We start from the raw sequence: 132,135 nt of genomic DNA on the forward strand, positions 1-132,135 counted from the left end.
AAAAGGAAACGCGGGAAAGACAGATGACGATTATCGTTGTGGCACAAGATAAGGGCCAAAGGGTGTAAATTTTTCTAAGAGTGTTTGTTTATATATACACTCCTAAAACAGTTGCACCCTTTGGAATGTATATTTCTCCCACAACAATAATCGGCATCTGCCTTGCTTGCGTTTCCTTTCTTGAAAACTAGGCGTTCGCTACTTTCCTGACGAGAATGCTGCGTCACACTGATAACGCGCATGCCGTTCGTGACTGGGAAGTACCGGGCTCGCGGCGTTAAAGAAAGGAAACGCGGGCAAGACAGATGACGATTATCGTTGTGGGACAAGATAAGCCCCAAAGGGTGTACATTTTTCTAAGAGTGTACACTCTAAAAACAGTTGCACCCTTTGGGGTGTATATTTGCCCACACTTCTAGAAAAAATTACACCCTTTGGGGCGTATCTTGTCCCACAACAATAATCGTCATCTGTCTTGCCTGCGTTTCCTTTCTTTAACGCTGCGAGCCCGGTACTTCCCAGTCACGAACGGCACGCGCGTTATCAGTGTGACGCAGCACTTCCAAATAAGCCTTGGCGCACCAAGCTCAATAATAATTCAATCAATGCATGACGTTCGAGTAAATATTCCTCCCTCCTCTGCGGCCAGGATGCATCGGCGTCACATACGAGGTGTGCTCCCGTCGGAGTGGGAGGTTAATTTCTCCCTCACAAATACCCCTCTAAACGTGAGGTCTCTGGACCGAAATAATGTTCTTTCGCTCACTCACTCACATTTCTTTAAGGTGACGTGACGAATTAGGTTACTGGCCCCATGGGTGATCACTATACTCTCTCGAACCTGAACGGTAATTACCTTCAGCGTAATTAACTTAAGCTTTAATTTCATTAAATTTACTGTAAACTATAATGGACGACCTTCGAGGCACATTCAAACAATACCATCTAGCAGGCACGTACCCAGGATTTTTTTTCGGGGGGGGGGGGGGGGGGCCACCACCTCCATCATCATCATCATCATCATCATCAGCCTGTTTTACGTCCACTGCAGGACGAAGGCCTCCCTCTACGATCTCAATTACCCCTGTCCTGCGCCAACCGATTCCAACGAGCGCCCGCGAATTTCCTAATTTCATCGCTCCACCAAGTGTTTTGTCGTCCTCGATGCGTCTTCCTTATCTTGGTGCCCATTCTGTAACCCTAATGGTCCAACGGTTATCTAACCGGAGCATTACATGACCTACCCAGCTACATTTTTTCCTCTTGATGTCAATTAGAATATCGTCTATACCTGTTCGCTCTCTGATCCAAACCGCTCTCTTTCTCTCTCTTAACGTTATGCCTAGCAATCTTCGTTCGATCGCTCTTTGCGCGGACCTTAACTTGCTCTCAAGTCTCTGCCCCATATGTCAGCACTGGCAAAATGCACTGATTGCATGCAGACCTTACTTTTCAATAATAATGGTAAGCTTCCAGTCAGGAGCTGGCAATGTCTGCCGTATGCGATCCAACTTATTTTTATTCTTTTGCGAATTTCCTTCTCATGATCAGGGTTCCCTGTGATTAATTGACCTAGGTAAACGTACTCCTTCACAGTCTCTAGTGGCCAACTGGCGATCCTGATTTCTTGTTCCTTTGCCCAGCTATTTATCATTATCTTCATCTTCTGCATATTAATATTCAACCCCACTCTTACACTTTCACTGTTAAGGTCTCCAATCATTTGTTGTAACTCGTCTGCATTGTTCTTGAATAGAACAATGTCATCGGCAAACCGAAGGTTGCTGAGATATTTGCCGTCGATCTTTACTCCTAAGCCTTCCCAGTTTAATAGTTTGAATTCTTCTAAGCACGCAGTGAATAGCTTTGGAGAAATTGTGTCTCCCGTTTGACCCCTTTCTCTATAGGTATCTCCCTGCTTTTCTTGTGTAGAATTAAGGTAGTTGTAGAACCTCTGTAGATATTCTTACGCGAAGGACGAGTGAGTAAGACGAGAAACTATTTATATATTATATTTACAACAACGGTAGCAGTGAAGACCGGTCAGATTCACAGAGCGAGCCCAGTTCGTTCTTCCTCCTCTTTTCTGGAGTGATGGCACCCACGCACCTCGTTCAAACAAACAAATACCACACGCATGTAGCAATATTTTCCAAGCTTTTTACGTAAGCGCTCTGTACTCCTTGAATACGTAGTGCCTCTATGACTGCTGGTATCTCTACTGAATCAAATGCAGTTTCGTAATCTATATAAGCCACATAGAGAGGCTTATTGTACTCTGCAGATTTCACGACAACCTGATTGATGACATGGATGTGATCCATTGTAAGGTATCTCTTCCTGAAGCCAGCCTGTTCCCTTGGTTGACAAAATCGAGTGTTGCCCTTATTCTATTGGAGATTATTTTGGTAAATATTTTATATAGTACTGGGAGCAAGCTAATGGTCCTATAATTTTTCAATTCTTTAACGTTTCCTTTTTTGTGTATTAGTATAATGTCTGCATTCTTCCAATTTTCTGGGACCCTTGCGCTGCAGTCGATACACACTTCGTATAAAGAGCCGCCAGTTTTCCAAGCATTATGTCGCCTCCATCTTTGATTAAATAGACTGTTATTCCACCTTCTCCTCCCGCTCTTCCTCGTTTCATGTCTTTCAGGACCCTTCTGAACTCATCGCTAGTTATAGGAGAGTTTCTGTATCCTTTTCATTACTGTTTCTAAGTGAGGTATCGTGATTCCTCTGGGTACTATATACAGGTCAGCTTAGAATTTTTCCGCTGCTTTTACTGTATCTTCGAGATTGCTGATGATATTATCCTTCTTATCTTTTAGTGCATACATCATGGTTTGCCCTATGCCAGGTTTCTTTTTTACTGGTTTCAGGCTGCGTTCATTTTTCACGCCTTCTTCAGTCTTTCTCATGTTATAGTTTCGAATATCAGTTATTTTCGCCTTGTTGATCAGTTTTGACAGTTCCGCGAATTGCGTAACGCTGTGCGGCCGCCAGTCCCATACAACCGCGTAGAGCGCAGGACTCTGCGATTCTAGACGTTCTGCGCTCACCGCGAAAGGTTAGAAAAACACCCACATAAGCACAACAGAGAAGTGGCTACGTGAGACGGTTCGACGGATAACTGTAGAAGCGTCATTCAAAACAAGTAATTGTTCTCCACTTCCGGCGGCATTTTCTCTACTTCCTTTCTAAATAAAAACATTTTGATCCATAAATATTCTCATAAACAACGGTTAACTTTTTTATTATTCGCTTTTGCTTGCAGTTTGGTTGTTGCCTTGGCTCTCTCCCTTAGTAGATCGCTTAATTCCTCAACCCCTTGCGATTTTCGCTTCCAGTTCCCAATTTGGCACGAAAAGTGCTATACAGTTAGGGAAAAACAGACGAGGTAACGGGCGACAGCCATCTTGCTTATGGGTTTCAGGGTTATTGCAGGGCTTCATGATGGACGCTCTTTCACATTATTTTATTTCCCACCTTATCTAACCCATATCACGTGTATATGGTTCCGGGCATCTGCCAGCGTCGCGGCGAGCCGTAACTCAAGGAAATAATGAAGCAAAGGGAAAAGTTAAACGCAATTGGCGTTTTCTCCGGCCACAACTCGTTCCATGAGAGTACAGACCAGCTGAGTAACAGCCGCATCCCTCTCCTGGTCCCAGGATCAGTCTAAACAAAGAAGGTTGAACTAACAAAAGCAACAGCTATGCGCGTGATGGTTGAATAGATGGTGACAACTGAACGCATCTCGAGTTAATCGCGCGGGTGCAGAATTTATGAGACAACTGTCCTTCACATTACAAGAGATGCCGATAACTACCGCCATCTGAAAGGAGTGAAAAAGGCAGCCTAATGCTAACCGATGAACAGCTGCCAAGTCTCAACATTGATCTGGCGGCGCTTTAGGAATGTGTGAGGAGTGGTGGCATGGGTGGGGGGGGGGGGTATGCCGGGCCCGGGCCCCCCCGGGCCCCCCCCTGGGTACGTGCCTGCCATCTAGCATGTTCCTCGCAAAGCAGTCAGAAATTCAGCCTCTTCAATAGAACAAAACTGCACTGAACTCATATTGTGCTTCGTTCTTTGAGTAATGGTTTAAGATTATTGATGTAAAACATAATTTGGCAGCCACAACATAGCAAAATGTAGCCACTTTGGTTGAACATGTTGAGATGGCTGCACTTGTTGGTTCTCCCAATTTATCAAAAGTACATCCAAAGGTACTAGTCGAAGGTTTGTGTCATCGAAGAAGTATGAACCAATTCTAAATTCATCATTAGCCCTCCATGACAGGTTAAATTTGAATAGCTTTACATTATCCCAGTCTTTTAATGTTGCAAACACGAAATTCCAGAATTATCACTAAGACACGGTTATACCGTTCAACAATTCTCGTTCTTACTATCATGCCTGGTACTGCCAATGAACTTTATTTATCGGCAGCTATAAGCGGAGGGCACCAAAAAGTAAGGTAGTCAATGTGCTTCAATGATATTTGCAGGCCTCATTATGATAAAGGGATGCTTTAGAAATGCCCATTAATTCTTATGCTTTCCGGTTCATGACAAAAGTGCCCGATTATGGAATTGGAGCATATTATGGGCAGCATTACACTACAGACTGTGGAGTCAAAAAAGATGCCAGGGTAGACGTGCATTTGTAAATACAGCGTAACTAAATTTTATTTGGCAGTGCTTAATACCTCATTTCCAGCTAAACGGAGTGGTTTTGGCAATGGTGTGATCCAATTTGGCAGCAACATGGCATGAGTCTAATTAAAGACTACATCAAAGGAGCCATCACAGATCCACCCTATCCTGTAGCGGATGGCGGCACCGCCATTTTATGGCAATGGTGACTGCAGTTCAACAATGCACGTTGGCAATTCCTGAACTAAGATCTTGTAACCAGGCACTCCAAGTGTGTACTCAGAGGCTACCAGAGTGATGTCCTGAAACAAGTCCTCATTGCAGCAATCGCTTTGAGGGTTGCTATGTGCAGGGAGCACAGACAAATATTTGCGCCCTTTGGGGATGATCATGTCCTCCAACAATAACCGTCATTTATCGTGCGAGCATTTTCTTTAACACTGTGTTCCCCATACTTTTAGATCCCGAATGGCAAGGAAGGGCACAAAATATTGATGATCATCATTGTTGAGTGACACGATAAGGTACAGAGGGTCTAAGTGAATCTTTTGAGTGGATTCCACTCATCGCGCAGGGCTGTCCAACACAGGGCTGTGTCAAGGCAAGTTTGTGAAAATGGGGACAAAACTATGGGGAGTCCATGATGCGACCTCAGTGGTTGCATTACATGTACACTAGGGTTTCTATGCAGTCATCGATATAAAACGGCACACCTAAATTTTTTTTAACTCCCATGGGGGCTAAACATACATGCCATCCATACTCGTGTTCAATGAGACTGAAAATTTAATCGGAAATCTTTTGATGCGTGGAGTACGTACCTAGACTTGAATGCATGCATCACAAGTTATTGTTCTAAAGAAAAATGCTGTTCCCTTTCATATTGATGGCTGTAGATGCTCAGGGAGGCACCAATACATTAACCCTATCAGTGACCAGGTACTAGAATAAAACTGTATCCATGGAAAGAAAGACGTGCTCATTAAACCATTCGCTCACGACAAAGGTCACATCTCCACTTCCTCACCTAGCATGGTACAGCCATAATGTGTCGAGAGTTGATAAATGCTTTCACCTATACATCACGCGTGGTTTTACTTCCTGCCTGTGCCGGTGTTCACAGACTTACCACTCTTACCAAGTTGCCACATGGTGCAAGGTGTGCCTAGGGTATCTGGATTTCACTAGAGCTGAAATCTTCATTCCAAATATCTCGAACGTTGTCACCGATTCCATATATAGTAGCAAAGTGGGTGTGTCCGATCAGATTATAGTAAATACATTCTTGAATGCACACAAGCACCAGCAATCACTATGGAATGTTGGGTGAGACATATGTAAATAGCCGACGCACTTGACCCATGAGAATAAATTTGGTGACTGAGTATGCTCACTGCTATCACTGTGATTTGGACATTGCCACAAGTTCACCCAATGAAGAATGAGATTTTTATCTCATGCCTTAGGCAGTAGTAGGCTTTTCACTGTCACAATGTGACGGTACATTTAGGTGGCAAGGGCCAGATCTCCAAGTCAAACTTGTTTCTAGCAGCTGCATATATGAAGCAGGCAGAAAAAGTGAACAGCTAACAATGAGGGAAACTTGACAGCTACACTGGATAGCATGTGTTCACTTTATTTCTCGTCGAAGTCGAACATTAGTTGCATTTGAACAGTTATCAGTGTCGGTCAGATGTGACACGCACAGCATTCCCTCTTTGTACATTCATCATAAGGTTAGCGCTCTGCACTTCAGCTGATAAGGCAACAGAGTCCCGAGCTTAGTGAGAGGGCGAACATTGGCTTTTACTACTTTATATGACCCTAGGCTGTCATGTGTATGCAAGACAGGGACTCATTATAATCTGTGGTTCATAAGCAGCAGGGTTTACAAGTTGCACCTACAATTGACATGAAACAGTCCGCAAATACGGTAAATCCTTGTTCTAATGATATTGCTTCATTTGAAATATTATATTATTGGAAAGTTTACAAGGCTCAGACTACAGTGCGTACATTTTACCATTGTTACATTGTTTGAACATTCACAGAGATCATCTGCATAATGTATGCAAAGTTATATAATACATACGCAATCGCCCACAGTGCACATTTTGACGCTAAAGCTCTTCTTGATGATTGGGTGTATGTTACTATGTGTAAGGAAGCTGTTTCGTCATAATATAGCATCATCAATTCTTTAACAAATTACTCTGCAACCACCTCTCACTTAATTACAGTAACAGCAATTCACTCAGGAACACTAACCCTAGCTACTACATTTGCATTGAATAGTTTACCAGCATACCACAGTATTTATGGCAACAAGAAATGTTCTTTTTCAACCATTTTCTCCTTTGGGACAGAGTAGTTTTACCACAAAAGATGCAGCCCACATTGTCAGGCTTCAAAATAACATTTAAAATTTTTCTGCTGGGTTCATAAAATGTACCTTTTTTATTTCTAATTTTTAAAATGTTCGATGTGCTGTTATTGGCAACATGCCTTTTTTAAAAATTCAGTTAATTGCAGAAAAATTCTTTCCCTGGATATTCTTTCTGCAATGCATTTATTCTTGCTTGCATGTTATCAATATGGTTTGTTCTTGGACGTAATAGTTCTGCGGAAACCTGCAAGGTGGAGGGAATCTACAATTAGGTTGATGCCTCATTTTCCCTTAATTAATATGGTTTGTTCAGTCTAAATGTAACATTGATGTTGTTCAGGAATCAATACCCTTACAATCTATCATTGATGGTTATTTTCAATCTCGCACTCTGAAACCCTCACCTGTACATACTATAGTATGTATCACTTCATATCATGAAGAGTTCTGTCCCTTGTTGATAGCACTCCAAAGAAAGTGCATACTGCTGGAGGATACAATCACTATCAAGAGCCGTTATATGTGCCTGCAAATGGCACTATTCTTGTTCAATCTGTTTCACTCAGGCAAGAAGGGACACACAAAAGATATTGGTACAAGAACACCACGCATTAAACCACTGACGCGATTCTGTACTGAACACTTAAGACTGTTACACCATGGCCGCTTCGTGAAAATAAACAAGTATACAAATACCTGCAAAGTTAAACTGCCTCCATACATTTATAAATGCCCACAATGAGCAAAATAATGATATTGCGAGTTGATTACAGGGTTCCGAGATCAGTAGTGTCTTGAGCATGAATGCCACCTTGCGGAAGCTCTTCAATACGCGCTCCGTTTCATATTTATAGCATTCTACGCTTATGATAGCAACACTTTGGAAGTAACAAAAACAGTGCAGCCATCCAAGTCACCCTTCACCCGTTCCGCAGTGCAGTAGATTTTTGATCTGCTACACTCTCAAGGAACAATTCATACACATATTTAACTTGTGGAGCAAGGTTACGCCAAATCGTGTAATATTTTGTGTATACTTGCACACTTTTGTGCCTCCAGTACACAATGCACTATTTTTTGGCCGCAAGTGAATGCAGTGCATTGCGACTCCTCTGTGCCACTCCTCTCAGTCTGAACCTGCAAAGCCTCATGCAGTCCGAGCTTGATATAACAAACATGAATAGAACAAATTAACCTCGTACGACAACATAAAGGAAACGATTTTCTCACCAAGACGACTCGTCGCATCAAAAGGGTGATGAAAGAGGCCAGTTACTGGCTGTTCATGCTTTCTTCTTGCGCTATGTACAAGAAGACAGGAAAACATGGAAAGATGAACGGTGCACAAGCTAAACCAGTCGCACGTTAGTGCACAGTCTGTTTGCGTTTTCTTGTGCCCGTCTCATTGCACACAGCGCAAGAGAGCATGCCCCCCCTCGTACCCCTGCCTCCTTAGGCCCTGCTTGCGGCTTCCATGCAAGCTGCAGGGCAAGCAAGACTGCAACAACCAAGGGCCCTACTATTACGTAATGATTCTTTTCACAATTCTTCTTGCTGCCCCTGATCACAGGCTGGCATAACACTAGGCCTTTACTATCGCCAATATTGGCCACTTGCTGCGGCGAGTGGTAAGAAATGTATACATACCATCGAAGGAAAAGAATCCTCGCACAAAGCAGTGCTGGCTTTATAAGCATGTCTAGTGTCTGCTTTTGATAACACAGCGTTCACGTTGCATGTGTTCAGTAGAACAGTTACTCACATAAAACCGTGCATTACACAAAACACCAGCATTGTCCAACGATTCCTTTAGGCTGACCACTGAAGTCCTCCTAGGATTTTCCATGAGCATCAAGAGGCTCTCCTCAAGATGGATGCAAGAGCACTTGTTTGCACAGTTAAAGAACAGCAGATAAATAAAGTTGATTCGAAGTCCTCCACTAAGCGCCTCTGACAGTCCCACTCTGGCTTTGGGACATTAAGTGAAATTCCCTTAATCGGCGACTTTAGTAATCACGTTGCAATTGCAGAAACCTGCCAGTGCTTGCAGCATCACTTTTCCTTATATTCTACCTGAAATGGTAGCGTACTGCTATCCTTGAAGTGTACAATCATTGCATTCTACCAGTACTAACGTATGGGGCAGAAACTCCGAGTTGAACAAGGAAGCTTGAGAACATATCAAGGATTGCGCAATGAGCAATGGAACGAAAAAAGCTCGGGCCTAACAATAAGAGACGGGAAGAGAACCTCGTGGACCAGAGAGCAGGCGGAGGTAATCAGTATTATAGTTGACATTAAAAGGATGAAATGTAATTGGGCAGGCCATGTACTGTGTAGGGTAGATAACTGGTCATCAGAGATAATGGTCATCATAATGTGGAATCATATAGCACAAGAGAGGGGTAATTATAGATCACTGGGAGAGGCCATAGTCAGGCCGTGGAGTACTACAAATACAATGGATAAATACAAACTCAAATGCCAAGAAACGCGCTGCTGTTCCAATTAACAGCAGTGAACACTTCAAATTTCCCAGCGAGGAATCATTCACTCCAACAGCACACACTTTGCTGCAGATTCCAAGTACTTAAATTTCAATACCGATAGAAGACAGTTTCAAGCTGTAGGTTATGCTGTTAGTTTTGGAATCACATTAGTCATGAAATACAACAGTTATAATTAGGCCGCTAAGCGAAATTCTAATGTCGGCCACTGCTATGAAGCTGTCAGTCAAAACTATTCTGGTGTTTCGAATCTCCCAATTTTAATTATCCGAGGCAGTTATCACAAAAATGCTTACATGCACACTTAGCTTGCAAGTACTATCAGCATTCAGCCTGTGGTACCCTCTGTTTTAACTTGCAACAATATAACCACTGTGAAGGGTCCATAAACATACGACCTACCTATTAACAGAGATGATGTTGCCAAGTGCCAACATTAGGCACTTTAACGTGGGATGTACTATCAGAGCTGAGAATTTCACCATTCTTGAAGGTAAAAGCTGGCAGTCAATGCGCTTCAGTGACATTTCCAGCCCTCATTATGACATAGGGATGCTTTAGAAATGCCTATTAATTCTTATGTATCCGGTTCATGACGAAAGTGCCCGATTTTGGAATTGGAGCCAATTGATTGCTTAACATAGTCTGACTGGTAGCAATATCAATTATTGACAGTATTACACTATAGACAGTTGAGTCGAAAAAGGTGCCAGTGTGGACGTGCATATGTAAATACAGCACAACTACATTTTACTTGGCAGTGGTTAATACCTCATATTTAGCCACACAGAGCTACAAGGCATTCCACCACAGCAAGTGTTTTTCACTCACCGAGAACAGCCAAACATGCTCAAATTATGCAAAAGACAGGAGGCCAACGCTCAACACATTTTAATTTCAAAAGAACAAGCTGTACATATCTTACACTTTTACCTTTTACATATGCGCTGCTGTATGGACAATCAGCGCTTTGCATACATGAGGTAAGCAATGCAGGCAAGAAAACAGCACTCTCCCTTTATGAACGAAATTCAGGATAGTCTTTCTGCATTAAAACGACACTGTTGTTCACAGAAAAACGCCTACTGCCCATGTCTTCCCATGTACAGGACAAATAGAAATGACGCGAGCCAAAAGCATGACTAAAAGGTCCAGCAGCAGAGCTCGCTCAAAGAATTTCGAATAAAAGAAAAAAAACTCGAGTCTGCCTTACAAAGCTCTGCGAATTAACTTAAGTTCAACAGGAGCCATACACTGTCAAACCCCGCTGTACAAGAATTCCAATGGGCAGCCCCAAAAATATGGCACCCAGGACAGTATTTCACAGGCCCTGAACATCACCATTTGCGACAACCAAACTGTTGGTGCCACCACATTTTTTTAAAGCAGTTACACTTTAACAAGTGATGTCCACCAGCCTGTTCCAATAGTGTCATTCAAGCATTATTAAACTGCCATCTTCCTTCTAAGTGGCCCTCTCGTGCTTCCAGCTTTCTAATGCAACAGCCACTTCCGTTCACTAGCAATTCATCATTGCTGTCCCCCACAACAATGAATTGCCATGCTCGAAACACAACTTGTGTTTCCATGCCCACTCTCTAAATCAAGGCAAGGATTCTGACCCCGTGTATCAATTACTGCCAATTTCGCTCGAAAAAAAACGGAGAAGTTAAAAGTGTCCTGCTGTCTGTTTTGCTCTTGTGCTCCAAGTGTACCCCTCTGAATTCATTTACATATTCCAAGGCTTGCCTTCTGGGCTGGCTGATGTGCTTTATGAACTGCTCCATGTGGCCAAGAAAAAATCATTAGTGCAGCATGCGCAAAGCAGCACTGAAGTGACTCTCATCTGCAGAAGTTCTATACAGCCAACTCAAGGACATCCTCCAAATACTTGCCCTCTGCTTAAAGATCTGTCAGCATAGTGGCAGTATATCTTGAAAAAAAAAAAAATCCTATTTTATACTCTCAGGCGCATTGCAGGCTGCTCCATTGATGCCAGCTCATACTGCGCTTCAGAACAACACTTGTTGCCTGAAGTGCTTCTGCAGCTTGTTGGCCTTGCAACCGAGCTTCATGTGCCTCTTGGCACGCACGCTCTGAATGAAGCGAATATCGCGCGCCTTCTGCTGGGCCACCTCCCGCGATGTGGCCCCCGTCCAGCCCAGAGCCCGGTATTGACTCAGGACACGGCGCACTGAGTCGCCAGGCCGCGACGCCGCTACAGCGGGCAAGTTCTGACGGTAGTACCTGCAAGAAAGCATGAAGAACAATTAACTAAAAGCAAGTGCCCATAATTTGAAGCATGTAAGCGGGGATAGTATGGCGTAAGCTACTTGACACTCATTGCCATAGTTGCTTACATGTGCACCATAACAAAAACATCAATTTTCAATGCCTGCACGCAGTGAAACATGTAGACAAAGTGATTGTGCATATTTGCACATCAAATGCCTATATTGCCTATATTGGCAACCATTGTCAGGTTAACGCCTCAAGACTGACCTATCTACAGAGCCTTTCCATGAAACACAGAAAATTAATGCAGAAAAGTTAAGCCCTTTTTCTCCCTTTGAAGTATGTCACCACCATCAAATGAAGAATGCCTTTACCTTGCTCCAGCATTGCTCATGGCTTTGTCTTAAACAGCACTGAAGCATTTCACTGCCTATTTACTGAGAATATTTGCTGAGCTGCACACTTTCAGTCAGTTCGAGTAGTCCAGTGCATCCTTGCAGGACACGTCCGGAGTATCCGTAAAGATACAGGCATGGAGTATGAGTAGTCCAATGCATCCTTGCAGGACACATCTGGAGTGTCCGTAAAGATACCAGCATAGACTATAATAACCTTTCAAGTGGTCTACACTGCATTATGCACCAATGCACCAGCAAGAGAATAACAGAGGCTGTTGTCGCCCTTCATTTGCGAATCCAGCAACTCAAAAATGGGAAAGAAATTGAAATTGAGGTATTTCATCTGGTGAATCAGTTTTATGTTCTGGTACACATACAATGCATAAGTTGTGCGACAATAAACTGCCTCCAAAACCATGTTGCCAACTCCTGCTCAAGATCACAATTGCTGAATGTTTCGTCAGATGTTCCGCCAAATCAAGCAGAGTTTGAAAAGATGGTTTCATTAAGCCTTGAGAGTCTACTTATAATGTAAACTTATGTCACTTCAGCTGGTCACAAGCCTGGTTGTATGCACCATAAACAGAACAACTAACAAGCCATACTTAAGCTTCTGTTTTTCTGCCACTCTAACAAAGACATTCTGGAAGTCTTTGAATAGAGCAACTAATTCTACCAAGTTTTACTCTGACATTGCTGCTGAAAACCATTCTGGTAGTAGTAGTCCTTGGCATATTGAAGGGCGACTATGGTGGGAAGCATGCAGTGTTTGTACCAAGACAGGCCTGCTTAGCCCTGAAGGTCAAAAGGCAGAAAGGTGGAAATTAAATTCTACAACCGGAGAGGGGGCTGAGGAGACGAAGTCCCTAACGATCCTCTGAAATTCCCAGAAAAGGTCTAGGATGGCCTTCTCCTTGGCATTCAGTGTCACTTTGGCATCTAGTATTTAACCTACAACCAATCTTTCTTAAACGGCCCCTGAAACGGTTCGGAGAAACATTGTAGATGCGTAGGCTAAAGTTAATCATTGGCACCACGATTTATGTGAAGGGTCACATATTAAGAGAGCTACGGACGACTACAAGTTACCCTCCTCCATAGTCCTGCATTTTCTCCTCAACTCGTTCGCAGAGTGATCGGGGATAAGCTCCGCCTTCATTGACTGCGTACTTCTGGTAGTCTAGGAGCGAGCACGTGAAGCCCCTCCAACCTCTCCACCAGCTGCTTGGCAGTCGACTACAAGCGAGAGCTGTCGAAGCAGCATGCGTTGCGAGCATTCTGTCGCAGCGCCGAATGTGTCTGGTATTCCGGTAACCACAGGCGAGCCAGGCATTTTGACAGATAGGTGGAGGCATAAATTCAAGCTGATGAAGGATCTTTAGCGTAGACATACGTGAGCGGCCTGATCAGTCTGCACGGCCAAGCCACCTGTTGGTGCAGAGTTTAACCAGCCAAACAAAGAGCTAATATTGCTCTAACCAAGCGTAAAACATTCTTCAACATTTACAAAAACAATAAGTTAACGATTAAGCTCTTGCGAAAAATGTACACCAGCAGCAAAGAAGAGTGAACTTCACTACTACTACTGTGTTTGGTTGATTTCTGTGCCACCAGGTGGCTGCACCGTGCAGACCTTTGCACTTCTGCTCATCCCGTGAAACGGCATGGTCAAACAGCCAGGCCCTGACCCCTTGCGCTTGCATTTACCCGAATACTGGACTTGTAAAATGCTATTGTGGTAGTAATCCTCCGGTGTAAAGTGACGGCTGTAAACGCGCAAATCCTGGCACTGATCGGATAGCGACAGTATGATGCACTGCGGCCACTCCGTTTGTCTGTTGCCTTGCAGAGGGACATGATGTTTCAGCTTGACATTTTGCAAGCTGCTACGTTTGCAGCCCACAACACAACAAAGGCGAATCGTGGTGCTCGCGAAAAGACTGAGACATACTGACCGCGGAGCTCTTGTCAAAACGGAGCACATTGTAACATAAGCAGACGACGCTTGCTGTGTTCCCGAAGTGCATAAGTGTAGTGAGAAATTGTTCTAGTGCATTGTCTTTGTTACTCTCTTTTTATAGAAGCAAATTAACTAACATTCCAACAATTACAAACAAGATATGTTCACCATAAAGTTCGAAAAATTATTGACGATGCCCCCTGGGCAGCCAATAAGATAGCTCTCCCTACTAGGGTCATTAGAAGAATTTATGTCAAATGGTTAGGGGGCGGCTGAAAATTCAGCCGAGCGGTGTACATTTTTAATACCTTATAATAAATTACACGCTTTACGCAGAGCACTTAGATGCATCAATTAATGATCAGAATGACCTACTCTAACGACTCAGTACGTCTGTCCAAATTGTCAAAATCATTTCAGGGTCCTTTTAACATTGTTAAACTTTTTCACAAGAAACTGCCATGGAAGTAAATTTTTTAAATTGCAGCTTCTATAGCAAGAAATGATTAAAAACTCAAACACAGTAAAAATGTATGGCATACAACCATTCCTCCAAAAACACTTTCCATGGACCAACCGCATATACATATACATTATATATATATATATATATATATATATATATATATATATATATATATATATATATATATATATATACACAAACACGATATACATTAAGTGACAGAGACAAATATGTATAGCAAAATTTACGCTTAAAAAATATGTTAGACATTGATAAACGCTTCAGCAGTTACCACAAGAACAGGCACTGTGCGTAGCAATACTGAAACCATGACTACGCACAGGCCATTGTATGGCAATGTGTGAACCAGAACCGAAGGCAAAGAAAAAAAAAACTTTTTAGTAGTATCTCTGAACTTATCCACACAGGGCTACATCTAAGCTATCGAAAATTTGATATTGGCGGCTGTAAAAGATGACAGCATCCCCTCCACGCATGCCTTGGAGGTAGCAGGCGACACACACGTGACCACTTGAGCAAGCGCCCGGAAGTAGGCAAGTCGAGTTGCGTGCCCTTCGGTGAGTGGAAATGCAATTTAAAATGAGTTTGCATGACTGCACAGAGATGACAGCATCTCTCGACAACAAGTAGTGTCAAATACACGCAAAATATCAAACAAAAGGTTGGTGCTGCACATGTACGGCAAAAGCCATGTTGGAAAAATCTAATTACTTTTTTAGGATGCCCATTTTGGAACTGATTTGGTTTGACTTCCCCTAAAAAAAGTGAGCTATTTGTAGTAGAACTGTAGCTGTCTTTACAAAATTATGCCGATTGGCACCCCCCAGTTGGCAGATTAGTACTTCAACCACTTGCCATGATATGCACACTAAAGTACATGCCACCAAATGCGAGAAATTCCACACAAGCTGGCACAAGGAAATGCCAGGGTTTGGAGAAGTAGCTTCACAGGTAACAAAATTAGGCAGATTCCACGCACAGTGGATCTGTGTTTGCAAAGCTGTCATGAGTCAGCACGGCAACATGGTGCACTACAACTAGGGACGCGCTGCAGATTTCAGTGACAAACGTGTCTCTCGGCCACCACGGTGGACCTTGCGGATAAAGAGGAACTTTTTTTCAGCACAAAAATGTGTTGAGTCGCAAGACGTGACAGACTCGTCCTTGTAGAAATGCACCACTACGCCGCAGTACGATAAGAGATGCACTGTGGAATTCGGTGATGAATGCATCATGTAACCTCCATCTTTGTTGTCAGCTAAAAGGTTCACGTACTCCCCTCCAATAAGCCGAAATTGTCCCTAGGCGATGCACCTGCTGCTTAAATGAGGGAAATTCGTAAGGGTGTATTATTCCGACCTTTTAGGCATGTGTCTATGCCCTAATGGTAAGAGCATCGGGTTTCAAAACCCACCATACGACATGCAATTTCGTTCTTTTTTTTGATCGAATGACAGCTTTTACTTGGTGTCGCAGCAAGTCGACAGCAGTCAGAAACGGACATCAAAGGGGTGAGGGGAGATGCTAAGAAGGCTAACCTTAAAGGGGACCCTCACCAGGCCCCATTGCAAATTTTTGTTTTACACTGGAGGCTGTAAGGAGCTGTCTAAGGAGTGTTTTACCAAAAGAATTTTTCAGATCGGTACACTATTGTAGGAGATAGGAGAAATGAATAGTCCTATAACCATGCCACCAGCAGGAGTGTCACTGCCAATGGAGACAGACTCTCTTTCCCTCTAGCCCCTAGTAGCATTCCTAAGCGGTGTTCCTTCCCTGCCTTCTCGCACACTGGATCGGAGGGATGCACTATGGCGTTGAGCCCTGCCTCCCCCCCCCCTTTCTTTTCTTTTTCTGTGCGTGCATTTACAGCAGCGGCATTGCACCTTCCGCATTGGATGGTTAGTCCCGGGAGTGACGTAAATCACACTGCAAAGAGGCATTTGTGCGGGTGGTCATGACTCTATGGCGAGGAGCCGAGCTTCCTCAAGAAGGAGGCCACACATCGTTTGATTTGGAATTCCAGCAGTGTTCACGGCATGCGGCACCATAATTTTTGCACAATTATGCAAATTCACCTCGTTGTTCTTCTCATGATTCTATTTCATTTTCAGCCACCACAGCCCCCTCAAATACTCCTCAATAACATGCTCTAAATATTGTTCCGTATAGTTCTCATTCAGACTTGTTTTTATACATTTCCCTCATATGATTCAGTGCTGGAATGCCCTTTACATGAATCTTTTACTGCTATTTAGTAGTTGTAATGTAAGTCTAAAATTCATTGTTCTTTTCCTACTCCTGCTACAGCTAAATGTTTGGCTGCACCATCTACAAATAAATAAATACATAAATACTTTGCAAACACAATCGTCAGTATTTTGCTGATGATCAATGTCTTTCTGACACCAGTAGTTTGCCGTTTGCTGCCGTTTGTCTTGTGCTTTCCAAACATGAAGGAAGCTCATATGAAGACATAGGCTTGAGGCAATGAACATTGGCTAAACAAGGAATGTCACTAGAGCCAACATTTCAACAACCGGACTTGTCTTCGTCAAGGCAGGTCCCCTTGTTGAAGCATTGTCCTCAGCGAAATTCATTGTTCAGCCACTGTTTATCACTTGTGCTTTCCAATATTTTTCTCTAGGATACAGAGAGCATGGTACTCCATTTTATGAGAAAACAAAAAGACATCACAAATGCCATGTCAGTACTCCTAAAATGTCTCCTCAGCAACGGCTTTCCTGTGTGGCAGCAACACAATCCCTTGAGTTCAAAAGAGGAATTCAGTCATTTCACACAGTTGGCACTGGAACCAGTACACACACTCACTGACCTCGCCAGGGAACGGTGACCGGCCACGGCCCCAGATGGCAGCACCAGCTGCCAGCCGTCACTTTCGAGCACATTGACATCGACCTCTTCATCTGCGTCTCCACCTTCGCCCTCGGGATAGCTCGCCGTGTAGTCGTAGAAGTCAGAGTAGTCCATCAGGCCATCTACTCCATCGTGCGCCATTTTGCAGTGGCCTTTGTCCTAGTATGGCGGAGCAGAGACAAGCAAAGCAAGAGGACATGATGACAGCATTGCAGCGAGAAGGAGCACTCGGTGCTAAATTGAACAGCAGTGCCAGCTGCTGTGGAAGCACATAATTGTGTTGACACAAAGCAGCCAACAAGCAGGGGCAGCTCTCATGCATAATCCACCTATAATCAAGATGAGTGTCAATGCTCCTCATCCAGTGATGTCAACAATGGAGATGCGACAGTTCCGACATGTGCTTAAGCTGCATGTGCCTAAGCTGCCTATGTGCCTAAGCTGTCTATGCAGGGTGATAAATAGCCTGGAACAACAAATGCCCTTGCATTGCACTGCATTTAAACAAAGATTGGCACCAGAAAATGAAATACATCTGTCCTTCTAGGTCTTTCATGATTGGATGTCGTGACCTCTAGCACTCGCTAGGCTTTAGAGAATTGGCAAGACCGTGCATAGGTAACCTCCCTTGCCCACTCCTGTGATAAACTTTTCCAATGGGTGCTGTTTCAGTGCTGTCCTTTGTATACAATGACTAGCATCGCGACAAGCAACCGGAAATTGTTTTTGACTGTGGCATGGACGATATTACTGGCTGCAATGTTTTTAAGCACGAAACATTTGCATTCATACTGACAGAATTTGCCCTTACACATGTGGCGTTTTGCGTCCAAGCCAACTTTGCTGAGCAATGCCCAGCAATAATAATGGGTGTTCCATTTTTTTTGCTGCTTCATTGCACCATGCCTGCCGCAGTTGTGTGCAGAAATGGCCTGGTTTGACGAAGCCGTCGAATTCCTTAGCAGTCGTGTGTGATGTGCAGCGAGCCACATTTTTGCACTGTGGCACCGCACTCAAGTGCACACTGCCCATAGTGTGCAAAACGTGCACCTGTGCTGAATGCGAGCACATACTTTAAACAATACAACCAGTCTGCATACTCCACCACAGGAAAGCTTGCAGGCTCTGGATCCAGCAAAGGCAGCTGCATATTGCGACCGTGCGAAATCGACAAAGGTTGGATGAGGCTTAACTCAAACGTGTTAGAGTGAAGTTTCTAAGCAGTTGAACCGCCGTATTTCACAAGAACATTGTTACACTGAGATGGAACTGGTCAAAACGTATTGTTGGGCTAGCTGGTCCATCATGTTGGGAAACAGCACCAGAGAACATGATGAGCAAGCAAAAAGACAATCGCAAGATGCACTAACAACCTGTGCGCTGTTGAGTTGCCAGTGAACCTTGAGATTGGCTCGGTGTCATTGCTTGTCCTTCGTGTTCTCCGGTAATGTTGGCTGTTGTTACACCAAGACAAGGCTATTACATTTGAGAAGTTAGAAAATTAGCTGTAGCTTCTCAAAATACATTCTGTAACATTTATGTAACCAAAATGTCCTGCCTGACACCAATGCAATAATTTCAAGATCAAGTGCACAGGTCATCATTTTGCATGTTCTTTGGATGTTTCGCAAAGCTGTAAAATATGCCATGCAAACATCCCAGTTTCTTTCGCGACATTTATATGGAAGTAAAAAATAATTTCGCAGAAACCATCGAATGACAATCACCAAAGTTGAGCAACAGCTGGTCGCTACACCTGCTGAGATATGCTACTGGTGACAGTTATAGGCAACTCTGTTGGTTAATGCTGTGAGGCTTGTAATTGATGCAACGCAGTACTGCACCTAGGATAGCTCATGTTGCAGACCGCATTGAATCTCTTGCGAGGACACACATAGTGCACTGGTATCAGGACTGGCGCATCAAGTTGCCAACATTTGATTACACCATCGTCGCGATAAGCCCAGTTTGGCCAGACAGCTGTTCATGCAAAGTGAAGAGAAAGAGTTCAAAAAAGCTTTTTCTTTTTTAAATTGTGCACACATCTGGACTTTTGCCTTCTCATTTCTTCTGCAATGCCTCTTTTTCTCATGGCAAGCAGATTTACAAGAAAAGTGCTGTGGCATTTTTCACCGTTGCGTACAACTTTTGTCGCCGTTGAATAAAACTTTTGCACACAGCATGTGACGAGTCAACTACAGACCAGATTTGATTTTATTTTTTCCCAGAGTGCTAGCAGACACAGAGCTACTCTCCAGACCCAATTTTGCTGCCACCGTTCTTGCACACCTCTCTGAGAAAAAAGACTCCCTACCCTCCACACACGCAGGCTAAAAGCAGAAGCCATTAAAAGTTAACTGTCCTGCTTTATGAAGGATTAATGGCAGTCGCTTTTAATTAATTTTGAAAGCAGGTCTGTAAATGAGACATTTAGGCTGGGAGTAAGTGCTGCAGGTCGGCCAGCCTCCAGGCTTCCGCAAATCAATTATCGAAAACTCAAGTCATAACTATGAGTGATCATGTGAATCAATAAAAAAGCAACACGATTTTGTTTGTCTCTGCAAAAGCCAAAGTGAAATATGGCAGAGGTCAAATGGCAATATATACTCCTAGATGCCCGTTGTTTTAAATGCCGCTCAGTTCTTGAGATAGTCTCCACCTTATAGTGCTATAACACACAGCAGTTTAAATGTAAAACATTTCCAAGTTCGGCTATTCATTCCTTGTAAATGTCCTCTCAGTTGGCTTTAGCCGAAGTGCACTGCCTGTAGGAAGCCAAAAATCAGGAATTAACTCAAAGCTCTGACTGAAGTAACGCTCTGAGAATCACCCCCCCCCCCCCCCAACACATATGTGGTGGCAACAGAATGTTCAAAAGACCTGCCATGGTAACTCAGTGGCCATAGCATTCTGATGCCGAGCACAAGGTCCCGGGTTCATCAGCAGCGGTCACATTCCAATGGCAGCAAAGTGCCCCCCCCCCCCCCCCCCCAAAAAATGCTTGTGTACTTAGATTTAGGTGCACGGTAAAGAAGCCTTGGTGGTTTAAATTAATCCAGAGTCGCCCGCTACAGCATTTCTTATAGCCCCAGAGTCGGTTTGGAACGTCAAACTCCATGGATAAATGAATGAATCAATTGGCATGCTTGAAAGATTGTGCCCTTTCGGAATGAAGAACCACCTAGCCTCTCCTCAGAGATGCTGCTACCTGTGGTGAGTTCTAAAAAAATATTACAGCAGAGCTCATCCCCTGATGACTGTCAACGGTAATTTGAATAGCATTAGAGAATTATAGCAACAAACAGTATTCCTCAACTCACATTTATTTAACTATACGTATAGAGGCAATTATGAGACTTCTGCTGTTCAGAGTATATGCCACACACTCTGATATTGTCCCACATTGATATGACACTAGCTTGCCAAGGTCGTCCATGAGCATGGAAGTGTGACGACTGCGTGGCGCAGCAATGACGGAATGATGCAGGAAGAATGATATTGGTTGAACGAAAAAGGCAGCATAACAATAATGGCCAAATGACAATGAGATGTAATTTATTAAATTGTGCGACGATGTGATGACAACAGCGCGACGACAACGACATCACAATATTGCCGTGCATGCCTACAATATTGCAAGATGCATGAGAACCAATTGTATTAATCAGCAATGGGATAATTTGTTTTTGCATTTTCTTACATGCTTTGTTTTCTTACTCACACATGCACAACCACCGAGCTTTCTTGCAGGCTCAGGCATGGCATGGTCTAGTAGTATTCTGCAATGATATGCTCCATTTTCCCCCTTGTCACTGGCTCGGACATAGCTTGAAAGGCCACCAGTCTGCCGTCCATGCTGGCATCAACCACTCGGCAAGACACGTGATCATAATTAACAATAGCATGAAGCATTACAAAATATGAGCCTTGGTTGTTTCAAATCTATTTAAAAGACAAAAAAAAACTAATTATTCCAGTTTATCCACGTATTAAAGAATGAACAATGTACAATACTGTACACACGTATAATTTTTTTTTACTTTGGAATCACCTACAAATTATTTACTTGTTTTTTCCTTGACATATGACACTCAATTAAATGTGCAATTTATTAAAACTTACCTAGGAGAGCGACACGTAAAAAAAGATGATGCTGAAATGGTTCAAGAACAAAGCAGCCAACCAAACTTTTTGGAGCTAACCAGAATTTGAATTACCCAAGTTCGCATCATCGGGAGCCAACTGTGATCCAGCTAAGGCATTCCAAATCATTCCCAGCAGGTACCTTCACTCACCCGCATGTGCTGTCGGACGGCCTGCAGGCTCCCGTAGGGGGCGCTCCGTTCGTTGCTGCACCACAGGCAGAGCCGGCCAACGCCCAACTTGTAGCCCAGGTACGTCAGCAGGCCTTCGACGTCCACGAGGTACTCCGCATCGGGGATGAAGAAGGAGTGCACTTCCCCCATGTGGGCCACATTGGCAACAACGCTGTCGTGCTGCTTGCCACAGAACAGGCACTCGGAGGGGGGCACCCGCTCGGAGTCATCTTCCATCACTTCCTCCTCCTCTTCATCATCCACCTCTTCGTCTTCACCCTCACCCTCGATGCTCTCCCACTCGCTGTCATCGCTGTCGTCGTCGGCGACGATGGCAGCCACGGCCGTCGTCCTGTTCGTCCACGGCATGCGTTGAGTGGGAGCTTTCTGCCCAGGCAGGGGAGCGTGTTCGGACGCGTTCTTTGCGTTCTTCCGGGCAACCATGCTGCTGCAACTGCTGGTGCTTTCACTCCTCTCGGCCTTTGGATTCTGTGATAGAACAGGCAAGTAAGGATGGGACGGTGCCAACTGTTCACATATCGTGGGACATGTTGTTGGACAGTCACTTTCGGGCAGACCTGAACGTATCTGAAATATTCTACTCAAGTTATTCTATCTTAAATAATTTTCATAGTAGTTTGGGATCTTGAAAATACAAGGGCAAATCAGAAAGTCCTTGCCCCTATATTTTTATTAGTCAAAACAGGGTACATACAGGCAATTACAAATACACATACTATTCTACGTACCTTACACTCTTTTTCCAAATAGTCCCCACACCAGTTCAGACATTTGTCCCATCGCAGTCATCAGTCACAGACACACGCAGCAGGCCGGCAGCTACCGGCAGATAAGGCTGATAAGAAAAGTCCACCACTGGGAATGGATATGTTGGCTTCGCATTTACAGCCATACTTTTGCTAAAAAAAATAGGAGTAAAGACTTTCTGATTTGCCCTAGTACATTGAGATAGGAGTAATTCTGCTGCAAATTAAATACCCTTCAGAGTACCTAGCTTATAGTCATTATTTCAATTACATTGATGAAAAATCCAATCCGTTCAGCAAAAGAGCACAAGACCAAATCACCTGGCCACAGCCACCACAATTCCCTAGTTCAACAGGTGCACACTAACTTGATTCCTCTAGCAATTTATCCCCGCGGGGCATACATGTGGAATGGTTCCATGAAAAGATCTGCACCTCCTTCCCCTTAACTGGCACCTAGTTTTTCTTTGCCCCGTTGTCACCCCCCAAACATGTAGAGTGTTTGTGGAAACAACAATGGGAAGGCTTTACCCTTAGAAGCGCAGTTTCAAAGTCTGCTGCTGGAGAAGCCCCTGCCTCACAGGTGGACATTAAGATACCATACATGGTTTCCGTCTTCCTCTCAGCAACAAAAGAATAGTTATTCTCTCCAAAGGAGCAGATTATGGCTGAAATTTCAATGACAGTTAAGCAGTGACCTGGCAGCGTTAGCTGAGCATAGTTCACGGGCAGTCCGGAGCAGATTGCTGCAATTTCACTGATAAAGCTAGATTGCTGCACAGGCATATCCAGTTCCAAGAGAAACATTTTACTGGTCACATTGGAATGGCAGCAATAATGTGGAGTGTCTGGCTGCGCAGCCGTGGAATGCGGGAAATCAAGAGATGGTCGCGATAAGGGGAGAGAACAGCTTTATCTTGAATTTGTGCCAAGGTGATTGTGAGGGTATAGGCACAACTCAGTAGGTTGTCACTAGTGATGGTGAAGCCGTCTGAAGCTATCATTGGGTGGTCATTAAGCTGTCTCCACCAAATTTTCTGTGTAGAGTTCCCTTTTTAATCGCCAAACCGGGCTTTGTAGGGCAGTAATGATACTAGATGGTAGAACTATGAGGCTCCGTAATTTGCAGTAGCCTGGATGTCACCAGTTGTAGCTATGGGTGTAGCCGAAATATGTGTCTGCAAATGCCGAGTAACTAAGGTTAGAATCTCCGACTACCAGCTTTTGTCGGTTGCACTGCAAAGAATGAGACAGTCCGGAATTAAAACAAACAAAGAAGCTTTTACACAAGGCACCTGTACGAGACAATAGACTTTCAGTCACCCATGTGTTGTCTGCTTACCTGTATAAAAAAATTAGTCAAATGAAGCGACAGTTGATTTGAAGTATGCTGCACCTTATGAACTCTTCCTGCGACATGATGTCGTAGTCCACTCGAGCACATCTGTGGAAAGCCCTTTCAATAGAGAGCCATGTTTTAAAGAACAGGGGAAGACCTCCGACAAGAACCTCGATAAACGCCAATAGAGCTTTCTGGAAGTACATCGGCTTTCCTTCTATGTAGTTTTTTTTCGAACTTCACAAGAAAATGTATCGTGCCAGTATCTTCGAAGTAACAAAATACTTTTTATGAGTAATTCGTACTCTACTCAAATACTTTTTCGCTCTATACTCCATAACATCCCTTACATTTCTCTAAGTATATCATACAAGTCTGCTTTCGGAGTTATCTTCAGTGCGCTCTAGCTGGCCGGTTGAGCAAAACCGCTCGAATCACACAACGCAACGTGTACCACGTCACACGAAACTGATAGTACCATCGATAGTTCTGAAAATACGTCCGAAACGCTGTGCGAGTCGCCAAAATTGCACAAGAAGGTGCAATAACATTGCAAGTACCCCATCTAACCCCGGTTGCTAAGAAGTACATAAAAGTACGGTGACAGGGTTTAAAGTGATGACGAATATAATTTTCAAACGCAAATCACTTTACCGAAAGTGCGGGCAGCTCAACTTACGCAATTAAGGAAGAACAACTAACTCGGGGAGTCCCGTTTTCGGCAAGGTTCTGACTGGTGTTGCAGAAGTCGCTGGGCGCCTTTTTTCGTTGCTCGGTGCTTTTCTCGTCGCGACGATATATTGGAAGTTTTTACAAGTACTGCTCCAGGAGAGGACATGTAACTGGCAAACGGAGGCCCCACAAAAATACCTGAGATTATAATAACGCTGTGTCTAAAGGTATGTCAGAACCTTGCCGCGTATTGCAGCTGTCATCCATTGTTGGTTACCGAAGGGGAGGGTCACATTAACCGATGTCGTCAAGGCGCCAACGTTGACAGCTGTCACTAACTATCGACGTCAACTTAATTGAATGAGGCTTCCAAACGCAGTTCTTTCACGGGACGAATGCGAAGACAGGGCCCAGGCAACCGCAGACATGACGCATGCATGCAAGCTTACAGCGATAACTTCGGACGGCGAAGCAGGCTCCGCTGGTGCGCTGGACTCAGCCATGACCACAGCCTGCTGGTGCTTCTTCGAGTTTACGTGATTCTCGAACGCCTTCAGCGCGCCGAAACGCTTGCCGCACACGTCGCAGTAGGTGCCGGTGGCGCTGGCCTCCGCGGCGACACTGGCTTCCCTGTGCGCTAGGACGCGCTGCTGAAACTCCTCGGCGCTGACCGGAGGCAGGAAGGCCACCTTACGCTTTAAGTTGTACCGGTGCCAGTCACTCTTGTAGTGTGACCGGTGTAAATCCGCGTTGGCGAAAACCACCTTGCACGAGAGACATGCGTACGACGACGCAGCCGCCATCTTTGCCTTCAGTTCTTTAAGTCCAATGTTGCCGGACGCGTCGCGTCAAACGGCTTAGCACAGCCACGCAATAAAAGTAACCCCTTAAAGAAAGAATGTATTGTTCGTCGTTCTATTAGTTAAAGAAATGATTCTACAAAAATCTTCGTTATTCACGAGCACTGTAATATTGAAATATACCGACATTTCTTTTGCTGGTTTATGGATTGCCAAGATATGAAAGAATACTCTGCGAGTAGACCATCGCTCGATATTTCGTATTACTACTAAAACGTTTATAATTATATAATTAAGGTGACAGAATTATTTATGTAGCAGCGCTGAGATAACTTGTAAAGAAGAAAATAATTTTCTTTTTGTGCCGTGTGCGCGCTTGTCTTTCTTTTTGTCGGCGAAACGAGAGACATCCGGGGACCGTGGTGAGGCCGAGCTCCATTGCAGATGCGTCGTTGGTCGCTCGCTGCTGCGCCGCAGACTTGCAGTATTCGGGTAAGTGGCCGTCTTTCGCGGCGTTTTGGCTGTATTGGTGGCCTCCGCCTCTCTCGTGTCTCGTTACTTGCTCGCCGTTGCGTGGACGTTGTGTCGGTTTCGTTGCCTTCAAGCACGCCAAGCCTCGCGCGGTGCCGTTTTTAAGTGGGTCCATCGCCGCGAGGCTACTAGGTAACTGCAGTGTGTGTGTGTCGTATCGTGCCTCTAAAGGGGAAGAATGGGAGGCCGTGATTTATTGCTTGACGATTTAGCCTTCTCGACCTTTCTCGTCAACTGTTCTTTAACGTGGGGCCGCTTCCTCTCATCTCTCTTCCCTCCCTTTTCTTTTTTTTCTGGTGCCGCCTCGACAAGACGTCGGTGGAAGAGGTCCACCTCAGTCGCCACCATTTCTCCGGAGATTGAACGCCGACCGTGTTTCTCAGCACGCAACAGCACTGGTCAACAGTTTTATATGACGTCTTTATTTTGGTGGATCGGTGAGTGAGCGCTTCTTTCCTTATGGTTTTGTCTCGCGCTCCCCTTTAAACTGCAGGCAGCTGCCGACTGCCACGTTTGGAGGTTTTAACAGCTGAGAGTGTTTCGCCAGGCTCTAGAAGGATCTGGAGGAGATATGCCAGCTTGGCAGATGTGTGGCAAAAGCGATCGCGGCACAGCTGAGCTCTCTTAACGGCGCGAGGATTTTTTTTTTTTTCCTTATGGTCTTGAATGACATACGCGAGAGCCTTGCGTATGTGTGTACCCAACATACGTTAGGCCTAGACGTCTGCTGTCGCTCGCGTACGACAGAGCATGTTCGGTCATCACATCTCGGTGACGCGAAAGCGCCCGTCAGCGCGACGCAGGCGGTGGGAGAAATTCTCCGTCCGAGACCGTCGCGGTGTCAGAATTTTCGCGTCTCCTTTTTTGAGCACCGCGCGTGCAGTTAGCTCGCGCGACTAAAGTCGCGGCGGCGGGCGGGTTCTGAACCCGTGGTGTGCGAGGGCGAAAACCGCGAGTGTCGGGTATGTCGAAACCGGGAGCTGCCGCCGCACGGTTCGGTGTCCTCTCGTCGCCGCACGCACGTATATTCGCGGGGCTTCGCGCCTCTGCACGGAGGTCGTAGGCCTAACATGTGACCGACTGGAGCGCAAGCTCGCAGTCGGGCGCATTCGGAGATGGTGCGCGACGGTCGTGTCGGGTCGATTTCGGCCTGCGCTGTTAAAGGTAAACAACACCGTCCGAGAAACGTAACTTGCGTCAGCGGTATGCGAACTCGCAAGCTTGAAATAAAAATACATTGAGTTTCCCACCGCGGAGATATTTCTCGGAGGATCTGCGTCGATTACAAGCGTTGTGCCTGCGAGTGAAAGGACCAAAAAAAAAAAAAAGACAATCGAGGGGGAGGCTTGTTTGGAAACGGGGCACTCCCGACGTGGCCCGATGTAATTATTCGTGTCGTGCTGTTTTCTTTTTCTGGTATCAGGGCGGCAGTTTATTAGTTTCTTTTTCCCCGTTTTTGTCCGTAAAACTGTCCTACGCGCCGGGTTGGTTTTTGTCGCAGCATTTGGTTGGTGGCGGCGGAAGGGGAGGCCTTGTCGCTCGCGCATTTTAATCAGTCCATCGGCTGCGTCGGCACATTTATCGGGGGCCGAGCTGTTTTCGTCTCGACTTTTGCTCGCGTCGTTCGTCGACCGTGTGACGGAGTGGCCCGCGCCTGTTGTTTTTCACCGCGCCGGCCGTGCAGAAGTATCGTAGGCTTTTCGTTCCAGCTCGCCTTCGTGCAATACCGGTGTCACGCGGCCACTTTCGATCGCGACTGACCCCGATCCGGATCGTAATTCTCGACCGCGAGCGATTGGTTCCATTCCGCAGATTGAGCCAATCGCGACCGAAAAATTCGATCCGATCAAAAGAGCGCCGTGTGACATCCGTATAACAGAAATTGCTACTCGCGTCTTCGGAAACGTTATGGGAACTTCCGCGTTGGTTGTGGAGTCGACCAGACGAGCGATCGCTTTTACACGTCGCCATCGATACGGGCTGTCAACGCGCCCCTATATCAATTAGGTGGCTGTGGTGTTGACGTGTGGAGCCCTAGATTTTGATACGAGAGGGCGTGGTTGCTAGCGAGAGACGTCTACCCAGCGGTCGATTTAGGCACCACTGGCCTCCTTGAAGCCCTTGGGTTCAGCGGGAGCAGTGGTAAAGCAAACAGGTCCGCAATAGACATTAGTAAGAGGCGATTGGAGGATTTGTGGAAGAAAAGTAGGGAAACGACAAAAGACGGAGACGTACAAAAACACAGTTCGCAATAGGGGATCAGCAAATTTGGACGTGGTAGTTCATAGTGTTTTTTTTTTCTTTTCCTTTCTCATTGGTTAACCTAGGTAGGATATTAGGCAGCATAGTAGCAAGAGCTTGGTGGCGCAACCCACCTCCCCGTTCCAAAGGGGACGCTCATAACATCCATCCTTCCACGTTTAATGTGTTGGTGTCTCGTAAGTAGAGAAAGGTGACGTCGAGTAACCGGCCGCAGGATGCGCGACAGCGTGGAGTGGAAATCGCATTTGTGTTGTATACAAACCTACGGGTGCGCAGGAGCGTGGTGGCACGTTCCACCAGGCCGTTTCGAAGTCGAATTCGCTCATAATCAAGACGAGGTCGTGGGTCCGATTCCCGGCGGCGGCCCGCGTAATGCGTCGGTGCCCGCCGTTCTACGCGATTTCGCAGCCTGCAAAAAAGAGAGAGAGAAAAAAATCCCAGGCCTGTAAAAAAATTAAACCAGCGGCCTCGACTACTGCGTGTCTCGTGGCGCTACGTTTAATCTAACCTCGTCAATCTAAACGAAACTCAACCATGCAGGGTATTTTCGCCGCCACCTGTCATGTCTAGTTCAACCTCGTCAATCTAAACGAAACTCAACCATGCAGGGTATTTTCGCCGCCACCTGTCATGTCTAGTTCACATTGAGATGTCTCCCTCGCTGTCGCTTGACAGTTGCCTAGATTTTCGTTCTTGTTTTCTTCGCTGTCTGCATCATGTTTCTCGTTTCTGTGTTGGTAAGAGATTGGAGGAGCTTAGTATGGGCTTGGTAACTATTGTTCACATATTTGGGCCGTGCCTACGTTATCTTATCACCAGCAGGCACCCCTCCGCATTTTTTTCAGCTGTTGCATGGGCAGCCGCACACCTCCAGTGTTTAGTCACAGCTTTTCTTTTCTTTTTCGAAACCATTGTCTTTGCTGACGTGGGATGGCGAAGGCATCACCACGTGAAACACTGTAGCGTGCAGTTTTTCTTTCCTTTTATTTCTTTTTTTTTTATAACGACACGTGGAGAGCCCTGTTGGTTCTCTTTTATTGTTCGGTTGAACGTTCCTGTGCTGTCAATGCCATTTAGCTCGACAAGTTTGCGAGCTCTTTAGGCAGCAGCGAGCACAATGGTGCAAACAGCTTAGGTCTTTACCTCGTCCATAAACCTCTTGCTGTTTACAAATTACTAATGCTGTGGACACCAGGATGGATAGATGGATGTTATGAGCGTCCCCCTTGGAATTGGGCGGTGGGTTGCGCCACCATGCTCAAGTTGTTATGCTGCCTAATGTCCTACCTAGGTTAAAAAAGAGAAAAAAACATGAATTTCCATAACCAAATTTTTTGGCTCCCTATTGTGAACTTTGTGTTTGTACGTCTCCATTTTTTTGTTTCCCTACGTTTCTTCCACCAATCTTCCAATCACCTCTTACTAATCTCTAATGCGGACATGTTTACTTTCCCGCTCGTCACTGAACCCAAGGGCTTCAAGGAGGTCAGTGGTGCCTAAATCGACCGCTGGGCAAATATCTTCACATTCTAATAAAACGTGTTCCTTTCCGTAGCTTTACCGCCGCAAGCACACGCTTCTTCTTCCTTCTTATATCTCGCTTTATAGGTGCATGTTCTAAGGCATCCTCATCTCGCTTCGAAAAGTAATGAGCGTCCCTTTGAGTTATAAATTGTTTCTTTCCTGATTTCGTTTCTTGTTCTTAAGTAGTTGCCCATGGCAGGTTTGTTTTCCATTGCCGCCACCCATGAAATTATTTCAGCCTCTCCGACTTTCCGCTTGTTCTTTGTTGCTGTGTTGCTCACCATACAGGTCGCATACTTGCTGGTAAGCTTCGTAGTTCTTTTCCTCCACTGTGAATCAATGTTTTTCTTGTACAGATACCTCGACTCTCTCCCAGCCCATTTACTTTCTTCCATATTCCTCAGTCGTTCTTCACAATCAATATCATAATCAGTAGCAAAGCTGATAGCGGCATCTTTTGATGACTCGTCCAACTTTATTGCATTTGAGACCTTCTGTTGCTTGAGCATTCTCATCAAAGGGAAACCAGAAAGGCACTGCATATTAATGATTGTTGCTACCAAAGCGTTTACGCCAGCAGTTCAGTAGGATGTGATAGGCCACTGCAGTATTAGCTTTGTGTGCTCTCTGGTTAAACCAGCATCGTCGTGGCTGTACACTTCTCCGGTAACCCGCTGTTCCACAAGCGGTAGTACGTTTCAGACGTGCTAAAATCTATTGGTGCCCGCTTCCGTGGTTACAAGAGTGCAAGCTTTTTAACACTTGGCTCTACTGTTGAATTGGACTCTGCACTTCCTTTTTTCTTGGGTCTTATCAGTTCCGCTTTAGCAAATAGCAATTTCCTTGCTTAGAAAGGTGTCAAAAATGTCTCCCTTGAGGGAATAGCAGCTGCAGGTGTAGGTAATTATTTGTGATAATGCAGCCACTATTGGTGTGTCAACGCCCTAAGCAAGTTCACTGCCTGCATTGCACGCATGACTGGGGGGGGTGACCTTTTTTCAGTGCCAGTGGTGGGCGAACTTGTCGACGCCGGCAAAGTGAGGGGAGTCTGAATGCCTCCAGCTGTGTAGGCCTCGTGTACCCTTGTGCTGGCATTTTTTAATGACCTTCCACTCTGCTGTCTCGTGTAGGCCTCGCGTACCTTCGTGCTGGCATTTTTTAATGACCTTCCACTCGGCTGTCAAACAACAGTTGGGACAGGCTCTTTCGCGTTTGATGGATGTGTCGGTGGGTGCCTTGTGGTATGTCGAAATTTTCATAGGCACTCACAGTCGCTATTCTTTAACAAGCGACTGCATCCCTTGCTGTAAAAAAAAACTTAGTTCCAGATAGTGCATATGTGTGGATTTGTCGCAGAAACCTCGCTGAAAGATGTTTTAATACCAGAACTTTAAAGGGACATTCCCATTGATTACTGGAAATCAAGAGGAACCTGGAACGCCAAGAACTAGCACAATTTTTTCTTTTCTTTTTTTTGCATGACTTGGGAGATCTGGTAGTGCCGGCAGAGTGCTTTGTTTAACTTGGAGGCCATGTCCTGGTGAACGCACAGTCTGCCGAAGGTCTATTGAAATGTTGTTACACTGATGTCACGCGTGGCACTTTAAATTCCAATTGAGGCCGATCTGGATGGAATAAAGGCCCCTCAGATCATGGGGGACACTTCTGTTTGCAAAGTATTGCATGCATATGTAAGGAAACAGCTAAAAATTCATACCGTAATCTTACATTCACACGAGCGCTTATATTTTTTTGGAAACAGCCAGTTCCCCCGTCGCCAAAGAGGTCTTAGCACTTGACTTACCGAGGCGCGAGTCTCCTGTAATATTAAAGAATAGGACACGTTGCAGCATGCCAATAGCAAGCAATATTATACTTTAGTCAGGCGGACAAATTTAGTGACAGTGAGAGAGTGTCACTTTGGCAGTGCACTGCTAGGCAAGAAAAGATTATCATGTGGAATTGATGGTAAATAACCGAGCACATTATATGCTATTTTATACTCACTATGTTTGAAAGCGGGGCAGCTTTCAAACATTTTAGGTCACAAAATTGTTTTCAGAATTGGCATTGGCCATCCACGGAGTAAAACTTTATTTTATCCAATGTGATGTATTACAATGTGTTTTGTTTGAGTGCATGTACACTGTTTTAGTGTTTAGATGAATTGCCTTTTGTAAATAGTTCCATGCTACTTGCCTAGTGCTCTTAGCCCAAAACAACCATTCAGTGTTTCTGCTGGAAAATAAGATTTCATTTGACTACTGCAAATATTTGAAGCACTGTCTTCGACGCTGAACGCTCGTGGGCAAGTGTGTTGAACAGCGATTAATGTACAGATTCAACGTACATCTTTGAATGCACAGTGCTGGATAGTCCAATGTCAGTTGTTTCATTTATCTTCATGGGTGTGTGAGTGGTCATTTCCCAGCAAGTTCAGCTGTGTGAAATCATATTCGTTAGTGTAGTGTGGAGGTGCACTGATCAGATGCTTCATTCGTATAATTGAGCTGACTTGATCACAGCTTTATATTTCCGTTTGACTGCTTTACAATTCAGGAAGAAAATAATGACACTCTGTTTGCTGTCCACTTGTCTGTATAATCTTGGTGTCAGACTAGATTGTGTGAAAACACGTTTGGTATGGAAGATATACCTTGAACCAGGGATTAGATTTGACTTCAGTCAACCAATAGCTTTCAATTTAAAAGCGGAATTGAATAGCAGGGTAGTAAATTCTGTTAGACTTTTGAGTGTTTGTGCACTCCAGGTTGTTTCCACAAGTTTGTCTTTCCGGGAGACCATTTACACGGGAAGTAGCGTTTCGTGCTGAAAATGCAGCGAGCAATTGCAGGATAGAATGCAGAGAACAGAGCACTTCCTACACGAGTTCGTAATGCAGAGATGTTTCTCCCATTGCAACAATGGATGCTCCCTTTGTAGCGAGACGTGCTCAAAGAAACATTGTTTCTGCCCCATTCATGCATGCATATGGCACATACTCTGCCGGTTGGATCGACAGTCTCGCGATGGTTTTCCATTCATCCCGTGCGAGAGGACATCCGAGACATGCCGTTTGGAATTGGAGGATGGATCGCAGTGATGTCTGGCAGGAAGCCAATCTGCTTCTATCTGAAGCCGTGCGCTGCTGACTCCTGTTTCATTGGAAGCCAGGCTGCTCTCGTGTGTCATTTGGCCAGTAACGAATCTGTGATTTGTTGGGCTGACTTGGTCAACTTGCAAAAAAAAAAATGCGCAAAAAGGTACAATTTTCACTGTTTGCTAGGTATTGCATACCTGCCAACTACCAGAAGTTTCCGTAAAGTTTGAATTCGGGCTCACTTTAAGATTTTCTGGATGTTACATCGAGTTTTATGAAATATAGTGTTCACGAAAATGTTTAATGTTTTGAGTCCCAGCAACTACCACTGGGAGTCTTCACATGCTGTAAAGAGGCAAGAGTGGTACTTTGAGTTTTTGCAGACAAGTTCCCTGAAGTAGGCGAAATTGGCAACACTAAGGTCGCTGAAAAAGTCGCACGTAAATTGCGGAATGAAATTAAGTAGGAAAAGCTGTACAGAAGGTTTCCAATGACACGTGTGGCTGGCAATCTGCATTGGTTTAAACAGTTTCTAACTTGTTTAACAAAGAAGCTGCGATCAGCTCTAATGGAATACTGTTCCACATATCTAGACGTGAAGGAGGGCCACCATGGTGTGATTTGGACCTGTGTAAACTCATTGCTGCATCCTAACCAGTCACAGTCATGCGCGCAATTTAGATATTAATGGCAAAGAGCTAACATGAACGGAGCTGGCAAATGCTTTCTATGATTTTTTGACAAGATTAAGAATGGATGGATTGTCGTCTAAAGCGTATAAGTACACAAGCTCTCATAATACAATATTTCTATATACTGTGACGACAGATGGAGTACTAACAGTTGTACTCAGCCTAAAAAGTAGATGTCAAGACATTGACAACATTCAAATAAAGCCTGTAATATTATCACCACATATTAGCACCAACAATCGCGCATATTTTGAACCTTTTTTCTATTTGCAGAAAAAAAATGCACTTTGCAAATGTAACCGTTTTACTTAAAAAGGGAGATGGCAATGATTTAGGCAATTACAGACCTGCGTCTGGTGTCTTCTCCAAAGCATTAAAGAAAATTTTGCATTCTAGATTTACTAAATTTATAGATAAATACAATTTGCTCACCCCATGACAATTCGGATTCCGGAAAAACAGATCTGCTGAACTGGCGCTTTTAGAACAAAAATGTGTTCTGTCACAATTTGAAAACTGAGCTTTTGTCATGGGGATATTCGTGGACTTTTCAAATGTGTTTGGTCTTGTTAATCAAGAGTTACTTCCAGAGGAGCTATGGTACTACAGAATCCGAGGGCTGGATGCCAAACTAATAAAATCTCACTTGTCTAAAAGGAAACAAACTGTCGACATATATAATGCCTGCACAGAAATAAAACATTCATTCTGGTGTCCAACAAGGCAGTATGTTAGAGTGACTGCTTTTCAACATTTACCTTAAAGGGCGGCACCTCACCAGTTCTGGCTATTTTGGGCTGACAAGCGCAGAGCATACATTGCGTGGTAATGATCGTGTCTGCAAAGTATTACATCGCTACGCTCCTCGGAAAGATCTGAAAGTTAAATCCAAACACCATTTTTCCTTCTCCTCGCGCCCACTGTCCACCAAGCCGGAGGATGTACTCGTGTGCCTGCGCCTATGTACTGGTGTCCACAGTGTGACGTCACTCGTGGAGACGCGTGACTTCAAGAATTATTCAAGACGACATTGGTAATCTGTGCAATCTGGTGCTTGCATTGACGAATTGAAGTTTAGAGAAATAATAAAACACACAAACGAAGTGTCTGCATGTTTTGTTTTACTGCGCACTGAAGCAAGAGAAGCATTTCCGCTTCGTCTGCTTGTTCCCACGGTCGTGCGGTCACGTGCGCAGGTACCGAAACTATGCCATTTTCTACCTTGTTCCAGCGCATGATCATGCTCTGCGATCCACTCGCTCTGCCTTGGTATTCGTGTAGCACTGAATTATACCGCTAGTCGTGTTTCCTTGTGCACAGCGTGCAAAATCTGGCCTTGCGCGAACGAGACAACAGCTCGCGCACGGTGCCGTCAGCGGAAGCACGTAGCGCTAAAAAAAAAAGATATGAAGGGGGGGCCTGTGGCGTATGCGTCGCGCAATACTCGAGGTCCGGCATGGGAGGGCCCAGAGAAGGAATTTCGCTTGCGATGGCTTGACGGGGCGAGTGCAGAGAGAGTCTTGCTTGGCAGTGGAGCCCGCCTGCTGAAATCGTGGGTTTGCGGCACTGAAATATTTGTCTGCTATCAATGAGCTGATTTGAAAAATTTTTGCGACAACACTCCCTAGAGGACACGTAACAACTTCCAGCGTATAACCAAAATTTGCTATGAGGCCTGGTGAGGCGCCCTTTAATGACATTGTAAACATTAACCCAAATACCAGATTCATAATCTATTCAGATGATGCAAGCATTTTTTTTTTCTCCAGAATTAATATCCGGAACTGATTTAACCCTAAACAAATAGAAATAGTTTATCATTTTAAATGTCTGGGTAGTATTTTCTTCAACTGTGTCATGGGCAGCTAATGTAGACCAAATTGCCAAGCAATTTGCTAGAATAATTGGCACAATTGGCTGCATTAGATATATCGGTCCGAAGCCAATTAAACTGCTTGTTCACAACTCATTATTCTCACATTAACTATTTCCAGCCAGTATGGGGCACTGCAACAATGTCTTCTCTACAGGAAATTTGTATTTTGCAAAAGTTTCTTTCTTAATGTCTTTAATGCAAGCTATAGAACAACCACCAACTGCATTTTTCTTAAGACGGGTAGTCAAAACCTTATATTTGTATCAGTATTGGCTGAGTGTTTGCTTTAAAATAGAAATAGAAAATATAAATCTTATTCTGCATCTTGCAAACTTGCAAAAAAATTAAGAGGTACCCTTTCAGACACCCTGAAAACTGGTTGGTGCCAACAGCACGCATCAATACGGGGAAAGAGCGCCTCCAACATACACTTCCTTCTCTTCTCAATGCACACAAATCTGCTAACTTGTTTACCTGTACCCAACGAAAAATTCCCTCCATGCATAAATCACATTTTTAAGAATGTACCACTAATATTGAGATATGGTTAAGCTTCATGTAGGATGTTTTCTTTCTCTTCTTTATATTGTTTTCTATATTTTTTCATTCTTGCCATAAACACATATTTTATGGTGGTATTAAATACCGTAATATAGGTCGACCCCCTTACATTGAAGCAAAGAAGTCAGCATAAAAATTATAAGGCACAAAACTTTGTTTTGTTTAGTGGCGCCGCCAGACTCGTCACCTGCTTATTCGTCTGAGCTGTCTGAACTCTCGTCCGAAGATGACTGCTTTTCGCTGGCTGCGTCCCACAACATGTCATCCTCGGTGCCATCCAAGGAGTTGCTAATGCAGTACTTCTTAAATGCCCGCACCACCATATCGTCGGGCAGCGAGCGCCAAGCCTGCGACACCCATGTGGCCACAGTGGCGAGAGGTGGCCTGCGCAGCCGGCCGGTTGGGGTCGTCAGGTTGTCGCCAGCCATCCACTGATTATATTGTTCACGGACACGGTTTTTAAAGGGCTTGTTGAGCACGACGTCCAGTGGCTGAAGTGTTGAGGTCATGCCTTCCGGAATGACGGCGAGTTTCGTCCTCCCGTCGCGAAGTGCCTGCTTCACACCTGCGGTCAAGTGCCCGCGAAAGGCATTCAAGACGAGCATGCTCGGACACCGCAGGAGTGCGCCGGTTTGCCGATTCCAGGCGGTCTTAATCCAATTGAGCATGAGGGCCTCGTCCATATATCCCTTTTCATTCACGCGAACGACAACATCCCACGGGAAAGCCTCTTTTGTCAGCGTCTTCCTCTTGAAGATTATGTATGGGGGCAGCTTTCTGCTGTCTGCAGTACGCGCGAGAATCACTGTGAAGCGCGAATGCTCGTTCCCCGTAGAAAGAAGCTTGACTTTTGCACCGCGTTCGCACACTGTGGTGGGCGACGGCATGTCGAACCACACCGGCGTTTCATCAGCGTTGCCGATCTGTCCCAACATGTAGCCATGCTGCTGCCGGAGACAGATAACATAGCGCTGGAATTCGACCAGCTTTACCTCATATGCCTCTGGCAGCTTCCGGCAGATTGATGTGTGCCGTCTAAGTGCGAATAGTTGCATCGCATGAAGCGACGAACCCAATAAATAGAGCCCTTGAATTGTTCCTTGGGCAGTCCGGATTCTCAGGCGATCTCAATAGCTTTGATGCGCATGAGTTCCGCTGTCACTGGCAAAAATCTGGCACGATGCTCGCGGACGAAATCCGCCACCTTGTCTTCGAGCTCCGGGTGCACTGCGTGGCGCCCACGAAAGGACGTCTTCGCGCATTGCAGGCAGACAGCCTGACTTTCTGCGTGCGCCAGTACCGCACACTTTTTTCTGAGACGCCAAATTGCCGCTGGGCAGACATGTTCCCATGCATTTCAGTATATTCGATTACTTTCTTTTTAAATGCCGCAGTGAATTGACGTCGAGTACTCATACTAATTTTGTGGGTTGTCGGGAAATTAGCAACGCCAGGAACGATTGCTGCACAAAAAGGGAAGATGGCGTCAGTCCAACTGCCTAGGCTGCGTCGGTCACCAAGGAGGCGATAACGATGCGGAAGCCGAAAGGCCTGCTCTCCTACATGCTGCCAGACGACTATTCATGTTGTGCCAAGGGCCGGTATATAAGTCGAGGGTGACCTTTTAGTAATATGTTTTTGAAAAAACCTCGACCTATATTCCACACTATACGGTATGTGTAATCATGCTTCTGAATAAGTGACTTGGTCTGTGCCCACCTAAGTGCAAATAAGATTTTGTTTGGTCTTATGTCTTTGCTATTGCATTATTTTTATTTAAACATGAAGCTGTCACATGTGCAATTAATTGCATTGCCGCTGTTGCTTATGTTATTGTTATGTTATGTTGCTTATGTTGTCTATGACAGCTTTTTCTGCAGCTCCCGTGTGTGCATTTTTTGAGGCAGAAATAAATTGTTATACCAGCCTAGGGTTGATTGCAGCTCTCTAGGTCTGCGTTGACATATGGCCACCCAAAAATTATTTTACAATGTCGATTGGACCACATAATTTGAGAGAATTTTCTGTCATCATCATGAGCATTGGCGCGAGAATAATATATATTTTGATTGTAGTGCCACCAATGTTTTCGGCTTAATGCGAAAGCACGCACTGTGCCCTACCAACTGTTGTACGCTATAGCTACAAAGCGGGCTTTTGCTATGTGCTTCGGGTTGATTTGTTCTCAGTTTAGTCACGGTTTCCAGGTGCGCTGCCGTATTCCGTCGTTCCACCGAAATTCAGATTGCCCTGCTCCAAACGGCTTCAAAATTAAATTTCGTCTGTTCCAAATTGCTCCGAAATGAAATTTAGACTGCTCCAAACTGCTCCAAAATGCAATTTTACTTGCTCCAAAAATTGTTCCAAAATGTCTTTGGGCCGCTCCATCTCTGGAGACCTCTTAATGAAATAATGCGCGATATTGAATGTAATATTTGATTTTCCTCAGTTTCAGATTTGGGCTGCTCCATTCTTGGGCCACTGTGTATGCTCCACTGAGCTCACAACTACTGCCGCCATGATTGTAGAATACTTGAATGTATTCAGATGTCTCGTCACGTCTCATTACCATTCTTCCTTACACAAGCGTCCTTGTAACATTGTTGCATCGACGTTCGCTCTTTGCATCCGCCCGCTTTGGTGTTTGCATTCCAGCATAAGCTCACGTACAGTGTGCTCATTGTTGCGTAAGATTACACATTGCATAGGGTTAAAATAATCTCGATTGAAAGTATTGCGTTTAGTTGTGTAAAATATAACTAATTCGCGTGGATCGTCACGTGTGCGTTGCATCTGCATTATTTCTTTGCATGCTGTATCAGTGTGTTCCCTGGCTGTTTAGTCATATCTAAGCTCCACAGAGAGGTTGTTTACTGATATAAGTTCGTATCGGCTTCTGATGACTTCGAGTGTAACATCTCACAGTCGTGTGTACTAGTGTGCTCACAACGATGCCCTCCCCCCCCCCCCTCCCCTCTTCAGAATTCTTGGGACGAGGCAATCCAGCAAACTACCGGCAACAGATAGAGCCTAGCAGCTGCACCCTTGAGCCGGACAGGTTTATGCATTTCCGGGGGACCCTGACCACCACCACTGGCCGTCTTCACGCTAAACGAGAAGACAGGTGAGACAGGGCAAGCGCATGGGCCCGTTTGTTTTTGAATGCGTGGACACCCAGAGAATGCAGCAGTGTGCTTGTCTGGGAACGGAACCATAACAAGCAGAACATTTCATCAATGGAGCAAAGAAGCCATAAGAGAAATTAAGTTCTTTATTGAACCATAGAATAGCTACGGATCAAAGTTAAATTTATGGTCAACTTGGAGAGGACTTCACAGTCTGACCAATAACTTTCTTTTAATTATTTGTCTAGTTAACGGTGTTACAAACATGTATCTATATGTCATTTTATGTCTTATTTCTAATACATATATTTTTCTTTTATTGTGACTTTGGAGTGTGCATTTTTGGTTAACCAAATTCTGACTTTTGCTTGAGCCTTTAAAGTTGACACTCGGAAAAATGTTCTTCCAACTACGTTCGGTGTCGCAACTCTTGTTCTAGGGTAGGCAGAGCAATAACGTTGGTCTCACTTGGATTTCTTCAATCTTTCAGAAACTTAGTAAAATCTTGGTGAAATACTGATTTTTCATAAGCTTTCTTTAAAAAATTAAGGAAACGCATAAAATAATGAAGTGCAAAAAACAAGAACTGGTCTTAGGCTAGAAGTAGACACAGTTACATTGCTGCAAGTTTTCAGCTCCATACATTGAAAAATAAGGAGTTTTAAAAAAAATTAACCTGACCTAATTCCCATCTCAGTAATCGTAATGGAAAGTGAAATTTTAAGAGGACATTGCGGCAGATGGGAGCTAAACTCCTGGATTTGCAGGTCTTTTATTAAAGGTTAAAGGCTGTGGTTTTCCTGGCTCTTGCTTTTCCACCATGGCAGCTTAATAACCTATTCTGCACTGAAGGCTTCTCCTTCTTTTTTTTTTTTTTGATTTCCTGTTAGCTGTGACACCATGTACAGTCGACCAAAAAAGTTTACGGACCATGGGGTCTGAGAAAATGCTAAATATACGAGCTGCCTTTAAAAGTAGCCAGTAAAACCGTACATCACAATGTTGTTCGTATATACCAGTAAAGGCTGGAAATGGGAATATCAGGCTGCATTTGGAGGCTGCGGAGATATTCCGCTTTTTGTCAGGTCTCTTGGTCCGTAAACTTTTTTGGTCGACTGTACATAGTAACATTACACACTGTCAAAAGTTATAAATGAGGTATTTTTTGGGTTGTCCAAATTCCCCACATTTGTGCATGTACATTACCTGTTCAGTGAAGCATACTTGGTGGACAGCGATTAGTATTCCATGAAATATTTTTGTTCAACCAATTTCCTGGTTGTCATGTATGCAAACTGTAGTCATCAGTTGGTCTTAACTGTAGCGCGTACTGTAGAACTCTAGGGATTGACAAAAGAGCTACAATGAGCAGTGATGGTTCGTAGAACTTTCTTTTAATGCGTGGATATCTGGCCTAATCCATCATATGAGCCACTTTCTGGCAACATACTTTAATTGAAGAACTGTTGTAGTTACAATCAATTTATTGTTGGTTAAATGTTACTTTTACGAGTCGACTTTAAAAAAAAAATTTTTTAAGGAGGAACGTGCTGTACGTTAAAGCTTCACTGTGCACTTTTGCTCGGGGCACTGTTTTTCTAAGCAAACCTTTGGTCTTTCTCTTTTTCAGGAGAACAAACACACTTTGTAATGCAATTAACAGTTAACCTTCATATCCTACCACGGAATAATTAGGTGAGTTTGTGTGCTGCCCTTCCATGCTCGTTTGCATGCACGCTAGTTAGTAGCTAGCGGATGATTTTAGTGCACGCCATTGCAGTACGCTACCAATGGCACTATGCACCACATGCTGTGAAACAGATAGGCGAAGATGCTTATTGCAATAGTTTTGGCGGTGATAGCTGTGAATGCGGTGTGTGATGACCCAAGCAGAGATTTGCTGGTACCGGAATAAGAAACTGCACGCACCATTGTCACGTGAGATGGGTGGCCGTGTGCCGTTTTTGATCCTTGTGCCTTTTCTTGTTCACGCACACTGAGTAAGACATTTAGGAGGTGAAACTCCCGTCAGCGCGAGCGAGCGCAAGCGACCAGATAAGGTCACAATTGTTGTATGCGCCGACGGGGCCATATACAGTGGCGGCGCCATGCGGCGCGTCATAGAAGCCGCAGCGAAAAAAAAAAATGCAGCGTCCGGGCAGGCGGCTCTGGCGCGCTCTCAACGGCTGTAATTTCTTTCCAGGCCGCCAGCACGATAATGGCTTCGCGGGCTTCTGACCTTTTCTGGTCGCCGCAAACAGCGGAGTTTCCACTCCTAAATGTTCCTTTCTCTGTGCTCACACGGGGTCTAGTGGCCGGAAAATGTGTACGATTGATGGCAGTCTGCAGCGACGAACCGCGGTGCGTTTCGGTAATCGCCTATTAAAAGCATGCGCTACGCTTTCGACGGCACCACGCACTGTGGAACAGATGGGCGACGACGCTTATCGCAATAGTATTGGCGGTGATGGCTGTTAATGCTGTGTGCGATGACCCCTGAGAAGATTTTCTGGTACCGAAGTCTGAACCTGAGTGCGTGCTGGCAGTTTATGTGAAACAGGCAGGCATGTATTGCGGTGAAGCTATATACTGTTCTCGGTTGCGTGCTGCTCGCACATTTTCTTCATTACATAAGGTCTAGCAGCCGGAAAACATATAGCAGTTTGTTGACGTACTGAACGTTTGTGCAGAAAAACTGGGTTTTCCGGGAGTGTATGAACCGGTAAAAAAGGAGCGTAACTCTATTAGATCACTTTTTGTTTTCTCATTGCAAACGTTGGTACCGGGAAAGCGTACTTAATGGGAAGGTATCAATGAGGTTCTACTGTATATAGACACTGTAGGTGAATTGTTGGCATTGTTGTGATGTTCCAGATGCTGTTTATGTAAGTGTATGTGTGTGTGTGTGTTACACATAAACACAAATAGAAATGTCCGACAGCCTGATTCAGTCATGGCACAGAAGCCCGGTACTCTAACCATTAGGCCACACACAAACTAGAACACCCCTCCACGTGCAAGCCAGTTTGTTGAGATGCTAGGTGCATTCTAAAAATGCCAACAGTTTCTCATTGGTCTCAAGTCGTGTGCAGTCTAGGTGTGACACCTCCAACACACCACTGGCGCCACTCTTCATCAAGCCAATGTTATGAAACGCCTGGTATCTGCGAGGGCGATCTTCCTTCAGCAGGATTTGCCATGGGTGCTGCGTTGCCCCTGCGCATATGTTGAAACTATCCGAGGGGTCCAAGCGCAACGCGAAACCTTACTCTCGCTCTCCATGCCGCGAGCAAAACTGCCAGTTTTGAACATCATTCTGCCAGAGAATGCAGTTCTTGTGACTTAGGCATCTTCTTTTTTTTTTTTCATTTAGAAATGTCTTGCCATGCTTTCCGTTAAGACTTAGTTTAACCAATTTGGAGTGTTAGACATTTCTGAAATTAATCTCTTCATTCACTTGTAGAAGCGTTGTTAGTCTGCAATCTCGCACCCACAGCCACTGATGTTTTAAACGTTCAGCTGCTGCTCGTGTCTGCTGTTTGTTGCTGCGGATGTTTGTTTGCAAGGATGTATCAAAAATGATACTACTTCACGTGGAATGCAAACACCTAGCTGAAACTAGGCAACGTGAACAGTTGTGCATCACCTGCAAATCCGCTAGCTTCTTCATGTCAGTCAAGAAAAGGCCGGCAAGCATGGCTGGTCAAATTCTAAAGCTTGAATTTCACTTTATACTTGTGTGGAAGCTGTAGCAGTGATGGTGTTAACAATATTAATAATGAGGTACTCTAGTGAATCTGAGCGTCTCTTGGCAGTAAAGAATCTTTCCCTCAAGTTCACCAAATTGAAAGTATTTAACTTGCTTTTTCTTGTAATGCGATAACTTATTAGTGATAAATAGTTTACACTAGTCTCAATCATTGCCACTATCTAAAATGTCACTTTAACATTTGTAATGTGATGACATCAGCCATCTGCTGTTTAATGCTTCCACCTGTACACCAAGTTAAAAAGTTCCTGTACAGTGAAGCCTCTACACAGTAAAATCTTATTAATCTGACCCTCTTTAATTTGGACAATTCGGACCCGTCCCCTCGTCCTGGCAGGCGTAGGCATTCCCTAATGGAAATGCTCTCATTAATTCGGGCTTATTAGCACCGCAAATGTGTGACTGAATAGAGCAGAAATGCAACTTTCGTCCAACCGAAACGAAGTGGCAGAGTGCGCATCCCATAGTCGCAAGTGGAACTCGAGCACAAATTGCAGAATGCTTCACGTCTATTGATGCCTTTGTCGCTTTTATTTAGTTTACTGCCACGCATTAACACCACGCCAACCCCCTGTCACCCGCATGCCTTCATCGGAATTGCATGGTCGCGGTCCACGATCGTGTTGATAGTGGTGATGGCAAACGGTAGTTTACATTATGGCTCAGTGCAATGGCTGCAAGCCTGCTGTAGCAAACACGACTGAAATCGTAGAGGATGATGTGCGCCAGCTATAACGCGATGGACGGATGATGTGTTGGTGACCAGCTTACTGGCAAAAAAAAATGTGGCTGTGCCCCTGGTAGTGAAAAGTTTGTCTCGGGTCAAGGTGTGCGCTTCAGCCATGCTGCGAAGGAAGTCGCGAGGCCTTCACTGCTGTGAGCACTAATCACTCACAACATGACCAGAATTGCTGCTTCTGCACTGATTTCGTGTGAAGTAAAAGCAAGGGCTGCGAATTTACTGAAATTCTAATTGTACGCAGATTGACATTGCAAGCATTTGTTTTCTTGATAACCTCGATAATTTGACACTCTAATTCGGCCGTTCTTTTTTTTTTAGTTCCTTTGAAATCTGAATTAACGAGGTTTTACTGTAATGACTATCTGATATACCGAAGGTATCCTCGTGATGGATGTGGCTCTGTTATAATGAGATTCGATATTATTAACTGCTTCAGGAGCACCGTCTGTCATTGCAGCTTGACTTTACATTTGCTTTTGTGTTTCTTTGGATGAATGTCTAACTTCTGTTTTCTTTTTCTTTCCTCCTCTTCCTACCCTGCTTTCTGCATAATTTCCTGCATCGTGCTGCCTTCCCGCTGTGTTTCCCTGTTGTATCCTTTTCCGTCCCCAGACTGTCCCCGGATAAACCCCGCCAAAGATTGCAGCCGTTCCAGTCCTGACTTGTCTTTTCTCTCTCTCTCTCTCTTTCTCGACACTTAACTCTCGCTCTTCTCTCCTCGTTCATTAGAACTTTCCTGCCGAAGCTGAGCTCTGTCCCGTCTAGTCTCCCTCCTCATCCAAACTGCCGCCTCTGCGCGAAAGGGTCGGCCGTGTCGCCACGTGTGTCCCCTCTTCGTCTCCTGCGTGGTCGCGAGTCATTGTTGACTCGTGTCGTGTGACAGCAACCCTGTCTGCCCGGTCGTGCAACCCTGTCTCCCCGTCCTCCCTCCCTCGACATCGCCGCCTCGACCTCCTTCGGGGCCCCTAGCTCGCGTTCGCTGCCCCTTCTCGTCGTCGTCGTGGGTGTCCTCGCCAACTCCCCCTCTCTGCGGAGTCTGCTGCCCTGTCCCAATCTCTGACCATTAGGTGTCGCTGTACAGCTGCCGGCTGTCGGAGATCAGTGTCGTCACCGAGGCTCTTAGCGTCGTCTTCGGTTCCTGCTTCTGCCATCTATTGAGAGGCACTCCTTTGATCCTCCACAAACCAACACCATGGGGAGCGTCAACGTCAACCGGAGCCTGACGGACCAGTTCTACCGCTACAAGATGCCGAAGATCATTGCCAAGGTGGGTGTTGTTGGCCTGTCTGGTTTATGCCTTTGACACGCATATGGTGGTCATAAGCAGGTCTATGGTATTGTGCTGGTTTCAATTTTAGGCCACCATGGCCACACGCTGATTGAAGTGGGAATGCGAAAGCCCTCGTGTGCTGTGCATATTAAAGAACCCCCAGGTTGCAAAATTGACTTGGGAGCCCTTCACTCCTGCATTCCTCCTAAACCAACTTTGCAGTTCCCGGTTTTAAAGTTCCTCCGTGTGGCCTTGTTCCATTGTATACAGCAGTGGTCAAATGAGTAGCTGAAAGTCTTCCCGTAGTTGTATCTCAGGCTCATATGGTTGGCAGGTCCCAAATTTCTCTAAGTAGCCAAGGAAGCTGCCAAGTCCCAATGTAAGTTGCCATCAGAAATCTACACTTAGCACCACTGAATGTTGCTAGAACAGAAAGTGATGGCTTAATGTTGTATCACCTAATTTTCATTTTAACATCACTGATGTGGACTGCATCTGTATGTGTGCCTTTATATAGTCAAACCCAGATATGTCAATTCTGAAGGGGATCACAAAAAGGTTCAATATAGGTAATTCTATGTATAAAATAAAATTAATTTACAAAACTTGCAAGGTAATTTCACAGCTTTTTGTTATACCCAATAATTATTTACCGTATTTACTCGTATAATGATTGCACTTTTTTGTCAAAAAAATGCTGCAAATTCAGGGGTGCGATCATTACGCTGGCTAAATTTCCCGAAAAGTCTTTTTTTTTTTTGCATCCCGTGTTTGCTGCAGGATGACAACAGGTCAACAAACAGGCGGCTTTTGTTGTAGCAGTGTGGGACACCAAAACAAAAATGGCAGCTGGCGGAGCAAGCCGAATGCGCTGAACAAGTTCGGGGTGCGATCATTACACGGGAAAGAAAAAATATAGAATTTCGACGACAAAATTCAGGAGTGCAATCATGCAAGTGGGATCGTTATGCGAGTAAATACGGTATACAGTCGCCGACTGATTTTCCGGACTCCAAAAATTCGGACATGCCCGATTATTCGGTCAGCTTCGCGGCACTGCCATTCTCCCCATAGACCATAATGTATACACCTCTTCATTGGGCGAGGAGGATAGCGCGCGTGGAGAGCTTTTCCTCCTCTCTGGCTTGGGCGATCCGGCGCGGCGCTGCTTGAAAGTATTGCTGTCGCATGCTGCGGAACGATTTTGAGATGTTTTAGATGGTACTTTGTGAAATTTACGCCAAGTACGTTCATATAAGATCGTCAGGGAAGCCTTTCGGTGCATTGCTAACTACAGTAGGCGGAAATATGTCTGTCTTGGGGGCGCAAAAATGTGACGCGCTTTATCAGCCGCGGTGTACGCACATTTTCAGTCGCGGTGTGTATGTGTTGTGAACTATTTTGCTTATATCAGTTTTAATTCAACAAGGAGACCCGGTGTCTCTTTATTACCAGCATTAAATGATAAATCAGCTCACTGTCTGATTGCTTGGCGTAGGGAGTAAAACATAAGAGCGCATGCTCGTGCACGGCCAAGCTGCAGGCGCTATCAAATATTTGTGATCACCGGCATTGTTCTGGCGCATTTCAAGTCTAGTAGGCTTGAAATTACTATATGTCTACGCTAGTCTTCCTGCATTAGGCCGATGACGCTGTTCAACACAGCGATCACTGCGGTTGGTGAACCAGCACGATACAAATGTGAGGTGTGCGCTTCGGCATTGCCTTTTTAGCCAGTATACTGCCATAATATATGAGAGGGATCGCATAAAAAGAATGCGATGGCTATTTTTGAGGCCAAAATTTCCGTAATACGTGTGAGTGTGTCGTAGACAACGAATCGAACACAAACGAAAAAAAAAAATTCGGTTATCATCCTCTTTCTCGAAAAAGCAAGAGAAAACGGGCTAACGCCGCCATACGACCTCGCATAGTAACGCCGCACAACGTTTATAGATACATAACCGCTGATGCCGTATGCTTAGACCATGCGGTATATAGAACAAAGATATCTGTAATCCAGCACCTACCACTGCTTAGGATGCTCACGCAGTTCGTAAACAGTTCCTTTGCTGGCCAAGCTTAATTCAGACTGTAAGGTATGCTGCTATTACTTGCCAAAACTATTTTATTCAGGGGTGAAAACCTCGTCCATCGAACCAAGTAGCCATGCAATGTAACCTGCAGCGAACAGTTCGAACGTTTGTCAAAGTATAACATCACATCTCCATCGTAGCAGAACCATACCGAAGCCGCTACGATCGTCGCGTATGTTTCATGGCTCCTAAACCGCAGCTTAGAAATAGAGGATAATACTGCAATAATGTCACATTATATAGAAAATAGAACATTCAAAAATACACAGTTGGTCTCAGAGTCTGATTGTAGGCTGAAATATGCGCGCACACATCGCGCTGCGTGTTCCGTCCACTTTAACGCCAGCAGAAACTCCGGCCATGATGCCTTAAACCACTTCAGCACGTCTCACAGAACCGTTTACCACGTAGAAGACGCGCGTAGTACTAAACAGACCGCACGACCGCGAAAACAAACGCCAGAACCTACCGCCGAGCGTATACCTGCCATACAAAACACCACTTTCACCCAAGCCAGTATGGCGCTGCTCATAGGCGGCGCCACTGCGCTCACAATATGGCGGCGCCCACGAAAAAACGGTCTATAACAACTGCCGAAAGTTCGGACACCTTACAGCCTCTCTGATTTTTCGGACATTCCGTGAGCCAACTTCGAGAGCACCATGCCCCAACTCTGACCGGTGCATGGTTCGACTTGCTGAATGCCATTTTTGTTTTAAACGGAGCCTCCTTGCTGCCCCACAAAGTGGCGCTACTGGAAATCCCCGCTCATCATCATTGTTTCTGCCTGGTTCGATAGAGTGGCTCTCCAGCAGTTCCGGTTTCAGCTTAGTAAGCCATGTCAAGACAGTCCAGCAGCTGATTTGTTTCTTCGCGCACGACGCTAACGACGCTGCGAGCAGGCCGCGTTTTTCGTTTGTGCGACTGGTGTCGGCACGGTGGTGTTTGCTTTGTGTGCTGTGTCAAGGTTTCGGTGATCCAACGCGGCATACGTAAACATCGTGTCAAGGGTCTAATGGCGCCGACAGTGCCCGCGCAGACTGCACTGGGGAATGCCGGCAAGTGGGTGCCGGGAGGCCTAAGATTTGTCGCCTTCCTATGTGCTCCCTATTGACATGGAAAATGTTCTTCCGAGACCTGCGCAGTGGTTGGATTGCGATTCCGAACACTGTCTCATTTGACAGTTTCACAGGTGCTGACACTGTTCTATTGACATGCGCAGAACTCGACGACGGCGAGATCATTCGTCAGGTTTTTGCTGCACCGCCGGACGATGACTCCGAGTCGGAAAATGACGCACCATGCGCTACGCTGCCGTCACATGCGGAGCGTGTACAAGCAGTGACTGTGCTTTCAGCCGCCTGTAGTGACCGTACGACCCTCTCCGAGATTCAGGCTTATCTGATTGCGCGTAAACGAAACAGCGTGCAACGGCGCATTCATGATTTCTTCAAGCCTACTGCCGAGCCCGAATAAGTGCGTGGAAATAAAGGATTTAATTTTTTTTTCCTTAATCTGCTTTTTTGGACACCTGTTTTTTCAGACATTTCCGCAGTCCCCGTGAGGTCCGAATAAGCGGTCGGCGACTGTATGTGGGTTCGATATATCCGGGTTCTACTGTGGTATAGCAGGGTATGACTACTTTCACTAAATTCAATCATTACCATGATTTCATACTAGTAGTGTACTAGTAGTTACCCAAATATAGTGCGCATCTTTTTTCAGAGAAAATAGTTTCGGAAATGGCAATGCATTTTGCAGTATAGTCACGTGGAATTGAAGCTATTTGCAAAAGTGATGAACCAAGAAGACGGCACACTTTTTTGAGCACTTGTGGAACAAGGTCGCATTTTTGGGTGAATTCGATATTTTGGACCTGTTGGCCATCCCCATTGAGCCCTGTTGTCACTCAACTCGTATCCTAAACCTAAATTTACTAAAACAATACCTATGCATAGAAATATCTTAGGTTAAATTGCACACATTGTGGACGCTGGTACTTTTGGTTTCAGTAGAGTACTTTGATACTTCTTCACTGGTCACGAAACTTCTCCGTCATTCTGTGGGAGAACTTCATACGCTGCCAACAGTGGCCGCATAGTGGCACCTTGAGGGGGCAGGTGGGGCAGCGGCTTGATGGTGTGTTTGTACGATTCCTGTGGTGGCTTTAGATGTCTTTTCGGCCTTTTAGCTCGTTCAGAGAAGCTCAAAAGGTCCTCAGGTGCTTGAAGAACAAGGCAGCAGACCTGTTGTGTGCAGCAGTGTCATTCCGGCTACAGAGGGACAGGCAAGAGGAGCTGTCAAACTGCGTGAAATCAACCGCTGAGGGAGAACATTGCACAGGCGGGGCGATCGCTGGAGCACCTTTTCTTGTACATATAGTGTGTCCCGGCTAACGTTAGCCGAGGATTGAAAAAAAGGCAGAGAAACACTGTGCAAGATTGGGTTTTGAGACCTACGGTGCTCAGTCAGTAGAAATGGGCCTCCGCAGATAAAATGCACGACTGTCGGCCCTTGCCAGCCATTCAAATCAAGCTTGAGGCTGTGTCGATCTAGTTAAGCGGACGTTCGGCAGACAAGCTAGCACGTCTACTTCCGATGGACCTGAACTAGACGTCAAGCAGTTTGGATAAAGGGAACTCTTACGTGGTTCATAGAGATTTGAAGTGCTGCATGATGTGCACACAAGACAAGACATAGTGCCATCATCAGTACGTTACTATTGCCAATCAAAGGCTGCCCAGACACACTCGCCGGTGCTCCCACGAACGAAATGTGACTGGTATTGTATTGTGTGGTTCACAGCATGCAGAGGATGGTGCCATATTCTTATGCAGACACATTTGTTTGCTTCTTATGTCAAACAGGCTACAAATGACAGCCCCCACAGCAACACAGCACGCCTCACTCAGTTATGCGAGTATACAGCAGGCATCGACGTTTTCAAAAAGCTGTGCGGTCTGTAAGAGTGCACTTAAACGTGCAGAGTTTCCTTTAACAATACTTTATCGAACACATGCCATACATGAATATATATGAATATATTATATGAATATATATATATATGAATATATCATGAATATATGAAGATAGAAAACCAGCTAATATAAAAGCCCCCCACCTCATTCCTGTTTTCTAAAGGGTCCTCGAAGCTGCTGGTCACTCATATAATGTAGCTCGTCTCAGCCAGCGTGGTGGGACGGTGCTCATATTTCCAAATCGGCATGTCTTGCAATATTGTGTTACTTAGCGTCAGCACAGCTTAGTTTACACGGTGCTTGAACAACCAACTGTGGCTGTACGTAAATCTGTACTCGAATGCGAAAGGAATGTGCTACGCGTCATGTTAAGATTGAGCAGAACAAAAAAAAAAAATCTGACGACACCCAGGCATCTTTTACAAGTTGGGAATACTTAATGTCCAATTGGACGCTGCCAAGTGGTCCTTCGAATAAACTCCTTGCGGGCAAGTGGGAGTTTTGAGATGCTTGGCACATTTCGTTTTGGCTTTGCTGAGGCGCAGTTAGAATGCAGGTGAGAGCTCGTGCAGGCGTGGAACACGTGGATTACGCAGGCTTGCGAGGGTGACGTGGCATCGTGGGAATGCCCTCCCCCCATAAGCAGTACCGCGGCAGCAGGTGTTCGTTCACCCGCTCTGCTCCATCGAGGTGCGCTCGCGCTGTGGCGTAGCAGGCAGTGGGAACTCCGCCGAGTCATGTTTGTGACCTGGCACCGCAGCCAATGGGAATTTAGGTGTTGTTTTGCTGCTACAGGCGCCACCTTTTTCACTCGGTCAGCCATTTGGCACTTTCGCGTCAGAAAACTAGCGGCTCTTGTAGAAATCATCAGCAAATATGCCCTGGCAGCCACGTTGGTACGGGGGGGGGGGGGGTGTCGTTGCAGTGCGGCAACAAAATTGCCACTCGTCTGTCGACAACTCCACTCCTGCTAACAGTTGTCACATGAACTCGGCAGACCAAAGGGGCGCTCTCTGGCCATCCCTGGCCCTTGCGCCAATGAAACCCATATATCGCCATAAGCAGCATGCCACAATCTGCACTGTGTCAGCCTGGTGCAATTGGTCCTACACCCATCTAAGCTGTGCTAAACTGCCAAAGGTAGCTGATGCACCAATGGTTGTAGCCTCCACATCTGCAGTAGTGCCCCTTGTGGCAGCTCTTGTCCCTGTAGCAAAGGTGGCCCAAGTTTCATGACCAGTAGAAAAGTATTATGGGACTGTGGTTTTGGGCGGGTTAAAGTGGGAAATCTTCGAAAATTTTTTTAGCACAAAAACTAGAAAACGTTTTTCCCTTGTGAAAGTGCAATTTCAACAAGAATGGTGGCCTACTTTATGTTGGGCTTCCTATTGGTTTTTAAGCACTAGTAAGTCCCGGGTAAGTTTGGAATCAAACAGCTTCTCCCATCCCTCACGCAGGTGGAGGGCAAAGGCAATGGCATCAAGACTGTGCTGGTCAACATGACCGAGGTGGCCAAGGCCCTGAACCGGCCGCCCACCTACCCGACCAAGTACTTCGGCTGCGAGCTGGGCGCCCAGACTCAGCTGGATGCCAAGAATGACCGCTACATTGTCAACGGGGCCCACGAGGCAGCCAAGTTGCAGGACATCCTGGACGGGTTCATCCGCCGCTACGTCCTCTGCGCCTCGTGCGACAACCCGGAGACGGTGCTGGGCGTCCTCCAGCGCAAGGGTGTCATCACCACCAAGTGCCGGGCCTGTGGCCACTCAGGCACCCTCGACGGTGCCCACAAGCTGAACACGTTCATCCTCAAGAATCCACCGCCAACGCAGGTAACGGCTTGTCAGGACAGCACTGGTCTTTTTTTTTTTTTTTTTTTTTTGCTGGACGACCTGGAAAGGTCGGGAAAACTCTGAGCACTTGTCAAAGCCTGTACATTGTCCGATTTTTCTTTCTCTTTTTTTTTTTTTTCAATGAGCAAACAGGGGGGGGGGGGGGACGTCGTACTGCCCATGTTGTAAATATATGTTCGTAGGTCAGTTATCACGTCAAGCTATCAGTGGTGTCCAAAACCCAACGTTCGATGTTTCCGGCTCCTACAGTGGCTTCTGCTGCATGCAGCCTGCAGAAGCATGGCCTTCAATATCTGTACTAGACGCCACCTATGGAGCTCTCTAGAGCACTGCAAGTTGGCTTTCCAGCCCCGACTTGTGCAAACCTCAGATCCCCGAATGTACCCTTTCATCAGAGGTCAACCTGCAGCTCTCGCCGTCAAGTAGCGACATGTTGCAGTACGCAGCGAGCTAAAATTCGCTGATGCACACATGCGACATTGGGGTACCAAACACGATTGCTTCTCTGTTGAAATTTCTTTTCCAAACTTTGGGCTACGAAGTTGGGGGTGCGGCCCTTACACGAGTTTATGTGGTATATGTTGAATATTATGCTCCGAAAAAGAAGAGAAGAAGACGAAGTGAAAAACGAGCGTGGAGCCGAGCGCGCGCCTGCATTTTTGGAGTTGTTTTCGCAAGCGTCGAATAAAGAAGACGTTCTCTACTTCCGCTCCGCTTCCTGGTTTTCAACATATGGTGCCGTGACCAGGATATCAGACCTACAGTTGAAGACCCCTAACGATGAAGCGAGCTACCTGAAGAGGACGACCGACCGACGCGATCAACGCGACGACGCTGCGACAGAATCGAAGAACGATCCACGTCATCACGAGGCCTACGATTCCCGACGTGACGACATGGAAAGACTACGACGGAAGCGTGCTACCGTTCGAGCGGCGGTCACCAGGATCATCAACGAGATGACAACTCTTATGCAGACGGAACCAACGCCGTATGGTGAGCTGACCGACCATCTTAACCTATTGAAGATAAAGGAAACTATGCTTACGGACCTTGATAACCAAGTAGAAGAGCATGTTACGGATGATAACCTTGAGGATGAGCTTCAAAGCGTCGGACATTATCAAGAATCTATCGTCCTCGCGAAATCCCGCACTGAGCGCATTTTATCCGATCAGCAAACAAAGACTACGCGCGAATCTCACGATGACTTTCGTCAAGAATGCGCACACGTTAAACTACCGAAGCTCGATGTGCCGAAGTTTCATGGTGACCCCATTAAATGGCCAGAATTTTGGGATCAATTTGAGTCTACTATTCACCAGAACCGATATATTACCGACGTAGACAAATTGAAATATCTTCGGAGCTACTTGAGGGGTAAAGCGGAAGGTGTCATCAGCGGCCTGTCGACAACTAACGAGAGCTATAGCACAGCTATAGAACTTCTCAAAGAAAGATTCGGTCAGAAGTCACTGATTGTTAACGACCACATGCGTCGCCTTCTAAACCTACGTGAAGTTCGTTCTTGTGAAGATCTCGAAGGGCTTCAAAGGTTGCATGAAGAAGTGCAGACTCGCGTGAGATCCCTGCATAACCTTGGCGTCGAAGAAAAAGAATATGGAGTGCTTCTGAAAACTGCTATAATACAAAATCTTCCGCAAGAAATGGTACTCCGTTATAATCAGCGCATCTTGTCGTCGACAAACACAGGCGTTACTAGTGACAGGCTAAATGAAATGTCTGGTCTTCTAGACTTCTTGAGTCTTGAAGTAAGAAGCCGGGAACAGACTATGCTGATGACTTCTGACAAGAGAGAACAAGCATCAAGAGCAAAACGACAATCTAATGAGCATTTCCAAGGTTCTGCATCTATGCTAACTGTGAAACTGACTACAGAGAGTTGTATATTATGCGGAGACAAAGATCACTCGGTGGATGTCTGCCCAAGGGAACTAACATTAGACGAGAAAAAGCAGAAACTACGGAAATTAGGATGCTGTTTCCGCTGCGCTAGACAATTTCACAAAGCTAAGGAATGCCGAAACTCGAAGAGACTAAGCTGTGCGAAATGCAAGGGGCGACATATCACCACAATGTGTGACCCGAAATGGAAGCAGAAGAATACGGAAACGCAGACAACTGTTTCCAGTTCGTCAACAGATTCGCTAAAGTGCACAGTTCTTCTGCAGACCGCCCAAGTTTGGGCTGTGGGCACTGGAAGCAGATGCTTTGTAAGAATGTTGATTGATGGTGGCAGTCAGCGTAGCTTCATCACAGAAGAACTGTCTAGGAAGCTGAAAGCCACTGTGTTAGCCGAAGAGCAGCTCACCATCTCAGGATTTGGGAACGTTTCAGCACCGCGGAAATATTATAGGAGAGTACGAGTCGCGCTGCATAGCCAGTACGACTCAAACTCACTTGAAGTAGAGGCTATCGAAGTTCCCGAAATATGCAATGACTTGTCAGCATTAACAGAGACAAATGTACTTGCAAAGTTGGAAAGCAAGAACTTACGTTTGGCTGACGTCAACGCAGTTCACGTATCGCCTGAGCCTGGAATAAGCATCCTTATAGGTGCCGACTATTACTGGCTGCTTGTCAGCGGAATAATTCATCGACTAGACGACTCCTTGACCGCCATAGAAACTGTCATAGGATGGACACTTCATGGAGATACCAGAAGTCCACCTAAGTTCTACAAGCAGGAAACCGTAAGGAATTTCAACATATGCCTAACGGAAGACAATGTTTCCCAGTAACTGAGGTCTTCCTGGAAAATAGAACATCTGAGGCTGACTAACGAAGACAGACTTTCGAAAGATGACGAACACGTCCTGAAGAACTTCGTGGAAACAACTGTTAGAAACAATGGTCGCTATCAAGTTGAACTGCCGTGGCGCAGTAATTGTTCCCAGCTTAAAGATAACCGGGATATCACGTTAAAGAGGCTGGAGTCCGTGCAGAGAACACTACATCGAGAACCAGAGTTTCCGAAGGAATATGACACTGCCATTAGGAGCTACTGTAACAAAGACTACGCTGAGAAGGTCACAATGGACAGTACGAGTGAACATATCACGTACTATATGCCGCACCGAGAAGTAGTGCGACGCGACAGAACTACAACTGAAGTACGGGTGGTATCCGACGCCTCTTCTCATGCTTCGGAGTCACCTTCACTCAAAGACGTCTTGTGGACAGGACCGAATTTGAACCACAACATCATCAACTTACTGATGATGTTTCGCAACTTCAAGATTGGAATTTCCGCCGACATCGAAAAAACGTTTCTTCAAGTGTCCCTGGCTGAACACGACCGAGGCGCGTTCCGTTACTTCTGGTTTGAAGAAGGGTCTTCCAATATTGAAGAACTGCGCATGACAAGGGTTCCATTTTGTGCCTGCAGCAGTCCCTTTCTTCTTGCTGCAACTCTGCGACACCGCTTCCAACTAGAAGACAAATACCCTTCTACTGCCAAACTAGTGAAAGATCTTCACAGACTGGAGGCCACCAATAGTGTGTCGGCTACTCAAGTACAGTCATGGAATTCTTGGGCCGAAACTATGTGCTTCAAGAGTCCAGAAAACGAAGAAAACGATACAGAGGCAGAGACAGCGAAAAGAGAAAGCGATGCCATGAAATTAAGAAAAGAGGATATGGGACTTTTGGTATTTTGTCTAGCGTGGGATGATTTCTATTTAGTTGTGTGTGAAATATGTAACCAAGTCACGAAACCACAGGCTCTGCGAAAGCACTTGGAGCAGCGGCATGGGAGCATCGACATCGACACTTTTGGTAGGGGTGACCACACTGCTGAGACGTGCGTGCTCCACCCGGCGGGTGTAGGGAATTCGTCGGGGCACAGCTTCTTGTCATCGTCGTATTCAACGTTATTGTCTTCCGCCCTGCGACACTCGAGCGGGCCTACCGGGCGCCCGTCGTCAACAGCAAAGGCTTCGTCTGGGTCCGCACTGTCAGGGAGGCACAGCAGTGGGGTGAAAAGACTAAAACGCAGCAACCACACGCTGGCCCCCGTTGTCCAGGTGGAGCGAATGCCACTTCCACGACAGCCTCAAGCCATGGCCGCCCGCAACAGCTCGCCAGGCCTTGAAAAGGAATTACCTTCACCCCAACAGCCACCACCTTTAACCCCTGGAAGGCTAGGAATGCTGTCTGGGCCGGGGCCAGGGCAGGCCAGTCACATAACACCCAACGCATGCACCAGCAGCACGTCAGCAATGGTGGCTGCGACGGCTTCCACTGCGGGCACCTACGCCCATCAGGAAGACACATGCCAGCAATGGTTCCACCACGAACACAAAGTGCTCGTGGTGCCGACGGCAAAGTTCACTCATGCAAAGTGCGCACTTCTAGTGGCAACACGTTGCGGAGACCGGCACAGATGCGGTACCACCTAGAATCTGCTGGACAAGCTCCGTCTTGAAAAGAAACAAGCATACGCAAATTGTTCGGCCGGGAGCTGTTGAATATTATGCTCCGAAAAAGAAGAGAAGAAGACGAAGTGAGAAACGAGCGTGGAGCCGAGCGCGCGCCTGCATTTTTGGAGTTGTTTTCACAAGCGTCGAATAAAGAAGACGTTCTCTACTTCCGCTCCGCTTCCTGGTTTTCAACAGTAGATGAATGCAAATGCAGTCACCCACCAATCTTTTTGGGTAAATTTTAGACCCGTTTATTTACTCTGATCTACCAGCTACAGCACCATTCTCTTACAATCAATGCATAATGGCAACTTTAATTTCGCCCTCTGTTTCGTGAATATTCAATGAAAAAGTACGTGGAAATTTCTAAGGGCGTTACGAATACCTAATTGGGATTTCGAATATTGAATCGATAAAGAAAGCTCTGAATATCATATGTCGAAAACTCTTCAGAAAGTTTAATGCTTACTAATTTTAGGCAACAAAATGTGGTGTTGCACATGTTCGAAGTCTCCTAGCATTGCATGACGAGAATGTGGCAAGCTGTCAGTAACTTACCGTAATTACTCGCATAATGATCACACTCACGTAGTGATCCCACCCCTGAATTTTGTCGTCAAAATTAACTTTTTTTTTATTTACCATTTAATGATCGCACCCCAAACTTGCCGCAGCGATATGTCGTGTGCCAAATCTAGCTAATAATGATAGCGCTTACCGTCTGTCAAATGCTACATGAATGACTCTTCAAGACAAACTAAGCAGTCTGCATGCACCATACATTCTTATGTAAATGCCTCATTTCATTCCTTTCATCACTTTCCGCACTTCCATGACAAAAAAAAAAGCTACAACCAAACATGCCTTTATTATGTGTAGGCTTTATAATGGTTCTGGTCGCCATCAACAACAAAAAGGCGCCTTACAATTCTTCTCGTCTGCACTTGTGGGCACGCAACAAATCAGGAGCGGCTACGATAGTAGCCACGTTTACACTGATACGTTAGAAGTGTACCCTATTCATACGCAAACGCTTTTAACACAGCTAAGATATTCGCCCATCCTCAGGGGAAACGTGCCGTATTAGGATAGTAGTAAAGACAAATGCCGCAGTTTCCACAGCATGCCGGCCATGTGTTCCTATGTCACTGGCAGCTAAGCACGCCCATCTGTTTCTGTCCCCTCCATGTGGACATGGCTAGGTTATTGCCGCAAACTTGCCGATATTAACAATATAATTCATTACTCATACGGAAGAAACTGTTTCAATGCACGTAATGTACTTGCGAGAAGAAAAAAATCGCGTTCGGCGCGTTCAGCTTGCTCCGCCGGCCGACATTTTCGTTTTGCTGTCCCGCACTACATACAGCAGCAGCAGCCTATTTGACCTGTTGTCATCCCGCAGCAAATGCCAGATGACCAAAAAGTTTTTTTTTTTTTTTTGCTGGAAGTTTAACTCGCGTAACGATCACACCCCTGAATTTGCATAAATTTTTTTTTACAGAAAAGTGCGAGCAATATGCGAGTAAATACATTAGGTACATAGAAATCAAGATATACAGTACGGTCAACTCTTACTCAAGGGAACACCGGATTAGTATGCCAGCACCAATTACAGCTCAGTTGTGGAATATAAAGGTCTGACTAATCTTTTTTTATCAGCATTTCTGTTCAATAGAATCAAGTGCTCTTTTTTCTTTTCTTTGAAACTAATGAATTAGCGACATTCTGTTGCACTGAACACCAGTGAGGTTCTCCATTCAATAGTGGGCCTATGTATTGCAGCAGTCGTTCTTTTATTCCATAGAAGGTTCTGCTTTCCAGTTTTTGTCTTTTTCAAAACACAGAAGGGCTATGCCAACTTTGCAGTTGATGGGTTATCGCGAGGCCAATCTGCGCGCTAGAGAAAAGTACTGCGCATTAGTTTCCTACTTCAGAAAGCATAGAGTAGGCACATGCTAAATTCGGGGGCGTGTTAGAATAGGGCAAGTACAGTCGAACCACTTCTAACGATCCCAAGTGCCATGATGTATTGGTTGTAACGACCACATTTCAGCACATTTACAATTTTCCAACCCGGTCTATTGAAACTGTTTGCAGACATAAAGAATGTTATTTAAATCACCGTACTGTTATAACAAACACTTCAAACTCTGTCTCGGTAAAACTAGGGTGCACACGAAGTACCAAAGCACGGAAGCGTTGCCAAAGCAGTCATCCGGCAATGCGTGCCCCGCTCCGGTCAAACCCCGATGGCGGCATGGTTGTCGAGATAAGCGAGCGGCTGCTGCACGCGGATTTCGGAAGCTGCGAGTACTCTCTTTGAGGCACGTCTCCAGGGAGGAGTGGCCAAGATAAACAGCACAACACTGGGCATGCAATATCGGATGCTATGAAAGAAGCACTGTCGTTTTTGCACATTTCCCCGTGCGGCAACGTGTGTACTACGCCTATTTAAACTTTGTGGAACGACCGTGCAAATTCCTTCCATGGGAACAACAAGCATTCCTGTTGTTATTGTTAATGTTAACTGGGCCCGAGTTGGTGCACTTCCGCCGAGACCCCGGGTCTTTGGGACCTAAAATATCCGAATTTCCAGTTATTATACGCGTTCCTGATGCGTTTCCACGCTTATCCCCGCAATTTGGTTACAAAATGCAACATAGTGCTTCGGTTATTGTGATCTAAAATTGCAAATCCGCGAGTGTTGCCCTTTAATTTGGGCACAAATCCTGCCTGATTTTCGTCGCACATAACTCTATAACTGCATGCTCTGCTAGCGCCATTTTGGTATCATTCGCAAGCTCACGTTTCTGGCTTTCTTTATTGATCAGTCGGCAACATTGCCGGCCCTGCGGTCAAGAAAGAAACAGAAAAATAAATTTGCAGCGCACACTATGATTGGCCAGTGTGAGCATGTGACCCAAGATGGCGAGTCATGATTGGTTCCAAGGACCACGAGCGCTCAAACGACGAAGACAGCCGTCATTTTGTCTTAGTCTCACGGCTGCAACGCTGGATATGCTGGAGGTCCGACAAAGTTTAGTTCCGTGAATCGTTACTGGCGGAAACGTACGCAACGCAATAAACTTCCAAAATTGAATCCGTTGTCACAATCGGCACAGGGTACCCAGCAGCTTGCCGCTGAAATCGTACCGCCGCCAAACATCGACGCCTCAACTGCTTTGCCGGATCGCACATTTCGACACGCAGGTTACACTTGCGTTAGAATTGAACACGACTGTCGTAATTGGAGAAGAAAGGGTAAGAAGTGCACATGAGAAAGCTACGCTCGACAGCCACTGAGCGAAATATTCGGCGTTTTTTGAAGATCCAACCGCCATTAGCGCAACAGCCTCGGTCGCGAAGCCCGCTACTCCGTACGTTGTCAGACTTGCTGCAGTGGACAATTTTCTTGGCGTTTTCTCATGTTATACTTGCGGTGGTTCTGCGTAGCAGGTGTGGAGTGATCAGGATTACGCTCTCTCTACTAAGCTGACTGGTTTGCGAGATCTGCGGTGAAGCTGTGTCGGGATGGAGCTCGCAGGGAATTGAGGGTGCGAAAACATGTAACCCTTTTGAAGTCAATGTACTTGCAGTGCATGCTATGTCGTCAACCGACAACGGCCATGAATTATACTGATGGCCTTTGGTGGCATTTTTTTTCACTTTCTTCCAATATATCAGTTGTGAAATGTTTTTTTGCTTTCTCAAAACCATAATTTTGATGATGCCATATTGGGGGTGCATTATCTCTGCTTCTAATTGTGCAGTCACTTTAATTCTTTTTTTCCAGAAAGGCAAAGCTGTATAGAGTGCAAATACACGAAATGTTGCTGCATTTATTAGAAATTTTTTTGGTCTCTTTTTAGCAGTTAGATTAATTTCTCTCACAGGCATGTGCAATGTTCTCATTTGATATAAAATTGGGTTAGAACACCATACTTGCTTATTTGCACTGTTCATTAGTTCCACATCATTTTCATACGTAGATATTTATTATGCCATGTATAGTTTGGTAATTAGCTCACTTCCAAAGCAATTTCTGGAAAGTTATTTACTCTGCAAGAGAACTGGATGCACATTTAAAACTAGCACATTGAAATACATAAACTCATCAAGTTTCATCAAACTCTACAAAAAAATTAATGTTTTCAGGTGGAGTGGCCCCCCTTAATACGTCATTATCGGGCGATACCGACTCGGTGACATTTGATTTACGCATTGCCCATTGCTGATAACAGTTGGTGGTGACATTCTACCTTTTGATAATCGAATTTTTTTTGCCCAAAGTGACATCGATAACGTAATATTCCGGCTCGTGTGTGGCTGATGCATAGTCGTAATGCCGAGACCACGGATGTCTGAACCCTTCACAGAATGGCGGTATGCCGGAGTAGTTTCCGAAATTTACGCTTCTGGCCAGCTAAGCTGCTTCAATCTCTTATGCAGAAAATGGTCATGTCCTGTTGAGAGTAAAATACATTGCAAGATCTCGAATAATAAGTGGCAGCTGCGCTTTCAGTTTTAAAACTGCAAGCGATTGGAAGCGGGCTCCATTTAGAAGCAGATAAACGCCACTGCATTTCATTCTTTGGATGGTCACTTGTAAAGGAAATTTGCATCTAGGTGCAGGAACGCACCAGGTACTATACTAAAGTGACGCTGAAAATCTGGTTTTCGCACGAAAGTGCTGCTAAATTGTAGTTGGTGATGCCAGCTTTAGCGTGGTTAATTTCTTAGCATTTTTAAGACAGAGTCCGTATACGACGAACTACTGATATAACGACCACCTTTCACAGAACTATCAGGTTCGTTATAAATGGGTTCGGCTGTACTGCCAGATCTATCAGCGGTGTTTTGGCATTTTTTTCTTTGTCTTGTGTCATAATTCAATAAATTTAATCTCTGCTGTCGGGATCAAAAAACGGTTGACAGGTCTGCATTGTGGCATCGTGCTGCCTTTTGCCATGCTGGCACAGCTGATGTCATCTCTTTGCCACGGGATCACTGCGATGGTTGCCACAGCGTTGTGCTTTGCCCTTCTTGCAGGAGGGTCCCAAGGGCTCCCAGGCAGCAGCTGTGGCGGCAGCTACTGCCGCCGCCAAGGACGCTGGGGCCGCCAAGGGCAAGACCAAACGCAAGTCTCGCGACGAGCGCCGCTCGACCACCGATGCCTCCGGCAAGCTGCAGAACGGCAGCGGTGGCGAGGACGGCTCCCAGCAGCAGGAGTCTGACCCGCAGGATGACGACTGGGGCGACGACGCCGATGACGACTGGGCTGAGGACACCAGTGAGGCCGCCAAGGTGCAGTGGCTGCCTCGCCTGCGAGACTAACCCTTGTAGTTTCGCGCGGGCTTCGACTCGTAACGAGTGGAGCACGGCATCTTTTGTTGATGCCGTCCTCTACAAAGTTTAGCTGAAACTTTATATAATGAACATTGATACGATGAATAATTGGAAATGATGTAAAGCACCTGTTCCCTGCTGATATCAGTATGTAACTCATATATGCTTGTAACGAGTATTGTATATAATGAAAGTGTATTCGTGCTGGATGCAACCTATGACAAGGTTCGTCTGGACTTCTTTCTAATAATGCAATTTTGCGTCAGTCGTAAGCTTGGAAGCGCAGGTATCTCAAGTGGTTTGATAAGGCAGTTAATTGTTCTTGGTCCAAGTTTTTTCTGTTTGACGCTTGACAAGCAACGGCACTGCAAGAAATATACTGCCAGAATAAGATGCCTCTGTCACTTGAGCAGTTTGCGTCGAGCACTTCAAAACACATAGGTGTGATCACCCAGTGCTGCCCTGTGGAATAAACTCTCGATAAAATTTTATGTTACATGCACCTGAACACAAGTTGGGGAAAAAATAATTATCCCCTGCAGTTTTGTTTAGTGAATCTGAGGCTTTTCTCAAAAACTGATATAAACTTGGGTCCGAGCAGCATGTGGTTCTTCAGAAAAAAAAAAAACTACTTATTGCCAACCTTGAAGTCGTGCAACTTTTGCTAACGATTGCTCTTATTAAGATCATCGACTCCAGAAACAGAATGTTTAGCAAAATCTGAGAAACCAATTTATCGGAAACATTTCTGAAAAATTAAGTATAAAAAAAGCTTGCATAACATTGTAGTGAAGCGAGATAAAAATAGACCTCATTTTCGAACATGAAATTACTTATGTCTGCAAGTTTTCAGCACTATATATTGAAGCTAAACATTTCGACAGAATTGCCTGTCTGGTTGGGAAAGTGATTAGGACTTGATTTTAATTGGACTTGAATTGATTAGACTCCAACCAAATAACTGAATTTTATTAGCCCGACGTTTCGGAGCCCATTTGGCTACTCCTTCAGGGGCTATTCGGGGGTGGCGGTGTGCAGCTTTTAAAGGGTCTTCTGTAAAGAAAGGAGGGGAGAGTACAGAACGTGGGGAGACGCTTCGCAGAAGGGAGGGAGACAAAAGGGTGAGATGGCTGGGGTGACCAGTGCTGGGGGAGCTTGACCCACGAGAGGGGGGGGGGGGGGGGGGGTACGGGGCAGTGCCGACGTTTTTGTGTTAGTGAACTCGAGCGGGAATCTACCTGGCTGGGCATCCTTTTCTTTTTTTCGTCATGTTGCCAATGCCATGGATATACACCGAGGGTAGGTTGCCCTTCACACGGTTTGTTACCCCCGTATTCTGAATGCACCATGACTCCACTAGTAGTTTTTTTCGCGAGTTCATCTCTGAAGGATTTGAGTTTCCTGGAAAGCGATGTTGCAGTCGGCGGCTTCAGAGTGTTCGGCAACGGCGTGCTTCGGCACTCTTTTTTCTCTCTCTCTCTCTCTCTTCATACGGGACCACTTTCTTCACTTTTGTGTTATTGATGCCACCTCCTGTGCATCTGCGAGAGCCAACTGGTGCAAAGCAATGTGACTTGTTTTTGTGAGCTCCATGGACATCTATGCTAACGGGGATCGCCAACGCAGTGATGGTCATCACTCTTGTGCAATTCCAAGCAAATCTGATGACTTTCAAACGCAGTACAAGGCAGGGCATTATTAAAATTTGTCGCTCCAAGCATAATAAACATAATTGTTTGGGGTGAACAAGTTTTCTCAACCATTTTTCGATCCCACAAAGTCCGGAAAATTGGATTGGCAACTGTATGCCTTCACTGTCCAGGAGATAAATTTCTGACCAAGGTGAGGGATCTTTGAGTCTAAAGAATGTTTGTCCTGCCTTATTTGCATCTGCATTCTCGTTGGTGAGGCCATCCAATTCAACGCTGCGTTTCTCAGGTACTTAGTTTTGAGCAGAACTTGGTCGTACAATCGAACCCACTCATGACCATCTCAGATATAATGATTTGTCTGTTATAACGACCACATTTCACCGCATTCACGAATTTCCGACCCTGCCTATTGAAACACGGCCATATACAGTAGAACCTCACTGATACGTTCCCGTTACGTACGTTTTCCCAGTGCCACTGTTCGCAATCGAGAACACAGAAAATTACCCACTAAAGTTATGCTCATTTTTTGCTGGTTCGTTCGTTCACGGAACACGCAATTTTTTGGCACCAACGTTCAGCATGTTGCCAAACTGCAATGGTATTGTAGGTCTCACATCCGCTAGGTCCCTTGTAAACAAGAAAATGCACAACGCTCACCCAATCAAGAATAAAGCTGCTTGCTGCAGCAGCTTCACCCCAACACTTGCCCACCCGTCTCACGTGCAAATGCTGGTTCGTGCACAGGTTCTCACTTCGGCACCAGCGAATCTTCTCAGGGGGTCGTCTCACGTGGCATTCACAGCTATTGCCGCCAATCCTATTGTGATAAGCGTCTTCACCTATGTTTTACAGCACATGGTGCCGAGTGCCGTTGGTAGCATACCGCTTGCTTTTAGTAGGTGATAATCTAAACGTGCGGCCATTCGCTGCTGCAGGCAACACGATGTGGCCATCGCGTTTTGCTTCGTGGGCACTGGCATCGTCCACCGGCTCAATTTCATTTTGGTTTCCCGACGCCCTCTTCTACACCACGCAATAGGAAAACAACGCGTCTGCGATCCGCGCGACACTTCGCATTACGTAGATGTGAACAGTAGTCAAGTCTGCCAAATTTTTTTGGTTACTCCGGATGGAATGTTTCACCTAGTGTGTTCCTTCTGTGTGTTTTTTTTTCTGAAACATATGAACGAGGTTCTACTGTATAACGAACATTTTCAACAGTGCCGTACTGTTGCAACGAGCAATTCAAAACCGGTCGCGGTAGAAAGGAGGGCACATGTGTAGTTCGAAAGCACGAAATTGCAGCCAATCTGGGCATGCAGAGCTGCACCCCGAGCTCCAGTCCAATGGCGACGACGATATGGCCGCCGAGATGAGCAAGCGTCGCTTCAGAAGCCCGGGCAAAGTCTCGCTTTCAACCATTTTGGGTAAACATGCTTAGCGCAAGGCAGAACGGAGGCCATGGCCTCTGCGATGGCACGCACCGGTGCGATCGCAGAGGACACGGCGGTGGTGGCACTTTTTTTTTTTTTTTTGTGCAGTTCTCTGTTCGGTACCGTGTGCATGGCATTCAGTTAAGGGGGGATATGGGGATCAAAGCTAACTTTTTTATTTACCATCCGATTTTGATTAAATTTTGCACAGATGTTAATAATATCACATAAACAAAACTGTGAAAATATGGTGAAAATATGGCTGCAATATCTGAAGTACTTCTTTGTTTACAAAATTGTTCTGCTTTCATTTTTGCAAAATGCCTGCACACCTGTATATTGGTGCTAGGAGTTCAAACAAACTTTGATAGCACTCCTATATGTATCCTCCACACAGTGACATTCCTGTAATTTTTTTAGCCTAACGGATTTTTTTTATATTTTCATTCTTTTGCAGCTACTTCAGTTGCATGAAAATCGAGACTGTAAAAACAAAATATAACAAATTATTGAAGCAACTATTTTGAAAACAAAGCATGTCACTGTGTGCAGTGGTGCACAATGAGTGTAACAAAACAAACGGTGTAAAAATATTCATAACGGTGGCTGAGATATTGGCTTTGCAAGTTGACCTTGGTGGTAGAAAAAAGTTTTGAGAAAAAGGTGTTTGAAGTTTTGGGCCATGTTTATTCGACTAGAAACCACCGGCCTTGTAGGTACAGGAGTCAGGCTGCTCTCTTGGCTTCTTGGATCTTTTATGCTTGCTTTCATGTGCTTTTTGTGCCCTCTTCTTGCGCAAGGCATTTTTCTCAGCTGCTCGACTCGCTTGAGTCCGTCGCCACCGAGCATGATCCTCCAGCCGCAAACCCTGTCTTCCGTTCGGTTGCTGGCACAGAACGAAGTGACGCGCGGACAGTGGCGGCGGTCATATTCAACACTTCTGACAAGATGAATTGTGACTCAAGATGCGACTGCATGGTGCGACCGTTGCTGATGCACGGTTCGTCTTCACGGCCGCAGACGCACGCGCTTGGACCGCACTTTCGTCGTTCATCTCGGTGACGGCGGTGGCACAATCGGGGTACGTCGCGGAGCATTTACAGGGCGTTGCAGGCCCGGAAGCATCGGAAAAGGCGGTTATTAGTTCGGTATCATCACCACTGGAACTCAAGGCTGCAACAGCCTGCGAATTGCCCGGCAATGCGTCGACAGTCTAAGCTTGCGCGCGGACGCAACTCTGCTAGGACTAATCCATCCGATGTTCTGCGGCTTGCGCTTGCGGCTGCCGAAGCGGCGCTTGGTCGCGTATGTCGTCGTCCACGCCCGCCAAGTCATGCTCGAACCCACAAAATGAAATAGAAAACTCAAATCCGATTAAAGCGATGAAGCGGCGGCGTACCTCGAATATCCAACACGTAAACAAAGGGGCAGCAGCCAGCGCGCGAAGAAACTGGAGAAGCAGACGCCGCAGCAGCTCGCTTCCAGACCCGGCCAATGGGGCGGCTCATAGAACGCACGTGACGGAGCAAGCCAATCGGCGGCCGCGACAAGCAGCTCCGCGACCTTCAGACTTTTTGCTTTTTTATGCTTGCCCTTCTCTCTATCAGGAAATGAAAGAGAGGAGTCAAAAGGCGAAGAGGCGCGCTTTTCAACGGTACCAGCATGGCCGCGCCGCGTACTGCCGTTCCGGAGCTAGGGACGCTCGAAAACCGCGACTTTTCTACCGATTTTCACGAAATTTTCGCTGTATTGCCTTATGTATATATTTATTTATGGTACTTAGAAGTCGTTTTCAGCGGAAATACTTGGAAAATTTATAGAAAAGGGGTCAAAGATTCGAAATCTGCAACTTTCTAAAAAGTGATTTTTGGGTCGTTTTTCCGGAGTTGATCCCCGCGTCCCCCCTTAAGGGGGGTCGCGGCAATTGAAGTGGTCGAAATGGTCAGAATTGTCAAAATTTTCGATTTTCCTATTTATTTATTTTTTGCGATCCTCGGACCTTCTTTTACCACGTGGTGAAATATTATAACAAAATACGCGGTAGAAATTGAGAAAACAGCACTTTCGTAGAGCGCCATTATCAAAAATTGCGAAACAATCGGGCCTCGGAAGGCACCGTCGCACCGCAGATAGCTCGGCTATCTGATGACGCAGTGCCACCATCTTGGTATCATCGTAAAGAAGAGAGATCGGAGCTCAAGATAGCGGCAGCGTTGTATTTCTCCGCCGGAAAATAACACCAGCAAACGCGAGCGAAAGAGAGGTAAAAGCGGCATCGTGATTGGGCGCAGTAGTCACGTGGGGAACGGGGAATGCTCCTATTGGCTGTTGTACATTTGAATTGCCCGTGAAACACACTCGCATGCATTGGCGCTGCAGCGCCTTGCACGTTCCGCTCATTGTGCTTGACCATCGTAGCAGCCAAACTACCCTAACGCGAATGTTCCGTGATGAGCCCCAAAGGAGGCAACTTCCGAATGGCCCACGCTTACGGAAAACGACGAAAGGCATGGAACAGAAGGTGAAAACTACCCGCAGGAGCGGATGCCGCTGCCCGTGTCAACAAGGTGCGACCGGTGCACGCGGGTGATCGGGAAAGCGCATCTGCGTGCAGTGCTGACGACGCGACCGTGGGCTGTGCTGACGACGTGACTGGGTGCAGTGGTGATAACGCGACCACGTGTGCTGATGACAACGCGACCATGGGCTGTGGTGACAACGCGCCTGCGTGCGCTGGTGAAGGCGCACCCGCACGTGGTCGTGACGGCAGTGTGACATTGGCGAGAGCGGACGTCGCGTCAAGTATTCAGCTGCGAATTTCAGCACCAATTCTCACGAATGAAGAGATTGCGAAACGAGCGGAGACAAGGGCGGATGTTTTGAATGCGCTGTCATCTACCTCTGCAACAAAAAGGAAATTTCAGCTTTTAAAAGAAGGAGAGTGTGCTGATGACGTGGTTCCCAAGTCATAATTTTTCATTGTACATAAAGCACTCTTAAACGAGCTGCTATGTGCAGTGAGCTGCACTTAGTGCGGGAAAACGCCAATTCATGTTGAAACTGGGCTGTGTCTTGGGCTTGCAACTAAAATGGAACTGTTGTGTGACGACTGTGGGGTGATAAGCAAAAAGTGGTCATCCCCAAGATGTGCTGGCACTCAGAAGATCAACCCTTTTGAGGTGAACGTTCGTGCACAGAGAGCTGTGCAGTCAGTAGGCAAAAAGCAAGCCACCCTGAATGATGTTTTCTTCCACATGGACATTTCTCATTGAGGACTGCATCACAAATCCTATGCAAGGCTGCACCGTAGGCACAGTCACTTTGCCACTGCCTCAGCAGCCATGACAATAGAGTCCGAAAGTGCACAGAAGGTGCGCGAGATCTGCAGGGAACTTGGATGCGCCCCAGGCAACGTTGATGTGGTCTGTGATGGCACTTGGATGACAAGGGGCCACGCAAGTCACATTGGTGTTGGCTGTGTTATTGAATTATATTCTGGCCTTGTCTTGGACCACTGTGTCCTCTCCAATTATTTCCATGGGTGTTCTCTTGGCCCCAAGCCTGGCGACAGTATTTATTCAGAGTGGCATGGAGAACACTGACCACAATGCCAAAAAAAACACCGAGGCAAGTGCAGGGCAAATGGAAATAATTGCGGCAAAAACCATGTTTCAGCGGTATCTCCAGAAACACCAGCTCCGTTACACAAATGTCCTTTGTGGTGGGGATAGCCGCACTTATATTGCCCTCAGTGAAGAGAAGGTGTATGGTTTCATACCCATACACAAACAAGAGTGTGTGAATCACCTGAAGAAAAGAACGGGAACCGCTTTGCGCAACCTTGTTCAGAAAAACAAGAGCAAGGACCGTGAGCTCAGCATGAGTGGAAAGGGCCGCCTAACACAGGGTTTAATTAAAAAACTCACAAACTATTATGGCTTAGCCATAAAAAGTAACCCAAATGCTGTGCCTGCTATGGAAAAGGCCATCGTGGCTACTTTTCACCATGTAACATCGGCCGATGATGAGCCGCATCACGAGCACTGTCCCACTGGCGTGAACTCTTGGTGCACGTTTAATTCTGCGGTGGCCTCAGGTCAACCAGCCCCTGCACACAAGCTGCAGCTTCTTGCACATGTTCGAGCAGCACTCCTGCCTATATAAAAACGTCTATCTGCAAGAGAACTCCTTGCAAGATGCCAGCAAGGCAAAACGCAGAATGCCATCGAGTCACTGAACAATGTCATTTGGTCACTTCAGTCAAAAAATCAGTTTGCCTCACTCCTGAGTGTTGAAAGTGCTGTGGCAGATGCAGTTTGCCGTTTCAGTGCTGGCTGTGAAAGAGCACTGCAAACAATTGTCTCAACTGGGATACAGTCCAGGATCGTGTTCACTGCGGTGGGCTTCTGAAAAGGATGCACAACGTATCAAAAAGGCAACGAAGGCACATGAAACTGCTGTAAAGAAGCGAAAAATTACCTCAAAATGTAAAGGAAATGTGTCCTGGAGGACTACATTCCAGGCGGGTTTTAGGTGCTCAAAGTAAATATTTTGATGTTTCCAGCAAATAAAACTTTGAGCCCTGTTTTCTCAGCTTTCACTTTTTGTGCAGTTGCTTTCAGTAATCCCAGTGCAATTTCACAATGAATGAAGACTGGATCATTGTGTCTTTTGCACTTTGATTGTGAAACATTGACGAGTGCAATAAAGCTGTCCATTTTCATTTGCACCTCATAAAAAAAATTTATAATGAGTTTTTGCAAAGATCGTTAGTAAGACAACATGCACAGAAAGGTTCATAAAAAGCTTTTGTGCTTATTTCGGCGTTTAAAAAATACACCAATAGCTTTATTGCACATAATGGGCTTTCTTGAACACTCTGGTATAAAAATCTTGACAAACTTACATCTAATTAATTAATTAATTTGGGGGATGACCATTGGAGGATGTCAAGTGTTTCTACTCAAGAACTATAATAGGTAGCTCAAAACTGATTTCAGTTATGTCAGCATAACAAAGCACACCTGCATGCCAAATTTCGTCAATTTATTCCCATAAATAAAAAATTGCCACGTCTCCCCTTAAATGTCAAGGTAGTGTACTGGCAGTAACAGAGAACTTGCTGCGGAATGGCTGCCCATGGGGAAGAAAGCTGCGTTTGGAGAAAACTTAACATCAAGCGGGGGCTGATGGAATTTACTCAATACAGTCGAACCTCGATATATCGAACAGCGCGGTGATCGCAAAATAGTTCGATATAGCCAGAATTCGATATATAAAATCGCGTAAAAAACGCGTCAAAAACTAGCACAAATCAATCGATGAACTAATCGTGGCGCAATAGATACTCACACGAAGCTTCAAACAAAGTATTTATTTCGTTCGCTGAAAGTACTGAAGCCGCGTAGCCTGCTTCATATTGGAAACCGCGTGCTTGACCACGGCGTCCTCAACATAGTCCAAACGGTCCACAAGAGACGGTCCAGTGCCTTCTCTTGCACCGCAGTAGCGGCGTACAACGGCCAAAGCAGCTACAGCCTCAGTTGCAGTCGGGAGCGGGGCAACATCAGCGCTTGCTGGATCAGCCTCGGCAGCGTCTTCGTTTGGCCGCTCAGCAGTCACTTCTGCCGCGATCTCACGTCTGTTAACTCCGCCACTGTTCCGGTGCTGTCGTCACCGCCAACGAAGTCCTCAATGCACATGCTGTGTGGCTCAGCACCGACAAAGCGCTCCAACTGGCTCCACGGCCGCCTCGATCACGCGCGCACAGCGGGGGCGCGGGCGCGCGTGATTGAGGCGGCCGGGCTGGCTCACGGCCGGTCTCTAGGGGAGCGCGCGCGTGAGCGCGCAACCGGCCGTGGCTGGCTCCAAGCCGCCGCGTGTGTACGCCGCTACGTTCAAATGGCGCCCTCGGCGCAACCGATGTGGGAGCTGTCGTACGCAGCAGTCTGGAACGCCCATCGCGCCGCCGCTATCTTCGAGAGTGTTGCGGGAAAGCTCGCCTCCTGTCAACAGAGCGCACTTGGTCTGGGGCGGCGGAGTTCGATATATCCATTTTACATCCGGCCCCGTTCGAAATAAAAAATTAAAAATGCATGCGATTTTCAACGTGATATAGAAAGTGTTCGATATACGCAATAATTCGATATATCCGTGTTCGATATATCGAGGTTTGACTGTAAAATGCGAGGTTCCCTTTGTGAAAATGAATGCCAGCTCAGAAAACACTTTTCCCTGTTGGCAAGCGGGCTTCTCCATATAGTGCATTTGCCCAACTAATGGTGGCACAGGTCGGGGTTAAAATGAAGATGGGAAGTTCTTGCTGTGGATGCTGGGGCTTACACATGGGTTCTACATTTTCCGTATCATAAAAGCAGCAAGCTGTTTGCATATCCTCTGTTTGCAATGGTGACTGTGCCGCCATTAGTTTTTGCAGACTGCGCTGCTCGAAAACTAGGTTTGCATTTATGAAAATCGTGCATTCCTTGTCAAAATGTATGAAACACAAATAAATTAACATTTTAAACATTGCAGAAAACTACTGGAGCAGTACAAAAGCATTTTCAGGCATTCGTACTAAATATATTCGTACTGTAGGCAGAAAAGGCCGCCCACCCCAAAAGCACCATTTCCTGCTCCCAGATCGTAGTTTTTATGCTCAGTTTGAAGTTGTGGTTTGGCCTGCTCCAAGGGTGCCGTTTTATGGCCACCACCAGGCTCGTCGGCTGGAGGCCCTGACAGCCGGTGCCAAGGGTCTGATGTTGGACGACGACCTGGAGAAGACGGAGCAGGAGCGCATGGACATCTTCTACAACTATGTCAAGGCCCGCAAGGGGTCCGGCCTGGACGGCAAGGAGGTGGTGGGCGAGGCCGAGCGCCTGGAGGTTCGGGACAAGGCCCCCCTCGTGCTGTGCGAGCTGCTCTTCGACGAGAACATCCTGGGCCAGGTGGCGGGACAGCGGGCCCTGCTGCTGCGCTTCACCCACGGAAACCACCGGGCACAGCGGTATCTCCTCGGGGGCATCGAGCAGGTCAGTGGCCTTGGTTTGCCTGCTTGCCCCGCTCCTGCGACACGGGTCGCCTGTGGCTGCCTGAGGGCCTCGTTTCCTCTTCGCAAGCCTGACCAAAGTAGCACGGCCAGGGGGTGCCAGGGTGCTGCCTGCCCCTTCGTTGAATCAATGACCTGGTTAAACTCAAAGTGCAGTGCGAGAGCTCTCCAAATTAAACTATTGCGGAAGCGAATGGGGGGGTCTGTCTGTGCAGGGTGCCATTTGCGGAACCCAATTTGAGGGCCTCTGCCCCAGACGATAAGTGAGAGAAAACCTTGCCCTGAGGTGTAACTTCACTGCAGGGCTGGGTGTGCGTAGCTGAGATGCGACAGACAGTGAAATTCACTTAGAACCTGCACAATGACTACTGTTAAATTTATTTTTGCTGTGGGTTATAGACAGGAAAATATGGTAATCGCCTAGAGGCACCAAGGCGACGTTCACATCTGCCGTAACATCACGGAAGTGAGTTAACATAATTGGCGGGTGCATCTGTGTGAATTCTCTCGCAAGTTGGACAGCAGGGCACTAGCCACTGCATTCTTAAATTTGGTGCAAGGTTTTTATTTTGCTTGTGTGTTCTTTGCGTAAAGAAAAGCGTTCGAGTCTCGCTTTGAGCACATTGTTGAGGCCATGGTTGGGGTGTCACGTGAATCCTGTAGGGAGATCTGCATTTGCTGCAGCAGACCATGCTTCGCTCCTTACAACATAAGTTCGATTACTGGCCGTTGTTCCTGCATTAGATGGGAACGGAATGCTAGTGGAACAGAAAAATGGAACGGAAGAATGCTAGTGCATTTGCTAGTGCTAGTGCACGGAATGGAACGGAAAAATGCTAGTGCACGGAGCTTTCGGTGCATAACCCTCTGAAGGGTAAGGAACAGCAGTTAATCAAAACTAATCCAGACCCCTCTACAGTGCAGTCCACTTATAATAATAGTACATGTAACGATATAGAGGTTACAAGGATGAGTTGACTTCAGGGTATCAGTTTATGCATTAGGGCCACGCAGAATGAGCGGGAAATTTGCTTTGCTAAGTTGCCCTTAACCGAGATGGGGCGAAAAGTTTGCCTACGTGAGTTTGTATTTGCCGCCATTACCATGCAGTGCACGCCGATTCAAAGCATCGCAAGTTGGCGCAGCATGCCACAAGGTGGAGCCAACTGCTTCGCGTCCGCGTCGCCGGCGAGCGTCCAGAGAGGAAAAAAAAAAGCGAGAAGCGAATCATGCATGCACTCTTTTTCTACAATCTCCCTCTCTTCCTCAGGGGGCGCGGAAATGCGCCGCGAAAGCAGCAGTCAGTGCGCCAACAAAGCGCAAAGCTATGTCACTTGCGACGAAGCTGCAAATTTTGCAAGGCTCTTGCAGTTGATGATATCGGCGATTCTGAAAACCGCGAGCGCCCCGATCGTGAAGGCTAGAACTAGTGACCGTGCCCTGATGAATGGAAACGGCAGGCTTTGTGCGGCAGGGCGAAACCACAATGTCTGAAACCTACACGGTGGCAGCCGCCGACATTGCCGAACTCGAGGACCACGTCGCTACTGGCGATAAAATAGGTGCTGCTTTGATGGAGGAGTTTCTGAGTGCAGATAGCGCTGCATCGTTTTGTGAAGATTCTCCGACGGTGCCATCATTGTCCCGATAGGCGGCGTTGTGCGACAGAAGCGACAAGGTTGACAGTGGCCCATCTTTGAAACCGATCCCAATGTTCGCGCAATGTGCACTGTCGTCCATAGTCGGTCACCGATTTCGTGCACGCTAAATTACAGCCGCCACTGTTCACGCAGCCACTGGATGTGATGCACACCGCGGTTGTGAACCGGAAACTGCCGCGAAGGCAACTGCATATTTCTGACTATTTCAGCGCGTGTAACGCTTGACACGATTTTTAGAGGCATAAATCAACATCTTGTGTTCCAGGTGGTGAGGGAGTACAGCGCAGCCCTGCTGCCGCGAGTGCCGCACCTGTTGAAGCTGCTCTACGACCAGGACATAGTGGAGGAAGAGGTGCTCCTGGACTGGTCTAAGCGTGTCTCCAAGAAGTACGTGAGCCGCGAAGTGGCCCAGGAGATCCACGACCGAGCACGCCCTTTCATCAAGTGGCTCCAGGAGGCCGAAGAAGAGGAGAGCTCCTCCGAGGGCGACGGGGACGACTCCCAGGACGAGAACGTCGAGGTCAGTGGCGGAATGCGGTGCAGCTGCTTTGCTTCACTGCTAGCTGCTCTGAGGTGAAGGCAGTAGTAGCTTCCAAGAAAAAAATTACCAGAGGAAACTCTGGCACTACAGTTGAACCTCGCAATAACAAAATCGGCGGGGAATGCAAGCTTCCTGGAGAATTTCTTTGTTGCAAAACGAGACAGCACAGATGGGTAATGCGTCGCAGAACGAAACCACACTGCCAACAGTACATGCGCTGCAAATGCATTTGAGCACATTTTGGAGCCTGCCAGCTTTGCGCGAGTAGGTAATATGTGGGGTTAGGTCCTGGCAAATTTCGTTGATGTAGGATTGTAGTACAGGACCATTTTGTTGTCAAAATGTACGAAAGGCATTGAATCCTATGAGTGTTTGCCGGGGATACAAAAATATTTCATTGTCACGAGAATTTCGTGGTCATGGGATTTCATTATCGCGAGTTTCGACTGTAGTGGCTACGAGAGCTGCAAGAGTGGTGGTTTGTTTGGCCAGCAATGAAATGGTGGTTGGTGCAGTTTGCTTATGGGGGAGGAGGGGGGTGAGAAATAACTTTCGTTTCTTGGCAGAAAGGTCCGAAATTTGGCACACACACTGCACATTGCAATAAAGAGAAAAATGTAAAGTTTCATCAAGGTATCTTCATTGGTGTTTATTTTGCAGTCAAATCTTGTTAATTCGAACACACTTAACCCATTGACGGTTTTCGCCGTACATGTACGGCGGCGGTTTTCTGTACCGCAAGGTCTTTGCCGTACGGGTACGGTTTCGACCCTCCGCTTGAAATTTCGCGCCATAATGACGATGCACGCTTCCTGGGAGGTGCTGCCACCTCTTAAGTCTTACAAGAAGCATTTGAAATTTGTGCTACCTTCTTGGGGAGATAAACAGAACTGACTTCAAGCTTCAGCGCGTCGCGCAGACTGCGGCCACACCCCTTTTGCGGTTTCGGTTTCGCTGCGTGATCGCAACGGAGGCGCACGAAACGTCATTTTTCTCTTTGTCGGCACTCTCTTGCAAATGCTGTGGAAGTTGATTTCTATCTTGATTGGCTCTGCTCTTAGCTTGTTTATAACCGCCGCTCGCGGGGTATTCTCGCTCTCAGCGGCAACGCGCTTTCGGTTCCGCCGCAACGGAGGCGCGCGAAACGTGATTTTTATCTTTGTCGGCACGCTATCGCAGGCGCGGCGAAAGTTGATTTCTATCTTGATTGGCACGGCTCTTAGCTCGTTTATCACGGCCGCTCATGAGGTATTCTTGCTCTCTGCGGCTGCGCGGAGACTCGTGTTTCAAGGAGTACCACACTCTAAAATACTATTGAACATATTGCAGTTCTGAGTGATGCCGACACCAAAATACTGTTCCCTAATTTTTTTTACTATTTATTCCCGACTTTATACATCTTGTACATTCAATATCTGCAATAAAATAATTTGACCACCCGGGAAAGTTTTTTTCAAAATAATTCGACCCTCAAAGGGTTAATGCGAAGGTATGTTCCGCAGATTTATCTTTCTTTTAGGGCAGTCCAGAAATCGCGGTGATCTGCTATAGCGATCAGAATGTTTGTTCTTGATATTGCTACAGTAAAAGCTTGTTAATTTGAATTTCACTAGGACACTTAACGAATTTGAATTAACCTAAATGCGACCTGCCATGGTTCCTTAGTGGGCTATGCTGTTGGGCATGAGGTCGCGGGATCGAATCCCGGCCACGGTGGCACATTTCGATGGCAGCAGAATGCGAAAACATCTGTGTACTTAGATTTAGGTGCACGTTAAAGAACCCGAGGTGGTTAAATTTCCGGAGTCCCCAACTACAGCGTGCCTCATTATCGGAAACTGGCTTTGTCACATAAAACCCCATAATTTAATTTCTTTTTTTAACGAAGCTCGAACGAATGAGTCATTAAAGCCGCATTTGATGACAAAAAAGGTGGTACCAACTATGGGTACTAAATTTACTTGCTCGGAAGATCGGTCATCATTTTCTGAAAATGATCGCTGTCGCTTTACCTTCCAGAGCTCGAATGAGCCAGAAAGCAACTTCTTCCCCTGCGAAACAGAAGAAACGCAGAGCGTGATTCAATCCTACCATTCGCTGCGACAGCAAAGGTCGTACCGGTGTTCCACCGACATCTTCCATATTTGCGCCATCGTCCTCCACGGCAGGTTCTTCGTCATCACCAACTTGGGCAATGATTTCGTGCTCTGTCACAGCGTCGCAGCTGTCGACATTCACATGGTTGCCGAAATCACCGTCTCAGAGCACTTCGTGTATGTGAATAGGAACGTGAACGTCCTGTGGGACTTCACTAGTGTCCGTGTTATGGACACTGAAACCGCAATGACGGAAACAAATTACCATTGTTTCTGTTGTCACCAGAGTCCAGGGCCTCATCATCTGAGCACAGGAGCATCTCAAGAACATTGCACTTCTTGAGAAGCGGCAAAAATTATTTTATGGGGCCCCACTGTTTGTGCTACTGCACTTTTGAGCCATGCGTACTGCCATGCATTGCTCAAGCAGGTGTTTGACTGCAGCCCTTACGTGAGAATAAGCCGCAGATTGCGAGGTACAGTTTGGCTGTGTCTACAGCTATCAAAAGTTAATCCGGAAACCGCTTCTCATTTGTGTGCAACACGTCTTCTCATTGCCAACACCATTGTTTCTGTTGAAGCTATCGCTGTGCAAGTCTTTTCAAAACCTCTGCCTTTGAATCCTTAAGAACACATGAACCTTCTTTGCAAGAACTTTAACAATCACTGGCAATTTCCTGTTCTCCCACACAGTGCGCACTTCGTTTAGATAGACTAGGAGCCTAATGTCAATTGGCCATGCGCTCTCTGTCTCCAGGTGGTCTACTCGGACCGTCACATCAGCACCAGCATCCAGGAGGTGAAGGAACAGCCCAAGGCACCACCTGCCAACAAGGCTGCACCGGCCAAGGGGGCAGACGAGGACGACATCGACATCGACGCCATCTAGGAGGCGGCCACATTTCTTTTCTCTCTCCCTGTCCGCTTCCGTCGTGCGCAGCGACGTTGCTGTCTGTCTGGCTTGTTTGCTACCCCCCTCGCGTCTGCTTTGCGGCGTCTTCCTTGCTTCCCTTGTAAGGCGGTGCATCTTGCTGGCGCAGTGACGACATGCTACTTGGGCTGGCCCCCTTAAACCTTCCCACCTTTTTATTTTAACCTTTCCTCTATGTGCATGCCTTCCTTCTTTTTTTTTTTTTGCCAGCCATTCCTCTGTTCCCAGTCGTTGTGTCAATGACCTCTATCTCTCTCCGCTTCTGCACAAACCCTCCCAGTCTGTGAACTCTTTGTGGAGAAGTGTTTTCTTTCTCGCATTCTGTCTCGTATGCGGGAGTAAAGACAAGGCAAAACTTGAGCAGCTCACTGTTCCCCCCTCGGTATGATTTGGCGCGCCCTACAAAAGAAAAGGGAACATGGTCGCTTGCTTGGGAAGAAATAGTCTGTCGCACTTTGTGAATAGGGAAAGCAGCGAAGCAATGAACCTTGGCCTCTCTTGGAATACTATGGGAGAGGGGGGACTCGAAAAAGAAAACAAAAAGAAAATGCGGGGTTTTAATCTAAAATTTGGCAACTGGCTGATATCTCTCAGGAGTGGGCATCTTTTTTAGTTGTACAACACAGAGAAAATGATCAAGGAATGTCAGGGGAGAAAATGAAGGCAAAATACAAAAAAAAATGATTTGGTGCTATTGCATGGCAAATTTGTTTTCTAATTCTTTACCTCTATATATGCCTTCTTTATTTTAATAAAAAAAAATGTATTTGATTTCTTGTTTCGGACGTGTCCACTTTTTGTCCGCAACCGAGAATAAGCTGCAACGCTCTTTGTGCAATTGCAAAAAAAAAAGTCTTCTTTCTTCGTCCCCCAAGTAAATTTGTGTATGTGGTATGGAGAATTTCATGTTACAAATAAAGTTTATTCACACCACTTTCTAGGTGGCTTGCATTTCTGAAAGAGATTACACAAACAAGTGCAGTACTTTCGGGGAGGTGGCCTGCGTAGCCTGATTCACTGAGGGCTCAACCACATCTCTACCAGATACCCTACTTCATTCCAACTGGGGAATTTTCACTTGCAACCTCATAATTTGGCCAAGTAATTTAGAAAACATCATGGAGGGGGGGGGGGGGGGGGGGGGCACGCAAGCATTGAAAATGTTCAAATAAATCAAATATTTTGTTTTGTGACATGTTTTTGACTTCAGTGCTTGCAGTAAATGTCAAGTTTTTTAGCATATCAAGTAGTAAAATTTGCTTTATTCAGGGCTTGAGAAAAAAGGGCTCCGAATTTCATCCTGACGGAGCACATAAAACATGAAGTTGTGTAATAGAGGAAGCTATGTCGCGTAGATAGCCCTTAACCATTACCAATTCGTGCACTTAAGCGACGGATATGTGAACAGACTGCTTAGTATATTTTGTTGGGGCTTGTGCTTGGCAACGCTGCAAATGGAATCTCGCTTCTGTATGCATGAAGGTCTGTCATTCTCTCCAGTGTATGCTCCAGGCACTGAAAAACTCTATAAGACTCCGTATCACGCTAGACAAGCACAATATGCTGGGATTTGAGATCATGCTAACGCCCGAGCTATACAGATAAACCTATACAGATGCTGAAACACTATCCCTGGCGGCTTCTCTCGGCCCTCTTGTAGCACTCGCAAAATGAAAGCGCCAAAACTACCCCGAAACATTCACTGAGCTGCACGAAACTTGAGTGCAGCTCTATACGTGTTTTTGTGCTATATTGGTTAGTGTGGACAATCGGTATTGTGCGGCATGTTGTAAACGGAGGTAAGTGTGGCGCGACTGCCTCGCTAATCGGAATAGTGCGAGAGGCAGCACGCGGGTGACGCGTGAGCACAATTGACAACTGCCGCCACAGACAACCTCCGCTCGAGCAGTGGTTTGTTTCCATACAGACGATGCACTGCTCTGGCGCCATCTCGTAGCCGTCGCCACAAAGCACCTCGTGCTCAATTTCATCACGACTGTCCCTTGTTTTTCCTATTTTGTAAAACTTTATAAATTTCTTGCCTTCACAAAATAAAGCCGTTTGGAAGACTGCGCTTCGTGCATGCATCTGTTTCTGTTCACGTCCTGTCAGCTTCTTGCAGTTAAGATTTTGCTGAATCTATAAGCCGACTAGCCCTACAACATGCTTTACTTCAGATGCTAGAGGTTGTGGTGAAGTGGGTGTTTTTCTGAAGGGCGTCTGTGCATCTATTTTTATTAGCTAAGGGCTCATCGGTTTTTTTGTTTCATGCGAAGCATATTACGAGAGCTCAACCCAGCTCCTCAGGCGCGGCGGTGTCGCTTTCAATACCACGTGACACCGTGACGTCACGACAGAGGAGAAACTGGGCTCCAACTAGCTCCGTCGCCCGCGGCTGCGCGAGCCTCTGCTAGACACAAGGTGAGATGCCTCCTCGAGACAGAGCTGCTCGTTGGAATGAGAAGCGAAGGTTGCGACGTGCTACAGAGACTGATTTTCTAAATGGCTTTGGCTCAACTCTTGCAAGATGGGTTGGGTGGGAATCGAACCAGGGTCTCCGGAGTGTGAGACGGAGACGCTACCACTGAGCCACGAGTACGATGCTTCAAAGCGGTACAAAAGCGCCTCTAGTGAATGCGGTGTTGCCTTAGAAACGAACTGTTTCTAAGGCTCAGGCGTGCGTCGCTTGCTCAGGCGCACATTTCGTTGCCACGCCGAACGCTGCGTTGCTCGACGCTCACCGCGTCCAATGCGGGGCGTGTATTTGCTGCGCCGTAGCCCATTGTCTTAAACCCCTTGGCGGGTCGACGGGAACGCTGTCGCGTTCCACTCTTGAAGGCAAAGCAGAGTAACGCATGAGTTGTTTCTTCGTCTAGCCGAACCAAATATAGCCAAGCAACAGCAGTTCACCAGGGTAAACAGTGGTTCAACAACTAAAATAAAGGCTAGTATGCTTCGTATCCTGGGCTTAACCTTAGGTAAGCCACAGCCATTTTTTTTTTTCATGCATTGTGCAAAGAAACTTCAAAGGCCACAGTGCGCCGGAAGGAGTTTTGAATGGTGCGAAGGCATCCACAATGACACCTCCGTGACCACCAAGAAAGTGGAAACCGATCTCTGACTTCGAGCGGATGGACAGTAGACGGCTACCTGATCGAGGCCAAAAACGTCCTGCTGCACCAAAGGAAGGGTCAAAGGCTCAATCGCAGACTCCGAAAGATCTCTGAGCTCGACAAGGTCATTGATGACCATTGCAAAGGGCTATGCCAGCAGCAGTGGGACGAGCTCTGCGAATGCATCGACAGACAGATGCACAACTGCAAATCCTGGGATATGCTGAAGCACCTTCTCGACAAAAGCGGCTCCAAGTCAAATCGGAGGCATACATTGGCCCAGGCCGAGCCCTTAACAAAGCCACCAGGTCTCACAGGGTCAATGAACTCGTCTCAAAACTCGCACAGAAGTACCTGCTGTCAGGATTGGGGGCTCAATCCCATCGCTCGTGGTCCTTTGCCAAGATTGGACTACGACATGAATTCGAAAGTAGCTGGCCCATGCCGTCGTCCAACTTATTTACGCTGAGGACGTCGATGAAGTGAAGAACTGCTTCTCATCGAGAACGAGGAATATGGGTTTATTTACAGAAATTAAATCAGTCTAACATGACTGCTTGAAAAAGAAGAGTGTCAGTCCAACATGACTGCATGAGAGAAGTGTATCAGTCTAACATGAGTGCTCGAGAGAAGTGAATCCAGCATTCGCACAACAACAGTTTTTATACACTCGGTCCGCCGGCCATACGAGGCGGCGACTGTTCGTTTACTCATCGCCAACCTGCCGCCGCTCCGCAGAACAGTTTACGTACACAAAGGCACACACATTCCGATGCCCAAACGACGGCGTTGGAGGGGTGCCGTTCCGGGAAGTTTCGGTGCCAATCGTGGGTAGCTCGTTGTCCTGCGGCTGGCCGAGACATGGGAAGCACCAAAATACGGCTTTCCCGCGGCAGCTTCTTCATGCGTATCAGATCAGGTCCGCGCTGGAGAACTCCGGAACCATTGTTCGCACACCGAACTCGTTGCGTCACAATGTCGATGGGGCTGGTGGAAGGAGGCGGTTTTCAGCACAAAGGCCGCTTCTTCGAACGCCTCCTAGCTGCAGCGACGGTGAGTGGGGGATGCGCGTCGTGTCCTCCAGTCGTAACTGGTGGCAATCTTGCCTTGCAGCTCGCCATTCTTAACAGTGGGGGATGCGCGTCGTGTCCCCCAGTCGTAACCTGGTGGCAATCTTGCCTTGCAGCTCTCCATTCTTAACAGCGCCTCCATGGCCCGAAAAATGACTGTCTAGCGCTGACAACCGCTAGGCAGGAAGAGAACGGCTGGTGGTCAGGGGGGGGATTGATGTCTTGGCTCGCAGTGACCACTTGTGTATTGATGTCACCGCCTCAAAACATCCAACACGGACAGGCAACTGCAGAATGAACCCCACAACACGGCTCTGCGCCGAGATGACGCGCATTGGCTCTCACTTTAGACTCGCTAGGCTTCAAAAAAAAAAAAACGACAACAACATAAGTGCAGAAACAAAAAAATGCTGCATTTCGCTATGCCAATTTCTGAAGCAAATTCCTGCTGACAAATTCAGCAATCATGGAGGGAATTCTGCTAAATGAGAGGGTATCGTCTTCGCTTAATAAAGTTAACACTAGCAACCCTAAAATTTAGGCGGGACCCTCAAACGTAGCATTCAAATTAGCCTGCTCAAACCATCCGCATTGCTATGCAACTTTCCCTTCTTATATCTAACGGAGAAGTTGTACTCTTGGAGAGTGAGGCTCCATCGGAGCAAGCGGCCATTTTTGTGTGACATTTGATTGCGCCACGTCAGAGGACAGTGGTCGGTCTCGAAGATGAACTTCGCTCCGTACAAGTAACACGACAACTTCTGGGCGGCCCAAACCAAACAAGCGCATTCCTTCTCTGAAGCGCTGTAGGCTTCCTCCCTTACATTTAGTTTACGGCTGGCATAGAGGATAAGATGCTCCTCGTTATCATCGCCGACCTGACTAAGTACCACGCCCATACCTCTGTCGCTTGCGTCGCATTGAACTATGAATTCCTTTGTGTAGTCTGGCGCGCGAAGCACAGGGCGAGAAACCAAAAGCGTTTTCAAACTTTGGAAAGCGTTCTCTTTGTCCTTATCCCAGTGTACGTTACTCGGTGCTCCCTTTCGGAGGGCGTCTGTTAATTAATGGACTTGCCAATTGCGAGTAATTCGGAATGTACCGTTGATAGTACCCCACAAGTCCCAAAAATGAACGAAGGTCCGTTTTCGTGCGCGGCTGAGAAAATTCTCCAATCGTACCTATTTTCAGCTCAGCCGGCCGTCTCATGTCCTGACCGACAACATGGCCCAGATAAGTAACCTGCGAACAACCAAACCTACACTTTTCCGCTTTCATCGTTAGGTCGCCTTTAAACGTACGAAGCCTCGCATTCTTGTCGTAATAGACTTTGGCGTTCTTTTGAGCTATTGCCATGTTCTTTCCGACTAGTTCTTGGGTTGCGCTTAGCCGTTCCAGTAAATTTAGCACGTATTCAACCACTGTTGGACTCTCCCCTCTTTCCTCCCACATCTCTCTTAACATTCTCAGTGGAGAACGGAGTGTCCTCCCATACACTAGTTCTGCTGGTGAGAACCCTGTCGCTTCATGTGGAACCGTTCGCAAAGCAAACAAAGTTGCCGGCAGACAGTTCTCCCAGTCCTCCTTGTGCTCGTAACAGAGCGCACGCAAAACTCGCTTAAGCGCCGAATGCCACCTCTCTACACTGTTTGACTGAGGGTGATAGACAGAACTGTGTATTAACTTTACCCCGCACTTTTGCAAGAATGTGGAAGTCAGTGCGCTCGTGAATACTGACCCTTGATCTGCCTGAATTTCGGCTGGAAACCCAACTCGTGCAAACACTGTCAAAAGCGCGTCTACTACTTCGGTGGAGCTGAGCTCTTTCAAAGGGATTGCTTCTGGAAACTTGGTAGCCGGACACAGCATGGTGAACAAGTACCTGTAGCCCGATTTTGTTTTTCGAAGAGGCCCTACCGTGTCTATTACAAGTCGTCTGAAAGGCTCTGTTATTAAGGGCACTACCTTCAGTGGAGCTTTCCATGTCTCTCCTGGTTTACCAGAACGCTGGCAGGCGTCGCATGATCTTACAAAGTTTTCTACGTCTTTGAAACAGCCAGGCCAGTAGTATTCCATAAGCAATCTTTCCTTTGATTTGTTTATGCCTAGGTGGCCGGACCACCCATTCCCATGACAGAGACTCAAAAGGTCCTCCCTATACTTAGTAGGTACGACTAACTGATCTAAAATACTACCCTTTCGATCCCTGTAGTGCCCATACAACAATCCGCCTCTCTCATGTATCGTCACGTTGCGCCTAGCAATGCCTTCTTTAGCTGTGTCATGTAATTTAGCTAAGCTCTCATCATTCTTTTGCTCAGCTGCCGGTGACTCTCTATCCACACGTAAGAGCTGATCAAAGTTCCTTGAGGCCGGTGATAATAACGACCCTGTCTTGCTTGTGAGGGCGTCAGCTTGCTCTTCCTGCAGGCTAGAACCCTGACACTCTAGTACTACGCTCTCATTGAGCTGGTCAGCTGGCAGGCTCTCCTCAACTGTTCTTTTGTCCCTCGGGCCTAGCTCGGATTCGGGTATTGAAGTTATCCCCTTTTCTGCTTCCGCTGGAGGAGCTTCCCATTGGACCACGAATATCCTCTGGACATCCCGATAAGATCCGAACGTCCAAGTCCCGGTCAGGATGTCCAGTGGATAACATGTGGACATTAATTTCGGGATGTCCTATTTAAGACATCCTTCAGACATCCACACGATTAAACTTCTGGGATCTAAACAAAATCCCAAAACTTTAATCCTATGGATGTCCGAAGGATGTGTTCAACGGGATGTCCCGTACCGGCCTTATGTGGGACCAACACACAGTCCAACACGTACTATGTGATCATATCGCGGCATATAAATCTCTACCACGGCTGCCTTCAGCGCACGCTCTTCCGAAAAAACATGTCAGCCAGCAATATGAAGTTGCTGCACTCATAATCAAACTTCCAATGCAGACGATAAATGGAGAAGTTGAAATGAACGACCGAAACTGCACAAGCACATCGGGAGGAAACGTCACAAAGCGGCAGGTAGAACGCCGGAACAGCTGCGCATTACCACCTACCGCAAAGCGTAACCCGCGTAACCGAATCAATCGTGTCCTATGCTCCCACGCTCTCCGAACATGTCGAGAAAGGAGTACGTCAAGCTCTCGTGCTCTGCAACGCCTGCAACCCCTGCCGTTGTACAGAGCAGTGACTGTCTTTACCCAGTCGAATCACCACTGTCTGTTGCATGCACACGCACGCTTTGCGCTGATTTGCGCGTAGTCGGTCACATGACTTAACGACGTGGTCTTATTGGATCTCTTCACCCTTCTTTGCAAGCTCGGAATGCCTGAAGGCTTGCAAAGGTTGCTGGGTTGGTGTGCTCCGCGCTCTCACACGCTCAGTTCGCGCGCTCTCTTTGAACGTGGTGGTTGTGTCGTTGTGCCATGTGCTCATGAGTTCCAGGGTGAGCGTTGGTCAGCTCCAGGTGAACGTTTTTGTCATGCGCTTTGGAGCTCCATTTCTGCGGCGCCTGTACGTCCTACGCCTATCAAGAGGTAAGTGACAGTTCATGAAATCAATGTTTTTTCTATTAGCAGCCCCGCAAGTGTCGTGTCTGCGCATAATCGATAAGGACGGGCATTGTAGTACATCCCCATCTTTTGCAGCGACGGCAACATCAATCGGCGATTGACCATGCGTTGTGTTGCGTTTGATCGCATCGTACTACTTTTCTGCAAACTTCTGAGCTTACTCTGTCCTATATTTCTGCGCAGCGCTGATAACCGCTAAAAAAAATTCTGATTTCGAAACTTTAGAACCGTTAACTCCCCTGTAGCACACAGGATGAGCCCACGAAAGTTATCGTTGTTTTTACTGAACATGCAGTGGCGAATAATAAGAAAATGAATATTAATTATAGCTTCCCGACACACACTGTGCAGAATAGCCTTGCTTCAGCTTCGTTTGCGTTTTCTTTGCGTAACCGTGATTGCGATAGCAATCAATCGTACAACTGCGTAAGCTTGAAATAGCTGAAATTTTGTACGCATTTGTGTCGCGGTCGGGGCACATTTCTGCACGTTATGGCCGGCAGCGCTGCTGAATTTTAATACGCCTGTCTTTAGGGCTGCTATATTCTTACTAACAGTGCATGCACTTTTCTTGGAATAACTAAACTTTAGGGCGACTTGTTAGACTGTTAGACTTAATGGCTTGTTCGCAAGAGGTCGTATTCTTTAGTACGTAACAGTGAAACTTTTTCTTACTTGACTGATTCCTTCGCGTGCTCGTAGTGATAACCGTGTCGCTTAAACTTCGGTACGTGTGCTGTTGGCGTTTTGTTTGCTTAGCAGGGATTTCCAAAGTAATAGTAAAACTGCGTTCGTTCTGGATAATAGAACTTTGTTGTCGTTTGTATCGCGATTTCAGAATTTGCAGCCCGTGATGGCCGGTCGCGCTGCTGAATTTAACAGCTTGTATATTTACGGCTGGTATTGTTTTTTGGCTAACAGTGTCGTGCACGTTGTCGTGATAACGAGACATCTGGGCGACTTGTTAGGTTTCTGCTTATTTACACGTGAACGTATGCATGCTAGTATGGTGTTACGGTCAAATTCACGTCTCAACTCTGTAACGACGAAACGTGCGCGCTGATGAGCTCGTTCGCACGTGGTCGCAATTTCTTTATCATAAGAGTTAGTGAGGGTTGACTCCATCACACGCTCGTAGTGAGTAACCGTGTTGCTTAAGCTTCGTCTGCCATTGCTGTTTTGTTTTGCTGTTATGTTAATCGTAAAAACTGCGTAAGGATGGATCAACTGAATTTACTTATTTCAATACTCTTAATGTCACGCAGGGCGTTATAAAGAGGGGTGGGATCCTACACAATAAGTGGAAATCGTGGTTTTGAAGTATGATGGGACAGCTTGTCGCTGACCTCAGAAGAAGGATTAACCGTGCACGTTTGTACGTGAACTTGGGACGTGGAATACAGATGTAGGCATCTGTATCACGATCGGAGCACTTGCTGCGCGTGATGGCTAATTGGGCCGGCCGCACTGCTGAACTTTACCACGCTTGTCTTTACGGCTGGTATACCAACCGTAAAGACAAGCGTGGTAAAGTTCAGCAGTGCGGCCGGCCACTTCACCATTACGTACAGCATACATATATGTGCCAAGCAGTGACATGCACATTTTTCGAAATAACGAAACTTTGGGACAACTTGTTAGTTTGCTGCCTATTTGCATGTGGTCGGATGCATGCTATTATGAGGGTAATAAGATCAAGCTTAGGCCTCAGCTTCCTGTAACGATTGACACATTTACGCTACTTACACTATAGCTCGTTCGCACGTGGTCGTATTGTTTCGTATTAATAATGGGGAACGTTTGTCGATCTTCGTTGACTGCTAAATTTGCGTCACGCTACCGCCCTCACTGATTAACCATGTCGTCAATTGAGCTTCGTCTGCCGTTTGAGTTCTCTCTGCGTAACTGCGACTGCGAGAGCGATCGTAAAATAGCATGCGGTTCAAATAACTACACATTTGTGGGGATTTTTACCGCGATCCCAGCACTTGTTGCACGTGATGGTTGGCCTGCCGCGCTGCTGAATTTTCCCACGCGTTTCTGTCATACAATGCCCTACACGTTCGTTTCTGGGAATAGCGAAATTTTGGGCGACATCTTTTACACGTTCTCAGGCTCGTGCTATATGCTGTAGAGGTCAAGCTTACGTCTCAGATGTCTGTAACGATCGAATCGTTTACGCCTATTAGGCTATCGCTCCGAATTCGCACGTTGTCCTATTTTCAGTAATGGAGTCCCGACCGCGGCGCCCGCATTTTGATGAAGGCGATATGCGAAAACACCCGTGTACTTAGATTTAGGTGCATGTTACGAACCTCAGGTGGTCGAAATTTCCGGAGTCCTCCACTACGGCGTGCCTCATAATCAGAAAGTGGTTTTGGCACGTAAAAACCCCATAGTTTAATTTGACTGTTAATTAAATTTCTGTCGGGTGCGCGTTTTATCGCGTTTTGCTGGACACAATAAGAGTTTGTTCACTCACTCTGTCAGGTGATTTACCGTGTCGCTTAAGTTTTGTCTATCGTTGGAGTTTCATTCGCATAATCGCGTTTGCAAGACCAATACAATCGTGGAAGTTCCAAATAACGGAACTACATTGTAGGCATTTGTATTTCAATGGCAGCACCTCGCACACAGGGCGGTTGACCAACAGTGCCGCTTCAGTTTTCTCGCATTTGCTATCATTTGGGCCAGCGTTTGTGCTGACATGTGTGCGCGACGCGCTGGACAAGATTACGAGCCTGTTGCATCCCGATGTTGTCATTGTATATTTACTGGAGTTATATAGTCGACAATCGCCTAATTTTTGTATTATTATTGCGATAGGAATTGTACGGACACTCCTGATGAAATTCCGCTGACGCGGACGTGCGCCGCGATGGGTAGTGGCTTCGCGGGCGCTGTTCCCGCGCAGCGTAGTGTCGAAGTTCGCGTAAATTTGGCTCTGGAAAGGCATTGTGGCTGGAAGCAGCAGGAAGCGATCGCGTGTTGCTACCGCCCCCTCTTCACACCAGCGTTCATACAGCGTGTTTACCGTCAGAGAGATGTGTTCATGCTTGGCTTTGCGCACGACACTGTTTGGTAATTTAACAAGGAAGCGAAGGTTTACTGTAACTTAAAGTGGCGATAACACCTACAGCTGCTTAAATATAGCCGTTTGGCAATTTGCTGTTCCAATCGCTGCTTCGCTTTTCAGACGAAACTATGCTGCTGACGAAGTGACTATGAGAATTCCTTTCATATTTGTACAGAGATGAAATCATTACTTTTCTGATAACTATTCGCTCAACGAGTTTGTATTGTGCCACAAAGAAGCAAAGTTGCTGTCAGAACCCGCAGATTGCTATTAAATGTGCAGGTTGTTAAATAGCAATTTTCGTAAACATTTCTAACACGTTTTTATTGCATACTTTACAGCCATGCTGTGTTCCTGCCATGCGCCTGGTGTCACTTTGAGTCGACATCATTCTTCGTTGATGACCAGCACAGAAACAAGCCCACGGAAATCTGCTAATCTTCTTAGTACCTCTGGTCTCAGCAATGTAGTTTCTTGTTTGCGACCACTGGAACCGATCTTCAGGATTACTAGTAAATTATGTAGCGTACCCCGGATCTCTTCTGTTCTGCATCTGAAACTATGGACGAAAGACTTCACCTAGCGTGTGGCGACTTCCTTATGGGCTGATATACCTGTGAACTCTGGGTTACTTTTTGTCTCTGGGACTGTTCAAGCAAGCCCACAGAAATGCCCCACCAAATTTCTTAGTACACGTGAACTGCAATGTAGTTGTCTTCGACCGCTGAGCCAGCCTGCAGTGAGCCTTAGTAAAATGTTTAGTCGCCAAGATACCTGCAATCTTTTCACAAGTATTTATATCTGCTGCCATGGAAGAACAGCCACGCTCTGCCTCTGGTAACTTCCGTCGAGGCTGTCTGACACCCGTGAATTTTTAGGATGAAATTGTGTTTTTGTGTGGCTGCTGAAGCAAGCCCGCACAAATCCTCTATTAGCTTTTCATATGAGTGAACTCATATAATGCTGAAGCGATCATGCTGCAAGCTTTTAGTTAATTGTGTAATCGCCAGGGTACCTGTGACGTTTCAGCAATATTTGGCTTTGGCCACGGAGAGGTCACATTCAGCTTCTGTTTACTTGTTTAGAGGCCTTCAAGCCTCTAAGCAAGTAGACAGAAGCAGAAGAAACAGAAACACAAATTCACTTATGGTGAATTTATGTTTGTGACCACTCAAGTGCAGCAAGTGATGATGATGTTTGAGGTTTAATGGCGCAAGGGCCAAGGTGCAGCAAGTGTCTTGTAACTCTAGTACTTGTGACATCAGTTTGGTATTGTGTTGAAGCAAGTGTCTTGTAACTGCTTTTGTATCTGTGAACTCTCCAGTAATGTTCGTGTTTGCAACTGTTTAAGTGATCCTTGAGTAATTTTTTTTAATGCCCAGTGTGTCTATAAAATATGTAGTACTTCTACTGTGTGCAACCGCTGAAGGAGGCCTGCAGAAAGTGGAGTAGCTTCCGTCATGGCTAAGACACCTCTGAACTTTCCAGTAAATATTGTATTTATGGGCCCGCGACCGTTGAAGTGAGCCAGCCCACAGTAGCCCTCCTACTAACTTCATTTGTACACCCCACCCTTGCATAGGGCTTTTGAAGTTATTTTACTGGCCGAGGTGCATCTGCGAATTATTAGCTCAACTGAAATGGTGTTGTCACTACACACGAAAGTTTCGATGTTTGCTATGGTTATCTTTGCCAGAACTTGTTATGGATGCACAGTGCATTTGCTCTACACTATAAGAACAGTTGCACCCTTTGGGGTGTAAATTTGCGACAGAACAATAATCGTCATCTGTCTTACTTGCCTTTCCTTTCTTGAAAACCCTGCGCTCATTACTTTCCTGTCGAGAATGCTCTGTCATGCTGATAATGCGCATGCCGTTCGTGACATGGAAGTACTGGGCTTGCAGCGTTAAAGAAAGGAAATGCAGGCAAGTCAGATGACGATTATTGTTCTGTGGAAAATATACGGCCCAAAGGGTGCAACTGTTTTTAGAGTGTAAATGGATGATCATACAGCAGCTGTTTGTCTATATATGACCACTGAACTAGCCTCGAGTAATTTTGTTAATTGCCTAATGTAGTTGTGACATCTTAATTTAGCATATACCTCGTGTTTGTGTATGTAACTACTGAATATGGCCTAGGGAAAGGCTCCGGCAACTTAAAGTGGCTAACATATCAACATTTCAGCAAATTTTTCATTGATGTGCCTGCGACCACGACAGGGAGCCCACAGCAAGCCTTGTGATAAGTTCCATAGTGGCCCCACTGCGAATTCTTAAATTTTCTTGCTACCCAAAGTGCATTTGTAAAAAGTTTGAATAATGTGCACGTTTACTAACCATGGTGCGGTATAAATAACTCCTAATAGCTGAACTTGTATGATGAAATTATCGAGTTTTATTTGCATTGATGGGTTTTACTAAAAACTGTTAGTGCATTTTAGAGTTCAACGAGTGATCTTCCTGCAAATGTTCTATTGAACTAAATGCTGCATTTTTAATGAGATTGTCAAATGATTCAGCAGCCTGCACAACTTAGTTCTGTAGCTTCGTCCCTGTTAGCACAAAGTATAGGTTGCATGTCTATATGTTTTGAATTAATGCATTTTTATCAAGTTGTATGTAATGTATTTGCTTAGCGTAGCAGGGAACCATGTGCACAATGCTTAGTTGCACTGCAGCCTTCATTTAACGTGCTTTGAGATGCGGTGGGCTGCATTCCTGGCTTATCTCCTGGTACTTCAGCTTTTGCATGACAAAAATATTTGGTTGGCTTATTGGATTCCTGGATTTTTTTGTGTTGCTCTGGTATACACTGACGTCATGAATGCTTAACCAATTTTCTCTGCTTGCATATAACTTACTATTTATAGATGTGAATTTCAAGGCTGTATTATTTGTATCATTTTATACTATTCACTTTCTGTAATATAATTTCTTGCAGCATTCTATTGTTCATTTTTTACCCTTATGCATTTCTGTTATACAGTGTTCACTAATGTTCACCTTTTTTTCTCGTTTATCCATTATGTTATGTTTGTGTTCTCTTTATTGTGCACGGTGCCATTTCTGTAGGGGGTACAGACCTTGTCAAGCCGAATTCATTTGGTTTTTTGTCTGTACTCCTGTCATCTGTACATGTATAGATGCAAAATAAACTTGAATTGAAATTCACCGCTGGGATGGATCTTCAAGAGCCATGCAGTTCCTTTTCATCATTGCCAACAAGTCATCACAAAACCAGCTTAGTTTGTTAATGGTATGTAAACTGCAGCAGGCTTGCTGCACTGTAGGACCCATCCTGAGGAAAGTCCGAATTATGGTAATTTGTAATCAATATGGACGCCCTGTGGATATCCTCAATCCCCAACCAAATGTCCCACAAACGTCCTTTGGATGATTGGTAAAATGTCCCAGAAGCGTCCTACATCCTCGCAAAAATGTCCTTGGGATGTACTCCGGGTTATGCAATAAGAATAATCCATATTTAAACATCTCTTGGACGTCCGAATATCCCATTATGACGTTCGGGGGACGTTTCTATGAACGTCAATCCCAGGGACGTCCGAATGTCCCGTTTTCGATCTCCGCTGGACATCTGTAGGACGCTGGTGCTCCAATGGGATTATCTTCAAAGGTCCTGCGGACGTCCGAAAATTTGATTTTGATGTACGATGGACGTTCGTGGGATGTGCAATTCTCTTGCGTCGGACGATCCTATGGACATCCGTAGTACATCATCGGGACTTCTAGGGATGTCCGACGGACATCAAAATATCCTTTGTAGGACGTCCTTTGGACATTCACTGGAGATCTGTGGTCCAATGGGTTGTGCATTTTCAGTCGAAAGCGCCGCGATCTTACGAGCTTGGCCTCGGGTCAATGCCTGTGCTATGCCCTCTCCCAGTTTGAGCCCTCTGTCACGCAGTAACTGATTCGAACGATTCGAAAAGATGTAAGGATACTGCAGTGACAAAAATTTGGAAACTGCAGCCTCAGTCTCTAGCTCCCCGAATGGTCCACTGATTTTGACTTTGGCCATGGGCAGACACACGCTGTGTTCTTCTACAACCTGTTTTATCCATGCTACTTCTCCGGTGAAGTCATCTACCGTCACGTAAGACGGATGGACAATGTCCAGCGTGGCGGCACTGTCTCTTAGCACTCGGCATGGTTTTCCATTAACTTGCAGGTCGTGGAGATATGGACTTAAAAGTTCCATATTCTCATCTTTTTCCTCCACGTAGGAAAAAACTACGCTAGACTTCTCGCAGTTTACAGCTATATGTCCCAGTTTGTGGCATTTGTAACAGCGAATTGGTCTAAAAGATTCGAATTTTCTGTTCTGTTCTTTTTGTGCGGTTTCTCCGTTAAGTTTCTCCTCGCTCTTTTCTGCGGGCTTTTCCGTCATGTCTACAGGCTCTGATCGTCTAGTTTGCGCACCCTTTTTGAACGGAAATGGTTTCCGCGGTCCATTTCGACCGTCCCAGTTTCCCTGCTCGGCGTTCAACTTTCTGCGGGTTGCGTACTTTTCGGCTAATTCAGCCGCCCTTTCCACAGTGTTTACATTACCTCTGTCTTGCACCCACAGTTTCACAGCTTGGGGGATGGTTTTGTAAAACTGCTCTAGACACATGCATTCAATGATCATGTCTCTGCTGTCGCTTTCTTCCGCGCTTTTAAGCCACTCGACTAGGTTGGCCTTTAAGCTATATGCAAACTCCGGATAGCTCTCGCTATCTTTCTTGCCTGTGCTCCTAAACCTTTGCCGAAAAGCTTCGGCTGAAAGGCCGTATTTCTTTAGGAGACTAGCCTTAACTTTTGCATAATCATATGCATCCTGCACACTCAATCTGGCGATTACTTCCGCCGCCTCACACGGCAACATAGACAGCAACCGTTGTGGCCATGTACTCGGGCTGAAGTTCATCTTTTCGCAAGTCCTTTCAAAATTGCTTAGGAACAAGCCTATGTCGGTCCCGACCTCAAATGGCTTTAATAGCCTGTCCATGCGGTATGATTCTGCCTCACTTGATCGTCCCAGAGCGCCTTCACTTCCTTGAGACAACTCCAAACGTTTGCTTTCAAGTTCAATTTGCATTTTTCTTAACTCGCGATCTTTATCGCGTTCCTCCCTTTCTTTTCTCTCTCGTTCTTCTCTCTTTTTCAGAAGTTCAAACCCCTGTTCAACTTCTTCCTCACTGGCCTGTTCGGAAATGATATGCAATAATTCTGATTTTAGCATTTCCTTGCGTACATATAGGCCCAGTTCCTCACCAACAATCAACAACTCGTCTCTCAGCAGTGTCCTTAACTCCATGACTGCTGCTTTACTGCCTTGATTCTGCTCTCTAAATTAGCTAGGAAAACACAACCTAGCTAACACACAACAATCTAGCTTCCCTACTGTTCTAAACAGAACAACCACAAAATGAAGCCTAGAGAGTCAAAGCAAAAACCAAGCACTCACCGCAGATACAGCACCATGTCGCAAAGTCCATCCCACCGCTGCCACCAGTTGCCAGGATTGGGGGCTCAATCCCATCGCTCGTGGTCCTTTGCCAAGATTGGAGTACGACATGAATTCGAAAGTAGCTGGCCCATGCCGTCGTCCAACTTATTTACGCTGAGGACGTCGATGAAGTGAAGAACTGCTTCTCATCGAGAACGAGGAATATGGGTTTATTTACAGAAATTAAATCAGTCTAACATGACTGCTTGAAAAAAAAGAGTGTCAGTCCAACATGACTGCATGAGAGAAGTGTATCAGTCTAACATGACTGCTCAAGAGAAGTGAATCCAGCATTCGCACAACAACACTTTTTATACACTCGGTCCGCCGGCCATACGAGGCGGCGACTGTTCGTTTACTCATCGCCAACCTGCCGCCGCTCCGCAGAACAGTTTACGTACACAAAGGCACACACATTCCGATGCCCAAAGGACGGCGTTGGAGGGGTGCCGTTCCGGGAAGTTTCGGTGCCAATCGTGGGTAGCTCGTTGTCCTGCGGCTGGCCGAGACATGGGAAGCACCAAAATACGGCTTTCCCGCGGCAGCTTCTTCATGCGTATCAGATCAGGTCCGCGCTGGAGAACTCCGGAACCATTGTTCGCACACCGAACTCGTTGCGTCACAATGTCGATGGGGCTGGTGGAAGGAGGCGGTTTTCAGCACAAAGGCCGCTTCTTCGAACGCCTCCTAGCTGCAGCGACGGTGAGTGGGGGATGCGCGTCGTGTCCTCCAGTCGTAACTGGGTGGCAATCTTGCCTTGCAGCTCGCCATTCTTAACAGATGGCCTGCACGGTGCTCATTCCCAAGTTCGGTAAGGTGCCAAACATCGATAACCTCAAGCCGATTTCTGCAACCTCCTGTGTTGGCAAGGTCATGGAGCACGTCATCCTCAACAGGCTCAACGAGTTCCTCGAAGACAACAAGGTTTACACGTACAACATGATCGGCTTCCGTGCCGGACTCTCAAAGCAATGAAACCAATCGAGCATCAGATCATGGATGGCCATTCGAGAGACATCAAGGCTCTGCTCGGTCTGGACCTCGAGAAGGCTTTCGACAATGCGCTGTACACCTTCATTGTCAAGACCATTTCGGATGTGGATCTCGGTTCCAGATTTCACAGCTATGTCGGCTCTTTTCTAACAGACAGCAAGACCAAGCTTTGCCTTGCAGACTTCCGCTCCAAAGATATGCCCCTCGGAGGGCAGGGCACTCCTTAGGGCGCCGTCGTCTCCATCACACTGTTTAACATCTGTGTGATTGGTCTTTCCAAGAGGTTGGCACGCGTCGAGGGTGTCAAGCACACCATCTACGCCGAGGAAATCACCATCTGGTGCTCCGGCGGCTGTGAGGGCAGAGTGGATGAAGCCACGCAGGAGGCGATCGACGTGATCGAGGGGTATCTCCACCCCACCGGACTTCGATGCTCCCCTGCCAAGTCGGTGCTTCTGCTTTACAGAAGAGAGAAAGGAGGCAGACCCAAAGATTGGAAGCCACTCCCCGAAAGCAGCATCGGTCTTTGCACTTGGGAGGGCGGTAGTGGGGTGATACCCGGGATCGACGTCATTCAGGTCTTGGGCATGTTTGTAAAATTTAACGGTAGGAACAGAAGGCTCTCTGCCAGATCATCGCAAAGACAGACAACGCATTCCGCCTCGTTCGCAGAATAGCGAACTGACTGAACTGACACTAGCACCTAGGCCCAATGAGGGAAACCGCCAGCTGGCGGTTTCCCTCGTTAGGCCTAGGTGCTAGACCTATTTGATAGGCCTATTTAACTATCTCAGCTAGCTCTTCGAAGTGATTTGGCGGACGTGCTCTTTGAGCCTAAGGACATAGGCCTTGCGATAAAACCAAAGAAAGGGAACGCCGCGGGGGACGCGGAGCAATTGCAGTGCGACGAGTGCCTGCGCTGGTGCTCCCTCGACGAGACCAGTTTCCAGAGCTTAGCAGACGCGGAGCAGTCTAGCTTTACGTGAAGGCTGTGCGAAGGGGTCAGGGAAGCAGTCCAAAAACTGGAAGGAAATTGAACAGCCAAGTTCGAGGAGCTGAAAGCAGACCTGAGGGAGGAGCGGGAGAGGCGGTTAGCTTCAGGGGAAAGTCGCCGACTTGGTCAAGGTGGAAGCGGTGCAGGCCGCGCAATTAGTAAGAACCGTGGCCGAGCTTGGAGAAGAGAAGGAAAGGCAAAAAAAAAACACTTCAAAAACATCATCGTCACGTCACGTATCACGCGCAGGCGCATCGCCCCTAGCGAGAGGAGCGGGAGTTGGGGCCCAGCTTTTCCTCCGGCTGTCGTGATGTCACGTCACGTGGTTGCGCTCAAGGTCAATGGTGGCTGCCCGGCCGCGCCCAAGGGCTGAACTGAGCGATTGCAATATGCAACGCATAAAAATATGCAGATCCCACGCACTGTGGGAATCGATGTAAGCGAAGCGTTGTGTGCTTGTCTTTGATTGACGATAATCAGCGGTGATGATGACGGCGAAAGCTTAATTTCTTAAATGTTTAGTCTAACACGACCGTGGTGTGTTGATGTTCAACATTAGCTTGCGTGCACCACTGCTATTTGTCTGCCAGTACAAGGAACACACAGCGAGAGGTGTTTGCTTGATGCGTTGTTGTGCGCCATATATACAGGATGTCCCAGCTAACTTGAACCAAGATTTTGAAAAAAAAAAACTATATGTTCTTCGGAACACAAATCATGTGGATATTGTTCGCGTTTATCTGAACTTACAGTAGCACTCTTTTGCTCGTCTTTTTGATTTGTGTAATTAGCCGAGGTAAATAAGTTTTTAAATGTGGCTTGAAACGATCAGGCATCAATAGGAAAGTTGTGGAGCTTCACAAATATTGCCCAACCCAGGTACTTCCAACGAGATAAAACTTAGCGTGGCCGTCTTTACTCGGGAAAGACGAAAGCCCGCGGAGTTTTAAAAAATGGCTGTGGCTTAGCTAAGGTTAAGCCCGGGATGCGAAGCATACTAGCCTTTATTTTAGTTGTTGAACCACTGTTTAGCCTGGTGAACTGCTGTTGCTTGGCTATATTTGGTTCGGCTAGACGAAGAAACAACTCATGCGTTACTCTGCTTCGCCTTCAAGAGTGGAACGCGACAGTGTTCCCGTCAACCCGCCAAGGGGTGTAAGACAATGGGCTACGGCACAGCGACTACGCGCCCCGCGTTGGACGTGGTGAGCGTCGAGCAACGCAGCGTTCGGCGCGGCAACGAAATGTGCGCCTGAGCAAGCGACGCACGCCTGAGCCTTAGGAACAGCTCGTTTCTAAGGCAACACCGCGTTCACTAGAGGCGCTTTTGTACCGGTTTGAAGCATCGTACTCGTGGCTCAGTGATTCTTCTTCCGGCTACCGTTCGGTGCGGACGCGGAATCATGTGCTCCAGCGGAGCGGCGATAGCGGCCTCTGCAAGCCGCGGAAACAGGATCGAAGACAATGATGGCCAGGACTACGAGATCATTTTGCCTACATTGCCCACCGGACGTGTTGTGGTTAATACTGTGTTTTTGCACGGCGACGTACGAGTTATGCCCTACAGGGTTGAGGACTTCCGCGACGCCCTGGCCAACGCTGGTGCGCTTCCCGACGTGGTGGCGTTGGGGGCGTACCAAATCAACCATGTTTGGGCGGTGACTCTCAACAGCACCGAAGCAACTAAGAAGTTGGCCGCTCTCAAGGAACTGGAAGTAAAAGGACGCCGCTGCATTATCTTCGATCCAGATAACCAACAGGTGAAACTACGGCTGCACTGGATGTTGCACGGCGTGGCGGACGACGACATTCGGACGGCTCTCGCTGCTTACGGCAGTGTATCCGAAGTGACCCGGGAGCGATGGCGTGTCTCAGGCGTCAAGGAGAAAGGGTCCACAATGAGGACCGTGCTCCTGAAGCTGAAACCCGGTTTGAAGGTCGATGACCTACCTCACCAGCTACGCGTTGCAGGAGAGTTGGCCCTTGTGGTGGCGCCTGGGCGGCCTATGCAATGCCTACGCTGCCGTGGTACGGGCCACGTTCGACGTGAATGCAAGGTGCCACGGTGCTCAAAATGCAGACGCTATGGTCACGTCGACAGCGATTGCGTCCGCACGTATGCGGTTGCTACGGAGCCGGCATCGCAAGACAAGTCGACGGAGCTGCTGATGGACGTCGACGAGGCGGAGGAGGCAGCGAAAGGAGCCGAGGAAGTGGGCAAGCCAGCAGGAATGACCGACCCGTCGGGGCTTGCCAGTGGGAACAAAAGCACATCAAGCAATGGGGAGACGCACCCCGATGAGAAGGAATTGCCTGCCAGCAGTGACACAACCAAGTCAAGCAACGGAGAGATGCACCCCGAGGAGAAGGAATTGCCTGCGTCTCGGGCGCAGGCGTTGGAGAATGGGAAGAGCGTTCCGGCACCCACAGTCGTCGAACCAGCGAACAGCTCGCCGAACGCTGACCTGAGCGGCGGCCGCGCAATCAGCGTCTCCGTGCCAGCCAAGCGCCCTTATGGCCACACCGGCAACGAAGGGGAGAAGGTGACAGCCACCAGCGTCGAGGAGCCGCCTGCAAAAACAACTCAAGCCAGGCGGGCCAGTCTCCGGCAGCGACCTAACGTTTCGTCTGAGAGGCGAACCGGCGATACAGCACCTACGCTGCAAGGTTCGGAGCCTGCACAGGCTGGCTCCGGCTTCAACGATGGCGTCTAGCCACGTGCTAGACGTGGAGGGTAAGCACCATGCTCTCGGCCTTTTCACTTCCTTGCGAAAATGGCTCGTGCATCTCCGTTGAAGGTCGCTACACTTAATGTCAGCGGCTTGGCAGGAAAGAAAAAGCAAAGTCAGGTGTATCGGCTTTTAACGGAGCACGACATTGATATATTGGCCGTGCAGGAAACAAAAGTTGACGGTGAGGAAGAGACCGGGAGCATGGTGCGACGTTTCACGTCTAGATTCTATGCTATTGTAAGCCACGCCATTGGCACATCTGCTGGTTGTGTCCTTTTTATCAAGAAGTTGCCGGCTCTGGTCGTGCATGCTGATTTCTCGTGCTTGTCAGGTCGGTTTGTTGCTGTCGATTTCACACTCAGCGATACAGAATGGCGTGTTTTATGTTTGTACGCACCAAATGTTGTGGATGAAAGGGTCGATTTTTTTAGAAATGTTGAGCAGCGTCTCAGCTTCGATAAACAGCTGATTATCATGGGCGACTTCAACTGTGTCCTGAGTGCATGTGATAAGACTAGTGATCGGGGGTTCAGGGACGCAAGTACTGAGGTACTGTCGCAAATCATAGACAAATGGAACCTTGAGGATGTGGCGGAGTGTATGCAAGGCGCGGGAGGTGTGAAGTACACACATTTCCAGCGTGCAAGTCATGCCCGTCTGGACCGCATTTATGTAACGTTGGACGCGATTCCAAAATGCAACAGTTATCAAGTAGTGCCGGTGTCTTTCTCAGACCACTGTTTAGTAGAGTGCGGGATTGGGGCAAAAAAACGTGGCAGTGCTTTTAGCTGGGAACTGTGGAAGATAAATAACAAGCTGATTAAAGACGATGCTTTCAACCTTGCGGTAGTTGAAGAAATCGGCAAAATAGAACCGAATAAAGAACTGAAAATATGGCAACAGTGGGAGCTTTGTAAGGAACAACTTAAAATAAAAGCAATAGAGCGGTCTTGTTCTATGGCGTACGACGAGAAACTAAATGAACGTAATCTAAGGTCTATGCTTTCAAAATTGCTCGAAAAAGAATGCGAAGCGCCTGGTAAATGGATCGATGACATTAGGAAAACGAAACAAAAAGTCGAAGTGATAGAAGAGGAGCGTTATCGTGGTGCGCTGGTACGGGCGAGAGCCGAACATGTAGCTGCTGGGGAGACACCGTCTAAACGAGCACTCGGAATTGAAAAAGCCCACGCTCGTCGAAATCACATAGACAACATAGAATGGGGGGGCGTCTTATCGGATGATAACGAACATATTAAGCGTGCATTTTTTCAGTACTATCAGGCATTGTTCGCATTACAGGTTTCCGACATGAACACGTTTAAGGATAAGTTCCTTGGGGCACTGCCGCGACTCAACGATGAGCAGAAGGATAGGTTAGAGCTGCCAATAACCGAATCAGAGGTAGAAACGGCGATAGACAATTTAAATCCTGGTAAATCGCCAGGACCGGACGGGTTAAGCGCGGCGTTTTACAAAGCTTTTAAGCGTGGAATCGCGCCAATATTGACGGTAGTGTTTAATGAAGCTTACAAAATTAACGAATTGCCTCCGTCTTATGCAAGATCACACACTGTCTTAATCTCCAAAACTGACGAAGCAGAGAGGTTACGACACGTAACAGCGTACCGGCCAATCGCACTCACAAATGTGGATTACAAAATTTATATGAAAGTTTTAGCGCGAAGATTACAGTCAGTAATCCAGGAAATCGTTGGGCCGCATCAAACGTGCGGGATTAAGGGACGATCTATTACGACTAATATTCACACAGCAAGATGCGTGCTGGAGTGCTGCGATATTACAAATAGCCGCGTGGCCATCTTACAACTAGACCTTGAAAAAGCTTTCGACTGTGTCTCGCATGAAATTTTGCTTTGCATACTAGACCATGTTAACGTTGGTTCTGTTATTCGCGAGGGTGTCGCCCTGGCGTATCGGAACTGCACGACGAGATTGATCGTTAACCAGAGTCTGGGGGCCCCCATTAGCGTGCAGCGGTCGGTACGCCAGGGTTGTCCCCTTAGCCCTCTTTTGTTTTGCATCTACATAGAGGCGATGTGCTTAAACATCATGAAAAAACAGACAATTCCCGGTTTTCGGTTGCAAGCAGCGGAAGTCAAGCTGTTGGCATATGCGGATGATGTGGCGGTTTTTTCAACCAGTAGGGAAGGTGTAACTGGGGCTATTAAATGTGTAGAGAACTTCTGCCAAGTCACAGGCAGCAGAGTGAACTTAGCAAAATCACTAGGGCTCTGGCACGGAGAATGGAAATCGACGCCCGACCGCTTTGCAAACGTGTCCTGGGTTACGACCCCAACGAGGTACTTGGGAGTACCTCTAGAATGCTACCGTGATAGCGCGACATATTGGACAGCGCAGACGCATGATACACGTGGAAAGGCGGAAAGGTGGAAAGGAACAAACTTATCGATTTTTGCTAGAGCCACCGTGTGCAATCTGTTCTTTATTAGTAGGCTGTGGTATGTAATGCAGGTGTTACATTGTGCAAGACTCAATGTACAGAAGCTGCATCGAATTTTTGCCATTTTCGTGTGGGACACGCAATGGGAAAGGTGCAGCCGAACAAATTTGTTCAGAGGAGTCAAGAATGGTGGATTGGGCCTGGGGCACCTGTTGTTGCGGCACATTGTGAACAGGTTTCTTTTCCTTCGCGACGTCAGCGATCCTTTCTTGCGAACCGCATGCCAAGTAAGGCTCGGGCGCGCGTTGCCAGACTTTGTTGTTTCAACCGAAACACTCACGGGAGGCATTTTTGGATATTTTAGAGAAGTTGTCGCAAGTGTACGATTCCTTGCAACGAGGTTTTCAAATGAATATTTATCAACTGTAAAAAAGAAAAAATTGTACAAAGATTTGTGTGACGTTGTTCTGCCGGAGCCAATGTACAGAGCCTTGTACAGTGAAGGCCCTGGTAGGGACGTGTTAAAGAGAGTAAAAAAAATGCAAGTTGCGCCAGGGATTAAATTCTTCTTTTTTAAGTTACACACTGGAACGTTGCCAGTAAAAATGTTTTTACACAAAAAGGGCTTATTTCTTCCATGGGGATCTCACTGCCTTATCTGCAAACAACCAGAAACGATAGATCACGTTTTTCTTCATTGTTGGGGAGGGGTATTTTTTTGGGACGTACTACAAAGAACGTTAAAGAAACAGTTTCCCCTCGACCCTCAAGGAATACGATATCTACCCATTGCTAACGAGGATGGTTTCCCGTTTGATTTAATAATGTTAATTGGCCTCCACAGTATTTGGCGCTCTCGAATGGCAGGATACTACTGCGATCCCGACGCACGACCAACGCGAATTTATTTCCGTGAAACTGTGCATCGGTTTGTTGAGATTTTGAAGGCCGGTGGGGATACTCCCGAGTGGCTGTCAAGGGTGGAGCAATTGATGGCTCTAAATGAATTTTAATGTGGCGAAGCCAGCCTCCCACCAGGCTGTTTATGTCAATACGACGTGTTCATTGTATCTTTTATGTTTTGTTTTATGTATTGCTATTGTTGTTCTTTCTTTGTCAAAGTCAGGCAATAAAGAAAAAAAAAGTACTCGTGGCTCAGTGGTAGCGTCTCCGTCTCACACTCCGGAGACCCTGGTTCGATTCCCACCCAGCCCATCTTGCAAGAGTTGAGCCAAAGCCACCTAGAAACAAGCGCAGCTGCTTTATACCGCCGCGAGCGACGGCGCATGTTGGAGCCCCGTTTCTCCTCTGTCGTGACGTCACGGTGTCACGTGGTATGGCATGGGGTCATTGAAGGCGACACCGCCGCGCCTGAGGAGCTGGGTTGAGCTCTCGTAATATGCTTCGCATAAAAAAACTGGCTGTGGCTTAGCTAAGGTTAAGCCCAGGATGCGAAGCATACTAGCCTTTATTTTAACGCGACAGCGTTAAGGAGCTCGTGTCGCAAAAAGCCGGTATCGTCGGCGTCGGCTCAGGCGTGCGGCGCTTGCTCAGGCGCACATTTCGTTGTCGCGCCGAACGCTGCGTTGCTCGACGCTCACCGCGTCCGATGCGGGGCGCGTAGTCGCTGCGCCGTAGCAAAGCCACCTAGAAACAGTCTCTGTAGCACGCCGCAACTTTCGCTTCTCATTCCAACGAGCAGCTCTGTCTCCAGGAGGCATCTCACCTCGTGAGTGTCTAGCAGAGGCAAGCGCAGCGGCTATATATACTGCCGCGACGGCGCGAGTTGGAGCCCCGTTTCTCCTCTGTCGTGACGTCACGGTGTCACGTGGTATTGAAGGCGACACCGCCGCGCCTGAGGAGCTGGGTTGAGCTCTAGTAATATGCTTCGCATAAAATACCACGTGATAGCGCGCTCTGTGAGCCAGAATGTGCCGCGATTAGAGTGATGTGTAAAAACATCGCCAGCCCCGCGCCTTCCCTTCACTTACGAGATAGGGCTTCAACCTTTGCTCGGCTCTGACGTTACTGGCAGCGGCTGGTGACGGCGCTCAGAAAAGGCGCTTCGTCAGCAGCCGCTGGTGCCTGTCGCCAAAGAACGCGCTGTCATCAGCCGTTTATTCTGTGGGGTTTTCCTCCGTGCTCTTGGTACAAAGGAACGACAACACAGTAGTGCAAACAATCACAAGGGCATTTATTGCACCTTTCATAGATCAATGCCAGCTAGCCCTGTTGCTATCCACAAAACATGCCGATGGGCGCGCGACAAATCTAGAAGTCCTACTCACCACGACCGGATAGCGAGCGAATATGTTCGCCCCATGCTGGATCCCAACGCCTGGTCGTTCGCGTGTACGGTCACGCCAACGGTGGCGCGTTCGAAGGCGGCCACGCGAGACGGTCTCGCAGAAGCATGGGTCGGCGCACGCGTGGCACGGCACGTCCGTACCGCTTGCTGTCCCGAATCCAAGAGAGAGCGCCTTGTCTATCCCGCACTCAGGAACACCTTAGACTTCTGCCAAGCAAAGGACCGGGCAGGATTCTGTAAAGGCTACTCAGCAATAGATCATATTCACACTATCAATCAGGTGATAGAGAAATGTGCGGAATATAACCAACCCTTATATATAGCTTTCATTGATTACGAGAAAGCGTTTGATTCTGTCGAAACCTCAGCAGTCATGGAGGCATTACGGAAACAGGGTGTAGACGAGCCGTATGTAAAAATACTGAAAGATATCTATAGCGGCTCCACAGCCACCGTAGTCCTCCATAAAGCAAGCAACAAAATCCCAATAAAGAAAGGCGTCAGGCAGGGAGATGCGATCTCTCCAATGCTATTCACAGCGTGTTTACAGGAGGTATTCAGAGACCTGGATTGGGAAGAATTGGGGATAAAAGTTAATGGTGAATACCTTAGTAACTTGCGATTCTCTGATGATATTGCCTTGCTTAGTAACTCAGGGGACCAATTGCAATGCATGCTCACTGACCTGGAGAGGCAAAGCAGAAGAGTGGGTCTAAAAATTAATCTGCAGAAAACTAAAGGAATGCTTAACAGTCTCGGAAGAGAACAGCAATTTACAATAGGCAGCGAGGCACTGGAAGTCGTAAGGGAATACATTTACTTAGGGCAGGTAGTGACGGCGGATCCGGATCATGAGACAGAAATAATCAGAAGAATAAGAAAGGGTTGGGGTGCGTTTGGCAGGCATTCTCAGATCAAGAACAGCAGGTTGCCATTATCCCTCAAGAGAAAAGTATATAATAGCTGTGTCTTACCAGCACTCACCTACGGGGCAGAAACCTGGAGGCTTACGAAAAGGGTTCTACTCAAATTGAGGACGACGCAACGAGCTATGGAAAGAAGAATGATAGGTGTAACGTTAGGGGATAAGAAAAGAGCAGATTGGGTGAGGGAACAAACGCGAGTTGATGACATCTTAGTTGAAATCAAGAAAAAGAAATGGGCATGGGCAGGACATGTAAGGAGGAGGGAAGATAACCGATGGTCATTAAGGGTTACGGACTGGATCCCAAGGGAAGGGAAGCGTAGCAGGGGGCGGCAGAAAGTTAGGTGGGCGGATGAGATTAAGAAGTTTGCAGGGACGGCATGGCCACAATTAGTACATGACCGGGGTAGTTGGAGAAATATGGGAGAGGCCTTTGCCCTGCAGTGGGCGTAACCAGATTGATGATGATGATGTTCGGTTGAACTCCGTGCTACCAGGCGGCTGCACGGTGCAGACCGTTCACGTTTGCGCCTCCCCTAGCTCATCCCGTGAAACGCCCAGGCTCAGTCCGCTTGCGCTTGCGTTTATCCAAATACCGGACACGCGGAACACTATTGTGGTAGTAACCCTGCGGCGTGCAGTGAAGGCCGCAAATGCTCGAATCCTGGCGCCGATCGGTTACCGACAGTCCGTTGCGCTGCAGCCACTCCGCTTGCCTGGTGCCTTGCAGGTAGTCACGATGTCGCAGCTTGACATATTGCCAGTCGCTACATTTGCAGCCCACGACGTAGCAAGGACGAACCATGGTGCTTGTGAAAGGAAAAATGGAGACCAACACTGACCGCGGAGCTCTCGTCAACACGGAGCACGTTGTAACACAAGCGAACACTTGCTATGTGCCGGAAGTCTTGAGTGTAGTGGTAAATTGTCCTTGTACATTCTGTCTCTATTACTTTCTTTTTTATTGAAGCAAATTAACATTCCCACTATTACGAACAACATTTGTTCGCCATAAAATTGGAAAAATTATCGATCACGCGCCCCGGGTGGCCACTCTGATAGCTCGCCCTACGGGTGTCATATCGTCCTCTGGCGTCGCCTGTTCAGGGGCGGCTGAAATCCCAGCCGAGTGGCGTACTGCGATCGGTAACGATGTACAGTCGCGTGCGATATGACTTGCAACACCCTTCTTCGAGGTCAAAGGGGCTCCAGGACTGCCCGGCGGCTCTGACATGCGAAATAGCGGTTTAATAAGTACCCCTAATTGAAGCTGTGTTTAGGGCCGGAACTTACCCTGTGTCTGCGCAGCCGCACAGTCTTGGAGCGGGCATCGGTGTTGCGGGCCATATTGCACGTGACTGTAGATTTTAAAACGTTACAATAAATTACACGTTTTACGCGGGGCAGATATAGATGCGCCAATTAATGATCAGAAGGACCTATCCTAATGACTCATTACCTTTGTACAAAATCGCCAAAATCGCTCCAGGGTCCCCTGGAATAAGACTATTCTCGGTTAAGAAAATAGTAGTTTTCTTCTTGGCATTAACTGATAAATAAATTAACATGCAATACTGCAAACATGGCTGACGCAGTACTTTGAAACCATGGAAGCTTTATTGTAAACGAGTGACAGTCGAGAGGTCTTATATTCTTCTATTGCTAACCAGTGTTCTCAATTTGTATATCACCCTTCGTTTCTGTTCTTTTTTCTGAACTCTCGCGCCCCTTCCCTAAGCCGCTCTCCAAGACAAACGTCGCTCCTCCAACTTCCACAGTTTTAGCCATGCCGATCGAAAACGACGATCGACATACGTGCGCAACTGCCGATCAGTCTGGTCCCTTCCAGCGCGGAAGCGGGTCTGCGGCAAATAGGCACTCGGGCTACCCGGGGTAGTCGAAGCGCACGACAACATTGGAGTGCTCACGAATCCATTTCGTGGCTATCCACTTGGTTCCCCAGAGGACGGGGCATCCAACGTGATTCGTCCGGTCCTCTAACGCCTTCATCTGGTGCCAGAAGGAAAAGTGGACGGGCCCGTCGCTCCCCGAGTACGGCGCCAGGTCGTGCCAGAAGAGGGCCGCGCCGCGCCTCGGCTTCACGGCGAGGTGCAAGTTCACGAAGGCGGTGGCGCCCCCTAGCGAGACGTCGGACAGGTAGAGGAGCACGGTGGCCAAGCGATTGCCGTACTTCGTGTCCCATTCGTCCGCAATCTGGTCGAAGCTGCTAGCGTCGTCGTGAGGCGTGTAGTGTCCGCCAAGACCGTAGTTGGCCACCTGGAAAGGCTCGGCAGATTCCAAGGACAGTCCTGTGGCCAGGCTTATGCGACGAGCGAGTGGCGCCAGGGAAGGATGGTCGGCATCCCAGAGCCAGGACACCTGCATTAAATATAAGCAGAACAGAAAATCATGCTCATCTCACGCTCAGTAATCTGAAAAGTTGGGCGAGTTGGTGATTAATCATCATACCGTGTTGGTGAAGCACCACGCTCACCAGGACAAGGCAGAGAGAGAAAAGAATATAGGACGATCGCTACAGTCACCACTACTTTATTTCGGGACAAACATTTCATATTTGTATACCTGCGCACCCTCAGAAGTCGAAGATATGCAAGGCAAGATTAAAAGCACTTTGAAAATCACATGCCCGCGCACACTCGGGCGTAAAAACTAGGCAACATATCTTTCATGGTGTGCAATCCTATCCTAATTGTTTCACCACTAACAAATTTATTATTAAGCATTTTATTTTAGTGTCCTTACAAAAACGCGACCTCACGATGGGTCAGAAGAACAGATGGTTGGCTGATACAACCCTGTCCCCTCTTGTAAATGTGACAAGCTTCTACTACTTCCCTGGTCAGCTGATCCTTATGGTGCGAAATAACTGTAGTGTCATTGTAAAGTAGCAAGCACCCGATCACGGTAGCCGCATTTAGACGGGGGCGAAATACAAACACGCTTGTGTACTCAGATTAAGGTGCACGTTAAAGAACTCCACGTGGTAAAAAATATTCTAGAGTCCGCCACCACGGCATGCCTCATAATCCGTACATCCCCGGCCATAATTCGATTAAAGGTTAAGCCTTGTGCATCGATGCGGTGGACCCTGTGAGGCAATGAAGCTACTTATCTAATGACAATGGTAATCAGGCAATGACAATGCTAATATCCTGGCACGCGTGAACAATGGCGCGCAATGATGCATCAAGCAAACACGTCTTGCTTTGGGTTATGTGTACATTATGTAGTAAAACACAACAGGTGCACGCAAGATAGCGGTTAACATGAACTCTTAATTATGCAAGCAAAACAATTATATAATTTCTGTCTACTTATGTACAGCCATCGTCATCATATTTGTACTTTTTTTTTGTCCAGATAATTCCAGCAGCCGATATGCTCTCCGCACGAAACGTAAACTTGTTCCAAACACGCGCACCAATTAAGGCAAGCAAACGCTCAGCTATCTAGTTCCCACAGTAATAAATCAATTTCTTTTTGAAACTGAATGTTACCTTCCACGAAAGCGTTTTAAATCTACCATTAGAAATGCACATAGGACTACCGAAAGACATATTTATTTACTTGATATACTCTATATTTATTTTACTCTCTTTGAGATGATTATTTTACGCGCACGTCGCCAGCTTTGTAATATTGTTCTTTTATGACTGACGTTTTTTATATATACATGTAAAAAATTATTACATATCTTTGTGTCGCTCATGCGATAAGATGTGTTTGATTTCCAGTAGGTTCTTATTGTTCTTGTACGAATTCATGCACGTTGACTTGCTACGTCATGCTTTTTACAATGCTCGTAAAATTATGAAATCGTTGTGAAGTGCTTGTGCACAATGCCAGCTGTTCTACGGAAGACGAGGACCTTGTCAGGCTGTTGCCTTTTGTCTAGGCGCCCTCATTCCGTCGGAAAGAAATAACCTTTCACTTTTAAACTCACAACTCTCCTGTTGCATTAAACGCAAATGAACTTAAATATTCGCCGTAAACATCACTGCGAATTATCGTCCACCATCGCAAACAGCACGTGCATCAAGCTTCGCTAATTACATCGATCCCCACAGTGCGTGGGATCGTACCGCAGTACTGTGTAGTGCGGGTATTCGTACCTTGCTAATGCGCTTGTAACTGGTGATTCCATCTGGATTGTCCCAGTCGTAAATGGATCCCCGCTCCAAGCCTGTACGCCCGGCTTGCTGAATATAAGCCACTTCGGATGCCGTGAGGAAGTCAACGAAGACCGCCACACGAGGTGTTAGGGACAACACTTCTAGCTTGAGCGGACCCAGTATCAACCGCGGGTCTCCGTTGCCAGTCCACAAGACGCACCCGATTTCTCCAGTATCGGTTCTCAAATCGCCCTTTTCGGCGCAGACGGATTTGTAATCCTGCACGTCGGTCTCCGGCGGGGCAGGGTACAGGTGCCGATGCCCTGCCTCTAGGGCTGCCCGCCTCGCGTCGTTGGCCCGAAGCCACCAGAGTCCCAGTTCGAGTTTCCGAGCGCTAGATCCTGCATTCAGTGCTGCAGCAAGCGCTTGCCGAGACCAGACCGTCGTGTTGCCATGCGTCCCGTTCGCGTAGCAGCCTCTCGCGACGTAGCTGAGATCTTCCGCAGAAGCGGGTGGCAGCCGACGAGTTCTCATGGCCGCGATCCGCGTGACGGGGACCTCGTAGACTCGCTGCAGTTTGCACAGGCCATCGGCGGCCCCCGTAACGTCGCGGTCAGCGGGCCACCACTTACGTGACGAAGGCGCCGCGAACGCCGGCAACAGCGCCGGCATGGACGCCGCGGAAGCCGCGTCTGCTTGCAAGGCGTACAAGCGACACGTCCGGATGAATTTTCCCAAGACCGTGTCGGAGCCAACGCGAGGAAAGCTGGACAGTCGTCTCCGGTGCTGCGCGGCGGCTCGGTCCAGGCGGCTCTCTTCCAGAGACAAGAAGTAGTGGGCGTCTTCCAAGCTGAGAGCCTCGGTGGCCATGGCCTCTTGCATGTCGTGAGTAGATGTGAACAAGTCAGCAGTGCATAGCTGTGAATGGAGCAGCCAGCACAGGGCTGTGACACCACTCCACAAAGTAGACATTCTTCTTCGTCGTCGACATCAACTGATCAGTGCAGGTCTTTGGTAAGAGCTGTACAAAGCTAGCGCGCAAATTTGAGGCTAATTCGTCTTTCCAAGGTCCGATCACCGTAAATGAATGTGAAACTTAGTCTCTGAACTAGATTCTTTACTGTATGTGAGTATTTCATGATGATGATCATAATCAGCAGCGGCTTATTTTTATGTTCACTGCAGGACGAAGGCATCTCCATGCGATCTCCACTTCCCCTGTCCTGTGCTAGCAGATTTCAACTTGAGCCTGCAAATATCCCAATTTAGAAAATTGGGAAATTTTGGCGGGGTACTCCGCTGGCACGTCGTAGGGGGGCACTCCGGTATAATTTTGACCACTAGGATATCTTTAACGTGCCCCCCTTGCACAGGACACGGGCGTTTTTACATTTCGCGCCAATCGAAACGCTGCCGCCGCGCCAGGGATTTGATGACGCGCAACACCATAGCCGCTAAGCCACCGCGGCGGGTGATTTTATACGTGCTGCTTCTTATCTTAAACGCCAGTTTTACATCCGCCGCGAGTCGGGCCGGTATTTCACTATCTTCGGGATCGGCCCACGTATGGGGAGTGCTTGACGCCTGCTTCAGCTCAGCCGCGGGTCGGGCCCGCATTGAACTATCTCCTGGATCGGCCCACCTATGGGGAGTTTTATGCGAAGCATATTACTAGAGCTCAACCCAGCTCCTCAGGCGCGGCGGTGTCGCCTTCAATACCACGTGACACCGTGACGTCACGACAGAAGAGAAACGGGGCTCCAACTCGCGCCGTCGCTCGCGGCGTCGCGGCGGTATATAAGCAGCTGCGCTTGCCTCTGCTAGACACTCACGATGTGTGATGCCTCCTGGAGACAGAGCTGCTTGTTGGAATGAGAAGCGAAGGTTGCGGCGTGCTACAGACTGATGAAGAGCGGGAAGAACGTCTGGCCAAGCAACGTGCTCAGTATGCGGCTCGGCGACAAGTTACTTACCAAGTTTAGCCACCAATATGCTTCGCATCTGACTAGGCTTAAACAAGCTATAGCTTCAGCCAATTTTTTGCTTACCACGCCAACGACACGAAAATTTCCTTGGACGGTAGAGGTTTAAAGTTGCCTTCCTTCGTTGGCGTAACCACGCGAACGCGCTCGTGCCACTGCTCGCGCCTTCGTCATCGTCGTCGTCGTCTACAGCTGGCTCTGCTACCGCTCGTCATGCCAGCGTTCCCACTCTGCCCCTTTTTCCCTTCCGTGTGGCCTACCCATTTCGGAGCAGAAGAGACATTTTGCTGCGCGCGCGCTCGACAGCGACGACGAGCAGTGGCGTGACTACTGGCTCAGCCAATCGCGCGCCTATCTGCTTTTTTTTTCGCGCATGCGCATGCATGGGTTTGCGCCGGAGAAGTTTTCGACGTACAAGCGACGGACGGACGGACGAATCGGCTAGCCATAGGCAGCTTCGGTGTAAACATGTGTGTGCGTACCTTTCGTCGCGCTGACCACCGATCAAGAAAATAAATGTGTTCATATCTTTGTTCAAAATTCTGTGTAACCTGTAGAGGGTGCTACGCATCATGCGTTCTTAGAGTTACTGTATATGCTACCAAAGGTACTACCTTTGGTAGCACATACAGTAACTCTATGCGTTCTATATATGTGGTTGTCGAATAAAGGTGTGTGGCATTCGTTCGGTCAACGCGGCTCCGAGTCACTTGGGTAGACGCGGCTAGCGTCTGTCAGCACCCCGCATAGTACATGGTGTCAGAAGTGGCCGCTGTTCGCTGTCTCTAATGGTGAACAAGCCGGACGCTGCGTTTGCCGGGGTACCTGGACTCCAACAGCCATTGAGCTTCGACTTCGCCGACCCAAGGGCATGGTCTATCTACCTCGATTGAGCGGTTCGAGGACTATGCCTACGCTACAGGTCTGCACCAAGCTACCGACGAGATTCTGGTACGAACGCTTCTTTATTGCATGGGTGTTCAAGCTCGACGCGTGCTGGCGTCTTTCGACTTGTCGGCCGAAGTTCAGTCGTACAGCGTTGTTAAAAGCAAGTTCACCTCGTATTTCGTGCACCCGCTAAACGAAGTTCACGAGAGTTATCGTTTTCACAAGCGGACGCAGCAAGGAGACGAAAGCGTCGGTGCTTTTATGCGAAGCATATTACGAGAGCTCAACCCAGCTCCTCAGGCGCGGCAGTGTCGCCTTCAATACCACGTGACACCGTTAAGTCACGACAGAGGAGAAGTGGCTTTTGCTCAACTCTTGCAAGATGGGCTGGGTGGGAATCGAACCAGGGTCTCCGGAGTGTGAGACGGAGACGCTACCACTGAGCCACGAGTTTTTTTTTCTTTATTGCCGGTCTTCGACGTACACATACGGCATAAACAGATACACTTCATAATGGTAAAAGCAATGACCGTCTTGGGCCCTTGCGAATAGTTAAAAACACTTGATTACCGCTAGTTCATCCAATATATGCATCCATTCGGGTGGTTCTGTTCTCGTTTTATAAGCTTCACGCAGATATAGCACGCTTTCAATGAAATGCTCTCTCGCAGGATGAATAACAAGCCTCTCATGGCGCTCATCCATTCTCGTTTTCCACAGGCTATGTAAACATATTGCCATAAACATGTCACATGGCATATCTGCGTTCTCAGTTGGCAAGAAGCGGATGCCGTACGGTGTTATCGGTAATTCCTTTTTCAACGTTCTTTGTAGGATGTCCCACAAGAACATTGCATCTGAACAATCAAGAAAGATATGCTCAATAGTCTCTGGTTGCCTGCATCTTGAGCAGTTTACAGACCACGGCACAAAGATTCTCCTTTCTCTTAGCCATGGCTTCACTGGGAGCGTTCCACTGTGTAATTGGAAGAAAAAGGTTTTTGCGGATGACCGTATCGGCATCCGCTTCACTCGATTGAGCACATTTCTTCCTCTGGATTCAACGCGGTACATAGAACGATAGATAGGCACAGGCAATGATACATCAAGTAAATCTTTGTACAGTCTTTTCCGTTTAACAGTTGCAAGGTAATTCAATGAAAAGCGCGTATGTAGGAAGTCAAAGGCCAATACGACTTCTCGCAGGAAGCCTCTGAGCCTAGGTCCTGTGGTGTAATTGGAGGACACAACGAATTGAGGCAACGCGTTGTTCAAACGTCTTTGAAGGACTGTGCACAAGAATGTATCTTTCTGATCACGTAGGAACAAAAATCTCGACACGACTTGTCTTAAAAAGAGATGAACCAACCCTAGGCCTCCACTTTTCACTGTTCTGAACAAATTAGTGCGACTAGAGCGCTCCCATACGGAACCCCAAATGAAGATGGCAAACTGCCGGTGTATTCTTTGTATGCTGACTCTTGATGCGCACAATGCTTGTAAAACATACCAAATTTTGGCCACTAAAAATACATTACACACTGTTGCTCTCGTGAATATTGATAGTTCTCGCCCACCCAGCCTTGCCGTTTTCGCCTTAATTTCTGCGACCTCTCCTTGCCAATAATCTTTGGTGTCCTGGTGGTGTTGCAGAGGTACCCCGAGGTACTTGGTAGGCTTATTCGTCCACTGCATTTTTTCAAAAAGTGAAGGCGTGTCTTCCCATTGTCCATACCATATCCCAATCGACTTACCCCAATTAATCGCACTCCCCGTCATTTTACAATACTTTGTCACAACATTAACGGTATTGCTTACACTTTGCTTGTCATCACAAAAAACAGCGACGTCATCCGCGTATGCTAACAATTTTACCTCACTGTAACCGACCCTAAAACCCCGGACATGGCTCTCTTTTATTATCTTTAGACACAGTGGCTCGAGATATAGGGCAAACAGTAGAGGCGATAAGCCACATCCCTGTCTTACGGAAGACCTGACGGCAATGCTGGGAGAGAGTGTTCCATTAACGATTACCTTTGTGGAAACGCCTGCATAGCACATTCTGATCCCTTCTGTTAAGATTGTTCCCACATTCACATGCTCCAAAACATTGAAAAGAATTTTGTGTGTCACTCTATCGAACGCTTTTTCTAGGTCCAATTGTAACATGGCCACCCTACCAGAAAAGTCATCACAGTGCTCAAGTACTGTTCTTGCTACGTGTACGTTTGTAATTATTGACCTCCCCTTAATGCCACATGTTTGATGTGGCCCTATCAATCGTGTTATTATACTCTGTAGCCTTCTGCCCAAAACTTTAGTGTATATCTTATAGTCTGAGTTTGTTAAGCTGATTGGTCGATAGGCTCGCACGGATAGGAGCGATGAGGGATCGGTAGTTTTGGGTATCAGGACAATATGACTCTCGCGAAACGACGGTGGCAGTACCCGCTTTTCATAGGCTTCTGTGATAACGTAATAAAGAGCTGCAGCTATATCTGTTTTGAAAGCTTTATAGAATGATCCACTCAGTCCATCAGGTCCTGGCGTTTTCCCAGGGCTCAGGTCATCTATGGCCTGCTCTATTTCCTTGATGCTTATTGGCATTTCTAATCTATTTCGTTGTTCATCATCTAGACTTGGCAAAAGGTGTAAGAAATCATTTTCGAACCCCTGTTCGCATTGCGTTTCATGTCCTAAGAGTTCGCTGTAATATTCTACAAAGGCAAGTTGGATGGTTTTCTTATCACGTACTATTTCATTACGGTATGTTATCGCATTTATCTCCTTTCGTGAGGCATAACTTTTTTCATCCGAAAACGAGCGCTTTATAGGTTGTTCTCCGCACCATAAATGTTCTGCGCGTGCGCGAATGATTGCGCCCCGATATTTTTCCTTATCGACAAGTTCCAACTGTGCTTTCGTTCGCTGTATTTCTTTAGCGAAACAACCAGGACGGATGCTTTCCGTGTTTAAATAAAAGTTGAGCTCACTTTGTAATTCTATTTCATTTCTTTTTTCTTGGTGGTGTAAAACGCTGGACCTTTCTATGGCTATTAACTTTGTTTCTTGCTTAAAACACTCCCACCTTTCCATGCAGTCACCGTGAACACCCGATAACAGCTCTTGAATGCTATCTTGAATTTTTTTTTAAATATTTCGTCCTGCAGCAATTTTTCATTGAATTTCCAAAGACCCCAGTTGAAGCTTGACGGCTTCTTTGGACCAAGCGAAAAACGGACCAAACTGTGGTCGCTAAAATAAACATGTTTGACTTCATTATCACTGCACAATGGCAACGCTTCCCCAGAAACATAGACACGATCCAGTCTGGCATGGCTGTCCCCTTGAAAATGAGTGAACCGAGGTGTATCATTATTGGCTAATACGTCGCCTATATCCTCTAAATTATGTTCTTCAACGAGTGCTGCCAAGAGGAGCGCACTGCCTTCGAGACGAGACAGATTACGGGCTCTGTCTTCTACTTTGCAGACACAGTTGAAATCTCCCATCATGACCATGGTTCTCTCACACCTCAAGTGACATTCCACGCTTTAAAAAAAAACCTTGCGCTCGGCTATTCTATTCGGTGCGTAAACACAGATAGCGCGGAACTTGAGATTGCAAAACATAAAATCACACATTATAATACGCCCGGAATCATCACTAAATACATTTTCCACATTTATACCAATATTATTGCGTAGAAAGAGCACACAGCCCCCTGCTCTACCAACAGCATGAGAAACGCACACATAATATCTAGACATGAACGTTTGGATTAGGCGTTCGGTCCCTTCCTCAGTTTCTATCTTTGTCTTTTGTACAGCAATAATGTTCAGATTATTTTCGTTGAACAGGCGATTAAGCTGGTACTGCTTCTTCTTTGCCGTAACTCCCCGCACGTTAATCGTGCCTACGCGTAAGGGTGTTTCAATGCGTATCGCCATTTCTACGGTGAAGAGATCAAGCCCGATAGATACCAATAAATTTGCAGCTCTCGTCAGTGACGAAGGATCACTCACAATACCGTGGCGAGTCTGCGTTCAGCCTGCACTGTTGACTGGTCTTCCATTGGCAGATCAGAAGTAGCAGCATTTTCTACCCCCCCCCCCCCCGACCCTCCCCCCCTCCCGGCACGGGCAAAAACACGCGAACGCACGGCCTGTTAAGTCCGCTGCGTCGCCGCCGCCTTTCTGTCCGGCGGTATGGTTGGCGTTGGTCTAAAGGTTGGCCTCCGACCAGTTGCTGTCTTCACAGGTGGTTCGCCCGCACTTTGAATGCTCGCATTCTGCTCTTCGCCGGTACTTTCTTCGTGCGTTCTTTTGGCCGCTGCCGCTGCTTTGCTGGTTTCCGTAGTGTCCATTACGCTTGAATCGTCCTCACTCGTTGCTACGGAGGGTTGCTTGCTTGTACTTGCGTCATTACTTGTTTCAGCGTCCTTAGCTGATGTAGTCTTGCCAGATGTCGGTATGGCTTCACTCGCAACCTGATCTACATCCCGTTTCGTAGAATTTATGGCTGGGTCTTTCTTTGAAAGTGGCGCCAGAGATGGTCTCGACGCACTAGCACTTTCCTCTGCGTCGACTTCGTCCATGAGGTGCTCGTTGACGACTTCCTCACTTCTCGATGGTCCCGCAACGTTTGCATACGTGCGCACGCACTGACTTTCTTCGTGGCCGAAGCGTTGACACACAGAGCAACGTGGCACTCGCGCCTGATGTGCCCCGTACGGTTGCACCGAAGACACAGTGGAGCACGACCTGGCACGACCACTAGCGCCATTATGCCTGCTACTCGTAGCTGATGCGGTAGATCATCACGTGTCACACCTGGCTTCAGCTTGAGGGTCACTGTACGCATAGACGACCCTTTGTCCGTGATGCCTGGTACACGCCATTGCTCTTTCTGGACGTCGTTGACTTTCCCGTATGGAGCAAACGCTGCGTGTACGTCTTCGTCATGCACATTGTGCAGCAACCAGTGGAGTTTAACCCGGACATCTCGGTTGTGTGGATCCACAACCAAACATCGTCGTTCCTTGACTTGAACTTCCGTATACTTCAGCATTTTCTTTGTCGCCACTGCACTCTCGAACGTCACCGCCCAGACGTGGTTCATCTGGAAAGCCCCCAAGGCGACCACCTCGGGGACCAATTTCAGATGAGCCAGCGTGTCGAGAAAATCTTCGACACGGAATGGTCTCGCTTTCACGTCACCGTGAAGAAAAACTGTGTTTAAAACACACGAACCTGTAGGCAGTGGTGGCAAAACAACATGGTATTCCTGTTCAACGGACGCAGGCATCCTGTTTCCGCGGCTTGGCATAGCCGCAAACACCGCCCCTACGGAGCGCGACATTCGACGTCCGTACCGAACGGTAGCCGGAAGTAGAACCACCACTGAGCCACGAGTACGATGGTTCAAAGCGGTACAAAAGCGCCTCTAGTGAATGCGGTGTTGCCTTAGAAACGAGCTGTTTCTAAGGCTCAGGCGTGCGTCGCTTGCTCAGGCGCACATTTCGTTGCCGCGCCGAACGCTGCGTTGCTCGACGCTCACCGCGTCCAATGCGGGGCGCGTAGTCGCTGGCGGGTCGACGGGAACGCTGTCGCGTTCCACTCTTGAAGGCGAAGCAGAGTAACGCATGAGTTGTTTCTTCGTCTAGCCGAACCAAATATAGCCAAGCAACAGCAGTTCACCAGGTTAAACAGTGGTTTAACAACTAAAATAAAGGCTAGTATGCTTCGCATCCTGGGCTTAACCTTACCTAAGCCACAGCCATTTTTTTATTCCGCGTTGCGAAACATGGTAAAAAGATGCAACTACGGTTCAGCGTCCATCGAGGACAGACTCGTTCGAGACCAATTTATTGTTGGTTTCTTGGACAGCACGTTATCGGAACAACTCTGCCGCACTTCCGACTTGACGCTTGATAAAGCGCTTCTGCATGCACGGCTGCACGAAGATGCTGAACGAGGAAAAACGTGAACGAGAAAGCCAGTTATCTGGGCCAGTCTCCGTTGATGCAGCGAAACACAGGCCAACGTGAAGGCAGTCACGTAATCAAGCGTCGGGATCAGAGAAACGCTCCTCGCCGGAGCGCACAGATCGTGTCACCTCGGCGGACGAGATGAGCATCAGCGGAAATTTAGTCCTGCCAACAAAGCTGTTTGCAAGTTTTGCAAAAAGAAAGGACACTTCGAAGCAGTTTGTTTAGCCAAACAACGCTCGCAAAGCCGACAGTCACATGCCATCGAGATGCATGTTGACAAGAGCAGTCATGAGGCAAAGGCTGTTTGGGTCCACGTGAATGGAGTCCCACTCAAATTCAAGGTCGACTCAGGAGCGGAAGTTTCCGTCGTTCCAATCACTTTTTCAGGAGTACCATCGCGACTCGAAAAACCGGAGGGTCTTCCCACCGGTCCAGAAAATTGCCCTTTGAAAGTAACAGGCCAATTCACAGCTACGTTGGAGTGGAGGAGCCGCACCTGTGTACAGTCAGTATATGTCCCGCCTTCGCATCTACACCTCTACTAGGCTACCCTGCTACCCTCGCATTGGAAGTCGTGAAGTTCATCGACGCCGCACAGTGACCTGAAAAGCAAGCTAGCTCTGCAAGCGATGCAACCCCTGGCGAGGACATCTTTGAAGGACTTGGCACCGTGGGGGAGGAATACCAGGCACGTACCCAGAAGGGGGCCCGGGGGGGCCCGCCCCCCCCCCCCCCCCCCCGAAATCAAGTGGCATACCCCCCCCTCCCCACCCACGCCACCACTCCTCACACATTCCTAAAGCGCCACCAGATCAATGTTGAGACTTGACAGCTGTTCATCGGTCAGCATTATGCTGCCTTTTTCACTCCTTTTAGACGGCTGTAGTTAACGGCAGCTCTCGTAATGTGAAGGACAGGTTTCTCATAGATTCCGCACCCGCGCGATTAACTCGAGATGCGTTCAGTTGTCACCATCTGTTCAACCGTCTCGCGCATAGCTGTTGCTTTTGTTAGTTCAACCTTCTTTGTTTAGGCTGATACTGGGACTAGGAGAGGGATGCGGCTGTTACTCAGCTGGTCTGTACTTTCATGGAACGAGTTGCGGCCGGAGAAAACGCCAATTTCGTTTAAATTTTCCCTTTGCTTCATTATTTTCTTGAGTTACGGCTCGCCGCGATGCTGGCAGATGCCCGGAACCATATACACGTGATATGGGTTAGATAAGGTGGGAAATAAAATAATGTGAAAGAGCGTCCATCATGAAACCCTGCAATAACCCTTAAACCCATACGCAAGATGACTGTCGCCCGTTACCTCGTCTGTTTTTTCCCTAACTGTATAGCACTTTTCGTGCAAAATTGGCAACTGGAAACAAAAATCGCAAGGAGTTGAGAAATTAAGCGATATACTGAGGGAGAGAGCCAAGGCAACAACCAAACTGCAAGCAAAAGCGAATAATAAAGAAGTTAAGCGTTCTTTATGAGACTACTTATGGATCAACATCTTTTTATTGAAAAAGGAAGTAGAGAAAACGCCGCCGGAAGTGGAGAACAATTACTAGTTTTGAATGACGCTTCTACAGTTATCGGTTGAACCGCCTCACGTAGCCACTTCTCTGCTGTGCTTATGTGGGTGTTTTTCTAACCTTTCGCGGTGAGCGCAGTACGTCTAGAATCGCAGAGTCCTGCGCTCTACGCGGTTGTATGGGACTGGCGGCCGCACAGCTTTACGCAATTCGCGGAACGGTCAAAACTGATCAACAAGGCGAAAATAACTGATGTTCGAAACTATAACATGAGAAACACTGAAGAAGCCGTAAAAAATGAACGCATCCTGAAATCAGTAAAAAAGAAACCTGGCATAGGACAAACCATGATGTATACACTAAAAGATAAAAAGGGCCATCTCGAAGATATAGTAAAAGCAGCGGAAAAATTCTAAGCTGACCTGTATACAGTACCATACCTCACTTAGAAACAGTAATGAACAGGATACAGAAGCTCCTATTTGACAGAAACCACCTTTGAAACCCACAGAAACCCAGAAACCCACATTTGACAGCTTCTCCAGAGTATAAACACCTGGTATTTCCCTGGCATAGCGAATCTTGATACACAAAGATGCTTGAGGTCTGCCTCACCAAATTACGCTGCCGCATTCCCTCCCTAAATTTATATTTATACAGGTCGGGTTTGGTTCCCTCTCCCCTTTGTTCTTTTTGTGAGGAGGAGGAGACGATACAGCACATTCTTCTATCTTGCCGCCGCTTTGCTGCGTTAAGGAAAAGATTGTTGGAGATACCTTTTCGAAGAATTGGCCTGGACTTGACAGAACCTGCAATTCTTTCGTTCGGGGCGTCCACATTAGGATTCAGCCACAGGGATGCATGCTTCGCTGTCCAAACATTCCTTACAGAATCTAAACGAATGCCCTTCTAAATTTTATTTTTTATTACTTTTCAATTAATTATTCCTCATTCAACAGCACCTTCCTGGTTTTATTTTGGCCGGTAATTCAACCCTATTCAATGCTATTCGCATAGATATTAGGAAATTTATGCTCTATATTATATTGGAATAACCCACCCATTTCTTGGCCAATCCCCCATCGTGGGTAGGAGCCACACGTGCCACAGGCTACAACAACAACAACAAAGGAACAAGAGATCAGGATCGCCAGTCGGCCACTAGAGACTGTGAAGGAGCACGTTTACCTAGGTCAATTAATCACAGGCAACCCTGATCATGAGAAGGAAATTCACAGAAGAATAAAAATAGGTTGGATCACATACGGCAGACATTGCCAGCTCCTGACTGGAAGCTTACCATTATTATTGGAAAGTAAGGTGTGCAATCAGTGCATTTTGCCAGTGCTGACATATGGGGCAGAGACTTGAGAGCAAGTTAAGGACCGCGCAAAGAGCGATCCAACGAAGATTGCTAGGCATAACGTTAAGAGAGAGAAAGAGCGGTTTGGATCAGAGAGCGAAGGGTTATAGACGATATTCTAATTGACATCAAGAGGAAAAAATGTAGCTGTGCAGGTCATGTAATGCGCCGATTAGATAACCGTTGGACCATTAGGGCTACAGAATGGTTACCAAGAGAAGGAAAAGGCAATCGAGGACGACAAAAGACTAGACGGAGCGATGAAATTAGGAAATTCGCGGGCGCTAGTTGGAATCGGTTGGCGCAGGTCAGGGGTAATTGGAGATCGCATTGCAGGGAGAGGCCTTCGTCCTGCAGTGGACATAAAACAGGCTGATGATGATGATGATGATGATGATGATGATGATGATGATGATGATGATGATGATAGAGGTGGTGGGCCCTCCCCCGAAAAAAAATCCTGGGTACGTGCCTGAGGAATACACTATTCGACTCAAGCCAAATGCTAGGCAATTTGCTCTCGGTGTACCTCGCAGAATTCCCATTCCTCTGTAAAACCAGGTAAGGAAGGAGCTGGACCACATGGAAAAACAAGGTGTCATCAGGCGCATTACGAAGCCGACGCCATGGTGTGCCGGTCTGGTCGCAGTACCTTAAGGCATCAGGCGGCATCCGAATATGTGTGGACTTAACGATGCTCAACAAAGAAGTTCCCCGTGAAAAGCACGTGCTTCCAACGGTCGAATGGGTGCTCGGGCAACTGGGCGACGCCAAAGTGTTCTCGAAGCTGGACGCGACAGCAAGATTTCATCAAGTGCGATTTTCCCAAGAATGCCAAGAGTATGCCACATTCATCACACCGTTCGGACGCTACTGCTACTGCCGTCTACCTTCTGGCTTGACTTCAGCACCGGAATATTTTAAGAGAGAAATGGCTCGAATACTGGAGGGGCAGCGAATGTCGTCAACATGATGGATGACATCCTGGTTTTTGGCAAAGATCGAGAAGAGCACGACAAGCGACTTGTGGAGGTTCTTGAACGTCTGAAGACAGCCGGAGTTAAACTCAAGTCAAAATGCTGCTTCGGTCAAGACAAAGTAGAGTTTATGGATGTGGTGATCGATGCCAACGGTATCTCGCCAAGTCCCAGCAAACTCGAAGCACTGCCCAACTTGGAGCCACCCACGGACGTTGCTGGGGCTAGGCGATTCCTCGGCATGGCTAATCATATCGGTCGATTCCTGCCCTACCTTTCGCAAGCAACCGCTCCCATTCGCGCCTTGCATAGGTGCGCAAAATGCATGGCAATGGGGACCGCTTTTAATCGGGTAAAAGCGATGCTCACCTCGGATCTGTGCGTCGCTAAGCGTCATCCCGGTCGTAATACCATTGTCTCATGCGACGCGAGCTTATCTGGATTGGGCATGGTTCTTCTGCAGGTGGTAACAACTTTATTTCGTCAACAGAAAGGATTTGGTTGACTTTAATGGGCTTCCAAGGTGCGTGAGGTGGCCGTCCGATCAGTTCCTCTAGTGCCACCTGTTATGGTCGTGAGGCCCTGTCTGTCGGCGACTTCCAAAGCCCAGCTGACGGCCTGCAGTTGAACCGCCGGGTCCGAGCTGGACACCGCATCCTCCCACTCTTGCTCATTAGAGAGTTGCCATTCTCTTTTTGGTTTTAGATTGTCGCCATCGAATAAAATGTGTTTTAAATCTGCCTTTGTGACCCCGCAGAGCTTACATTCGGGGGTATAGACTCCTGGGTAGGCCTTGGAGTATATATAGGGGTTGGGGAAGGTGTTAGTTTGTAGCTTCTGCCAGGCCACTTGTTGATGTTTATTAAGGCTTTTGTCCGGCGGCGGGAGCGTCCTTCTGTCGTTCCTGTAATATAATGTTATCTCGTGGTATACGTGGTCAAGGTCTCTCTGGCCCCACTCGCCCACTGCCCGGTTGACGAAACCTCGAGCTAAGTTGTGGGCCGCCTCGTTCCCAGGATGCGACGCGTGAACCGGAACCCATATGATTCTAATGGGTCTGGCATTGAAATTTTGCAGTTTTAAGATTTGTTTGACGGGTTTGTGGATTCTCCCTTTTACAAAGTTCTTCGAGTCGCTAAAAATCGTGTTTGCTTCAGTGCTTATAATGGCTAGGGCGATGGTCGCTTCCTCCGCCTCGTGTGCCTCTTTGCTACGCACAGAGGCGGCTGAGATTGGTTTTAGGTCCATGCCCACGATGCCTATCGAAAAGGCATCGTGATCACAGAGCTCTGCAATGTCCGTACAGACTGCCTCCTTATGGTTTGAGTATTGCCTGTGGAGGGCTTTGGCTCTCGCCCTCCTCCTTTCTGCGTGGTGTTCGGTATGCATGTTTTTCGGCATTGGATCTATTCTCTGATACCTGTGTATGTCTCTAGGCATTTGCACGGCATCCGTCCCTGTGCATTCTTGCCTGATATCCAAGGTCCTTAGAATGTGTCTTCCCGTGGGTGTTTTTGTTAGCCTGTCGTTCTGTGCGCCTCGACTAGCTCGGGAAGCGTGTTGTGTATGCCTAACATTAGCAGCCTTTCTGTTGATATATACTTAGGGAGATGAAGGGCTGCCTTGTATGATTGTCTTATGAGGCATTCAACCTTGCTCTTTTCCGCTGCCTGAAGTTTGAGATAGGGGAGAAAACATACTATACGGCTGAGCACGAAAGCCTGCACTAGCCTCATACCTATTTCTTTCATTCCCTGGTGTTTGTTGGCTGTTCGTCTTATGAGCCTGTTGGTTTGTGCAACGGATGCAACTAGCTTGTTTAGTGTAGTTGTGTTTTTCCCGTTGTTTTGAATGTGCATTCCCAGGATTCTCAAGGTTTGTAGTTCTGGAACTTTTGTACCATCAACCATAACACCCAATTGTGCCGGGGGATCATTTTTCTTAAGTCTGTGTCTGATAAGTAGGAGTTCGGATTTTTGTGACGAGCACGTTAGTCCGACTCTCCTGGCTTATCCGGTCAATATATTCGCTCCCGTCTGTAGCGTGCTCTCAATATCACCTTCGTTTCCCCTGACTGTCCAGATGGTGATGTCGTCTGCGTAGAGTGCCCAGGATAAGTTTGGTATGGCGGCAAGAAACTTGGCCATGGGCATGGGTATGAGAGTTATGTTGAACACAAAGGGTGACAGCACTGACCCCTGCGGTGTACCTTTGCTTCCTAATTATAGTGTATCCGACTTGATGCTTCCGAATGTTACTTTTTTTTTGCGACAGCGTGCCTTCTGGCATAAAGAAATATTTAAACATGTAGATACACTCCGGATTCGCGGAGGAAGTCCAGCAATGTCGGGTGGTTATTTGAGCCGTTCTGTCGGTTAGAAAAGCTTTGAGGTATGAGCATATCCTTTCCCCCACGTTTAAGTCGGAGAGGGCATTCATGATGGCATTGTGGGTGACATTATCGAAGGCTTTGGTGAGGTCCAGTGCCATCATTGCTTTAATGTTGGCGTTATTCGGTGTGTTTATTACCTCTTCCGAAAGCCTGAGCATTATATCTTGCGTAGACAGGTTGGGCCGGAAGCCTATCATCGTGTGCGGAAAGAGATTGTGCTTGTCCATCTGGTCTTGTAATCTAGATAGCGCCACGTGCTCCAATAGCTTCCCTAAGCATGATGTTAGGGATATGCGTCTGAGGTTGCTTAGTTCGAGTTTCTTGCCTGGCTCGGGTATGAGAGTTACCTTGGCGTGTTTCCACGGCTCTGGCAGCCACCCATACTTCCAGCACTTGTTAAAGTACTCCGTGATCCCTTGAATACAGTCCTCGTCTAAGTATTTTTTTTCGTCACTCCATCCGCTCCTGGAGCGGAGGATGTTCTAAGTTTCTGCATGGCCGCCTTTACCTCTGCTACCGTTATGTTTTCGTCAAGTTCAGGGTTGGGGTTGCCGCTGTAGTTGGGAAGCGTCCGGTTTTTCGTTGTGCATAGGTATCGGTTTTGTAATTCCGTTGTCATTTCTTCGTCATTAAGTGGGCTTGCATGAATTATGCGTGCTACATCCCTCTGGTGAGCGGCTCTGCTGTTTTCTGGGTCTTATATATGTCTCAGAAGATGCCATGTGTCTTTTATCCCCAATTTTCCGCTCAGTTGATCACATATTTGTCCTCATTGTTGTTTTACCAAGTTTTGAGAATGACTTTCGATTTCTGTTTCTAGTTTAACTATTCTAATGCTAAGTTTTCTGTTGTGTTTTGTTTCATCCATCTTTTTTGTAAGCTATTATGTGCCGGCCACATGTGTAATAATTTGCTGTCAGCGGCTTTGTTTTCGGCTGCTATCTCTATCGTCTTGGTGGTGTGCTCTGCGTCTTTCAAGAGTTTGTGAATCCATTCATTTATGTTTTCAATATTCTTGCCATCTGCGTTACCCTGTCTCCTTTCTCTGAATTTATCCCAGTCTACCACTCGTGTCACCCTTCTTCTTTCCTTCTTGAGCGTACTGCTGGGTATAGTGGTCTGTATAATGTAATGGTCGCTCCCTAGGTTTTCGTTCGTGTTGTGCCATTGTGCGTCTACTATGTTTTTGCATAGGGTCAGGTCAGGGCATGTGTTGGCTTGCACACTGTTCCGTATCCCAGTTGGCACCAGCGGATCTGTCAGGAGCGTGTATCCTTCGTCCTGAACATGTTGCCAGAGGCTAGTTCCTTTCTTTAAATTTGTTCTGTACCCCATGCCATGTGTTGTGCGTTCATATCTCCGACTACTATTACGGGATTCGTTTTACTGATTTTTCTGGCTTCGCTCATGGCTTTTATTATGGGGGAGGATTCCGCCTTGGGGGTGCTATATATGTTTAGAATGAAGAGCGGGGCCTCGCTTCTTTTTAGCGGTATGACCTCTATCAGGAAGCACTCTGCACCGTTCGATTGAATTTCGTGCTCTGTTGTTGTTAGATTTCTATGGACCAAGAAGGCCATGAGCGGTTTTTCTTCCTTGTTGCTTTCATATGTTTTATAATCCCGAACCTTTGCGTTTTTCTTGGTTTCTTGTAGGGCTCTGACATCGGGGATTTTTTTTTCTTTTTCAAGGTTTTCAATGTGGAGCTCTAGGTTCCCCGCTTTCCGCGGAAGATCCTACAGTTCCACTGCCATATTCTTATCTCTGTCTGGCTCTTCCCCATGATCGGCTTTAGGGAAGGAGATGGATTGCACTGTGGTGGAGGCCATGGGTCCTGGGGCCGGAAAGAGTTTGCCCATTACCTTAACCAGTTGCTTGTCATGTTTCTGTACTAGCTCGTTTGTAGCCTTTGCTGCGTTTGTAAGGACTCTTACTTGTGCTGCTAAGGTTTTATATTGTTCCCTGGTCTCGTTTCTGATAGCTGTGAAGCGTTCTTCTATGTTTGCTTCAATATTGTTTTGCCTTACCTCAATTTTATCTAATCTCGTTGCCACTGTTCTTAATAGGCTCATTACTTCCTCGTGATTCCGTTTTTCGTGATTCTCTGAGTCTTCCATTGTCAGGAGTTACAAGCGTAAACCATACATTCTTTTCTCTATGCGTAAACGAAGAAAGAGGACGAGGAAGAAGGAGTGGAGCGAGCGCGTGGAGCCGCCATCTTGGAGAAGGGGCACGCGCAGAGAAGGACGTGGTGACCGGGCGCAGCGTTCCAAGAGAAGACGGCCGGAGATCGCCTGTCTGGGTCCTGCCCCAGATCTTAGGCGGCAGATCAACGTCCCGCCCGAGTACCAGGCTCGGCGAGCAGATGTCCGACGTCCCTGGAACCACCGCTGGCCCGGACCTACCTGCTAGGACACGTCAGCGTTGCTGCCGCTGAACGTAGACGCGCGGAGGCTGGCTACAGCCAGTCACCATCCCGTCCGGAGGACCAAGCTGGGCCGGCGCGCACCGGGAGCGCCAGCCGGCAAGAGCCCGGCTCTGCCGGAGCGCGACAGCCCCTCAGCGACCGTGCCGTCGTCACGTCGGCTGGGGCATCGGTGACGCCGGACACTAACAACGACTGACGACGACCAGATCGCATCGACAGACCACAGACCGGGGGGACGCCGATACTCGCGTCGAACAGTACCGGTACCGTAAGCGCTCCTACTACAGCGAATAGACAATCGCCGCACAGACGTTTGTAAACGCGGTAGTGTGAGCGGAAAGCTTAGTAAGGGAGGACGCATGCCGTGTGCAATGTGTTGAATCTTACCGTGTGTTCCTGTTGCTAAAATAGCCTATTGAATGAATGTTACGTGTGTGCTGCAGCTTGCGTTCGTGTGTTCCTTCCTCTCGCTCAAGCAAGCGTACCAGGCGTTAACCTACGCGTGACAACATTGGCGAGCCTGCCAGGATCCCTTTAACTTTGTCACGTGCCTCGGTGTCTCTTGAGCAGCGGAATGGACCTTGAACGTTTGATGACGGCTGGCAGTGCCGCGGGCATGTCGGCTGAGGCCATAATAGCACTATATCACGAGGAACAGAAGCGATTAAGAGAAGAACGCGCAGAGGCGCGAGAGGCTGCGAGGGAAGATGAGGAGAGAGCGAAGGCAGCTGAGGAGAGAGCGAAGGATGCGGACGAGCGTGCGTATAGGAATTTGATTTTGGAAAAAGAGCTTACAGAAAAGAAATTGCAGCTGCGCATGTGTAATAGTGGAGAAGAGGCAGGAAATAGCTCATACGTGCTACCTCAGAGAATAGCGACAGTGTGTCCCCAAAAGCTTATCGCCCCCTTTGACGAAAGGCGAGATGATCTAGATGCCTATATACAACGTTTTGAGCGAATAGCAACTGGACAAGGCTGGCCGAAGAGTGACTGGGCGACGGGATTGAGTATGTCTCTCGTGGGGGAAGCGTTGGCCGTGTACAGCCGGATGTCAGCGACTGACGCACTAGATTACGACAAGGTGAAGAAGGCTCTCCTACAACGCTTCAGACTAACGGCCGAAGGTTTCAGGGATAAATTCCGAAACTCCAAGCCACAAGAAAATGAAACGGGTCAGCAATTTGCCGCACGAATCTCCAACTACTTTGATCGTTGGTTGGAGATGGCTAACATAGAGAAGACATTTGAAGACTTGAGGGACAACATGATTGCAGAACAGTTCCTAGGATCATGTCATCAGGGCGTGGCAATATTCCTGAAAGAGCGCAACTTGAGGACGGTGGCTGAACTATCTGAACACGCCGACCGGTATTTAGAAGCCCAAGGCCAAAGGCACTTGGGAAAGGGGAAAGAAGATAAGAAGATACCAGATGAGAGAGAAAATACTCGGAGTACAATCAAATGTTTTATGTGTGACAAGATAGGGCATCGGGCTATGAATTGTCCCTTGGGTCGCACTCGCAGTGCGACGTTCAAGTGCGAGGGATGTGGACGGCAGGGACATACAATACAAACCTGTCGAGCTAATTCAGAAAATAAGACTGCATGTGTTGTTGCAAGCAAAAGTCACATTTATGGTGAGAGGACGCAAATGGAACAGGAGTCCAGCGACAAGGCAAGTGCTGTCATGACGGTTCCGTCGTCGGAAGACCCGGAGACCTCTATGCCAGTAGTAGAGGGAATGCTGCAGGGACGAAAAGTGTCTGTACTCAGAGACACTGGGTCCAACATTGTTCTGGTAAGACAATCCATGGTGCCGGAAAGAGATATCACCGGGACAGAAACGCCAGTTCGATTGGCGGATGGTACAGTAAGGCGAATGCCTATGGCTCGTGTGTTGCTTTTGACGCCTTATTATTGCGGTTGGATTGAAGCCCGGTGCGTCAAAGAACCGCTTTACGACGTCATTCTTGGGAATGTGCCAGGAGTTAGAAGAGTGGATGATCCAGATCCCCTCTGGAGTTTTCCCAATATCCAGATTACAAGTAGAACGGAGCATGAATCCACCAAAGCCGGGGCCAGAGATAACGAAAGAAGCTCGGATTCATATACCGGAGAAGCTAGCATTTTGTCAGTAGAGAAAAGCACGAGGAACCAGGATAGGAAAGATGTCGGTATAAAGAAGACTTCAGGCACCGGCATCGATATAACCGCGACAGAAATGAAGGAAAGGCAAGAAGCGGATAGTACGTTGCGACGTTATTTTGAAATGTTAGGGAAATGGATTCAGAATAAGAAGAGCCGGGTCGTACATAAGTTTGAGAAGGTTGGAGAATTACTGTACCGAATAGCCAGAACTCACGATGGAAGAGAAACACGACAGCTAGTAGTGCCAGTGAGTTTACGAAGAGCAGTCCTCGAGCTGGCGCACGACACTATAATGGCTCGCCATCAAGGAGTAAGGAAGACGACCAGCCGAGTATCAGAACAATTCTTTTGGCCGTGCATGCAAAGTGACACTAAACGGTTTGTGAGTTCTTGCGAGGTATGTCAGAGAACCACACCAAAAAGGTTGATATCAAAGGTACCTCTAGGGACTACGCCTATTGAGCAACCATTTCAAAAGGACGCAGGAATAGTCATCACAGAGTTGGTTGCTGAAAGCCCATACCAAGCACACATCCCAGCAACAGAAATTACCCCTCAGAAGGCGAAGATAACAAGCACGATGTCTAAGCCGAGCGTATGTGAGAAAAGACGGGCTCAAGAATTGAAGAACAATGAACGCACCATCGCTGTGTCCGACAACTTTGACAAGCCCAGGGCATGCATGTCTGGGTCCCACACCAACCCCTGGTGTCATCCAAATCATTCTGCTCGAGGCAATGCCGCGGTGAGGCGCCGGCGTCGAGAGTCAGGACTAGTGCACACCGTCCTGTCTGGCTGTATCGATGTCAGACAACAACCGGTAGGCAGAAGTACGCGGATTTAGTGAGTAAACGTGACACGAAGGACATCACTGACTTTGCGGAATATGTTCGTTTACGTGTTGACTGTGTGAATATGTTCGTATACTGGGAAACAGCTTGCGGCGCATGCATATAGTGTTTAGAGCTTCTGAGGAGTCTTCCTCAAACACTCGTGAAATAGTGCCTTGTGAATGGTGCTGTCGTTGACACTGATGTATCGTAAAGATTTGGCAGAAATGTACGTGATGTGCGCGTGGGTGTAGTGAAGTGCGGTGAAGTGTGATGTGTGAATGAAGAAACGACGAAGTGAAGTTACATGTGGTGTAGTACAGTGAAGCGCGGTGAAATGCAGTGATGGGTGAAGAAGTGGCGCAGTGAAGTTATATGTGGTGTGGTGAAGTGGAAGTGCAGTGTCCGTATAAACCCAAGATGAGACGAGCAGTGAGGGAAGTTTTCGCGGAGCGAAAACTCAGAAAACAAGGGGGCCATTGTCAGGAGTGACAAGCGTAAACGAAGAAAGAGGACGAGGAAGAAGGAGTGGAGCGAGCGCGTGGAGCCGCCATCTTGGAGAAGGGGCACGCGCAGAGAAGGACGTGGTGACCGGGCGCAGCGTTCCAAGAGAAGACGGCCGGAGATCGCCTGTCTGGGTCCTGCCCCAGATCTTAGGCGGCAGATCAACGTCCCGCCCGAGTACCAGGCTCGGCGAGCAGATGTCCGACGTCCCTGGAACCACCGCTGGCCCGGACCTACCTGCTAGGACACGTCAGCGTTGCTGCCGCTGAACGTAGACGCGCGGAGGCTGGCTACAGCCACTCACCATCCCGTCCGGAGGACCAAGCTGGGCCGGCGCGCACCGGGAGCGCCAGCCGGCAAGAGCCCGGCTCTGCCGGAGCGCGACAGCCCCTCAGCGACCGTGCCGTCGTCACGTCGGCTGGGGCATCGGTGACGCCGGACACTAACAACGACTGACGACGACCAGATCGCATCGACAGACCACAGACCGGGGGGACGCCGATACTCGCGTCGAACAGTACCGGTACCGTAAGCGCTCCTACTACAGCGAATAGACAATCGCCGCACAGACGTTTGTAAACGCGGTAGTGTGAGCGGAAAGCTTAGTAAGGGAGGACGCATGCCGTGTGCAATGTATTGAATCTTACCGTGTGTTCCTGTTGCTAAAATAGCCTATTGAATGAATGTTACGTGTGTGCTGCAGCTTGCGTTCGTGTGTTCCTTCCTCTCGCTCAAGCAAGCGTACCAGGCGTTAACCTACGCGTGACATCCATCAACCACTTTTTTGCCGGTGACCCTCTTGCAGGTGAAGGTGGCCTCGAGGATGCGTTTGACAGGGGGAGGGATGCCCTCCGCGGTTCCTGTGTTAAGATTGCGGGTTGTTGAGCAATATGTGTTTTACTTTCTTGCTGCTGTTGCGTTATTGCCTTCATTAGTTCCTGAATGATTATTTCCTGTTTTTGTATGATTGCTTTAAGTTCCTTAATTTCATTACTCTCGTGGGAGGATTGCGGTGTCCCGCTCACCTGATGTGGTGCTCCTTCCCGCCAGGCGTTCGGCAGCGCCGGGTAGGGCTCCGAGCGGTCTCGTTTTCCTCCGTCGTTACCCTGGGCTCGGTTTCTCGATCTGCTTCTGCCTCGCTGTTGCTGCTGCTGTTTCGGGTGCGCAGGATGCGCTCCCTAGCTGTCCCTCCGGTCGCTGAAATTCCACTTGAGGCTTGCCATTTCACTTCTTGTTTCCCTTGGCGGGCGGTCTCTCATATCTGATCTTGCATTGGTTGGATCCAGTGAAATGTTCTCCCTTGCACAGGATGCACCTCGGCGTGCACGTGGGCTCGTCATGGACCGGATGCTCATCGCCGCACCTGTAGCAAGATTTCTTCGTTCTTCCGGACACACGTCTGAGCGATGTCCCGGTCTTCTACAGTTGTAGCATGCTTCCACTTTGGGTCTGAAGAGGTATCAGTTGTCGATTCCTCCGCCGAATCGAATGGAGTCCGGGGCTCTCTTGGTATTTGCGAAAGTGATGAGCAGGGCTTTTGATGATGTTCCCATCCTTCTTGCGTCCACTATCTCTAGCTGTGGGTTGACTTTAACGATGTCGTCCATTATCTCGGCGTGGCTTTGGTCTTCTAGAACGTGATACACAATCCCCTTGATGCTGTTGTCCGGTGCCGCTACGTAGGCACACGTCGAATAGACTTGGTCGAGGATTTTGATATGTTGTACTTCTGCGTAATTCCCTGCGCGTTCCATAGAAGGGGTGCTTACGGTAAAGGAGTTGTTAAAAGGATTGATCCTTACTTGGTCGTGTTGCTTGATTTCCCCAAAGTTGACTCCGATGTCCAGGCACAGGGCGTGCAGTAGTGTAGCGGCCGTGTGGTCTCGGTGACGAAGTCCGCCTCTCGGCCGGTGTACGATCTCGTAGTCGCTCTCTGGCAGACGCGGGAGCGGCTTCTTTCTATATGGGCGGCTTCTTATCGATGGGCTCACCCAACTGGTTTGGACGGCCTTGCCGGTGGCGTCCGTCGGTGTCATAGCTGTATCCTGTTGGGCATTGGCGTCCCCATGCTTGGGGCGAGCTAGATAATGGACTTTGATGGCAGCCTGTATCCATAGGCTTCGGTCTTCATATTCCTCCGGGGAGATTTCTTCTCAGTCTACGGCATACTCCATCGCGTCAGCGTCGGTGACGGCTCGAGGGTCCGGCGGCGACGCCGATAGCGCCCCTAATCGGGCTAGGCCTGAAGTAGGCCCAGCTCGACTAGTTGCGGCCGGTGAACGAAAGTGCTCGTAAAGGGGAAAAAAGGGGTCTTGCGGACCTCGAAAAACAGCGGCAGGGTTCCAGGCACTCTCTGCGACCTTGTGGGAGCAGGTCCGGGTCTTCTGGTGCATGTAGTCGCTCGGAAAAGACCAAGAACTCGGGAGCCCATACGGAGCACATCCGCACGGTTCAACGCGTCAAGCATTCCTCCGACCAACGCTCCGGTTCTTCTGCAGAAACAACCAACGGGCGAGCGACGCATGGTAGCGTTCGAATCCAGGTCGCTTACTGAAGTGGAACAGCGCTACAGCCAGAAAAAGAAGCGCTGGCGGTGGCATGGTCAGTGTACCGTTTGAACAATACGTGCGAGGCCTAAACTTCACTGTAAAAACCGATAACCAGCCACTGGTAACTCTACTTGGAAACGCTGACTTGGGCACTATGCCCCTACGTATTCAAAGGTTCCGCATCAAACTTACGCGCTACCAATTTAACGTAGTCTACGTTCTGAGCGAACAGCTATCTGCGGATACTCTTCAAGGGCTCCGGATGAGAAGCCGTCGATCAATCCGGCAGATGTGGTAGAGGATTTTGTGGAATTTCAAGTTGCTACGATCACTGACACGAAGCTGGTTACTGTAGACGACGTTCGCAGGCACCAAGAACTGGACTGGGTATGCAACCAGCTCGTCAAATACTGCGCTCCGAAGGATGGCCTTGTCGAGACATGCTTCCGGAGCACCTCAAGAAGAACTGGAGCCATCGAAGTGATCTCTCTTTGTGCAACGGCATCCTGCTAAAAGGTAATCGCTCTGTCATCCTGGCATTGCTGCAAAAGGATACGCTCGAACTTATCCATGAAGGCCACCATTAATTAACCGATGCCGCCTAAGGGGCCAGGACTCCGTGTGGTGGTACCGACTTGCGCAGCAAATACGGGACAGAGTCACTCGCTGCAGACAGTGCGCAGTCACACGAGCGCGAAGAAGTGAGCCATTGGTGGTAACGAACACTCCAGAACAACCGTGGCAAGAAGTAGGAA

At 47.3% G+C, this 132,135-nt stretch overlaps 3 protein-coding genes across 4 annotated transcripts; 1 reads left to right on the top strand and 2 right to left on the bottom strand.

The window, feature by feature from the left end:
* Positions 1–10,426: 10,426 nt before the first annotated feature.
* LOC135896999 (cytoplasmic 60S subunit biogenesis factor ZNF622) lies at positions 10,427–25,468 on the bottom strand. Its single transcript, XM_065425560.1, has 4 exons — positions 25,051–25,468; positions 21,803–22,312; positions 17,467–17,666; positions 10,427–11,800 (listed from the first exon to the last, which is right to left on the bottom strand). Exons 1-4 carry the CDS (start codon positions 25,402–25,404, stop codon positions 11,566–11,568), a joined length of 1,299 nt encoding a protein of 432 aa, XP_065281632.1. The 5' UTR covers positions 25,405–25,468; the 3' UTR covers positions 10,427–11,565.
* A 266-nt stretch (positions 25,469–25,734) lies between these two features.
* On the top strand, positions 25,735–77,876 carry eIF5 (eukaryotic translation initiation factor 5). Of its 2 annotated transcripts, none has more exons than XM_065425558.1 (10): positions 25,735–25,893; positions 26,245–26,369; positions 38,930–39,071; positions 40,703–40,767; positions 44,196–44,850; positions 51,385–51,759; positions 61,275–61,529; positions 71,376–71,690; positions 73,634–73,888; positions 76,763–77,876. In XM_065425558.1, the coding sequence occupies exons 5-10, from the start codon at positions 44,776–44,778 to the stop codon at positions 76,892–76,894; spliced, it is 1,407 nt and encodes a 468-aa protein (XP_065281630.1). In that variant the 5' UTR covers positions 25,735–25,893; positions 26,245–26,369; positions 38,930–39,071; positions 40,703–40,767; positions 44,196–44,775; the 3' UTR covers positions 76,895–77,876. The 2 variants fall into 2 exon arrangements, with proteins under 2 accessions (XP_065281630.1, XP_065281631.1); XM_065425559.1 differs by lacking the exon at positions 25,735–25,893 and adding an exon at positions 25,907–26,064.
* Positions 77,877–105,264: 27,388 nt separating this feature from the next.
* Positions 105,265–108,882, bottom strand: LOC135896987 (prolyl 4-hydroxylase subunit alpha-2-like). The gene is made up of 2 exons (XM_065425549.1): positions 107,800–108,882; positions 105,265–106,045 (listed from the first exon to the last, which is right to left on the bottom strand). Exons 1-2 carry the CDS (start codon positions 108,769–108,771, stop codon positions 105,551–105,553), a joined length of 1,467 nt encoding a protein of 488 aa, XP_065281621.1. The 5' UTR covers positions 108,772–108,882; the 3' UTR covers positions 105,265–105,550.
* Positions 108,883–132,135: the final 23,253 nt, after the last annotated feature.

Source organism: Dermacentor albipictus, chromosome 7 (genome assembly GCF_038994185.2).
Source record: "Dermacentor albipictus isolate Rhodes 1998 colony chromosome 7, USDA_Dalb.pri_finalv2, whole genome shotgun sequence".
Taxonomy (NCBI): Eukaryota; Metazoa; Arthropoda; class Arachnida; order Ixodida; family Ixodidae; genus Dermacentor; species Dermacentor albipictus.

Coding starts and splice junctions, on each gene's coding strand:
- LOC135896999 (XM_065425560.1), bottom strand. CDS start 25,404: ATGGCGGCTGCGTCGTCGTACGCATGTCTCTCGTGCAAGGTGGTTTTC. Junction 22,313..25,050: donor CGCCGTCCGAAGTTATCGCT/GTAAGCTTGCAT, acceptor GTTCTATCACAG/AATCCAAAGGCCGAGAGGAG. Junction 17,667..21,802: donor CCGTCCGACAGCACATGCGG/GTGAGTGAAGGT, acceptor CCGCCATACTAG/GACAAAGGCCACTGCAAAAT.
- LOC135896987 (XM_065425549.1), bottom strand. CDS start 108,771: ATGTCTACTTTGTGGAGTGGTGTCACAGCCCTGTGCTGGCTGCTCCAT. Junction 106,046..107,799: donor GTTACAAGCGCATTAGCAAG/GTACGAATACCC, acceptor TATTTAATGCAG/GTGTCCTGGCTCTGGGATGC.
- eIF5 (XM_065425558.1), top strand. CDS start 44,776: ATGGGGAGCGTCAACGTCAACCGGAGCCTGACGGACCAGTTCTACCGC. Junction 44,851..51,384: donor TGCCGAAGATCATTGCCAAG/GTGGGTGTTGTT, acceptor TCCCTCACGCAG/GTGGAGGGCAAAGGCAATGG. Junction 51,760..61,274: donor AGAATCCACCGCCAACGCAG/GTAACGGCTTGT, acceptor CCCTTCTTGCAG/GAGGGTCCCAAGGGCTCCCA.